Source organism: Procambarus clarkii, chromosome 54 (genome assembly GCF_040958095.1).
Source record: "Procambarus clarkii isolate CNS0578487 chromosome 54, FALCON_Pclarkii_2.0, whole genome shotgun sequence".
Lineage (NCBI taxonomy): Eukaryota > Metazoa > Arthropoda > Malacostraca > Decapoda > Cambaridae > Procambarus > Procambarus clarkii.
The window spans coordinates 25,879,225-26,004,317 of NC_091203.1; the positions used below are offsets into that span (position 1 = coordinate 25,879,225).

The 125,093-nt window shown below is 43.2% G+C and overlaps 2 protein-coding genes and 1 non-coding gene across 5 annotated transcripts; 1 reads left to right on the plus strand and 2 right to left on the minus strand.

The window, feature by feature from the left end:
• Nucleotides 1-54,163: 54,163 nt before the first annotated feature.
• Suv3 (Suv3 helicase) lies at nucleotides 54,164-95,769 on the plus strand. The gene is made up of 17 exons (XM_045763816.2): nucleotides 54,164-54,459; nucleotides 56,955-57,090; nucleotides 60,157-60,289; nucleotides 63,012-63,112; nucleotides 63,594-63,715; nucleotides 66,252-66,420; nucleotides 67,740-67,851; nucleotides 69,590-69,759; nucleotides 74,974-75,142; nucleotides 75,843-75,948; nucleotides 76,712-76,853; nucleotides 79,540-79,698; nucleotides 84,094-84,273; nucleotides 85,672-85,820; nucleotides 86,058-86,251; nucleotides 93,196-93,392; nucleotides 95,485-95,769. The coding sequence occupies exons 1-17, from the start codon at nucleotides 54,311-54,313 to the stop codon at nucleotides 95,554-95,556; spliced, it is 2,460 nt and encodes an 819-aa protein (XP_045619772.2). The 5' UTR covers nucleotides 54,164-54,310; the 3' UTR covers nucleotides 95,557-95,769.
• Nucleotides 91,776-91,925, minus strand: LOC123771426 (U12 minor spliceosomal RNA). Its single transcript, XR_006774478.2, has one exon. It is a non-coding gene; the product is annotated as a U12 minor spliceosomal RNA (small nuclear RNA).
• A 687-nt stretch (nucleotides 95,770-96,456) lies between the features above and the next one.
• Nucleotides 96,457-117,717, minus strand: Gnmt (Glycine N-methyltransferase). Of its 3 annotated transcripts, none has more exons than XM_045763818.2 (7): nucleotides 117,580-117,717; nucleotides 113,454-113,703; nucleotides 109,327-109,454; nucleotides 106,598-106,727; nucleotides 103,262-103,382; nucleotides 102,709-102,866; nucleotides 96,457-97,633 (listed from the first exon to the last, which is right to left on the minus strand). In XM_045763818.2, exons 2-7 carry the CDS (start codon nucleotides 113,660-113,662, stop codon nucleotides 97,468-97,470), a joined length of 912 nt encoding a protein of 303 aa, XP_045619774.1. In that variant the 5' UTR covers nucleotides 113,663-113,703; nucleotides 117,580-117,717; the 3' UTR covers nucleotides 96,457-97,467. The 3 variants fall into 3 exon arrangements, with proteins under 3 accessions (XP_045619774.1, XP_045619775.1, XP_045619773.1); XM_045763819.2 differs by having other exon boundaries at nucleotides 117,593-117,699; XM_045763817.2 differs by having other exon boundaries at nucleotides 117,463-117,696.
• Between the last annotated feature and the right edge of the window lie 7,376 nt (nucleotides 117,718-125,093).

A 125,093-nucleotide genomic window follows, 5' to 3' on the forward strand; every position in this document is an offset into this window, starting at 1 on the left:
CTTCCCGGTTTGGTGCCTTCTTTTGATAATTACTTACTTACTTAAGACCACAGTTAGAACACACGAGGACAATAAGATGGTTTGACCTGAAACCATTGTCCTGTAATACGGGACAATGGTTCTGGATGAACAACATCGAGTAGGGTGAACCACCTCAGAAAAGTGTGCACTTCCTCTCTACGTCATCGCTACTCTATTATCAAATCTTACCTAACCTAACCTAACCTAACCTGACCTAACCTGACCTAACCTGACCTAACCTAACCTAACCTGACCTAACCTGACCTAACCTAACCTGACCTAACCTGACCTAACCTAACCTGACCTAACCTAACCTAACCTAACCTGACCTAACCTAACCTGACCTAACCTAACCTGACCTAACCTGACCTGACCTAACCTAACCTAACCTGACCTAACCTGACCTAACCTAACCTGACCTAACCTGACCTAACCTGACCTGACCTGACCTGACCTAACCTAACCTAACCTAACCTAACCTAACCTAACCTGACCTGACCTAACCTAACCTGACCTAACCTAACCTGACCTAACCTAACCTGACCTAACCTAACCTGACCTAACCTAACCTGACCTAACCTAACCTGACCTAACCTAACCTGTCCTAACCTAACCTAACCTGACCTAACCTAACCTAACCTAACCTGACCTAACCTAACCTAACCTAACCTGACCTGACCTAACCTAACCTAACCTAACCTATCCTAACCTATCCTAACCCAACTTACCTTAACTCAAGGTATCCTAAGATAACGGAAATATATCATGTTCCAGTCTCCTCACTCTCCTCTTAGTGTGAGAGGAGAAGTCGTTCTACTAGTGTGAGAGAAACTAGAGATCGTTGTCATACTGTTAACGAGGTAGTTGCCAAATTGCTCACCTGACATTTGGTCTTGTAATTTCACAATCAATACATTTTTTTTTTTTAGGGCGGGCGGTAAGTAATTAATAAGAGGGAGTGGCAGGAGAGGTCTTCACAGGGCCCGTGACTTCATTCCCGCCTCAAGGTCAGGTACCGTCGTCTCCTGGGTGGTGGGGGTGTGGGCACATGGCGTCAGCCCCTCTGTTGGGGTACACTCACTCACACGCACGCACGCACGCACGCACGCACGCACACACACACACACACACACACACACCCACACACACACACTCAGGGGCCTCGTAGCCTGGTGGATAGCGCGCAGGACTCGTAATTCTGTGGCGCGGGTTCGATTCCCGCACGAGGCAGAAACAAAATGGGCAAAGTTTCTTTCACCCTAAGTGCCCCTGTTACCTAGCAGTAAATAGGTACCTGGGAGTTAGTCAGCTGTCACGGGCTGCTTCCTGGGGTGTGTGTGTGTGTGTGGTGTGGGAAACAAAAAAAAAAAAAAAAAAAAAAAAAATAGTTAGTAAACAGTTGATTGACAGTTGAGAGGCGGGCCGAAAGAGCAAACCTGAACCCCCGCAAAAACACAACTAGTAAACACACACACACACAAAAGGGCATGGAGGAACTTCCGTAATAACAGAACACCAGAAAGTAGAGAGAGATACCAGAGAACCAGGAATGAGTATGTCAGTGTGAGAAGAGCAGCTGAGAAAAGGTATGAAAATGATATAGCTAATAAAGCCAAGACCGAACCGAAGCTACTACACAGTCACATCAGGAGGAAGACAAAAGTGAAGGAACAGGTGATGAAACTTAGGGTGGGCGAGGACAGGTACACAGAGAACGACAAAGAGGTGTGTGAAGAACTCAACAAAAGGTTCCAGGAGGTCTTTACAATAGAACAGGGAGAAGTCACGGTGCTAGGAGAGGTGGCAGCAAACCAGGTGACCTTGGATAGGTTCGAAATTACAAGAGATGAGGTCAAGAAGCACCTATTGGAGCTGGATGTGAGAAAAGCTGTTGAGCCGGATGGAATCTCGCCATGGGTATTGAAAGAGTGTGCAGGAGCACTTTGCCTACCACTCTCCATAGTGTATAGTAGGTCACTGGAAACGGGGGACCTACCAGAAATATGGAAGACTGCTAATGTAGTACCAATATACAAAAAGGGTGACAGCCAAGAGGCACTGAACTACAGGCCAGTGTCCTTGACTTGTATACCATGCAAGGTGATGGAGAAGATTGTGAGAAAAAACCTAGTAACACATCTGGAGAGAAGAGACTTCGTGACAACCCATCAACATGGGTTCAGGGAGGGTAAATCTTGCCTTACAGGCTTGATAGAATTCTACGATCAGGTGACAAAGATTAAACAAGAAAGAGAAGGGTGGGCGGACTGCATTTTTTTGGACTGTCGGAAAGCCTTTGACACAGTACCCCATAAAATGTTGATGCATAAGCTGGAGAAACAGGCAAGAGTAACTGGTAGGGCGCTCCAGTGGATAAGGGAGTACCTAAACAATAGGAAGCAGAGAGTTACAGTAAGGGGTGAGACCTCAGACTGGCGTGAAGTCACCAGTGGAGTCCCATAGGGCTCTGTGCTTGGACCTATCCTGTTTCTGATATACGTAAATGATCTCCCAGAGGGTATAGACTCATTCCTCTCAATGTTTGCTGACGACGCCAAAATTATGAGAAGGATTAAGACAGAGGAGGACAGCTTGAGGCTTTAAGAAGACCTGGACAAGCTGCAGGAATGGTCGAACAAATGGTTGTTAAGAGTTTAACCCAAGCAAATGTAATGTAATGAAAATAGGGGTAGGAAGCAGGAGACCAGATACAAGGTATCACTTGGGAGATGAAATACTTCAAGAGTCAGAGAGAAAGACCTGGGGGTTGATATCACGCCAGACCTGTCCCCTGAAGCTCATATCAAGAGGATAACGACAGCAGCATATGCCAGGCTGGCTAACATAAGAACGGCCTTTAGAAACTTGTGTAAGGAATCTTTTAGAACATTATATACCACATATGTCAGACCAATCCTGGAGTATGCGGCTCCAGCATGGAGTCCATATCTAGTCAAGCATAAAACTAAAATGGAAAAGGTTCAAAGGTTTGCCACCAGACTAGTACCCGAGCTGAGAGGTATGAGCTACGAGGAGAAACTGTCTCAGTGTCTACACTCTCCCTTGTAGACACTGAGACACACACACACCAGAGGCCAGGGAGAGTGTAGACACTGAGACACACACACACCAGAGGCCAGGGAGAGTGTAGACACTGAGACACACACACACCAGAGGCCAGGGAGAGTGTAGACACTGACACACACACACACCAGAGGCCAGGGAGAGTGTAGACACTGACACACACACACACCAGAGGCCAGGGAGAGTGTAGACACTGACACACACACACACCAGAGGCCAGGGAGAGTGTAGACACTGACACACACACACCAGAGGCCAGAGAGAGTGTAGACACTGAGACACACACACACCAGAGGCCAGGGAGAGTGTAGACACTGAGACACACACACACCAGAGGCCAGAGAGAGTGTAGACACTGACACACACACACCAGAGGCCAGGGAGAGTGTAGACACTGACACACACACACCAGAGGCCAGGGAGAGTGTAGACACTGACACACACACACCAGAGGCCAGGGAGAGTGTAGACACTGAGACACACCAGAGGCCAGGGAGAGTGTAGACACTGACACACACACACCAGAGGCCAGGGAGAGTGTAGACACTGAGACACACACACCAGAGGCCAGGGAGAATGTAGACACTGAGACACACACACACCAGAGGCCAGGGAGAGTGTAGACACACACACACACCAGAGGCCAGGGAGAGTGTAGACACACACACACACCAGAGGCCAGGGAGAGTGTAGACACTGACACACACACACCAGAGGCCAGGGAGAGTGTAGACACTGACACACACACACCAGAGGCCAGGGAGAGTGTAGACACTGACACACACACACCAGAGGCCAGGGAGAGTGTAGACACTGAGACACACACACCAGAGGCCAGGGAGAGTGTAGACACTGAGGCACACACACACCAGAGGCCAGGGAGAGTGTAGACACACACACACACCAGAGGCCAGGGAGAGTGTAGACACTGACACACACCAGAGGCCAGGGAGAGTGTAGACACTGACACACACACACACCAGAGGCCAGGGAGAGTGTAGACACTGACACACACACACACCAGAGGCCAGGGAGAGTGTAGACACTGACACACACCAGAGGCCAGGGAGAGTGTAGACACTGACACACACCAGAGGCCAGGGAGAGTGTAGACACTGACACACACACACCAGAGGCCAGGGAGAGTGTAGACACTGACACACACCAGAGGCCAGGGAGAGTGTAGACACTGAGACACACACACACCAGAGGCCAGGGAGAGTGTAGACACTGACACACACACACACCAGAGGCCAGGGAGAGTGTAGACACTGACACACACACACACCAGAGGCCAGGGAGAGTGTAGACACTGACACACACACACCAGAGGCCAGGGAGAGTGTAGACACTGACACACACACACACCAGAGGCCAGGGAGAGTGTAGACACTGACACACACACACACCAGAGGCCAGGGAGAGTGTAGACACTGAGACACACACACCAGAGGCCAGGGAGAGTGTAGACACTGACACACACACACACCAGAGGCCAGGGAGAGTGTAGACACTGAGACACACACACACCAGAGGCCAGGGAGAGTGTAGACACACACACACACCAGAGGCCAGGGAGAGTGTAGACACACACACACACCAGAGGCCAGGGAGAGTGTAGACACTGACACACACCAGAGGCCAGGGAGAGTGTAGACACACACACACACCAGAGGCCAGGGAGAGTGTAGACACTGAGACACACACACCAGAGGCCAGGGAGAGTGTAGACACTGAGACACACACACACCAGAGGCCAGGGAGAGTGTAGACACTGACACACACACACCAGAGGCCAGGGAGAGTGTAGACACTGAGACACACACACACCAGAGGCCAGGGAGAGTGTAGACACTGAGACACACACACACCAGAGGCCAGGGAGAGTGTAGACACTGAGACACACACACACCAGAGGCCAGGGAGAGTGTAGACACTGACACACACACACACCAGAGGCCAGGGAGAGTGTAGACACTGACACACACACACCAGAGGCCAGGGAGAGTGTAGACACTGAGACACACACACACCAGAGGCCAGGGAGAGTGTAGACACTGAGACACACACACACCAGAGGCCAGGGAGAGTGTAGACACACACACACACCAGAGGCCAGGGAGAGTGTAGACACACACACACACCAGAGGCCAGGGAGAGTGTAGACACTGACACACACCAGAGGCCAGGGAGAGTGTAGACACACACACACACCAGAGGCCAGGGAGAGTGTAGACACTGACACACACACACCAGAGGCCAGGGAGAGTGTAGACACTGACACACACCAGAGGCCAGGGAGAGTGTAGACACTGACACACACACCAGAGGCCAGGGAGAGTGTAGACACTGACACACACACCAGAGGCCAGGGAGAGTGTAGACACTGACACACACCAGAGGCCAGGGAGAGTGTAGACACTGACACACACACCAGAGGCCAGGGAGAGTGTAGACACTGACACACACACCAGAGGCCAGGGAGAGTGTAGACACTGACACACACACCAGAGGCCAGGGAGAGTGTAGACAGATCATGTCACCAGATGAAGACAAACGTCGGAAGCATGAGAGAGAGAGAGAGAGAGAGAGAGAGAGAGAGAGAGAGAGAGAGAGAGAGAGAGAGAGAGAGAGAGAGAGAGAGAGAGAGAGAGAGAGAGAGAGAGAAGCAAGCGCTGAGGACAACACTCCCACACTAGCGTATCGACCTGTTCTCCGGAGTGACCGCACACACCCTCCATACTCTCCCTTTTACACTCTCTCTCACCCCCACACACCCTCCCCCCTGACACACACTCTCACTCTCTTTCACCCTCCATACTCTCCCTGTTACACACACTCTCACCCCCGCACCCTCCCCCTGACACACACTCTTACTCTCTTTCACCCTCCATACTCTCCCTTTTACACACTCTCTCACCCCTCACCCTCCATACTCTCCCTGTTACACACTCTCTCACCCCCGCACCCTCCAAACTCTCCCTCTTACACACATCCCATCTCAAGGGAGCCGGCCGGCCGAGCGGACAGAACGCTGGACTTATGATCCTGTGGTCCCGGGGTCGATCCCGGGCGCCGGCGAGAAACAATGGGCAGAGTTTCTATCACCCTATGCTCCTGTTACCTAGCAGTAAAATAGGTACCTGGGTTTTAGTCAGCTGTCACGGGCTGCTTCCTGGGGGTGGAGGCCTGGTCGAGGACCGGGCCACGAGGACACTAAAGCCCCGAAATCATCTCAAGATAACCCCCCCTACCAGTAACACCGACACTCTCTCTGTTACTCTATCAAATACCTCCCCTCTCTCTTTGGGTGTAATCATGGCTGAAGAACTGACCTTTAAAGATCACAAATAAGTAGCGGTCACAACTACAAGAAAATTATTTTTGTGTTCAGGAAACAAAAATGTTTTAGATAAGAGATGATATACCAATTATGATACTCTTCAAGACGCTAGTGCTCTCTAGAGTGGAGTACTGCAGCACAATGACAGCCCCTTTCAAAGCTGGAGAAATTGCTGACCTGGAGAGCGTGCAGAGATCCTTTACTGCTAGAATCCACTCAATAAACTATCTAAATTACTGGAACCGACTAAAAATGTATAAATGTGTATTCCCTTGAGCGCAGGCGGGTGAGATACATAATAATTTACACGTGGAAAATATTATAGGGACTGATCCCAAACCTGCACACAGAAATGAGACCAGGAGGCATGGCAGGATGTGCAGAATACCCCCGTTTTTCGCTTCTAGTGTCAACCTTACTGTCAGGACTGTTACTGCCAGACAGCAACAGTTCTATAACAGACCACACAACATGCAATAACAGACAACATAGAAAGCAATCATAAACACCATACTAACTTCAGCTTTACTTTCAGACTTTGAGTGTTCACGTATGATGAACAACAGAATACCCAAAACACCGGATTGAAGTTAGAGATATAAAAAATAAATTAAGATGGTGTTCACAGCTGTTCTGTAATAATGTGTAATATTCCCATTCTGAAGTTCTCTCACTATGCTGTCATATGGGTCAACTACGGCTATTCATGCTGTACTCACCTAGTTGTACTCACCTAGTTGTGTTTGCGGGGGTTGAGCTCTGGCTCTTTGGTCCCGCCTCTCAACCGTCAATCAACAGGTGTACAGATTCCTGAGCCTATCGGGCTCTGTCATATCTACACTTGAAACTGTGTATGGAGTCAGCCATTGTCAGTCATTGGGGCTGTGGTTCCCCTTCCTTGTCAGGGAGCAATTCGGAGGTAAATAACTGTAGAATATATTACTCTTATTATAAAATTCCACTTTTCGAACCTACATGGTTCATTCTCAAGTGATGTTAGAGTTGCTATTGTTGTTGTTTTAGATTCAGCTACTCGGAACAAACCGTTCCAAGTAGCACGGGCTATGGTGAGCCCGTAGTGAACTTCGTGAACTAGTTACATATATATCCAATTCAACGAATGATGTCTATGGTCGACTGTCTCTAGCCCAAGCCTAGCAAGTCAACATGAACACACATCATTGTCTAATGTTAACTAATCTATACTCTCTCTCGACACTAATTTGATAACTGATAATTTTATCTGTTGTAAATAATTTAATGTTTAAAAAACTAAGTTAAAGGCACAAGCCTATCTTCCTATGCATGATTGAAGTGTATATACAAATTCGTATATATATTCCTAATCAATATAAGTAGTTTCGAATAAATGTATACGAAAACATATATATATATATAAATATATATATATATATATATATATATATATATATATATATATATATATATATATATATATATATATATGTGTGTGAGAAAGCTGCATGAACGCGCAAGCCATATATCACTAAGAACTCTTTGACCCGGCCAGGATTCGAACCCATGCCGTCCAGGATCACCCCTAAACGTACACAGTACCGTGACCACCGCACCAATGATCGTCTAACGATCGTCTTTAGACGATCATTGGCGCGGTGGTCACGGTACTGTGTACGTTTAGGGGTGATCCTGGACGGCATGGGTTCGAATCCTGGCTGGGTCAAAGAGTTCTTAGTGATATATATATATATATATATATATATATATATATATATATATATATATATATATATATATATATATATATGCGAGTATATAAGACAAGCTGTTCAATGTTAGCATTAAGTAAAACTCTGTTTTCAGGTTACAGTTGTGTGTGTGTGTGTAAACTAAAGTCTTTGAAAATGTAATAAGTTATTACGAAACGCGATCAAGCGTCGCGTCAGACTAGAAATAAAAATGAATTTTGGAGAATTGATTTTTCAATTACCATCGACAGTGAAAAGAAACATAAGAAATATTGAGAAAATTCGTGTTAGAATTATTAATCTTACTTTTTCGGTCATATTTAATAATATATGCCTACAGGAAAGACTGCTACCAAAATATACTAATAATTATTATAATATATATTCATTCTGGACCCCATGTACAAGGACTAGTCCGTAGGTTGCTTAGTTTTGCCCCATTTTAACATTTCTTTCAAACTTTCTCTTGACTGAGGGCGCCATGCTAATGCTTGGCAGCTGGATTAGACTATACCCTGGAAACACAAACCGAAACTGTCTCTCTATTTTCCGCTTGTTACAACTTGTAATAAAGTTGTTACATCTTGGCTTAACGTGTTTATGACGTATTAGAACGTTGTTACAACTGGCTATATTGGTTGTTATAACTGGTTAGGAGGTGTTAAATCTTGTTCGAACGTTGTACCAACGTCGTAGTTTCGGTGTGTGTTTGGCGGGTACCCACCAACCGCCAAATCTAGACTCCCATAGTGTCTTTCTCAGCGTCTTCGTAGGTTTTGCTCCCTCTCTACAGACATAATTTACGTGTGTTCTTGCTTCTTATTTTCTGTTTTGGACTTCCTGAACTACTGCGAGAAGATACGAGGCGAAGGAGGGGGTATTTTCCGCCCTCCGGTGCCCCTTATGGCGGGTGGAGGTGATGAAGACGCTTAAAAACGATCCAAGGCCACTAACAATCCAACCATTACTGCGATCTGCTTCGCTCTTGGGCATGCGAGGTGGTGGTAGTAGTGGTTGTTTCTGCAGTGGCGATGGACATGGCCAGAGGGGTGGTGGTGGTGGTGGTGGTAGGTATAGTTTGGTAATGGTACTGGTAGTTATTAGAAGGGAGTTGTGGTGATTGATGATTAGGTGGTGGTGGTGGTAGTTATGAGAAGTGAGTAGTGGTGGTTGATGCTAAAGTGGTGGTGGTGGTAGGGACACAGACAGCCATTAACACGATAATTACAAGGGTTCGATCCCCGCTGGAGGCGGAGACAAATGGGCAAAAATGTTTCTTTCACCCTGATGCTCCTGTTACCTAACAGTAAATAGGTACCTGGGAGTTAGTCAGCTGAAAATGAGGCCTGACAAAAAGGAGGCCTGGTCGAGGACCGGGCCGTGGGGACGCTAAGCCCCGAAATCATCTCAAGATAACCTCAAGGTATTACTTGATACGTTACTATGGCCCTCTTAGGGAAAACATACTGTGAATCTGTGTATGTAAGCTAACCCAACTATAAATGTAGAAACATTTATGAATCAAGTTTATGAACTAGAATTTTGAATTTGAAGTAAAAGCACCGCAGTGAAATAAGTAACAGTCTCCGTGGTGTAGTGGTAAGACACTCGCCTGGCGTTCCGCGAGCGCTATGTCATGGGTTCGTATCCTGGCCGGGGAGGATTTACTGGGCGCAATTCCTTAACTGTAGCCTCTGTTTAACGCAACAGTAAAATGTGTACTTGGATGAAAAAACGATTCTTCGCGGCGGGGATCGTATTCCAGGGACCTGCCCGAAACCCTACGCGTACTAGTGGCTCTACAACCATGTAACAACTCTTCTATATATCTTAAAATTCATGGGACCAGGTTTGACAATGCAGCCTAAGCCTAGGGAGCCGGTCGGCCGAGCGGACAACACACAGGACTTATGATCCTTATGTCCCGGGTTCGATCCCCGGCGAGAAACAATGGGCAGAGTTTCTTTCACCCTATGCCCCTGTTACCTAGCAATAAAATAGGTACCAGGGTGTTAGTAAGCTGTCACGGGCTGCTTCCTGCGGATGGAGGCCTGGTCGAGGACCGGGCCGCGGGGACACTAAAAAGCCCCGAAATCATCTCAAGATAACCTCAAGAAGATAACCCCCTTCCACACCCAGACAGACGGACACAGACAATGGCTGGAAGCTGGAAACTCAGATGAACCATAGAGATGTCATAAAAGTTTTCATTTAGCGTAAGAGTAGTGTGGAAAATGGGATAAATTAAAGGAACAGGTTGTGGAAGCCAACTCTATTATTACTGTTAAATCAGATATGATAGGAGTCCTTGCTTTCTGGCTGGAAAGGTGGGGGCCAAGAGCTAATACTCGATCCTGCATGCACAATAAGGTGAGTACACACACACGAGACAGCAAAACAGTTACGGAAATAACAGAACAGTCGCGGAGATAACAGAACAGTCTCAGAGATAACAGAACAGTCACTGCGATAACAGAACAGTCACTGCGATAACAGAACAGTCACTGCGATAACAGTTACTGCGATAACAGAACAGTCACAGAGATAACAGAACAGTCTCAGAGATAACAGAACAGTCTCAGAGATAACAGAATAATCACAGAGATAACAGAACAGTCCCAGAGATAACAGAACAGTCACAGAGATAACAGAACAGTCTCAGAGATAACAGAACAATCACAGAGATAACAGAACAGTCCCAGAGATAACAGAACAGTCACAGAGATAACAGAACAGTCTCAGAGATAACAGAACAGTCTCAGAGATAACAGAACAATCACAGAGATAACAGAACAGTCTCAGAGATAACAGAACAGTCACAGAGATAACAGAACAGTCACTGCGATAACAGAACAGTCACTGCGATAACAGAACAGTCACAGAGATAACAGAACAGTCTCAGAGATAACAACAGTCACAGAGATAACAGAACAGTCTCAGAGATAACAGAACAGTCTCAGAGATAACAACAGTCACAGAGATAACAGAACAGTCTCAGAGATAACAGAACAGTCTCAGAGATAACAGAACAGTCACAGAGATAACAGAAGTCACTGCGATAACAGAACAGTCACAGAGATAACAGAACAGTCTCAGAGATAACAACAGTCACAGAGATAACAGAACAGTCTCAGAGATAACAGAACAGTCTCAGAGATAACAGAACAATCACAGAGATAACAGAACAGCCCCAGAGATAACAGAACAGTCTCAGAGATAACAGAACAGTCTCAGAGATAACAGAACAATCACAGAGATAACAGAACAGTCCCAGAGATAACAGAACAATCACAGAGATAACAGAACAGTCTCAGAGATAACAGAACAGTCACTGCAATAACAGAACAGTCTCAGAGATAACAGAACAGTCTCAGAGATAACAGAACAGTCACAGAGATAACAGAACAGTCCCAGAGATAACAGAAGTCCCAGAGATAACAGAACAATCGCAGAGATAACAGAACAGTCCCAGAAATAACATAACAGTCACAGAGATAACAGAACAGTCTCAGATATAACAGAACAGTCTCAGAGATAACAGAACAGTCCCAGAGATAACATAACAGTCACAGAGATAACAGAACAGTCTCAGATATAACAGAAAAGTCACAGAGATAACAAAGGAGGCCGGAGTAAGCAGAAGCTCGGAGACAACCAAGATATCAATACCACACAAACACACACACACACACAGATGATCCAAACAAAGTGAATGAATGGTCAACAAATGGCTACTAAAGTTCAACCTGAGTAAATGCAAGATAATGAAACTAGGCTGTGGAAACAGGAGGCCAGACACAGGATACAGAATGGGAGATGAAGTCCTTCATGAAACGGAAAGAGAGAAAGATCTAGGAGTTGATATCACACCAAACCTGTCTCCTGAAGCCCACATAAAAAGAATTACATGTGCGGCATATGCGAGGCTGGCTAACTTCAGAAAAGCCTTCTGGAACCTGTGTAAGGAATCATTCAGAATCTTTTATACCACATATGTAAGACCAATCCTGGAGTATGCGGCCCCAGCATGGAGCCCGTACCTTGTCAAGCACAAGACGAAGCTGGAAAAAGTTCAGAGGTATACTACTAGGCTAGTCCCAGAACTAAGAGGCATGAGTTACGAGGAAAGGCTGCGGGAAATGCACCTCACGACACTGGAAGACAGAAGAGTAAGGGGAGACATGATCACAACCTATAAAATTCTCAGAGGAAATTGACAGGGTAGACTAGGATAAACTGTTTAACACGGGTGGAACGCGAACAAGGGGACACAGGTGGAAACTGAGTACCCACATGAGCCACAGAGACGTCAGAAGGAACTTTTTCAGTGTCAGAGTAGTTAACAGGTGGAATGCATTAGGCAGTGATGTGGTGGAGGCTGACTCCATACACAGTTTCAAGTGTAGATATGATAGAGCCCAGTAGGCTCAGGAACCTGTACACCAGTTGATTGACAGTTGAGAGACGGGACCAAAGAGTCAAAGCTCAACTCCCGCAAGCACAAATAGGTAAGTACAATTAGGTGATTACACACAGCGGTTACAAACTTTTAATTAGTAATTTCAAAAGACTGTTTTTCAGGGCCGCGTAGAGAGACTACAGGAAGCAATTGCAAGTAATGTGTTAGTGATGACTGGAACAGTCGTGGAGGAGGAGGAATATACCCGTTCTCGCACTTGCTTATAGTCAATATTTGACTTATCAATAAGTGCATATGTGACTTACTTATGTCTTACTATTTGGCTTATCAATAAGTGCAAATGTGACTTACTTAAATGTATAAGTGTGACTTAGTAATTTAGTGTGAATATCTGAGTTTACCTTGAAAAGCTGAATAGAAAACACCGACCTAACCTAACCTTCTTAGTATGTTAAGATAAGCTTCTTATTGGTTTTTAATTATAATTAGTACATAACTTATACCTATATTGATATAACAGTTTTATAAAAAATAATAAAACAAAACTAAAATATTTAAATAATTTATAAAGTAACTCAGGATATTGTCAAATTTTGTATAAAATATCTGTTGTTTAATAAAACTGAAAAAGAAATTCCTAATATTACAACTGGTGTATAGCAGATCAGAAGGAAAAGTTTGTACCTTAAAAACAAAATATAACTTGGAATATACCACATATGTACTTATTAATAAGCCAGATATTGACTATAAGCAATAAGTCATATATGTACTGCCTTGTGCGAAAGCGGGTTGCTATACCATACCGATGTGAGTTGGGAGAAACGTTCTTACAGCGGAACTATTCACCTTTCTAGAGACTTATGACCGGGAAATATGAAAGGGAATATCATTATTACTTTATTTTCCGACAATTTTGAAGAAACATTGTGAATCTGTTTGTACTCACCTAGTTGTGCTTGCGGGGGTTGAGCTTTGGCTCTTTGGTCCCGCCTCTCAACTGTCAATCAACTGGTGTACAGGTTCCTGAGCCTATTGGGCTCTATCATATCTAAACTTGAAACTGTGTATGGAGTCAGCCTCCACCACATCACTGCCTAATGCATTCCATTTACTAACTACTCTGACACTGAAAAAGTTCTTTCTAACGTCTCTGTGGCTCATGTGGGTACTCAGCTTCCACCTGTGTCCCCTTGTTCGTGTTCCAACCGTGCTTAATAATCCATCCTTGTTTACCCTGTCAATTTCCCTGAGAATTTTTGTATGTGGTGATCATGTCTCCCCCGAGCTCTTCTGTCTTCCAGCGACTGTCTTAATCCTCCTCATAATTTTTGCAACATCAGCAAACATTGAGAGGAACGCTTCTATTCCCTCTGAGAGATCATTTACATATATCAAAAACAGTATAAGTCCAAGCTATGACTAATCCCTGTGGGACTCCACAGGTGATGTCTCGCCACTCTGAGACCTCACCCCTCACAGTGACTCGCTGTCTTCTGTTGCTTAGGTACTCCCTTATCCAATGGAGTACCTTCCCTTTCACTTCAGCCTGCATCTCCAGCTTTTGCACTAGCCTCTTGTGTGATGCTGTATCAAAGGCTTCCTGACAGTCCAAAAATACTCAGTCTGCCCATCCCTCTCTTTCTTGCCTGATCATAGTTAATCCTGTGAGGCATGACTTACCATCCCTGAACCCATGTTGATGTGTTACAAAGTTCTCTCGCTCCAAATGTTCCACTGGATTTTTTCCGCCCAATTTTCTCCATCATCTCGCCCTACTTCGACCAGATACTCAAACATCAGTACACTGTGATCGCTTATTCTTACGGAGGCTTCGAAACGGATTTCCCATATGTTAGAGTCGTTCAGAGTGAAGACTAGGTCAAGTCTCGCTGGTTCTCGGTTCTCGCTGGAGATTCAAAGGCTATTTGAGCATCCCCTAGAATTTCATATTAAATAAAACCTAGGCTTCAAGCCGTATCAAAGAAAACGAGTTAATCATAGACTTTTTATATTTCAAACCATCGATTTATAATACAATCAAGTGATAACTTGAGAATAATCGCTGCCAGTTTACATGTTGACTATTACTGGAACTGTAATATATTTTCGGACCATTACAGTTATCTAGATAACTACCCAGGTGGTGTGAGCGTGAGGTTGGTATCTCAATGTAATCCTTTACCATGAGAATGGGCAGTTCTGAACCTATTGGGCTTATATCTACATTTGAAACTGAGCTTGGAATATGCATTCTATCACTTCAATTCTTAACCCAATCCATTTGTTTATTGTTCTTTCTAATGTCTCGTTCTTTCTAATGTCTCGTTCTTTCTAATGTCTCGTTCTTTCTAATGTCTCGTTCTTTCTAATGTCTCGTTCTTTCTAATGTCTCGTTCTTTCTAATGTCTCGTTCTTTCTAATGTCTCGTTCTTTCTAATGTCTCGTTCTTTCTAATGTCTCGTTCTTTCTAATGTCTCGTTCTTTCTAATGTCTCGTTCTTTCTAATGTCTCGTTCTTTCTAATGTCTCGTTCTTTCTAATGTCTCGTTCTTTCTAATGTCTCTGTGGCTCATTTGGTTACTAAGTTTTCCCCAGTTCCCCTTTATTCGTGTTCCGCCCATCCTAGACAGTTTGTCTTTATCTACCTTTTCAATTCCTCTGAGAATTTTGAAGGTGGTAATCATGTCTCCTCTAATTATTCTGTCTTCCAGTGACGGGGTTTTATTCCAGCCGCCTTTCCTCGTAACTTATACCTCTCAGCTCCAGGAGTAGTCAGGTGGCATGCCTCTGAACATTCTCCAGCTTCGTCTTATGCTTGACAAGGTAAGGACTGGAGCTGCATACTACAAGACTGTATACCACACATATATAAGACCGAAGTTCTAAATAATTCTCTAAAATAATTATAAGAATTCCAAAATTCTAAAGACAGTTCTGATTAACGTTAGCCATGTGTACGTGCAACTTGTGTGTGTATGTGTGTATGTACTCACCTAGTTGTGCTTGCGGGGGTTGAGCTCTGGCTCTTTGGTCTTTGGTCTGGCTCTTTGGTGTGTATGTGTGTATGCAAGTGATTGAGAGCTGCACCCTGCCTCACTATGTGACCTTGTACTTATTAAATAAGGGCATATGTGACATACTAATGTATTGTGAATATTTTAGTTTACCTAGAAAAGCTTCATAGAAAACACCGACCTTACCTAACCTTCTTAGTATGATAAGATAAGCATCTTATTGCTTCTTATTTACAATTATTACTTAACCTATACCTATAATAGGTTAAGTAATTATTGTAATTAACCTATACCTATAATAGGTCAAGTAATAATTGTAATTACGAAGCAATAAGATGCTTATCTTAACATACTAAGAAGGTTAGGTGAGGTCGGTGTTTTCTATGAAGCTTTTTCAAGGTAAACTAAAATATTCACAATCAATTAGTATGTCACATATGCACCAATTTAATAAGTCAATATTGACTATACGCAAGTGCGAGAACGGGTGGGACCTTGTTCATGAGTACGTACACATAACCTGTGTGTGAGTATGCATGTGAATGAATGACTTCATTCTGCTTCACTATGTGCCCTTGTCGATGAGTATGTACCTGTAACCTGTGTGTGAGTATCCATGTGAATGAATGACTGCATTCTGCTTCACTATGTGCCCTTGTCGATGAGTACGTACACATAACCTGTGTGTGAGTATCCATGTGAATGAATGACTGCATTCTGCTTCACTATGTGCCCTTGTCGATGAGTACGTACACATAACCTGTGTGTGAGTATGCATGTGAATGAATGACTTCATTCTGCTTCACTATGTGCCCTTGTCGATGAGTATGTACCTGTAACCTGTGTGTGAGTATCCATGTGAATGAATGACTGCATTCTGCTTCACTATGTGCCCTTGTCGATGAGTACGTACACATAACCTGTGTGTGAGTATGCATGAGAATGAGTGCCTGCACTCTACCTCACTATGAACCATTGCCTCACCAACACTGGTGAGAGGAACGCCATAATGACAGGTCTGGTATACCCCCCCCCCCCCTCCTAAGAGGCACGCGAACTGGGGGAGTGTGTGTGTGTGTGTGTGTGTGTGTGTGTGTGTGTGGGGTGGAACCCTTCTCCCCTAAAGGCCTTCCCTCCCATCCTCCTCCTCCTCTCCTGCAAATGCCTCGACATTTTGGGGGAGATATCTTTGACAACTTTGGTACACCCTACGTGTCTGTGGTCACAGAAATACTTGGTGTGTGCTGACTCGGTGGTCAGTTGGTGTTATATCCGTGACTGAGTCGTGTACAAAGTTACGCTTGGACTTTTTCAGCGGTAGTTAGCTCTCGGGTAATTAGCTCTGAGGGCGGACTTGGTCATGGTCTTCTGCTGCTTGCTCCAGACACACACACACACACACACACACACACACACACACACACACACACACACACACACACACACACACACACACACACACACACACACCAAATGTAATGTAATGAAGATAGGTGTAGGGAGCAGGAGGCCAGATACAAGGTATCATCTGGGAGAGGAAATTCTTCAGGAGTCAGAGAAGGAAAAATACTTGGGGGTTGATATCACGCCAGACCTGTCTCCTGCAGCACATATCAAGCGGATAACATCAGCGGCATATGCCAGGCCGGCCAGCATACGAACGGCATTCAGAAACTTGTGTAAAGAATCATTCAGAACTTTGTATACCACATATGTCAGGCCAATCCTGGAGTATGCAGCCCCAGCATGGAGTCCATATCTAGTCAAGGATAAGACTAAACTGGAAAAGGTTCAAAGGTTTGCCACCAGACTAGTACCCGAGCTGAGAGGTATGAGCTACGAGGAGAGACTACGGGAATTAAACCTCACTTCGCTGGAAGACAGAAGAGTTAAGGGGGGACATGATCACCACATTCAAGATTCTGAAGGGAATTGATAGGGTAGATAAAGACAGCCTATGTAACACAAGGGGAACACGCACAAGGGGACACAGGTGGAAACTGAGTGCCCAAATGAGCCACAGAGATATTAGAAAGAACTTTTTTAGTGTCAGAGTGGTTGACAAATGGAATGCATTAGGCAGTGATGTGGTGGAGGCTGACTCCATACACAGTTTCAAGTGTAGATATGATAGAGCCCAATAGGCTCAGTGTAACACCCAGGACCTCCCCCCCCCTTTGAGTTCACACCCAGGGAAGCCTTCTCCAAGAGGTCAGCCCAGATGACCTCCGGTTTATCTTGTATATTGATTAAAAATTCCTGGGTTAGTCTTAGTCAGCATAGTTTCAAGTATGTAATATTTCATGCAAGGGAATTAGACTCCAGATTCTTATGTGTAAACATCCCTGGATCTCCCCCTTTTGGCCAGGTCAGAGGTCAGTCACACACGTAATTAATAACTCCTCTCTTGAAGAGTGTAGGGTGAATGTCAAACAAGCTTTTTGAAATATTTCTTGAGTGTTTGTACACTTTTGGTGGGTAGCAACAGCAGATCTCCCCCTCCCCCTGTAGGGGTTGTATATAGAGGGCCTGTAGGAACATAGGAGGGGCAGAGGGTGGTACACCGGGATCGAGAGCGGGGCTGTGAAGAACATCTCAGCCAGGGAGAGACAGATAGCTTAAGGTAATGTGTGTGGTCTCTGAGTTTTTGTTCCATGTCCAAATTTCTTAACTTTTTGCCAGTGTTAGGATAGGATTTATAATTGGTGATTGACATAATTTTGGTCTCAATAAACTTACGTGAAATTTCCCGTCTGTGTCAATTGTTGAATCCTCTTAGCCTTTTGGATATAGTGGCTGACAACCGTTTACATAATTAATGACAGTCATAGAAAGTACTCTCCAAGTCAAGCAATGTTTCTTGCCTCGTTGCTTGATATAGTCTCAATGGTCCAAGGCAGATGGTGGCAGCGTATTTCATCCTGTGTTAGCATCTCCTTGTTGGCAGTGTACTTTGTAGTCCCGGTGTAACCATCATATGTCAGCCCATAACAGTGTTACCAAGTGCAACCGATGAGGAAGTGTTACTCAGGATAGTTTAGTGTTCCATTATAGTGGTACATTTTAGGGTGGTGTTACAATAGAGTGGTGTTACATCAGGAACCTGTACACCTGTTGATTGACAGTTGAGAGGCGGGACCAAAGAGCCAGAGCTCAACCCCCGCAAACACAACTAGGTGAGTACAACTAGGTGAGTACACACACATTCCCAAGAAGCAGCCATGCGTGTGTGTGTGTGTATGTGCGTGCGCGTCTTTATTCTTGGGTGTGTGTGCGTGTGTGTGTCAGTGAGTGCGTGTGCCTCTGTGTGCATGCGTCAGTGTGTGCGTATGCCAGTGCCTGTGCGTGCGTGGGTGTGCCTGTGCGTGTGCCTGTGTGTGAGTGCGTGTGCCTGTGTGTGAGTGCGTGTGCCTGTGTGTGAGTGCGTGTGCCTGTGCGTGCGTGTTCACCTAGATAGGATTGCAGAGCATTAATTACCCCATAATCCGTGCTAAAGTTGAGAGTCAAACAGGATGCCTTCATTATAACTAACTTCCTGTTGCGTCCAGATCTAATTAGTCCTGGAAATCAATCTATTTTTAGAAGCAACTCTAGCACCTGACACATGACCACGGCGTAGAAGATACCGCTCAACCTTCATAGTTCAATTGTTTGCAAAATATGCCCAAAGTGGTGAGTTTATTGGGCAGCGTCACTCATCCTGTGAGTGGATACACCGTCATAGTGACAGTATTGGGCAGCGCCACTCATCCTGTGAGTGAACACACCGTCATAGTGACAGTATTGGGCAGCGCCACTCATCCTGTGAGTGGACACACCGTCATAGTGACAGTATTGGGCAGCGCCACTCATCCTGTGAGTGGACACACCGCCATAGTGACAGTATTGGACAGCGCCACTCATCCTGTGAGTGGGCACACCGCCATAGTGACAGTATTGGGCAGCGCCACTCATCCTGTGAGTGAACACACCGCCATAGTGACAGTATTGGACAGCGCCACTCATCCTGTGAGTGGACACACCGCCATAGTGACAGTATTGGGCAGCGTCACTCATCCTGTGAGTGGACACACCGCCATAGTGACAGTATTGAACAGCGTCACTCATCCTGTGAGTGGACACACCGCCATAGTGACAGTATTGGGCAGCGCCACTCATCCTGTGAGTGGACACACCGCCATAGTGACAGTATTGGGCAGCGCCACTCATCCTGTGAGTGGACACACCGCCATAGTGACAGTATTGGGCAGCGCCACTCATCCTGTGAGTGGACACACCGCCATAGTGACAGTATTGGGCAGCGCCACTCATCCTGTGAGTGGACACACCGCCATAGTGACAGTATTGGGCAGCGCCACTCATCCTGTGAGTGGACACACCGCCATAGTGACAGTATTGGACAGCGTCACTCATCCTGTGAGTGGACACACCGCCATAGTGACAATATTGGGCAGCGCCACTCATCCTGTGAGTGGACACACCGCCATAGTGACAGTATTGGGCAGCGACACTCATCTTGTGAGTGGACACACCGCCATAGTGACAGTATTGGACAGCGTCACTCATCCTGTGAGTGGACACACCGCCATAGTGACAGTATTGGGCAGCGCCACTCATCCTGTGAGTGGACACACCGCCATAGTGACAGTATTGGGCAGCGCCACTCATCTTGTGAGTGGACACACCGCCATAGTGACAGTATTGGGCAGCGACACTCATCTTGTGAGTGGACACACCGCCATAGTGACAGTATTGGGCAGCGCCACTCATCCTGTGAGTGGACACACCGCCATAGTGACAGTATTGGGCAGCGCCACTCATCCTGTGAGTGGACACACCGCCATAGTGACAGTATTGGGCAGCGTCACTCATCCTGTGAGTGGACACACCTCCATAGTGACAGTATTGGGCAGCGCCACTCATCTTGTGAGTGGACACACCGCCATAGTGACAGTATTGGGCAGCGCCACTCATCCTGTGAGTGGACACACCGCCATAGTGACAGTATTGGGCAGCGCCACTCATCTTGTGAGTGGACACACCGCCATAGTGACAGTATTGGGCAGCGACACTCATCTTGTGAGTGGACACACCGCCATAGTGACAGTATTGGGCAGCGGCACTCATCCTGTGAGTGGACACCGCCAAACACATGGATAAGAAACTGGATTAGGTTAGGTTTGGGGTTCAATAAGGGTTGGATTAGGTTAGGTTTAGGGTTCAATAAGGTTAGGTAGGTTAAAAAAAACAATTTTGGCGAATCGTATTGTGAACTTTCTGACGCCTCTCCCCCACGATAGCCTAGTACTTAATTTTTTTGTCTTTTCAACGCCTTTCATTTGATTTACATCTTAAGTCTCTATATCATTGTAAACCACAAGGAGATGAACATCTTCATATGTGTCAGCATCGGCCATCATATTCTAAGTTAAAAATTTAATCCAATATTCTCGAACAGAAAACATCAACGGTTTTGTGTACAAAATATTGGCACCTTTCTAGTATTGAAATTCAAATCATTAATATGTTACGACTCCTATCTTATTTCGAGTCTTGGATGAAACAACAAATTTAATACATCTAAACTCATAAGGAAACTTGTTTCTGTTTTACTTAGGCGATGTATGAGTATGTATTACTTGTATGGTCGCAAATTCATGAAGCCATTCACATAACAGTGGAACCACCCACCATACTCAAATAACGGAACTATTCACTCTACCCACCCTGAGAGTGAGAACAAGACCGGAACGACGACCACTACACCACGAGCACTCCACCCGACTAATCTTTGCATATGTTTCTAACTTTTACCCCTTACTCCTCACCTAATTGCATGTATAGGTTGTTGTTTTAGATTCAAACTTTACGGGCTATTCATGCCCGTGCCACCTCTTGGGTGGCTTAATCTATAAAAAAGATTCAAACTCATCATTTGGTCTTACGGGCTATTCATGCCCGTGCCACCTCTTGGGTGGCTTAATCTTTATCAATCAATCATTTGGTCACCACTTGGTCCGGGAGACATCTCCCGTCACGCAGGGTGCAGTTGCGCCTCCACAGATCTCCAGTATAATCTATTGATACTGGTAATGGCTCGAAAGGGTCACCACTTACGGGCTATTCATGCCCGTGCCACCTCTTGGGTGGCTTAATCTTCATCAATCAATCAGATTCATACTACTCGGAACCAAAAGTTCCAAGTAGCACGGGCTGTGGTGAGCCCCGTAATAGGTTATTGTATATGTATGGGTTAATGTACATATTGTATATGTCTCTTACCTAATACACCTTACCTATTTTAATGTGTCTGACCCTCCCAGTGGAATAAATCAGATACGCTCTGACCCCCCCCCCCTAGTCCTGCTCCTGTGCCAGGCAAGCCCACTACGGGCTCATCATAGCCCGTGCTACTTGAAACTTTTTGTTTCCAGTAGCTGAATCTTAAACAACAATAGTCCTGTCCCAATACGGGCTATTCATGCCCGTGCCACCTCTTATCTGGCAAAATCTTACAATCAATCCTGTCCCAATACGGGCTATTCATGCCCGTGCCACCTCTTATCTGGCAAAAATCTTACAATCAATCCTGTCCCAATACGGGCTATTCATGCCCGTGCCACCTCTTATCTGGCAAAATCTTAATCAATCCTGTCCCAATACGGGCTATTCATGCCCGTGCCACCTCTTATCTGGCAAAATCTTACAATCAATCCTGTCCCAATACGGGCTATTCATGTCCGTGCCACCTCTTAGGTGGCTAAATCTTACAATCAATCCTGTCCCAATACGGGCTATTCATGCCCGTGCCACCTCTTATCTGGCAAAATCTTACAATCAATCCTGTCCCAATACGGGCTATTCATGCCCGTGCCACCTCTTAGGTGGCTAAATCTTACAATCAATCCTGTCCCATCACTTGTGAATGAAACTTGTTGGTTCGAAATGTATAAGAAGTGCAATACATTCTTCAGTTAATATTTCTTCAGAGTTGCTTGTAAGTATATGGGTGGTGAAATACTAAAGGAACTGGAATATGCAGCAGTTGTATGGTGCCCAAATCTATACCTATATATCTAAACCTTTACCGTTGATAGGTTAAGTAATAATTGTAAATAAGAAGCAATAAGATGCTTATTTTAACATACTAAGAAGGTTAGGTGAGGTCGGTGTTTTCTATGAAGCTTTTCAAGGTAAACTAAAATATTCACAATCAATTAGTATGTCACATATGCACTTATTAAATAAGCCAATATTGACTTTAAGCAAGTGCGAGAACGGGTTGCCAAATCTCAAGAAGCACATAAAGAAACTGGAAAAGATGAAGCGACATGCTACAAAGTGGCTTCCGGAACTGAAAAACACGAGTTATGAGGAGAGACTACAGACATTAAACATGCCTAAACTAGAAGATAGAAGAAAAAGAGGTGATATGATCACCACATACAACATCACACACAGAGATCACACTAACGTGATACATCAAATGAATAAATCCACAAGGGCCGTGACGAGGATTCGAACCTGCGTCCGGGAGCATCCCAGACACTGCCTTAATCGACTGAGCTACGACAGGGTAAAAGGGTTGATACCAAAGTTCTACCGAACTTACTGGATCCCGTAGCCTCTCCGAGGCACAAACCAGGATTTTACACAATCCCCCCCCCCCTGCACCCGAGCTATGTCGTAGCTCAGTCGATTAAGGCAGTGTCTGGGATGCTCCCGGACGCAGGTTCGAATCCTCGTCACAGCCCTTGTGGATTTGTTCACCACATACAAAATTCTAATAGGACTCGGCCAAATTGACAAGGAGGAATTCCTTGCCTCAGCAACATCACGAACAAGAGGACACAGATTCAAGCTAAGGATATACAGGTGCCGAAAAAAACATTAGAAAGTTTTCTTTTGCAGAGTGGTAGACGGCTGGAACAAGTGAGAAGGTGGTGGAAGCCAAGACCGTCAGTAGTTTCAAAGTGTTATACGACAAAGAGTGCTGGGAAGACGGGACACCACAAGCGTAGATCTCATCCTGTAACTACACTTAGGTAATTACACTTAGGGAGTTACACACACATACCCCAGGTTCGATTTCCGGCGGAGGCGGAAACAAAGCTGCAGTTTCTTTCACCCTAATGCAACTGTTCACCTAGCAGTAAATAAGTACCTGGGAGTTAGACAGCTGCTAAGGGCTGCTTCCTGGAATGTGTGTGTGTCTCTATGAGTATGTTAGAGAGAAACATATGTAGTAGACATAATAGAGGAAAAATAGATTGGCTAGAAAGGCGGGGTCCAAGAGCTAGTAGCTCGATTTTACAGATACAAATAGTAAAGACACACATCCACCCTACGACACTTGCTGTAGTCAATAACTCAATATGTACTGTAACCTTTCCATTGGAGACTTCCGGCGCCGTGGAGAGAGGGAGGACCTGCTGCATGGGTAACAGCTTCTCCTCCGTATCAACCTACCCTGGCTATACGCCCTGGTGAGGCCACTCCAGACCGACAACCAGAGCCCAACTCCACAGTCTCCTGAGACTGGTGGATGCCTACTCCTACTCTAACATGACATAATGAGTAAGTATTATAACCTTGTCTATATAAGAGGTGAGAATGACCACGTCTGTGACTGAGAAGCGAAAAAAAAAGTCCTATTGCTTTTTACAACAGCCGTCATCAACATGTAAAGATACGATTACTTTTTTGGCGTAAAACTGTTGAACATCAATAGTTATACATCAATACTGTTGTTACATCAATAGAGTACACAACAGCCATCATGGGGTTATCATCTCAAGATAACCTCAAGATGGCTGTTGTGTACTCGTTAACGTGAGTAGATTTATTGAACACATGTAAGATTTAGCCTAACCTGCTCATGTTATCAGGTGACCCCCTCCCCCCCCTCTCCCACCTGTTACACACACACACACACACACACACACACACACACACACACACACACACACACACACACACACACACACACACACACACGCACTAGGGGACATAGGTGGAAACTGAGTGCCCAAATGAGCTACAGAGATATTAGAAAGAACTTTTTTTAGTGTCAGACAAGTTGACAAATGGAATGCATTAGGCAGTGATGTGGTGGAGGCTGACTTTTACACAGTTTCAAATGTAGATATGATAGAGCCCAATAGGCTCACGAACCTGTACACCAGTTGATTGACGGTTGAGAGACGGGACCAAAGAGCCAGAGCTCAACCCCCGCAAGCACAATTAGGTGAGTACACACACACACACACACACACACACACACACACACACACACACACACACACACACACACACACACACACACACACACACACACACACGCCAATATCCCCCGTGGCCCACCTGGTCCCCCCCCCCACTACTCATCCCATCACCAACATTGCCACATATGATGACCTTAGGCTATCAAGCCAACTGGCAGGTGATGCAACACATCCCCATGGAGCAGCTATACACTCCTCCGCCCCCCCCCCCTCACATAGCAACATACCTTTCCTAGCCTACCATGCACCACCTACCTTAAGTCAGTAGAGGCTAGTAGATCCGCTTGTCAACTGCTCGGCCAAACACACCCACACAAACGCTTCTACATAATAACACCCATCACCGCTCCCAGAATCAATATCCTTGTGTTCCAAGATGATGCAAGAGTATTTTTGAGAAGCCGAGAGGGAGAGAGGGAGAGGTTCTTGAGACAGACGCGGCGAGAGCGGCCGGGCCCCTTGTGAGGGGAGATTTCCCCTCAACCACACCAGGAACCGCACCTTCTCCTCCCCCCGGGTCCACGTCTTAAAGAAACCTGGATTCCCCCCTTGGGTTTGACACTAGGGTTGCCGCTCACATGGGCGTGGAGGCGTGGTGTGTGTCGCGGCGTGTGAGGTGTCTGTATGAGGGCGGTGGTTGCCGACCTGGCTTGCCCCCCCCCCCTCACCGACACCCCACCAAAACCCCTTTGGACATATCCTCTTTAATACTAGTCTGCATTACACACTAAAGGCAGCGAGGCACCTTAACATACACGCTATGACTCCCTATACACTGATTTGGTCTCCCGGGATAGCAGAGTTAGATAACCGGACGGTGTCTTGCTATTGCAAAACATGTGTTATCATAAGACAAGTGGCTATAGGGCGTCTGTGAAGAGTTTCTGAAAATGTTTTCCCTCTCGTGTCTGCTCGCGATGACTCACGCCAGCTGTGACGTAGGAGGGAGCTCCGCCCCCCACCGCCCCCCTGCCCCCCAATCCCCCCCCCCCACACACTCCTCCCTCTTCTCTCTACCTCTACACTCAATTCCCCGCCCCCTATTACTTCCTTATTTACCCTGTCATGTTATTGATGGTTAGGTCTTGTAAAGACGCTTAATTGCTTATGATTGGGCTTTTGAGATACGTTTTAAGCGGCTATTATCATTCTTCAGGCAGCCAATAACATTGCGCAGTTCCGCCTGGCGACGGCGGCAGCTGCCAGATGTATGACGAGGCGCCAGAAGGTGTAAGCCAGCTCTGGAATGCAAAAGTCTGCCGTACTCTTTAGAAAACGGAAAATTAAATTTTTTTTGGGGGGAGTAGGCCTAAATTAAAAGCAAACACAAGAGACAACTAACTCGTATGAACTCAGTCGTATGTTTATGTATCACTATTACAGAAACAATTAATTATTCTCATGTCTGTTAATTCTGATCTTTAAGCGGTATTAAGTATATTACGCAAGTTCGAAAGACAGTCTGTATAGGCCTATATCTCAAGGCTGTGACAGTGGCATCAACCGGAAGTTGACTGGGAACAGCCGTAACCATGGCGACCAGTGACGTCACAGGCCAGCCCAAGGGATTATCAACGCAAGGAACATGTCCCTGAGCCCATTATGTGCCTCTGTAACCTTTCATGTGGCTCTAAATACCCACAAGATGGGTACAGGGTGCATAATAAATGGACTAAGCTTCAACTAACAAACATTACAGGGATCTGATTACAAAATTAATACAGTAGGAATTTATAAGACACTATATAACTCAACCCAATACATAACCCAAATACAAAAGGAGGCCTGGTCGAGGACCGGGCCGCGGGGACGCTAAGGCCCGAAATCATCTCAAGATAACCTCAAGATAACGGAACCCAATGCATAGCCCAAATACAAAAGGAGACCTGGTCGAGGACCGGGCCGCGGGGACGCTAAGCCCCGAAATCATCTCAAGGAGGTATAACTTCATCTCAAGGTAACCCACACATCAAAAGAATCATATACGAAAAGAAACATATCTATATCATGAATAAAGTTTGGTAACGGTTGACAGGGGCAGAGAACTCCACTCCGGGCTCACCATAGCCCGTGCTACTTGGAACTTTATGTTCCAAGTAGCGAATCTTAAACAAGAAACAACAACGGTTGACAGGGTGGAAACGTAAGCTATATTGCAGACAAGGAGTCACAATAACGTGGCTGAAGTATGTTGACCAGACCACACACTAGAAGGTGAAGGGACAACGACGTTTCGGTCCGTCCTGGACCATTCTCAAATCGAAACGTCGTCGTCCCTTCACCTTCTAGTGTGTGGTCTGGTCAACTGTAAGCTGTATTAACATGTTTAACGTAGATTCGTTTGGGAAAAAAGGATAGTTTTGGGAAAATGTCGTGGTGGTAAACAAATTGTTGTTTTGGAGATAAAAAAATATTTTGAAAAACATAGTTTTAAAAATATTGTAATTTTGAAAAAACTTCAGTTTGGAAAAAATCGTCGTTTTTGGAAAATATATCGTTTTGAAAAAAAAGTTATTTTGAAAAAGTTGTTCTTTAAAAAAAAGTCACTTTGAAAAATGCGTCCTTTTGAAAAAGCCAGTTTTGAAAAAAGCGTCGTTTTATATATATATAAATATATATATATATATATATATATATATATATATATATATATATATATATATATATATATATATATATATATATTTGAAAAAACATTATTTAGAAAATATAGAAAATGCCAAAAGGCTAAAAGTTTGACACACATGCAACTGTGTATCTGTCTTTTTGCGGCTTTATTTACAACCCACAATGCTGTCACACCAGTATAGATGCCATGAATATAAACATTACAAACCTTATGGACAAATGAGCATCGGGTCTTAACATTATGAACCTAATCCTAGGTGAACTTAATCCTAAAAGCATCTAAAACAGTCACTTCATCAGCAGACATCATCACCGAACAGATGAATGACTTACTGCATAAAATGATATATAACAAATTTCTGAAACTCTTAGCGAGATTACAGTGACAAGACGCGCACTGCTACAGATAATTACATGAATTAATTTTAGTATTAATAATTATTATTATATTATTTTATTATTATTTTTATTATTAAGTGGCCTAAGTGGCTTGTATGTACTACCTCTATCTATAAATCTATCAACGTTCTGTATCTCACCTTGTATGTTTGTACTTTACCTAAATAAAGATTTGATTTGATTATCTAGTAACTAACGTTAGCATTATTTTAGTTAGCCATAATAATTCTTAGTTTTTATTCTTCCTTTAATTTTTCCAGATACATTTTTAGCCCATTTTTACATCCACAGATGTAAATTGCTCATCTGTTGAGGTCTGGATCTTAAGAATCAATAGTGCTTAAAACACTATTGACATAGATTAACTAGCCTATCAAGATTGTAACTTGCTCAGTTAAATGAATTTTGGGGTTCAGTTCATGAGCCCATTATGTGCATCTGTAACCGTTTATACTTTTTCCCACAGGATGGGTATGGTGGGTTCATTACCACCCACGGGATGGGTATGGGGTCCATTACCACCCACAGGATGGGTATGGGGGTCCACTTCCACCCACAGGATGGGTATGGGGGTCCACTTCCACCCACAGGATGGGTATGGGGTCCACTTCCACCCACAGGATGGGTATGGGGTCCACTACCACCCACAGGATGGGTATGGTGGGTTCATTACCACCCACGGGATGGGTATGGGGTCCACTACCACCCACAGGATGGGTATGGTGGGTTCATTACCACCCACGGGATGGGTATGGGGTCCACTACCACCCACAGGATGGGTATGGTGGGTTCATTACCACCCACGGGATGGGTATGGGGTCCACTACCACCCACGGGATGGGTATGGTGGGTTCATTACCACCCACGGGATGGGTATGGTGGGTTCATTACCACCCACGGGATGGGTATGGGGTCCACTACCACCCACAGGATGGGTATGGTGGGTTCATTACCACCCACGGGATGGGTATGGGGTCCACTACCACCCACAGGATGGGTATGGTGGGTTCATTACCACCCACGGGATGGGTATGGGGTCCACTACCACCCACAGGATGGGTATGGTGGGTTCATTACCACCCACGGGATGGGTATGGGGTCCACTACCACCCACAGGATGGGTATGGTGGGTTCATTACCACCCACGGGATGGGTATGGGGTCCACTACCACCCACGGGATGGGTATGGGGGTCCACTACCACCCACAGGATGGGTATGGGGTCCACTACCACCCACAGGATGGGTATGGGGTCCACTACCACCCACAGGATAGGTATGGGGTTCACTACCACCCACAGGATGAGTATGTGGGTCCTCTACCACCCACGGGATGGGTATGGGGTCCACTACCACCCACGGGATGGGTATGAGGTCCTCTACCACCCACGGGATGGGTATGGGGTCCACTACCACCCACAGGATGGGTATGGGGGTCCACTACCACCCACAGGATGGGTATGGGGTCCACTACCACCCTCAGGATGGGTATGGGGTCCACTACCACCCTCAGGATGGGTATGGGGTCCACTACCATCCTCAGGATGGGTATGGGGTCCACTACCACCCTCAGGATGGGTATGGGGTCCACTACCACCCACGGGATGGGTATGAGGTCCTTTACCACCCACGGGATGGGTATGGGGTCCACTACCACCCACAGGATGGGTATGGGGGTCCACTACCACCCACAGGATGGGTATGGGGTCCACAACCACCCACAGGATGGGTATGGGGGTCCACTACCACCCACAGGATGGGTATGGGGTCCACTACCACCCACAGGATGGGCATGGGGTCCACTACCACCCACAGGATGGGTATGGGGTCCACTACCACCCAGAGGATGGGTATGGGGGTCCACTACCACCCACAGGATGGGTATGGGGTCCACTACCACCCACAGGATGGGTATGGGGGTCCACTACCACCCACAGGATGGGTATGGGGTCCACTACCACCCTCAGGATGGGTATGGGGTCCACTACCACCCTCAGGATGGGTATGGGGGTCCACTACCACCCACAGGATGGGTATGGGATCCACTACCACCCACAGGATGGGTATGGGGTCCACTACCACCCACAGGATGGGTATGGGGGTCCACTACCACCCACAGGATGGGTATGGGGTCCACTACCACCCTCAGGATGGGTATGGGGTCCACTACCACCCTCAGGATGGGTATGGGGTCCACTACCACCCACAGGATGGGTATGGGATCCACTACCACCCACAGGATGGGTATGGGGTCCACTACCACCCACAGGATGGGTATGGGGGTCCACTACCACCCACAGGATGGGTATGGGGGTCCACTACCACCCACAGGATGGGTATGGGGTCCACTACCACCCACAGGATGGGTATGGGATCCACTACCACCCACAGGATGGGTATGGGGGTCCACTACCACCCACAGGATGGGTATGGGGTCCACTACCACCCTCAGGATGGGTATGGGGGTCCACTACCACCCACAGGATGGGTATGGGATCCACTACCACCCACAGGATGGGTATGGGGTCCACTACCACCCACAGGATGGGTATGGGGGTCCACTACCACCCACAGGATGGGTATGGGGGTCCACTACCACCCACAGGATGGGTATGGGATCCACTACCACCCACAGGATGGGTATGGGGTCCACTACCACCCACAGGATGGGTATGGGGGTCCACTACCACCCACGGGATGGGTATGGGGTCCACTTCCACCCACAGGATGGGTATGGGGTCCACTACCACCCACAGGATAGGTATGGGGTTCACTACCACCCACAGGATGAGTATGTGGGTCCTCTACCACCCACGGGATGGGTATGGGGGTCCACTACCACCCACGGGATGGGTATGGGGTCCACTTCCACCCACAGGATGGGTATGGGGTCCACTACCACCCACAGGATGGGTATGGGGGTCCACTACCACCCACAGGATGGGTATGGGGGTCCACTACCACCCACAGGATGGGTATGGGATCCACTACCACCCACAGGATGGGTATGGGGTCCACTACCACCCACAGGATGGGTATGGGGGTCCACTACCACCCACGGGATGGGTATGGGGTCCACTTCCACCCACAGGATGGGTATGGGGTCCACTACCACCCACAGGATAGGTATGGGGTTCACTACCACCCACAGGATGAGTATGTGGGTCCTCTACCACCCACGGGATGGGTATGGGGTCCACTACCACCCACGGGATGGGTATGAGGTCCTCTACCTCCCACGGGATGGGTATGGGGTCCACTACCACCCACAGGATGGGTATGGGGGTCCACTACCACCCACAGGATGGGTATGGGGTCCACTACCACCCTCAGGATGGGTATGGGGGTCCACTACAACCGACAGGATGGGTATGGGGACCATATACTCCCCACCCACACCAACAGGGGTACCATGTATTCCCCACAGGGATAACAAGGCAATAAGTCAAGTGTTACAAATTATTTAATGATAATACTCTAATTGTTAATATTTTCTCGTCATTATAGTGAGACAATGGCCATTGTGCCAAGGGTTTACCAGCTGAGGTAAGACTCGAGGGTTTACCACCTGTATACCAGACTGTCAACATGTAAAGTATTGGTATGATGAATCTTCCTCGTGGTCTCACCAGGACCAGGACCCTTTTCAAGGCGTATATATTTCCTCACAAGGATGAGGATCCTCCTCAAGGCGTATATCTTCTTGACCTATAACGTAAGAGGTTGGGCTGCCTTCCTATACCTACTCGCAAACTATATTCAATAAAATGACAAGCTATAGTGTCTGGGGGTAATGGGGAGGCTATATTCAGTATATAGCATGTTAGAACAGTTAGAACGAACGGGAACATATAAGTATACTTTCTCTAGGGCCACATTTTTCTTCACTCACTCACTCTCTCTCTCTCTCTCTCTCTCTCTCTCTCTCTCTCTCTCTCTCTCTCTCTCTCTCTCTCTCTGGGCTCCACATTCTTACTCTCTGAGGGGGACACACACACTCATTTGCAAGGTCAAACCATCTATCTGTTGACGATTTTGAGGATCAATGTCCCCCACGGCCAGGTCTACTGGTTGCTGGTCTGATCAACAAGGCTGTTGATGGTAAGAGTCACACCCCTAGTTGATCAGGTAGGTGTGTGCGTGTGTGTGTGTGTGTGTGTGTGTGTGTGTGTGTACGGACAAACTGGCATGAACCACAAGCCATATGTACCTGAAAAACTCTTCCTCGTGAAGGATTCGAACCTTAGATAGTCTGGCGCTCCAAACGTACTACCATATCCAGTACCATGACCACTACACCATGAGCAGACCGTACAAAAAGTGTTTGGAGCCGGAGGCTATTTCACCGAACACCCGACAGCACTCGTCCCCTGGCAAGAGATCACAGGTCATTTTCATCAAGTCAAGTCGCTATTGAGGAACAACGCGAACCTCAAATTTATGGACAAACTTGCATAAACCTCAAGTCATATGTAACTGAATATGTAACATATCGCGTTTATGCGGAATATGTAACATATCACACTGTTGACCAGACCACACACTAGAAGGTGAAGAGACGACGATGTTTCGGTCCGTCCTGGACCATTCACAATCGACTTGAGAATGGTCCAGGACGGACCGAAACGTCGTCGTCCCTTCACCTTCTAGTGTGTGGTCTGGTCAACATACTTTAGCCACGTTATTGTGACTCCTCGCCTGCACATATCTGGCGGACACTTGTGTAGTCAGATATACACTAGTACTTGGGTCATGTGTGAGAAGTCAAGTATAAATATACACTTCTTGTGCATGGGAAGGAAGGGAAAAAGCGCCAAGCCATTAAGACAATATAGCACTGGGAAGGGGGTCAGGATAAGAATTTAGGATGGGACGGGGAGTGGAAAGGAATGGTGCCCCAACCACTTCTAAACGGTCGGGAATTGAACGCCGACCTGCATGAAGCTCTACCGTCGCTCTACCGTCCAGCCCAAGTGGTTGGGCCTCGAGCATGGATGGAGCAGCTGTTAACAAAATGAACCCCCACTAATGGCTTCGCCTCAGGGGGCTCGAGCAATTAGTGTTATTAACAATATTGTTCCGTTATATGGTGTGAACACGTAGTCGCCACACACACTACCTTTTACACACTACTTCCCTCATGTCTCAAGACACGAGATAATCTCGCTCTGTTAGTAGTGAAGTTTCACGTGGCGCCAAATACCCATCCTGTGGGTAGTAGTGGACCCCCATACCCATCCTGTGGGTGGTAGTGGCACCCCATACCCATCCTGTGGGTGGTAGTGGACCCCATACCCATCCTGTGGGTAGTAGCGGACCCCCATACCCATCCTGTGGGTGGTAGTGGCACCCCATACCCATCCTGTGGGTGGTAGTGGACCCCCATACCCATCCTGTGGGTGGTAGTGGACCCCATACCCATCCTGTGGGTGGTAGTGGCACCCCATACCCATCCTGTGGGTGGTAGTGGCACCCCATACCCATCATGTGGGTGGTAGTGGACCCCATACCCATCCTGTGGGTGGTAGTGGACCCCATACCCATCCTGTGGGTGGTAGTGGACCCCCATACCCATCCTGTGGGTGGTAGTGGACCCCATACCCATCCTGTGGGTGGTAGTGGACCCCCATACCCATCCTGTGGGTGGTAGTGGACCCCCATACCCATCCTGTGGATGGTAGTGGACCCCCATATCCATCCTGTGGGTGGTAGTGGACCCCCATACCCATCCTGTGGGTGGTAGTGGCACCCCATACCCATCCTGTGGGTGGTAGTGGACCCCCATATCCATCCTGTGGGTGGTAGTGGACCCCCATACCCATCCTGTGGGTAGTAGTGGACCCCATACCCATCCTGTGGGTGGTAGTGGACCCCCATACCCATCCTGTGGGTGGTAGTGGACCCCCATACCCATCCTGTGGGTGGTAGTGGACCCCCATATCCATCCTGTGGGTGGTAGTGGACCCCCATACCCATCCTGTGGGTGGTAGTGGACCCCATACCCATCCTGTGGGTGGTAGTGGACCCCCATACCCATCCTGTGGGTGGTAGTGGCACCCCATACCCATCCTGTGGGTGGTAGTGGCACCCCATACCCATCCTGTGGGTGGTAGTGGACCCCCATACCCATCCTGTGAGTGGTAGTGGACCCCATACCCATCCTGTGGGTGGTAGTGGCACCCCATACCCATCCTGTGGGTGGTAGTGGACCCCATACCCATCCTGTGGGTGGTAGTGGACCCCCATACCCATCCTGTGGGTGGTAGTGGACCCCCATATCCATCCTGTGGGTGGTAGCGGACCCCATACTCATCCTGTGGGTGGTAGTGGCACCCCATACCCATCCTGTGGGTGGTAGTGGACCCCCATATCCATCCTGTGGGTGGTAGCGGACCCCATACCCATCCTGTGGGTGGTAGTGGACCTCATACCCATCCTGTGGGTGGTAGTGGACCCCCATACCCATCCTGTGGGTGGTAGTGGACCCCCATACCCATCCTGTGGGTGGTAGTGGACCCATACCCATCCTGTGGGTGGTAGTGGACCCCCATACCCATCCTGTGGGTGGTAGTGGACCCCCATATCCATCCTGTGGGTGGTAGCGGACCCCATACTCATCCTGTGGGTGGTAGTGGCACCCCATACCCATCCTGTGGGTGGTAGTGGACCCCCATATCCATCCTGTGGGTGGTAGCGGACCCTATACCCATCCTGTGGGTGGTAGTGGACCCCATACCCATCCTGTGGGTGGTAGTGGACCCCCATACCCATCCTGTGGGTGGTAGTGGACCCCCATACCCATCCTGTGGGTGGTAGTGGACCCCCATACCCATCCTGTGGGCGGTAGTGGACCCCTATACCCATCCTGTGAGTGGTAGTGGACCCCATACCCATCCTGTGGGTGGTAGCGGACCCCATACCCATCCTGTGGGTGGTAGTGGACCCCCATACCCATCCTGTGGGCGGTAGTGGACCCCTATACCCATCCTGTGAGTGGTAGTGGACCCCATACCCATCCTGTGGGTGGTAGTGGACCCCCATACCCATCCTGTGGGTGGTAGTGGACCCCATACCCATCCTGTGAGTGGTAGTGGACCCCATACCCATCCTGTGGGTGGTAGTGGACCCCATACCCATCCTGTGGGTGGTAGTGGACCCCCATACCCATCCTGTGGGTGGTAGTGGACCCCATACCCATCCTGTGAGTGGTAGTGGACCCCATACCCATCCTGTGGGTGGTAGTGGACCCCCATACCCATCCTGTGGGTGGTAGTGGACCCCCATACCCATCCTGTGGGTGGTAGTGGACCCCATACCCATCCTGTGAGTGGTAGTGGACCCCATACCCATCCTGTGGGTGGTAGTGGACCCCATACCCATCCTGTGGGCGGTAGTGGACCCCCATACTCATTATATATACCCTTATATATAATCAGCGGTAGTGGACCCCCATACCCATTATATATACCCTTATATATAATCATATATACCCTTATATATATGCACCCTGCGGGCAACTTGAGCAGACAACTATATCTATTTATATATTTATATACAAGCAATGTATTACGTTTATGAGTACGTAACTCATAAGTTAAGTTATGAGTACATAAGTTTAAGTCGGTTAAGTTAAAAAGTGCTGCATATGTATTATATATGTATGTATTACATATGCATATGTATTGGCAAATAGGTTGAAGCTACAGTAATGAGGATGTACCGGGGCGTGATGAGGTACACATGTTGATGAGGTACACATCTTGATGAGGTACACATGTTGATGAGGTACACATCTTGATGAGGTACACATGTTGATGAGGTACACATGTTGATGAGGTACACATGTTGATGAGGTACACATGTTGATGAGGTACACATGTTGAGGAGGTACACATGTTGATGAGGTACACATGTTGATGAGGTGCACATGTTGATGAGGTGCACATGTTGATGAGGTACACATGTTGATGAGGTACACATGTTGATGAGGTACACATGTTGATGAGGTGCACATGTTGATGAGGTACACATGTTGAGGTACACATATTGATGAGGTACACATGTTGAGGTACACTTTGATGAGGTACACATGATCATGAGGTGCACATGTTGATGAGGTACACATGTTGAGGTACACATATTGATGAGGTACACATGTTGAGGTACACATATTGATGAGGTACACATGTTGAGGTACACATATTGATGAGGTACACATGTTGAGGTACACATATTGATGAGGTACACATGTTGAGGTACACATATTGATGAGGTACACATGTTGAGGTACACATATTGATGAGGTACACATGTTAATGAGGGAACAGTGACAATACCACCCACCTGTCCCGAGGCGCTAACTGTCCAGGCCTCATCTTGAGGTGAAATTTCTTTACGTAAATCTGTCCAAAGTGAATATACACTTGTCCGAAGATGCATACACTTGCCAGAGTGCGCACATGACACTTATCCAAACCTACACACACACTTGAGTGAAGGAAGACACACTCACCTGGGGTAACCCACTTGGAACACAACTCACTGACCAAGTGCCACTGACCCAACTGTAAACATTGGCTATACATTTATCGCTTTCTCTCATCGGTAAAATATTATTGCTCTCTAATATTACATTTACACACACAAAAAATGGCTAGTTCAAAGATTTCGTTCTCTTAAAACAGCTGATACAAATAATTCACTTGATGCATACTTATATTAGGCTGTCGTTATGACGAGAGGTAATTGTCGATGTGGGTATTCCACCTTCTGAAAGTCCTTTGCATTGGTGTTAAAGTCCAAGAGCACAAAATATTAACAGTAAAGAAAAGTTTTCCTCAACAATATAATTCAAGTATTACTTTGTCGGTAATGTAAAAACAAATATTTGATATAATTCCTGAAACATCTTGACACCTCGAAAAGCAGTGTTACAAAGTTTTACCCCCCACCAGGAAAGAGACAGATCTGTCTATCTCTTTCATGGTAGTGGGCCTCGTAGCCCACAAGGGGCCTCGTAGCCTGGTGGATAGCGCGCAGGACTCGTAATTCTGTGGCGCGGGTTCGATTCCCGCACGAGGCAGAAACAAATGGGCAGAGTTTCTTTCACCCTGAATGCCCCTGTTACCTAGCAGTAAATAGGTACCTGGGAGTTAGTCAGCTGTCACGGGCTGCTTCCTGGGGGTGGAGGCCTGGTCGAGGACCGGGCCGCGGGGACACTAAAGCCCCGAAATCATCTCAAGATAACCTCAAGATAGTGGAGTAAAAGTTTGTAACACTACTGCTCGAGGTATCCTTATTTGTGTTTAATATTAAGCTCTTTTATTGGCTAATGGCATCTGAATCTGTGTAGGCAATAGAAAGGGTGAGACAGAGAGATAGCAGTAGAATTATAATGTAATAGATGCCGTCATGAAGACAGAGAGCCTACACCAGTACCAAGTCTTACCCACAGACAGTTAAATTAGTTTTGAGAAGAAAATGAGAACCTTCACAGACTAATATCTCACACTTGTGCGAAGGGTAAGTCGCGAGGATGAACAGTAGCGCTTAAAAACTGTACAATTTCAGTGCTATTTCAGTGTTTCTGAACTGTACAGCGTTCAGTGAAACATGAATAAATCGATGTGCACGAACTGCAAGATCATGAATAGCTACACCATTCATAGTGAATATCACAGAACACATAAATTACACGAACACAAAAATGCAAGGACGCAATAACAGGGTATTACGACTGTATGCAAGAGTTCGAAATGAGGCTTCAGCTTCATAAAAGTCAGCGTGCAGAGAATAATCTTTCAAAATGTCCAAGCTTCAAACCTTCAAACACATACCTGAATGTTACGCTAACACCCCACCCAGAAAAGCCATGCAGTAAATGTCTAAGTTTAGGAATGAGTTTCGCGAAAGATATGCTGACCTTACCAAACTGCGAGAAATATTTCTCCTTTTATTGGAAAGCGCTTCTTAACGGTGTTGAAAGAGTACCGGAATGTCTTCAGTCATGAATAAATGCTACACTGATTCTGTTTTGGGGGAAACATTTTCGAGTGTGGATGATGGCGCACTTTATCATATGTGGGATCCAAATGGAGTGTTTTTCCTCAAATTATGCCCCTGTTTGTATATCTGCCAGGCAGTACAAATACAAGGCAATACGCTAAATGCTATTATTATTATTAGTAGTAGTAGTAGTAATAGTATATATCTTTTACAAGAGTTCACTTTTGAGTAAAGAGGAGGAGCGTTTTCCTTATCATGGGCCGCATCGTGTAGAATCGTATGCAATTTGGATCGCGATAATAAATCAGTCTGATACTCCTGGCCTTCAGGGACTCTATATACGATTATCGGGTTTAATCTCCCCGACCATGGGAAATGATATATATAAATGCAATTGCTTGTCTGTACGAGGATGGGAGACCAAACGCTTCGGTCCAGCTTCACCCAATTTTTCCCAGTAATTGATGATGGGCGTGTGCCCAACATGGGCCAGTCGGGATTGGTATCAGAAAACACTACCAAGCGACTATAAGATCGACTTTGAATTTTTATTAGTATATTTATTTTTATAATATCAGAACCTGTATGCGTTGATTACACCAAAATTTAAATATATATATATATATATATATATATATATATATATATATATATATATATATATATATATATATATATATATATATATATATATATATATATATATATATATTATATCATTCTAATGCTGACTTATTTACTTTTAAACTCTACAATTTTGATGATATTTTCCCTATGGATTGATGTTGATGAAATGGCTCTGTGAAGTGTTGTCATTATATTTACCGAGTTGTGATATTGTGGAAGAGAGGGGAAAGAGGGAAGGCGAAGAAGGGGAGAGGGATGTGGAGGTGAAAGAGATGGAGAAAAGGGTACAGAAAAGTGGAAGAGAACAAAAAGAGTGGAAAGAGGAGGAGGGGACGAGTGTAGAAGAGACAGACAGACCCGGGCACCACGGGGTACCCCCCCATTCTAGTATGTACTATACACAACTTTAATATATTTAAACAACTTGTTTCTCTCTCTCTTTATTAAATAATATAAGACTGGCAACAAATGGTAACAAGGCAAAACATTTATGCAGTGTATGGCCGTACTGTAAAGTTATGTATACCAATTTGATTTCAATCTGGTAGGATTTTTATTGGGATCCTTATTAAAATTATACTCTTAACAACTTTCAATGTAACTGTTAAAACTGGCAGTGCATTTAGGAAGGAAGACACTACACAATTATATGACGACACCAAAAAAGAGAGATGAAATAGCCTAAGTTTCTCAATCCTTTTGGGATGTATTTTTTTATAAACTTACTAGAATTTGTCATAACTCTATGGTATACACTTAAATTTTAAGCATTATTAATTGTATTACTGTATTTGTCGGCATATAAGATATTTCCCTATCTTACAATATTTCAGTATATTATTTAATAAAGAAAAAACAAAATTATGTTTCCTGTAATCTTTCAAGCGGCATTTGTATATTTAAATAATAATGTAAAATAATCCCTAAAGGTAACAAGACATACTGCGTCCTATACGCCGGTAAATATGATGAACTAGTCTCGACATATATGCAAAAGGCAAGCCTAGTGAACCAAATAGTTATCCCACGACGATTGCAAGATGGCTATACAATAGAGGGTTCTTAATCAGGGGTATCCATATTACTAGAGGGGTATTGCAACCAAATAATAGGGGTACGGGACTCGATTTACGATTTGTTTTCATAAGAATTAGAAGTTGGGCACTTACATGTTTTTGATTAAAGAAAAAAAACATCAAAAATCTTACTATTGTAGCTAGCTTGAGTAATTGAGATTTGTTAGTTTTCTTTACATAAATATGATCAAGTACTTATGGTGTTCGTTGAGTTGTTCTGTTCCTAGCTAGCCATACGAAAAGCAATTTACATTGTTTAGGTCATGCAGGTATCTCTCAGCACTTGTGATGTTGATTTCGAGTCTGGTGAAAGGGGTATGGGGACAAATTGGGAAATCCATTGGGGGTCGACAGATTGGCAGAGGAAGGGGGGATATGGGGACATACCCCCCCTTCTTTTTAGCGGAAGGGGTGGAGGGGTAAATCCACTGGAGTGCTTACGTAAAAAAAAAAGGTTTAGAACCTTTTTTCTATGGAAAGCTCATATTATGACCATACCTAACTCAACTCAAGACATTCTAAAGATACCAAAGCGGACGCAAGGGCGAAAATATTACACACACTCACAAACTAAAGGGTAATAAATGCTTTCTGAGCTATAATCAATAAGGCTTGGGAGGGTGCAGGCTACGTAGCCTAACCTAGGGGATGGCCAGCAGAGATCGATTGAGTAGCCTCGCTCTGTTCTATCTTCACACTCTTAGTAGTCTTCCAGCCCATACAAGTATATAAGAGGGAGTGTTACCCCGAGGCTAACATTATACTCCCTGAACAATATAACCCATGTTGTTAAAATACCTGAGTGTATAGATGAGGTTAGACTTATCGAACGATATGGTAGACCATTCTCGCCATGCACTGCCTAAGTTATCGGCTGTATTGACCAGGATAACATGCGGGAAGAGGTACCCGTCGACCTGCGTCGGCCAGCCCACTTCAACCCACCACTTTTTTAGCGTGTGCAAGCCCACCTCAACCCACCACTTGTTCAAGTGTGCCAGCCCACCTCAGCCCACCTCTTGTTCAAGTGTGGCGTGTGGCCGCCCACCCCAACCCTCTCACCCACGGAAGAAATCCCCTTATACTTCAAAGGAATTCTTAGGCATCGTTAACATTCTTGCGTTGATGAGTGGATTCACTGATGAGTTGAGGAGTGGATTAATGGCCTCGGATAATAGTTGCTATGAAATAACATTAATTTATATTGAACACAGAGCATGAGAATAACGGGTTTACAGAGGGGTCCAGACAATTAGACCAGGACACAAATTCGAACGAATACAACACTCTGAGAGGAAACATTGTTTTGTATAATGCGACCTCTCAGTTTCATTGTGCCAGCGTGAATTCCAGCGTGTGTTCCAGCGGCTCTTATCATGATTACAATCAAAATTTTGTATCACGTTAGCTTCAACGAATTCTTCGCATAACGCATTCCACTTACTAACAGCTCTGACTTAGGAACAAATGCTTTATGACGTCCCTGTCACTAGTTTCTATTGGAGGGAGCCGGTCGGCCGAGCGGACAGCACGCTGGACTTGTGATCCTGTGGTCCTGGGTTCGATCCCAGGCGCCGGCGGGAAACAATGGGCAGAGTTTCTTTCACCCTATGCCCCTGTTACCTAGCAGTAAAATAGGTACCTGGGTGTTAGTCAGCTGTCACGGGCTGCTTCCTGGGGGTGGAGACCTCGTCGAGGACCGGGCCGCGGGGACACTAAAAAGCCCCGAAATCATGTCAAGATAACCTGTTCCTAGCTTTGAACAACGTTGCTTTGTCTACTTTGTCAATTTCCCTTACAATCATATATGTTGTTATCATGTCCCCGTATATCTCCTTTCCTCGAGTAAAGTAATCTCAGTCCTTTCTCATAGCTCAATCCCTTCAGCTCAGGAACGAGTCTCGTTGAATATCTTTGAAATTCTTGTAGTTTTTCTTATGGTCCAAAGGGTCTCACCTTTGCTATGCATAGGGCCCGGAAAGCCTCTCGTAGAAGCTTCTGAAAGATACACGAATGTTGGCCAGGCGTCATCAGTAAAAAAAACATTGATTCTGCCAATCGAGGAATATATAGTCTGTCCATTCCGTATATGTGTAATTACCTAAGTGTAATTACCTAAGTGTAGTTACAGGATAAGAGCTACGCTCGTGGTGTCCCGTCTTCCCAACACTCTTTGTGTGTACTCACCTAATTGTACTCACCTAATTGTGCTTGCGGGGGTTGAGCTCTGGCTCTTTGGTCCCGCCTCTCAACCGTCAATCAACAGGTGTACAGATTCCTGAGCCTACTGGGCTCTATCATATCTACACTTGAAACTGTGTTTCCACCACATCACTGCCTAATGCATTCCATTTGTCAACCTGTGTGTGTGTGTGTGTGTGTGTGTGTGTGTGTGTGTGTGTGTGTGTGTGTGTGTGTGTGTGTGTGTGTGTGTGTGTGTGTGTGTGTGTGTGTGTGTGTGTGTGTGTGTGTGTGTGTGTGTGTGTGTGTGTGTGTGTGTGTGTGTGTGTGTGTGTGTGTGTGTGTGTGTGTGTGTGTGTGTGTGCGTGCCAGCGTGTCAGAGTGTGTGTGCGTGCCAGCGTGTCAGAGTGTGTGTAGCTGTGCATAACGCTGTTTCATCAAAGTTTGTGTGACTCCGTGGCGTGTGTGTGTGTTGGGCCTCGTTAACTTGATCCAGCTCCCAACTTGCCAAGTTCCGGCTACTCAGAATGTATTTACGCATGCAAATGTGGCTGATTTGTGAATTCATTAAAGGACAAGATTACAGTTTGCATGATGATGTGGTCCGATTGAGGACCTGAGTTTACATTAACTGAAGAAGAACATAAACTCCTTTAACTCTGTAAACGTCGTAGTTTTACTGAAAACTTCTTACAGTAAAAAAATAAGGTTCAATGGGGGAGTATCAAGAGATCATTATAGCATGGAAGACCTTTTATTTCCTCAATATATCAATAATGTTCTTGTTATTGTCAATATATGACTTGGCCATATATACATATATGGCCAACGTATACATATATGACTTGGCCATATATACATATATGGCCAACGTATACATATATGACTTGGCCATATATACATATATGACCAACGTATACATATATGACTTGGCCATATATTATCTCGTACGGGGGGTTCTTAGTTCGGTTACGGTACAGAACGGGTTACGTGAATTTACCTGATTTTACCTAAAATTCATCAGGGACAGGCAGGCAGAGAATATATAAATAGGTTAGGTTTATATCGAGGACTTCCCCCTTCCCCATGGTCGAATTACTGAGCATTGCCATGATGCAACACCCACAACAAGCTGATTAACCTGTTGTCAGCTACACTGGGGGGGTGGGTGAGGGGTGCGTGCGTGCGTGCGTGTGTGTGGAGGGTGCGTGCAGCCGTGCGTGTGATGTAGAATTCCCAGGTCACGCCAGCGCTGTGAACACAGCTGCGGGCCGCAGGGTCCAGTCAACACCTCTCTGCGATTTCCCACTTCGTAAACAACACACCTATTCTCCTAACCAGACACGTACGAACCCAAGCCACCCACCCAACCTATCGAGGCCGATGCATACAAAACGTCGGCATTACGACGCTTTGATTTGTAATAAACACGTTTCATCGGTTCCGTAAATTGCGACGCGAGAGGAGAGACTAGGCTACGATGAGTGGGGTCTAACACCTGAGAACATTGTACACTACTCTACGTCATCACTACGCTATTCAGCACACCAAGGCACGGGCATGAATAACCCGTAAGTGGTGGGCCTTTTGAGCCATTACCAGTATCAAGAGCCGATACTGGAGATCTGTGGAGGTGCGACTGCACCCTGCGTGACGGGAGATGTCTCCCGTGTGAAAATAAAGAGATTGATGAAGATTAAGCCACCCAAGAGGTGGCACGGGCATGAATAACCCGTAAGTGGTGGGCCTTTTGAGCCATTACCAGTATCAAGAGCCGATACTGGAGATCTGTGGAGGTGCGACTGCACCCTGCGTGACGGGAGATGTCTCCCGTGTGAAAATAAAGAGATTCATGAAGATTAAGCCACCCAAAAGGTGGCACGGGCATGAATAGCCCGTAAAATAAAGAGATACAGTTATGTTTTATATATGGTAACAGCAGGTGTGTGACGTCACTCTGACGTCATTTTATTCCCGGGGCCAGGGGAGGGAATTACCAGGGGGGGGAAAGCGCCAAGCCATTACGACTCTATAACACTGGGAAGGGGTCAGGATTAGGCTTTGGGATGGGACGGGGGGGAAAGGAATGGTGCCCAATTCCCTTGCCAGGTTTTAGTTTAGTGGGAGAGATGTCAACGACCCGTCGTGGGGACAATCCTCTGTCTCCCTGGAAGATGTTTATCTCTCAGAATGTTTGGTAATATGTTTATTGTTTGTGATGTGTGTCTATGTATGTATTAACACGATGTACTGAACGGGGTGAGAATAGCTTGAGCTACCTCATCCCTTTGTGTGTATTTTACCTCAATAAACTTATTTCAATTTCAATTTCTTATCCTGCCTGCAGGGTCGAGCTTCAGTTCTTAAGCCCGTACCTTCCTACCGTCAGTCGTGAAGCGCAATGACTCGCGAGTTGCGCATCTCTGATACCTGACTTTGAAATTGTGGAAGGCTTGGGTTTCTATTTTCCCCATAGCCTAGTTCATTCTAGTTTCCTAGTAAGGAAAACTAAGAGAATGCGCTAAGCTAGTGCAGGTATGTAGCAGTTTGAATGGATATGAGGACAAGGAGCTGGGACGGAAAGAAGGAACGGTGCCCACAACCGCTTGGATCATTGGGGGATCGAACGCCGAACTGCAAGACGAGCAGTTTGCCATTCTACCAACCGGACCAAGACGTTAGACTCTATCTTGACAGTACTGTTCTCGTGTTAATGGAATATTTTGTTAACCTATGCCTTATCTTGAGGTTATCTTGAGATGATTTCGGGGCTTTTAGTGTCCCCGACATCTTCCTCATCAAATCCGTTCCAGTTATTTACGACTCTCAGACTGAACAAGTTCTTTCTGACATCTCTGTAACTCATCTGTGTTTCCGGGTTCTAATTTGTCCTCTCGCTATGTCGTTCCTTAATGTAAACATTGCTTCAGTATCTACTTTCTCAATTCCCCCTTAGTATCTTGTACGTCGTTATCAAATGTTTGGACCTTTTTGTGACGGACCTCGGCGCCATCTATGACCCAGGTGTCGAACTATAACAGTTGACCTTCCCATTAATTTTAGCTTCCCATCTTTTAGTCTGTTGTGCTGGAAGGTGACGAGTAAGCAGGGACAGGAGATTGCAGGCAGTTAAGCCGGGACGGGTTATACTGGGGTTGAGCTCTAGCTCTTTGGTCCCGCCTTGTGTTTATGAGCGCGTGCGAGCACGTGCTTGCACGCGTGTGATAATTAGTAAATTAACCTTTAAAATACAAGAATAATCCGCCAGTATGGCCGCACCTTTTAACCAATTTCATATTGTTTGAGTTTAACCAACAATTCTGTGGTATTTACCACAGAAAATACCACACTAATTCAAACATTAAGTGTGTTTACCCACTTCAAGATACGCCAGAAGTAGCCTACTACACACACGATAACATCAACTCTTCTCCCACCACTTTAAGACACCACAGACAATTCAACACCAACTTTAACATCAACAGTATTTAAGTTCTCCAAGTTGCCACAGGAAGTTCCTCTTTGCTCTTAAAACTTTAAGCCACAAAAACGTGTCGATGTTATCAATGATACGACGAGAGTGTACACTCATGACGTTGTTTGTTGGTAACTGTACACCACCAGTAGCAGTAGCAGCACCAGTAACACCACCAGTAGCAGTAGCAGCACCAGTAACACCACCAGTAGCAGCACCAGTAGCAGCACCAGTAACACCACCAGTAGCAGCACCAGTAGCAGCACCAGTAACACCACCAGTAGCAGCACCAGTAGCAGCACCACGACCAGCACCACCATCCCCACCACCACCACCACCACCACCAGCACCACCACCACCACCACCACCACCACCACCACCACCACCAGCACCACCACCACCACCACCACCACCAGCACCACCACCACCACCACCACCACCAGCACCACCACCATCAGTCCCATCATCCTCAGCAGCATCACCCCAGCAGATGAGCAGCATCCACCCAGCAGATGAGCAGCATCACCACAGCAAATGAACAGCATCACCCCAGCAGATGAACAGCATCACCCCAGCAGATGAGCAGCATCCACCCAGCAGATGAGCAGCATCACCCCAGCAGATGAACAGCATCACCCCCAGCAGATGAGCAGCATCACCCCAGCAGATGAACAGCATCACCCCAGCAGATGAGCAGCATCACCCCAGCAGATGAACAGCATCACTCCAGCAGATGAGCAGCATCACCCCAGCAGATGAGCAGCATCACCCCAGCAGATGAGCAGCATCACCCCAGCAGATGAACAGCATCACCCCAGCAGATGAACAGCATCACCCCCAGCAGATGAGCAGCATCACCCCAGCAGATGAACAGCATCACCCCAGCAGATGAGCAGCATCACCCCAGCAGATGAACAGCATCACCCCAGCAGATGAGCAGCATCACCCCAGCAGATGAGCAGCATCACCCCAGCAGATGAGCAGCATCACCCCAGCAGATGAGCAGCATCACCCGCAGTGCCTACCCGCCGCCTATACAGCCTTGACTGGCGCCTTACTGTCTGTCGGCGCCTCTCTCCTGGTTCTTATTGATGACCCCTGGCGCCTCTAGTCTCCTCTGTCCCATACTATCCCACACCCTTCCTTCTGCCCCATACTATCCCACACTCTCTTGCCCCATACCCGCTCCCCATCCCATACTTCCTAGAACTCCTTTGCCTAGCTTTGAGCTCCTTACCTAACTCTTTGTCCTTCCTTACCTCTTGGAAGGGAAGGAAGAGATATGAGGATAAGGAGCTGAGATACGAGGATAAGGAGCTAGGATATGAGGACAAGGAGCTGGGATGTGAGGATAAGGAGCTGGGATATGAGGACAAGGAGCTGGGATATGAGGACAAGGAGCTGGGATATGAGGACAAGGAGCTGGGATATGAGGACAAGGAGCTGGGATATGAGGACAAGGAGCTGGGGTATGAGGACAAGGAGCTGGGATATGAGGATAAGGAGCTGGGATATGAGGACAAGGAGCTGGGGTATGAGGATAAGGAGCTGGGGTATGAGGACAAGGAGCTGGGATATGAGGATAAGGAGCTGGGGTATGAGGACAAGGAGCTGGAATATGAGGATAAGGAGCTGGGATATGAGGACAAGGAGCTGGGATATGAGGATAAGGAGCTGGGAAATGAGTATAAGGAGCTGGGATGTGAGGATAAGGAGCTGGGATATGAGGACAAGGAGCTGGGATATGAGGACAAGGAGCTGGGATATGAGGACAAGGAGCTGGGGTATGAGGACAAGGAGCTGGGATATGAGGACAAGGAGCTGGGATATGAGGACCAGGAGCTGGGATATGAGGACAAGGAGCTGGGGTATGAGGACAAGGAGCTGGGATATGAGGACAAGGAGCTGGGATGTGAGGACGAGAAGCTGGGATATGAGGGCAAGGAGCTGGGATATGAGGACAAGGAGCTGCGATATGAGGACCAGGAGCTGGGATATGAGGACAAGGAGCTGGGATATGAGGATAAGGAGCTGGGATATGAGGACAAGGAGCTGGGGTATGAGGATAAGGAGCTGGGATATGAGGACAAGGAGCTTGGATATGAGGACAAGGAGCTTGGATATGAGGACAAGGAGCTTGGATATGAGGACAAGGAGCTTGGATATGAGGACAAGGAGCTTGGATATGAGGACAAGGAGCTGGGATATGAGGACAAGGAGCTGGGATATGAGGATAAGGAGTTGGAATACGAGGACAAAGAGCTGGGATATGAGGACAAGGAGCTGGGATATGAGGATAGAGAGAAGCTCCTAACCATTTGATGTATAGGGGATCGAACCCCGACCCACCCAACCATCACTCAACCATCCACCAGCTATCACTGAATGTGTGTGCATGCACCTATCTGTGCCTATAAAACTGAGCTTTAGCTCTTGGACCCCGCCAATCTACCCGCCTGTATTCTAATGCAATGACTTCTGACGTAACTACTTTTAATGTTATGAACATAGCTCGCTTCTATAACCTGCTCTTTTATTTCATGCCATTTTCTCACTCTTACGTTAAAAGAAAGCTTTCTAACATTTCTATGGCTCATCAGAGTCTCAAGATGTTCAATTGGTGTTCATCGTGAACATTTGTTCTTTTTCCAATCTAACTTTTCACCTTAACATGACCTGTTAACACGGTGAGGAAGATGTAAGGCATGCCTTAAAGTTACTAGTGTAGCCAAGATGTTGACAAAGGCCTTGAGATGCTGGAATAGCAGAAGAGATTTCACATTTCCTGTCGCCTAATGCAACTGTTCACACATCAGCAATGAGTGGTTGCTGGGGTGTTAGTCAGCTTGTCTTAGTCAGCCAGGTTTGCATCCTGGGCGGGGTCAGTAATTCGACCTTGGTGTGGCCTAACGTCTATGAATACACTCTGGCTGCCTGTCCCCTGACAGTGAATTATTATTATTATAACAAAGCACAGAAGAGGCTACGTACAGTAAACGCAGATATAACCCAGAAAGATTTAACGTGTGGTGTATGTGTGGCCGACATTATCTTCGCTTGATATCAAGTATCTCTTGATATCAGACTATCTTGGAGATGTCATGTTTGAATAGTTCAGGTTGGTAGGGAAGGCAGGCGGTGGCGCGCAGCCTACTCATGGGTCATGGCGAACTACATCAACAATAACAACCAAAATCGGGTTATTGACAGCCTATGAGATATTGCCACCTTTAGCAATATATTTCAATGACCTCAAGGGCGATGTTCACGTAGTTCAGAATATGCTGACGTAGCCAGCGGTATGTTGGCATGTATAGACGAAGCGGTATATGCTAGGCTTGGGAAGGCATAACACATTCTCAGGGAGGCGGGGTTAGGCTGCCACTGGCATGTTGACACTACTAAGTGACTGGAGAGATGCCTTGGGCACTCTGATAAGCCCAGGGAGAAAAGCACACATCGATGGTATATGTACACACACGTCCAGTTGGTTCACATACATACATACACATGTCCAGTCAATCCACATATATACATACACATGTCCAGTCAATCCACATATATACATACACATGTCCAGTCAATCCACATATATACATACACATGTCCAGTTGGTTCACATACATACATACACATGTCCAGTTGGTTCACATACATACATACACATGTCCAGTCAATCCACATATATACATACACATGTCCAGTCAATCCACATATATACATACACATGTCCAGTCAATCCACATATATACATACACATGTTCAGTTGGTTCACATACATACATACACATGTCCAGTTGGTTCACATACATACATACACATGTCCAGTTGGTTCACAAACATACATACACATGTCCAGTTGGTTCACATACATACATACACATGTCCAGTTGGTTCACATACATACACATGTCCAGTTGGTCCACATACATTCACATGCCCAAACAAGAAAGAACAATCATTAGAAAGAACTTTTTCAGTGTCAGAGTAGTTAACAGGTGGAATGCATTAGACAGTAATGTGGTGGAGGCTGACTCCATACACAGTTTCAAGTGTAGATATGATAGAGCCCAATAGGCTCAGGAACTTGTACACCAATTGACTGACAGTTGAGAGACGGGGACCAAAGAGCCAGAGCTCAACCTAGGTGATACAAGATAACAGAGCTCGGTAGGGTGTCATAATATATATATATATGATATCCCACAGGCTAGGGGGGAAAAGATCGCTGTAGGGGAACGCATTACGAGACTCACTCACGAGTTTCACCACTATCAGAACCTCCAATGACTGCTGAGTATTTGGTGAGTATTTTCACGAGCGGTTGAAAATATTTTCTGTCAAGAAATGCGCATTTCAATTTGACACGCTGTTGTGCCCGTGGGATCCCAACCTACCATGTGTATAATACACTATTACCTCATGACAAACTCACCGATACACTAACTCGAAGGTATAACGTTAATGATAATGTTTTTTATGCCCATATGACTACTGGGAGATGAATGAGAGGAGAGGAGCAGTTTGTGAAATTTATGTTTGACAACAACTTCTCCCATGCGGGGGGGATTGAAGGAAGATGCAGCACGCCCACACGGACTCGGTACTTATCCTTCGTTTAGGTCTTATATCCTGCCGCACCAGCCTCTCTGAGGCCAGAATTAGTACGATAAAAATGATAATTTCGTACTCACCCTCGACATTATGTAGGCCGATAATTATATCCCGAGCATATCAAACACAACGCACTGTCCAATCAATACTGGCGAGTTCCACTGCTGGCCGCCAGAGGTCTCACCTCAACCCAAAACAGGCCGAGGGTAACTCATCTTTACAATTCCTCTAAACATTTCCCCATTTTTACAATAACGGGTAAACGATTGATTTAAAACTGATTATATATCTACATATAAAATAGACCTTCCTCTATTTTGCTTAATTGGTGTATCATTGTTGTATTATAGTACATATAATAACGAAATCGATAGATGATATGCCATGGCGCCTGAGAAGAGACGCAAGAAAGTTGCCCGATCATGATGTTTACATTTTTAATTATCTATTTTGGGGCTAATTATTTATTTTATGGAGAGTCAGTTTTGGGGCAAATTGTATGTTTTATAATGAACTACTTTTGGGTTAGATTATATATTTAAAAAAGAGCCACTTTTAGAGCTAACATATATTTTATGAGGAATCACTTTTTTTTTACATTGTTAATTAGCACTTTTTCAAATATTTTTTCAAGAGCCACTTTTGTTACGAATTGATACGTCATCTATCGTACATGTTTCATATAATTAGCAAATGCACTTTGCTGTAAAGTTTCATAGATTATAGAGAATTAAATCCAGTATATGAAAAGAAAATGTATTACCAAAATTGTATTTTGTTAATATAAATTTAAAAATAACACACACTTGCTAAATTTCCGAAAATTGATGTAGGACATGAAATAATTAATTCATATAATATAATATACAGTAATTAATTCATAATATAACACATGATCCCCCCCCCCCCCCAAAAAAAAAAGCAAAAATAAACAATTGTTAATAAAATATCTTCCTGTTTATTTTTAACATTATATCAAAATGGAACTTAATGCAAAAATCAGAGCCGAAGCCTCTGTAACACCATTAGATAATTTGTTCATATTTAAAATGTCACTATAGTCTAATTTTCAGTTTCCAAATATAGCCGGGATAGAAATATTTGTTGTCTCAGTAAATAAACCATCAACATGAAAGCTGATAAAGATAGGATTTTAATAGAACTCTGAAAGAACGCTGGAGTTTCAAAACACATATTTTTTATAATTGGTACAGAAAAAAATCTTTTGGGCAAGAAGAGGCTATCCATCTTGCCTGTCATGCTCTAATAACGCTTAATCAATGTTTTATCAACGTTTTAAGCGCCCATTCAATATTACATTAACGGTATTTGAACGGGGAAGGGGGGGGGGGATGGTGCCCAACCACATGGACAGTCGGGGATTGAACCCAGACCTGCATGAAGCGAGACCATCGCTCTACCGTCCAGCCCAAGTGGTTGGCAGTTACGTCTGGATGCCAGAAAATACTTTTCAGATGTTAGGTGTAAATCTAAATGGCTTTAATAGAATATTAGATTTTTTTTAGATGATTTTACCAAATTTGTACCAGAACAGATTTGTACCTCATACCATTTGGTCTGAAATCATTGATACCACAGATAGAGTGTTGGAATGTTCTTGTTCACATAGTTTACAATTGGAATGTTCACCATTGGGGGATTCATTACCTGCAGCCACCTGCCATAGATATTAATATCACAGCCAAATTTTGGCAGTTACAATATCACACTGTCTATATTCAAATTCAAATTCAAATGTTTATTCAGGTAAAGTACATACATACTAGGTGTGATACAAATATTGATGGATTTATATATAGAGCTAGTACATACAATGCCTAAAGCCACTATTACGCCAAGCGTTTCGGGCAGGAAAAACACTAAAGACTAAACTTAATACTAATTGAGATTAAATTATAAAATGTGTTGAGGAAATATAAAAAAAGGGGGAGGGGGAACATGGCAGAAAAAACAGCAAAAAATACAATTTGGTCGACAAAACAGCATTGTTTAAAAATAACAGACATGGGTTGACATTATAGGGGTAAGGTAGGTATAGTGGATGTGTTGTGCTGCCCGTATATATATTTTTCGGTTCTAAACATAACACTTTATATTCGTGCTCTCTTGCCTGTGAGTGGTAGTGGGACTGGTCGGTTCGTACAAAACTGTTTCGGATAACGTCGCTTCGGTACACAAAAAAATGTTCCTTCGCTGACAGTTTTGTATACACGAACCCTTTCGTATAAACATATGCGCTGGCTCGTGTTCGCTGCTGTTCTCGTCGTCCAAGAGAATAGAATGACCAAAAACAAGGCAATAGAAGTTGATAATAAGTTAAGAATACGACTAAATAGATGACCCATTATAAAATAATTAGCACATGTCTTCAAATAATGTGCTAGGTTCTTTTAATTTGTCCTTATGCTAAAATTTAATGAATGAAAAAGCTTTTCTTGTCTCAACATCATGGGCTGGACGGTAGAGTTACTGTCTCGCTTCATGCAGATCGGCGTTCAATCCCCGACCGTCCACAAGTGGTTGGGCACCATTCCCTTCCCCCCGTCCCATCCCAAATCCTTATCCTGACCCCTTCCCAGTGCTATATAGTCGTAATGGCTTGGCGCTTGTCTCTGATAATTGCAACCTTCCCTGCCTTAACATCTTTATATTATAATAATCACGTCAACATATCTGCATTAAAATCAGTGTACAATTCTTCCATCACCTTATCACTTGTTCAAACTGTCTACCACTGCAAACGTGGGCTTTCTAATGCCTTTTTTCGGCAGCTTTATTTCCTTAAATTCTGAACTGTTTGGAACTCTTTTTAGCTTGTATGTTGTAATACACTATTCCTACATTTACAGTTGTTCCTCCTTGTGTAGACAAAAAATCGTGTTTGCCCGAAACGCTATGCGTATTAGTGGCTTTAGGTATTGTATGTACTAGCTCTATCTATAAATCCAACATCATGTTTGTAACTCATCATCTATGTATGTAGTTTTACCTGAATAAACATTTGAATTTGAATTTGTATGGGCGCCGAAGGGACGCCAACAAGCCTAGGGCCGGCCATGACAGCTCCCAGTCTCACTCCATACCTAGTTACATCTTGGAGGGACCTCGGTATTTGCCTAACATGTGTATATATATATATATATATATATATATATATATATATATATATATATATATATACACTGGCTGCCTGTCCCCCTATACAATGATTTATTATTAACTATTTATTATATACAGTATACCTTGCTAAAGCAAACTTAGTAGTTTCGTCATATGAAATTCCTAGATAGGAATTCTCTACCAAATTTCAATTTATCCAAGTATTTTTAGCGTGAAATGCTGTTATTATATGCATAATTTGTTGTTTTAATAATATTACGGGCTGATGTTAACAAAATTAACACATAAGACAAGACACATGTTGTCTAACCAATATGTGTTAGACAAAATTAACACATAAGACATGTGCAGGCAGACGTGAGGCTCCTGACCACTGCTCGGCTTAGACTCGGTTACAAGTATCTCTGAGAATTCTCATTATCTGCCGATGTAGATCTGACCAAATGTAAACTGTGCCAACAAAATTATTCGCACACCCTCCGTCACTATGTGATGGAGGCTGTGCGGAGGGTAACAAATTATTATTAATATTATTATTAACATTATTTTTATTTACTTATTATTATTAACATCTTTATTGACAAAATTAATTACAATTTTGCCTAATCTGAGGATTTTGATAGTCTTATTAAATTGAGGATAATGCTAGTATTCACTGTCACGCAGGACAGAGGGTCATACATAAGACAATAGGTCTAAACTGTAGGCTGAAGCACATATATATCATGGTTACAATCAATGTTTTAATGTGTGGATATGTGAAAACAACTTTCTATTGTGCACTGCCACACAAGGGCAGGGATGGGTTCATAAGTGATACAGCTTAGAATATAAATAATATTAATCAATCTATAATCACTTTATGAAATTGAACTTGAATAGGACATTGTTTTTATTCTAGGCTTGTAGTGTTGCTTTTGAATATTATATCACATCTAGGAAATACAAATTACACAAATTTTTTTATATAAGGTATTCAGAAGAATTGTAGTCATTTATACAGCAAATAAAGATAGCTCTCAAGTTTATTACTAGATATATAGATGAGGTTTATAGTAATTCAAGAGATGCCGTGATTAGGAGAGAGGCAGAGGAGACCGCTGACTGTAGTGGATGGTAAGGAAGCCACAACTTGTAAACAACAGAGTGTAGCCCGCGAGGGGCTCAGGGGCTCAGGCTACAACAACACTTCCACTACCACACACCGGCGTGCTAGCACACTCTCAAGACATCGTCGTCGCCCCCTAAATCAACACCACAACACTCTCAAGATGTGGAAGAGTGTGAGTGTGTCACGAGGCGTGGCGAGACAGTGGTGGTGTGTGGTGAGGGGCGACTGGGGGAGGCTGGGGTGGGCAGCGGCCAGTCTGGGGGCCGCACATCAAGGCTACAGTCATCCACCAACTCCCCACAATACACGGTACTTATAATAATAATAATAATAGTAATAATAATAATAGTAAGGTTTATTAAATGTACAAAGGAGCACGTTAGTATTTATTTAGTAGGTACAATATTTATATAATATGGTACAATTAATTATATATATATATATATATATATATATATATATATATATATATATATATATATATATATATTATATATTTCATATCATTTCATATATATATATCACTATCTTATGCTATTATTATCCACGTGTGGGCCTGTTGGTGGGTATGAATAGAAGCTGCATCGTATGGGCCAATAGGCCTTCTGCAATTTTTATGCGGCTCATATTTGTGTCCACCTAATTCACATTCATTTGTCATCGTACCTCACCTCACTCCACCACTCTCTCCTGCCTATATATGTCCAATACTTGACCTGTAAATCACTCCTTCTGAAGATGTATTAATATATGAAAGTACTTAAGAAAATTCCTGTTTCAATTCTTCCTCTGTGGTCTGACACCGTCACATTTTTAATCAGGTGTTTATTTTTCGTGATTTACACTAATAAATACAGTTTATGCACTTGCTATTCCTTATAATGATAAGCAATTTGCATAATCAACGAAGGATAACTCAAACAAAATAAGAAAGTGCATTACACCATCCTGTATTCATGGGAGTCAAAGCTGATCTGCCAGGTGGATCAGTTAACCGAAGACCAAAACACTAATCACTCAAATGAGTACCATATGTATAACAGTTTCATTGCCTAGGTAATATAAATATAATATTTTATTGCATTTATATATATGTAGGGCCTCGTAGCCTGGTGGATAGCGCGCAGGACTCGTAATTCTGTGGCGCGGGTTCGATTCCTGCACGAGGCAGAAACAAATGGGCAAAAGTTTCTTTCACCCTGAATGCCCCTGTTACCTAGCAGTAAATAGGTACCTGGGAGTTAGTCAGCTGTCACGGGCTGCTTCCTGGGGGTGGAGGCCTGGTCTAGGACCGGGCCGCGGGGACACTAAAGCCCCGAAATCAACTCAAGATAATCAAGATAACTCAAGATGTATGTATAAAATAATATAAACCTACATGCATACACACATTTTGTATTGGGAATTATTTTATTTATTGTTTTATTGTATATTTATATACAAGAAGGTACATTGGGATTGTGAAGATACATAGCATAGTATTTACAATCTTGTGAAGCCACTAGTACGTGCAGCGTTTCGGGCAGGTCCTTCATCTAACAGATAATTTTAAGTAGGTAAATTCTAGCAAATTTAATAAAATTATAACAGATACATTGCAAGAAAAAAATGAGATGTGAGAGATTAGTAAGTACCGTATATTAAAGCACATTGGTATATTAAAGCACTGATTGATTACATTGACAGCTTGATTGGTAATTTAAACAAGATTAATAGACACCATACAGCAGATTGATAGCACATATAAGAAGACAGCAATGATCACAATGGTAAAGATGTTCGGATTGGGTACATAAAGATTGGGAGATTGGGTAGCAATAGATATAGTGCAATTTTAAAGCAACAAGGTAAAAAACTATGAAGATGAAATTAGGTACTTTTTAGGTACTTTGAAGATGAAGATTTTGGGTACTATGAAGATGAAATTAGGTACTTTATGCATTGTTTTAACCATATCCACAACAAGAAAGCCTCGGCAGGATAATTACCAGAGAAATGGAGATATTCAACATGAGGATAAATACAATTATGGTATTCACTGATGAATACAAATTTCTTATATATACTTGACAATTGTTGAACTAGTCCATTGCCTAATGTGTGTTATTGATCCCAGGCCACATGTCCTGCCCAGACAGGGTCGTGTGTTGTGACCTGCCACCTGGTGATGATCAAGAACATGACAGTTATGATTCGGCCGAGCGGACAGCACACTGGACTTGTGATCCTGTGGTCCCGGGTTTGATCCTGGGCGCCGGTGAGAAACAATGGGCAGAGTTTATTTCACCCTATGCCCCTGTTACCTAGCAGTAAAATAGGTGCCTGGGTGTTAGTCAGCTGTCACGGGCTGCTTCCTAGGGGTGGAGGCCTGGTCGAGGACCGGGCCGCGGGGACACTAAAGCCCCGAAATCATCTCAAGATAACTTCAAGATGTTTGCATCACATCAATAATTGTTCACCTTGTTACTTGAGTGTACGCTATGTAATTTTCTTAAAGCAGCTGCTTATCTTTGCTTTTTTTTTTTTGGTAGTTGATTTCTGATCCATAAGTTCCCTTCATCTCTTAAAGAGAGCCATATTCTGGTCCTGGCTCCTGGTGGGCTCGGGTAGGTCTAATTAGCCTGGTGCATCTCCCCAAGCTTGGAGGAATTAGTTCTTAGCTAGAGATCTACAGAGAGCCACACCAATGGGAATTTTTTTTACAGTACATTCAATACTTGGTTTTATATTTTATGGAATTATGCTCTGTAATTGACCTTTCATTCTGTATCATAATACAGTATCACATTTTTTGTTTGTTTCAGAACTTTACACATGATGTTGAGTGCTCATCAGCCAGTGAGCTACTCAACACAAAGACTAAAGCATAGGTACTCACGTGGTGGAGGTGGGGGCAGTAAGGATGATATATCACATCTCTTCATTCCAGTACCAGTAAAGGTAAAAGTATAATCCATGATCTTTGGAACTTGGTATTAATTTAGGATATTCAAATTTTATACGAATTTAGAATATATAAATTTTGTAGGAATTTAGAACATTCGAACTTTGTGTAGTATTTTGACCAGACTGATTTGATTTTTGAGTCGATTGTGAGCATTCTCACAGTCGACTTGAGAATGGTCCAGGACGGACTGAAGCGTCGTCGTCCCTTCACCTTCTAGTGTGTGGTCTGGTAAACATACTTTAGCCACGTTATTGTGAGCATTCTCACAGTCGACTGGAGAATGGTCCAGGACGGACTGAAGCGTCGTCGTCCCTTCACCTTCTAGTGTGTGGTCTGGTAAACATACTTTAGCCACGTTATTGTGAGCATTCTCACAGTCGACTGGAGAATGGTCCAGGACGGACTGAAGCGTCGTCGTCCCTTCACCTTCTAGTGTGTGGTCTGGTCAACATACTTTAGCCACGTTATTGTGAGCATTCTCACAGTCGACTGGAGAATGGTCCAGGACGGACTGAAGCGTCGTCGTCCCTTCACCTTCTAGTGTGTGGTCTGGTCAACATACTTTAGCCACGTTATTGTGAGCATTCTCACAGTCGACTGGAGAATGGTCCAGGACGGACTGAAGCGTCGTCGTCCCTTCACCTTCTAGTGTGTGGTCTGGTCAACATACTTTAGCCATGTTATTGTGACTCCTCGCCTGCTTGTGTACTATTTGTTTAGATATACTGTACTTTGTTTTATGTCAAGCTTCTGTCAGTATACACGGGATAATAAGAATACTTATGACAAAAATCTTTGACCTTGTCAAAAGCTGAAATAAATGTTAAAGGCAAATTGCATATTTTTAAAATAATTACAGTAGTTAAATTTGACTTGGTTCTAGTCCTAAGTGTCTGGTTTGATGAGCCTGGAATGTTTCTAATGTTACAACTAACAAGTGCAGCACTGTTATACTAAGTACAGTAGTACCAACTGGTATCTGAGTGCAAAGAATTTGGGCAGGTTCTGTAAAAAGTGCGTATTTTCCAGAAGCATAAATAGATACATTATAAAATATCTGTTAAAATGAAGTACAGATTTTGCTCACTAATTTTGATCATATGGATTGGACCTAAATCTGACTCGTGCAAATTCTGAGAAATGTGGAGTTTGAAATTATTTAAATTTCTTATGACTCGTAACAATAATGAACAAATTCTTTGCCCCTCCCTTGGATATGGATTCAGGGGCAACTTAATATCTGGGGGGGGCCAAATTTGCCTGTGGGTTTAGGCAATGTGATCTGTATGGTGGAGGTTCTCCATTTTTGCGGCACACCAGAAATGTTTCTGGTAAGATTGCTTGTAATGAATAGATTTGCATACTTTGGGTTCCTCATTCTCATTGTTGGTAGCCATACAGTATATGTTCCAAATGCTTTGCTAAACCATTTTGCTCCTTTGTCATGTGGTGATGCTATACATCATGCAGACCAATGTGTAGTTTTAGATAATCTCCAGAATCTGGCCCCAGGAGTCTACTTGGTCACACTCTCTGCTATTATCTTTCCATTTTTTCTTCGCTTCTTTTACATTACATTCTTGTAAAGCCACTATTACGCGTAGCGTTTCGGGCAAGGTCCTTAACCCTAATTTCCCCGGAATACGACCCCGCTGAATCGTTTAACAACCAGGTACCCATTCACTGCTGGGTGAACAGAGGCTACAGTTAAGGATTGGCGCCCGGTCAATCCTCCCCGGCCAGGATTCGAACCCAAGGCAAGGCGCTTGCGAAACGCCAGGCGAGTATCTTACCACTGCGCCACGGAGACTGCTGTTCTGTTCCCTTCAAGGGTGGAAGATTGGGCACTGCATGCAGCAGGAGCTGCATGGAGTTCCAGCCATTTCTTTTGTTTTTTTTGCCAGTTTTCTGCAGGGATGAATCGTGGATAATTGAATGTTCATATAGTGTCCTCGGGCTTTTGTTGGATGTTGGACTTGCTCTTCTCTTCTTTGCTTGCCACTCCTGATTTCTTCCTAGCTGTTTTTGACTGTCATCTGGACAGTTGCTCATGAATTGTTGGACAAGGGGGTCATTGCAATAACTCCGTACCTTTGGATAGTGTTCCGGCTGTTCCCTGTTTCAAAGGAGAATTCTCTAGATCTTCAGTTTATTTATGACCTCTCCTTTCTCAGTTTACACATTCCTTGTCCAATGACCTGATGACCACTGTTTCCTAGGTTCAACTGGTGATTTTAACTAACTTTTGGCTTGTCTTTCTGGAACTGAGGAAGCTTTCCTGGCATATTTCTGTTCCTCCTCAGTTCCAGGATTAAAGTTCAAAAAGGGAAATATCTGCTTCCACATTTAGGCTCTTCCATTTGGACTAAACCTTATCATGCTGTCTTTGTATTTACATGTTCTATGTGTTGTGCTGTGATGCAACTTTATTTTCATATTACTCATGCTACTTGGGCTATTGCTCTTTTGATTAATTCTGTTTCCTTGATGCCTTCTTCCAAGGCCAGGCTTTCTTGTATAATCTGTCAGTGGTTCAAATCAGCCAGTTTGATGTGTATTCACATACACAGGATGTACCCAAATACACTGCTATTACTGCTTTCTTTTCTAATATATACTTGCCCTTTTTGTCAATCTGTTCTTTGGGACTTGAAGCCATTTTGGAGTGGCATACAAGTCAACTTGGTGTGAGCTGCCAGTTGGTGTCACACTGGGATACAAGCATTTGATTTGTTGACAAACTATTACTTCCTTTGTTCCCAAGTTTTATTTTTCTTCAAGGTATGTAGTTGGTTTGTTTGACCTGTACATTACTTTTTATGCAGTTTTACTTGGTTATGAAGATGATCTTAGATTCCCATAATCTTCTGGCCTCTATAACACACTAGATTCTGGTTTTGTGCAAGTCCAGAGGCCTGGTAATTTATTGGCTGTCTCTGTGGTACTAGAGCCAATAAACTAGGGGAACATGCATTCCTAATTTTTGTTCAGTCTAGGACAAAATTTTACTTTTTCTTTTCCATCAGTCATGACATACAGTATATTATTACTTCTCACAGGCAAGGCAAGATGAAATTAATGTTGGGGAAGAAATGGCTGGCCCACTAAAGAAAGAGGATATCTTGCGTATCATGAACCGTTTCTATGCCGATGAAAGTATTAAGGAATTGGCAAAAGAAAATGGATTGGACAGTAAGTATGAATGAATAAATGAATTATTTGTATTTTTGTATTTTATTTGGTATCTCCCAAAGAAATATTGCCTCCTTATAAGTTTTCATTTAATATGTTCTTTTCTGGATGAAGCCCCATCAGCTCCCTTAAGCTATCATATACTGTTCAGTGCCGTACTAGCAAGTGCCATCAGCCGCAGAGTTCTTATTGGCCTACCGGGAATGATGAGCCAGAAGCTGGTCCCCTCAGAGAGGTGCAGGGAGCGATGGCTTATGAAAACCATACAACCTTATTTAAAGTTTAATGATACTTGCCACCACCAGGAAACCACCCAGAAAAGTAACAAACTACGTCTTGGTGTAAAAAGCAAGACTGCAACCTCAAAACTGCCAAAAGAACTCTGCCAATAATAAAAACAACCCTTATATTTACTTGAAACAATCGCAGGCTAGTTTGCCCCCACCATTTGCCCTCGTTTGGGAAGAGGAGGGAGGAGTACTGGGTCAGCCGGCTCACACCAACCTCAGTTCTTGCTGATGTGTTCCCAGGTGTTGTCATCAGGCGCTCTGGCTCCTGCTGCCTTCATCAGCTAAGTGGTTGCCTGTTTGGGTTCTGAGGCCTGCTAGGTGTTTTATGGAGCTCAGTTGCGTTCCAGCTGTTTCCGTTTGCTGCTTTTGTTCTTTGTAGCCTGTTTGGGCTCTTAGGATCCCAACTGTGTTGCCAGCTATTTATGTTCACAGCTTTGGTTCTTTGCTTTCTTTCTTTCTTTCTTTCTTTCTTTAGCTCTTTTTTGTTCCCCTATGGGCTTGGCACAGGTTTAGCCATACCACATGCTTGACTGGCAGGAGGTGAATGTGTGGTGGCAGTTTTTTTTGTTGTTGTTTTTGTTTTCATCCCCTCCTGTGTGCTTTCTCTCCTGCTCTTCTGTGCAAGGGGTTTTGTGTAGCTGCTTGCTGCTTACCCCTGTCGGTTGTTTGGGTGGCAGTTACCCTTCGTGCCACTTGGCTTGTATTTTGCAGGGCTCGGCCCTCTGTTCTCTGTTCATGTTCACCTCCCATCTTGCTGACACGGCTGGTTTTTGGACTTGGCATGAGCTCCTGGCTCTTCCTTCTTCTTCTTCCCTCCTTTTGTTAGTTTGTTCCCTCTGAACTACTACTTGGGGTTTTCTGTTATGGCTGTTGTTGCAGTATTGTTGCTGTCTTGTTGGGTGTTTGTTGGGGTTGGTCTCGCTTCCTGGCGGTTTATTGAGCTGGGGCCTCACCAGCGGTTGTCATGGTGGGACCGTACTGATGCCAGCAGCCGGGTTGGTTGTGCTTTCCCAGACCTTGCCCATTGCATCTGGTTACTGCTGGGCACTCTCTGCTTGTCAGGCTGGCTTGGGTTTGTGCCGCTTTTCTCGTGGATCACCCTTTTGCTCCGGCAGTGGGGAGAGCATGCTTGCTTGGCCCTGCTCCTGCCTCTTTTGGGGATTCTTAGGGCAGGTCGCCTCTCCTTGCCTTGTCGGGTGGTCTGGGTGTGGTCTCTGTGGCCTTGTTCCTTGCTGTGTTCCACCCCTTTTTCTGGTCTCTTCAATGCTTCTCTGGACCTTTCTGGAGTTGGTTCGCTTTGTGGTGGGTTGATTTGTTTTCTGTTTCAGCTGTGCTGGCACCTCACATTTTATGCGTCTCTCTCAGGTTATGGTGGCCCTTCTTTGTTGGTTGGTTCTGGAAGTTAGCCCACTTGTTGGCGGGCTGGTGTGGGCTCCCAGCTAGTCTGTTGTCTGGTAGCTGGGGACCCAGGTCTTTCCCAGCTCATCAGGTTTCAGGTCCTAGTATTCTGGTGGAAGCCCCAGTTGGGTTCCATTCTGGGGTCGGACCTGGTTGGGCCTCGCTTGAATTTCCAGTCGGTGTCACTTCCCTGCCTCCTGTGGCCTTCCTCCGTCTGCAGCTTCATCTTTCTGGTGTTGAGGGGAAGCTGGGTACCTTGGAGGTTGCTTGAGTAGGAGCCTTTTCGTTTCCCTTCTCAGTTTTGTGCACTTTTTCTTTTCTTCTCTGCGGGTAGTTAGCTTCAGGGAGCCAACGGAGCTTCCCCACAGAAAACTAGCATTGAAGGTAATAAAATGCCAATTTTGAGGTGAGCCTTGGAGGCTCCCTGTGACTCCCCCCTCCCCCCCAGAGCATCAATGTGGTTTATCAAACATAGGTTGGTGTAAGCCGGCTGACATGGTACGCCTCCCTTCTCCCTACCAAATGAGGGGAGGTGGGGATAGTGGGGCAAACTGGAAAACGATAATTTAAGGTAAAATTAGGGGGGGGGTTGTTTTTATTGTTGAGGGAGTTCTTTTGGTAGTTTTGAGGCTGCGGTCTTGCTTTTTACGCCATGAAGTAGTTTGTTTTGGTTTGCCTACCTTTCTGGGTGCTTTCCAGATGGTGGCAAGTATCATTAAACTTTAAATGCAAAGTTTTCATAAGCCATTGCTCCCTGCGCCTCTCTGAGGGGACCAGGTTCTGGCTAATGATCCCCGGTAGGTCAATAAGAACTCCAGTCATGAGTATGACTGGCATGCATGACTGGCATACATGATATCATGTATGGCACATGATAGTATGGCACATGATAGTATGGCACTGATCAGTATATGATAGGTTTAGGGAGCCTCCAGGGCTCACCAAAAAATTGCCATTTCATTACATTCAAATCTGGTTTTTTTGCTGCTTGAATTTTATTAATAGATTTTATTTAAAGTTTGTCTTTATTTCAGACTACCTTTATCAGCAGACATTCATAAGTTTCCGTAAATTCTGCCTGGAATCTGAATCATTGCCTGTTGATCTTCACATCATTATCAGTGACATTATTCAGGTGTGTTTCAAATATTTCTTTAATGTTTATTTTAGTTTATGAAAGATATTTTTTAGCGATAGTTGAAGAAAATTTGTGCTTGTAATTCCGCACATCGAAGTACTGTAACAGCTTAGTAATCTAAATTCCGGTAACCCGAATCTTCAGGTAATCTGAATAAATGTGTTTATCATTCACAAGTAAATGATGGGAGTGGTAATTGGGTTAACAGAGCAGGTAAATAATGAAAATGTACGGGGTAAATGGTTGGAGTAACTGGGTTGTAGTCCAAAAAATTGCAACTTTGTTAATATTTTAACATTCCTGGTAAGAAATTCAGCTAACTTGAATGAGGGTGGGTCCCATATATTTTAATGACCAAGCATAAACAGTATAATAAAGAATGCTATACTTTAGTTTTGCTATTTTGTCATGGTGAATTTTTAGTCTTGTATGTCATGGTGCTGTAAAGAATATTAATACTTGTATAAATCTTTTCTAGGGTGCAGGTCATATCAACGACATATACACAAGTTTTTTGAAGCACGCTCGGAAAATATTCCCACACTTAATGTGTATGGATGATCTATATAAAATATCAGATTTGTCAAATCCTCCAAATTGGTGAGTACTGTACTCTGCTGTATCTCTCTAAAAACATTTTCTGATAACACCCATTCTCTAGCTAGCATTTTAAATTGTCATATTCATTGAATATTTGCTTATAATTATTACACTATGTAACAAATTTTATATATTTTTTTTTGTTCCTGGATTCTAAGTGTTATTTTCAGATTGTTTAGACCTCCACATTATAGAAAATTACTATTTTTCTCTTTGCTTTGACCTTTGTGTATGACAGCTTAGGGAAGGCATCTTGATGGTAATAACTTAATGAACAATGTATCACAGCTCTAGATAAGGAGCCGGCAGCCTTCAGGTGCCTTCAAGATGTTTTCCCTATCACTTGCTACCCAGGAAACAAAATTGTGGTATAGCTGTCAAGATTTCGGAGTTTACACCCCCATGGTAACTTTCCTCAGCTTGCATCGTCGGGATGTGTAGGACAACTATGAAAAGTGTGGTAATCTTCAATATTAAACACCTCTGAACTGTCTAATCCCTGCAATGTTAACTTCCTGGAGTGCCACCAGGTGGCTTCTTATAATACCCAAAGGTCAGGGTGATCCAGCACACTTGCTCTTGCTTGGCCATGTTGTGCAAGATATAGTGCACCTGACCCAAGGCCTCACCTTTTAAGTTAGGGCACCTGGCTTGTTAGACAGTTGTCCAGTGTAATAGCCTTTTGGTAATAATGCTTTATGGCATTGGTGCCAGTTTGTTTGCATGTCTCTTGCCTTACATCCACTTTGTTGTGGTGATCAGTTTCCACCAGTGGATTTTGGTTCCTCACTTGGAGAAGACTTCTTTTTCCGGTTGGACCCTCTTTTGTAGTGCTCCATGACTTTGTCGATGGTGTAGTTAGCAGTGTGCTTCTTCTGTGGCTTGTTTGGCCAGCTTGCCACCTCAATCATTTGCCTGCTGTTACTAAGGATGATTTCCCCTTCTCTGCTGCAGTCTACCCTGTTATGGCTGAGTGTCCATCACTGTCAATTAGAGAGGTCTTGGCTTTCCTGTTGGTTCCTTGAGTGACTTATGGGCATGGGCATCCTGGACGCTGCCGCTGCCAGGATGTCAGCAGACTTTAACTTTTGGGCTATGTTTCAGTAGCAATTGCTGTTTTGTGTTTTCCAGTTGGCGTCCTTCTGCATTTGGGACTGTGTAGAGCTTGCCTCATAGTATTTGCAAAGGATCTTGATTAGTCATCTTCCTCTTGATTTTCTGGGTTCAGCTTAGTGGCTTGTTTGGCCTCTGTTGCTCAGTCTTCACGAATATTTCAAACCTCAGCTGGGGGGTTTGTTTACAGCTATCACTACACCAGTCAGGGTTAGTAGGATCTTCACCTGCTGCGGGTGCATATTACAGTCCGGGAAATTGTGGTGTTTTGTAGTTTCTCTTGAGAGTTCTACTTTACTTCTTTCATCCACTCTGGCCTATGCTTCCAGTGATGGCCAGGTTATCTTGAGATGATTTCGGGGCTTTAGTGTCCCCGCAGCCCGGTCCTCGACCAGGCCTCCACCCCCAGGAAGCAGCCTGTGACAGCTGACTTACACCCAGGTACCTATTTTACTGCTAGGTAACAGGAGCGTAGGGTGAAAGAAACTCTGCCCATTATTTCTCGCCGGCACCCGGGATCGAACCCAGGACCACAGGATCACAAGTCCAGCGTGCTGTCCGCTCGTCCGACCAGCAGGCTGGAGATGTTTTGATCTGATTCCTCCTGACTTTGCTGGTTCAATTATGGTGCCTGGCCCGTCAGGCCTGTTACCTGGATGATTTGCTGTTCTCTTCGTATGTGAAGTTTTTAGGCCTGGTTTGCCCTTGACCTTCTATTGGGGTCAAGTAGTTTGCCTGTTTCTTTTACAATGAAACTAGGCTGCCAGCGCTGCTGACTAGTAACAGTTAGACACTTCACAGATGAGGTATTCTCCCTGCATTTACAATAATTTGCCTTATTTCCTTCAGGGGTCATGAATTTCTTTAAGTAGTTGCTTGTTTTGGTGTGCTCTTGCTTTCTTGGGGGATTTTCTCAGTTTTTGGTTTATCTTTGATCCGCAAACTTACCTCACCTTGATAAGAAAGCCAGAGCCTGGTTCCAACACTCGATAGACTCGAATGAGTCTCAGAGGCCTGGTATGGTTCTTGGGGCTTTTAGCCTCGGTGCAATAGCTCAGGAAGTGACTGAGTGGCCCACCAGAATGAGGCATTTCATTACATCCAACCCCTGATTTTTTTTCTAAAATTTTTGTCATCTATAATAAATCACTCGATATGCTTGATAAGTATGTACTGTAGTGCACACTAAATGTAACATCAGAGTCAAGGTTTAAGCATCACTTCATCTGTTGCCTCTTTCTAGTTGTGGGATAACAGCTAGCAGAATAATCATACACTGCAATAGTCATTGCAAATCAAATATTTTAATATTTTGAATTACAGCAGGAGGAATGTTTTGATTCTATTACAAAACCTGGTATTAATTTGAAATAAAATTGTAGTACAAGTGTCATTGAATATATTTTGTGCTTCTTTTTTCTAGGTACTCTGAAGCTCGGGCATTGAACCGTAAAATAATATTTCACGCAGGTCCTACCAATAGTGGGAAGACGTATCATGCCATGGAGCAGTTCCTGACTGCTGAGTCTGGTGTATACTGTGGCCCTCTCAAGCTCTTGGCTACTGAAGTCTTTCATAAAAGCAATAAAAGAGTGAGTGCTATCTAAAATATGTTATGTTTTACCCAGGACAACTTTTGAGAGTATTCTGTACTTTGCCCTTTTCAGGAATGATAATTAACTGCTGGCTTTAAAATAAAAAAGAGATTTTGAAAGTTATAGACAAAAATGTTGTCGATTTTATATTTAAATGCATATTATGTACCTGTATTATAATTTGTAGTAGTTTTAGTGTTGAGAAAATCATTGTCTGGGTTTGCAGTTTTCGGTAGCTTTGCACAGCTTGTGCCACTAACACACACAGGACATCGGGAACACATCAGGCTTCCTGAAACGTTTTCGATATCGAAGACGAGTATCTCTTCCAGTAGTCTTGTTCCCTGTATGTGGTGAGGTGTTCATGGGACCCGGAGATCGATCCCTTACTGCGATCAATTGCTTAGCCACTGAAAAAAATATAAACACATGATCTTTCTCCAAGAAATTTTTATAAAATCAACTTGCCAAACAACTCTCCAAACTACATAATCCATACTAACTCAACTACCCTAATCGTAACTAGGTTGGCCGAGCCTCCTGGGTGTTGGGAGGAGAAAGCCCCCCCCCCCCCCCCGGGTCAGTTGAGCGGACAGCACGCTGGACTTGTGATCCTGTGGTCCTGGGTTCGATCCCAGGCGCCGGCAAGAAACAATGGGTAGAGTTTCTTTCACCCTATGCCCCTGTTACCTAGCAGTAAAATAGATACCTGGGTGTTAGTCAGCTGTCACGGGCTGCTTCCTGGGGTGGAGGCCTGGTCGAGGACCGGGCCGCGGGGACACTAAAAAAAAAAGCCTCGAAATCATCTCAAGATAACCTCAAGAAGATAACCCCCAACACTCCTCTCTGGCACCTCTTTCCACACGGTCTTTCATGCAAGAACCTGGTGTGAGGTTCTGTTATAAAATTTGGATAAAGAAAGATTAGAGTAGCATTATCAACAGAAAGTGTTGCACCAGAATGTCAGCTTCAACAGGAAAGTTCTGTTATTGTACAGTAGTATGATTGTTATATTCAGTTGAAATGAAAATAATAGTCATAGTGGAATGCGACTTTGTATTCACTGGACTGAAGTATGGTGCTGACACATAAGAATAAATTGAGAAAATATGCTTTTAATGGGCTTTTTGAATCAAATGTGTAATGAAAGCATAATGTTTTCTAGAAAATAGTAAAAAAAATAGAAAAAATTTTGATGTAGCATAATTCTGCTACAGTTGAAGTGATTCTGGTACAGCTATGTCTGAGTAGGAATTTACTGTACATATTTCATTTAAATAATGTAACTGAATAAATTTTGTTACTTTTTCCTGCAGGGTACACCTTGTGACCTCGTTACTGGGGAGGAAAGAAGGTTTGGTAACACGGACGGGTCATCAGCAAATCATGTCGCTTGCACTGTGGAAATGGCATCTGTTAATAACCCTTGTAAGTTGTGTGTGTGCATCTCTAATGCTTTGATTTATTTAGGAACATGTTAAGGTGTATAGCTTTAGTAATTCCCCCACAAACACTGGTTTGTGTCTCGGAGAGGCTGCAGGATCCGTGTGAGGCCAGTGGAACTCCCGGTTGCAATTCTTTTAACCATGTCGTGGCCTAGTCGATTACGGCAGCGTCTGGGATCCTCTCAGACGTAGGTTCGAAACCTCATCAAGGCCCCTTGTGGATTTGTACTCTGGCATACCTGAAAAAATTGTTTTGTTTTTAATTTGTAAAGGGCCATTGAAGAAAGGCAACAACCAAACCTAAACTTTCTTAGGCTTAGTATAACATAAATAAGGCCTAAGGTGGCATATAAAGGCTTAGGATTGCTTGGTTTAGGCCTAGGTTAGGTTTATAGGTTTCATTCCACTTTCTGGCATTTCATTTGTAGTGTTCTAATAGTAGAAAATGTATACTTTTTGGCTGAAAAGAATCCGTATTTTGTACATTCCATCCATAGTAGCTGTAGGTACGTACTATCATTTTTGGAGGTCTGGTACTGTATACTTATGCTCTAACTACTGGAGTTAACAAGAATAAATCTGCACGGCGAGTGAAAACTCTGCTTTTCTCTTATTTTTGTCCATAATTTCTCTTTTTCATCCAAGGCTTTTCATCAATGGGTTTTCCCAAGGTACCAACTGTCTATTCTAATGTTGCATTTATCACCAAAATTCATTAAAATTGCAGTCAGTGCCAAATTAAAGGAGTTACCATTCGTAGCACAAATGTTTCTGCACTCCGCGGGCGAATTTCACTAAGCAAAGTTTTAATTTCAACTTGCCATATAATAAACAACTACTGTACCAAGAGGACTCTGGAGAGATTTTATCCTCATTCCCAATATTTCTCAGAATTCAGCCCCCCCTTCTTAAGGTTATCTTGAGATGATTTCGGGGCTTAGTGTCCCCATGGCCCGGTCCTCGACCAGGCCTCCGCCCCCAGGAAGCAGCCCATGACAGCTGATTAACTCCCAGGTACCTATTTACTGCTAGGTAACAGTGGCATCAGGGTGAAAGAAACTCTGCCCATTGTTTCTTGCCGGCGCTCGGGATCGAACCCGGGACCACAGGATCACGCGTCCAGTGTTCTGTCCACTCAGCCACCCACTCCCACCTTAAAGCTTAGGGGTATTTTTCAAAGGTGTTGAAAAATACCTATGACCTCCCCCCCCAAATGATGTCAGTGAACCAGGCCCTTTGCCTCTTCCATGCTCAAAACTCTTTAACTCAAAATTTTATATGAAATATCTTAGGAACTTGTTCCAATAAATTATGTAGGAGATAGGGTTTCATAAGTATTTTCAGAATAATATTTCTGGCACTTCCACTGACCTTACCTAACCTACGGTGAAAGATAAAACTTTCTTACAGATAAAAAATTTGAAGGGAATAGGTGACTGAATTTGGTCCATTGTTTAGAGAGATCAGTTAAAAGAAGGTCTTGATTTGGGACGTGCTACTGTATAATATTTTGTTGTCAATATATGCACAAGGAGGATTGACTGAGCACCAATCCTTAACTGTTCACCTCTTTCCAGATTTAGTTTAAAATGTTTGCTAATTACAGATGAATAACAATTACAATGAAGATGATTACTCTATATCCACATGGCTTGATATATTAATTATGTCGTATTTTAAAAATGTATTATTTTATAATTACTGTACTTATTCTGCAACAGATGATGTGGCTATAATTGACGAGATTCAGATGGTACGAGACCCAACGCGAGGCTGGGCTTGGACTCGAGCCTTACTTGGTCTTTGTGCAAAGGAGGTTCATGTATGTGGGGAAGCTTCAGCTATTGGCCTTATAAATGAGCTAGCAATTGCAACTGGAGAAGAGGTGGAGGTAAGTTTGACAACAAATTGTTTAACAGAGAAGCTTAACTCCTTTACCATTTACTTTTTAGCTGTACAGTACTATTCAATTGCACCCTTGAGTAATGGTCCTGTTGTTTACATAGAGAACACCATGTACATTCAGGGAGGGTTCTTGCCTCTTGCAAGAAGCAAGGCTCTTGCTTCTGCATAAGGGGGAAATCTTTTCAAAGGTTTTCACTGCAACATGCCTGGTACAATGGAGACGTTTGACATCTCGGTGCAGCCTGAATTTATCTTGAGAAGGCTTATGCTATAAATGTGCACTTGAAATGCCTTGTGATGTGATGCTTCTTCACATCAGACTGTTATGGAGTACTCTGATAAATGTTAGTTAATCCACCTGGCAATTACCCTTGTGATGTGATGCTTCTTCACATCAGACTGTTATGGAGTACTCTGATAAATGTTAGTTAATCCACCTGGCAATTACCCTTGTGATGTGATGCTTCTTCACATCAGACTGTTATGGAGTACTCTGATAAATGTTAGTTAATCCACCTGGCAATTACCCTTGTGATGTGATGCTTCTTCACATCAGACTGTTATGGAGTACTCTGATAAATGTTAGTTAATCCACCTGGCAATTACCCTTGTGATGTGATGCTTCTTCACATCAGACTGTTATGGAGTACTCTGATAAATGTTAGTTAATCCACCTGGCAATTACCCTTGTGATGTGATGCTTCTTCACATCAGACTGTTATGGAGTACTCTGATAAATGTTAGTTAATCCACCTGGCAATTACCCTTGTGATGTGATGCTTCTTCACATCAGACTGTTATGGAGTACTCTGATAAATGTTAGTTAATCCACCTGGCAATTACCCTTGTCATGCTTGTTTTTAACATTATGTTTCTCCAGTGACTGGTCGTTCATCCCATTTTGTTCTGTGAGTTTGTTCTATTGTCTCGTGTGTTGGGAATATTTATATGCTTTTGGTGGATGCTTCTCTGGCTGCAGGTGGGACTTTCTTGGCTTTGCCCTATTTTACACGTTTACACTGTGAGATATTTCCTGAGCAACTTTTGCACTTCCTCCTCCTCCTCCTCCTCTCACCCTTTGGCAGATTTTCAATGCTTTTCTATCGATTTCTCCTTTCTCTTGAGTCTGACTGGGTTGCTTCATTCGGACCTTGACTATGCTGCCAACTTCCCTTGTTTGCAGCATTTTCTCATTAAAGATTGAGACAAGAATCTTGATTCCTGGTGTGGCCTCCTCAGTCCTTAACATACAGTTATTGTCATGTAATTACCTGTGTAGTTACAGGACGAGAGTTATGCTCGTGGTGTCCTGTCTTCCCAGCACTCTTTATCATGTAACGTTTTGAAACTACTGACGGTCTTGGCCTCCACCACCTTCTCGCCTAACTTGTTCCAACCCTCTACCACTCTGTTTGCGAAAGTGAATTTTCTTATATTTCTTCAGCTGCTTTGTTTAGTAGTTTAAATCTATGACCTTTTGTTCTTGAAGTTCCAGATCACAGGAATTCTTCCCTATCAATTTTATCGATTCCTGTTATTATTTTGTACGTATTGATCACATTGGCTCTTTTTCTTCTATCTTCTAGTTTGACATATTTAATGCCTCTAACCTCTTCTCGTAGCTCTTGTCCATCAGTTCTGGGAGTCATTTTGTTGCCTGTCTTTGCACCATTTCCAGTTTGTTGGAAACCATACAACCGCTGCATATTCTGGCTTTGGTCTAACAAAAGTCGCGAACAATTCCTTTAATACTGTATTTTGCTATTTATGTATTTAAAAGCATTTATGAAATTAGAAAGTGTAGCATAGGCTCCTCGCACGATGTTCTTTATGTGATCCTCGGGTAATAGTTTTCTATCTATAATCACCCCTAAATCTCTTTCTTTATCAGAATTCTTTAAGGATTTCTCGCCTAATTTCTAGGTTGTGTGGGGTCTATGTTCTCCTATTCCACATTCCATAACATGGCATTTATTCACATTAAATTTTATTTGCCAAGCGGTGCTCCATACATGTTTGTCCAGGTATTCTTGAAGGGCATGACAAATTCATGCCCTTGATGACATGAAGGGCATGTGGTGGTTGTCTAGTGCAATGGGGTCATCATCAAATGAAGATCTACATCTTATGTCTGAGTTTGAATCCCAATGTTGCCCATGTGATTCCAGCACCTCAATGGCATCTCCCAGCAGTCATAGGAGGCCACAGAATAATTTGGAGTTGGAGGGATTTCAACTCCTGGTCCCCCATTGACATACAATATCAATTGTGCTTATCAGAAGAACATAAAGATCTTCTCTGTATATAGACTATATTTGTTTTGGTATTATTTTTACTTTTGCAAGCAGACACCATACTCATGAATATATTTTGTATGAAAATAAAAAATATATATATTTTTTTAGTTTGGTCTTGGGTACCATCACAATGTTATGGTAATGAATGCCAAAAGGAATGTTGTCTCCTGTCCAGACCAGAATAAGGCTTACATTCTGGTGTAATGTAGTGTAAGGCTTACATTGTCTGCTGTGTCATCAAGTTTTGCTCGGGTCTTGGTACATGCTGCATGTGCCTGGTCTGTGCCATACTTGTGAGGCTTTGGAATATGTTACTTGTCGCAAATTTTTCCTTCTAAGGAGATTAATCTGTGGTTCTCCTTGTTCTCCATGGTGACACAACAGGGACCCATCACAGGAGTCCAGCCCAGAAAATCGGCACTGAATGTAATGAAATGCGTCTTTCTGGTGGGTCCTTTGCAGCTTCCTTACCCTTTTCAGGGGCTTCAGTTTCCTGTCTTCCTAATTCAGCAACATAGAGGACACAGCAAACTTCCAATGAGATGTAAATCAGGTCTTTAAATGGGCTACAGAAAATAATATGGTATTTAATGAAGATAAGTTCCAGCTCATGCGCTACAGAGAAAATTAAAATATAAAAACGGACACTACGTACGAAACACAGTCAAACTGTATCATAGAACGAGAAAGCAATGTAAAAGATTTGGGTGTACTCATGTCAGAAGACCTTGCCTTTAAAGAATGCAATAAAGTAGCCATCACAACTGCAAGAAAAATGACAGGTTGGATAACAAGAACCTTTCACACTTGAGATGCTATGCCAATGACGAGACTTTTCAAGATGTTAGTGTTCTGTAGAGTGGAATACTGTTGCACAATGACAGCCTCTTTTAAACCTGGAGAAATTGCTGACCTGGAGAGCGTGCAGAGATCCTTTACTGCTAGAATTCACTCGGTATAACATCTAAACTAATGAGACCAACTAAAATGCCTAAATCTGTATTCTCTAGAGTGCAGGTAGGAGATATATAATAATTTACATGTGGAAAATATTAGAGGGGCTGTTCCCAAATCTGCACACAGAAATATCAAATGAGACAAGAAAGCATGGCAGGATGTGCAGAATACCCCCATTGAAAAGCAGAGGTGCAATAGGTACTCTGAGAGAGAACTATCAACATCAGAGGCCCAAGACTGTTAAACTCTCTTCCACTACACATAAGGGGCATAACTGGCCGACCCCTCACAATGTTCAAGAGAGAACTCGATAAACACCTCCAAAGGATTGCTGATGAACCAGGCTGTGATTCATGCATCAAGCTGCAAGCAGCTGCATCAAACAGCCTGGTTGACCCAACCAGCAACCAGGAGGCCTGGTCAGGAACTGGGCTGCGTGGACGATGAGCCCTGAAATCATCGCGAAGTAACCTCAAGGTATAGTGACCTGGGAGAATGTTTGTAAGGCGGGAACTCCCTGTACTTGACGTTTGTTAACTTCATATAAATTAAATGTGTTCATTTTTCATTTCAATGCTTACTTATAACTTTTTTTTCAACACCTCTCTTTCAGTCCTTGATAGTATTGAAATACAGTAGGCTTACTGTATAATTTTATTTTTAACTGTAAAGATCCTCTAGGACTAAACCATCATCTCGCTTTGTGATTTTAAGTACAGTACTTCGTAAAATATCTTGGTTCTTTTTAAACCCTACACTATGCACCTGTTTTATGTGACAACTCACATGAAACGGGTGCACACACAAAAAAAAAATTATTTGAGAAAAAATGCTTGGTGGTCGACCGTTTGCTCAGCACTACATCGCACAAGCATGTGTCACTCATAACAAAGGATAATGAGTCGATTTCCAGTTTCTTGTAAGAAAAGCATCCATTGAGTCAAACAGAAAGAGACAAAAAAAGAGAGAATCCCAGAAGTACAATTACCTAACATTTTTATGGAAGGGGAAGCAAACAATATCATATCCTGGCCGGGGAGGATTTACTGGGCGCAAATCCTTAACTGTAGCCTCTGTTTAACGCAACAGTAAAATGTGTACTTGGTTGTAGCAACAATTCTTCGCGGCGGGGATCGTATTCCAGGGACCTGCCCGAAACGCTCCGCGTACTAGTGGCTCTACAAGAATGTAACAACTCTTGTATATATCTCAAAAAACAAAAAACAAAAACATCTCTCCTCCTCTTCCTTTCCACCTTCCACATGTGCTATCAACAGATTAATCCAATTTACATTATTCCTTATGGGAAAAGTATTCGGTACTTGAACAGATCGACTCTCAAACAGCTTTCTGGAACAAATTAAGTTTGAGTATTGAGGTATAGTATAACTGTACAGTATTTCTAAAATATGTTCTTTTCTGTAGCTTGCTTTGGCTGTGGTTGAGAGAGGAAATATTGTGACGATGTCACCGACTCGTGATCGCTGGGCACGATCATGGTTACTCAGTCCTGAATAATTTTTCCCATATTAATTTTCTAAATAAATATGAAGTCCCACTGCATGATGTGCAGAGGTAAAAAAACTGCGGCTGTTTGTCTAATGATGAGAACATTGTTAGCAGGATCTCACTACCCATGGTTGCTGTGTTAGTACTGAGGCTCCTCACACCCAGGAGTGCCCAGGAATATATTTCCAAGATGGAATCTGTTTACAGGAAATGTGTGGAAGACGATGCTAGTCCCATGTATCAGAGGGAGTCTTAAATCTTACGCTCGATCTAAAAGCATTCCTAGTTGCTTTGTGCACCACCAATGAAGCGACCCTATTCACTATGTGCAGTTGAAGGGTTGAATAGTTTTATTAATAAAGTGAGGTGTTGTGAAATACTCTATAGTTATCATTTATTTTTACTGTGCTATTGATCCATATCTTCTTCATTGTCAGGTTAGAAGATACAAGAGGCTGACAGAGTTAATCATAGAAAGTTATGCCTTGCAAAGTTTTGACAATATTCACCCGGGGGACTGCATTGTTTGCTTCAGCAAGAGAGACATTCACTATGTCACTCGGGAAATTGAACGAAGGGGCCATGAAGTAGCGGTTATTTATGGTGGTAAGTAAATGTTTGTAGTTTGTTATAGTGTAAGAAGGAATTATTGAGCTATAATGAAGTTAGTTTCTTGTGTGTGTGTGTGTTACCATTTCCCCTGGCTAGTTACCAGTATGGTAACTATACCAATATAGTATAGTATAGTTACTGGTAACTAATAGGACTAGTGGTGAAATCATACTGGAAACTAATAGGACTGGTTGTGAAGATATACTGGAAACTAATAGGACTGGTGGTGAAGATATACTGGTAACTAACAGGACTGGTTGTGAAGATATACTGGAAACTAATGGGACTGGTGGTGAAGATATACTGGTAACTAATAGGACTGGTGGTGAAGATATACTGGTAACTAATAGGACTGGTGGTGAAGATATACTGGTAACTAATAGGACTGGTGGTGAAGATATACTGGAAACTAATAGGACTGGTTGTGAAGTCATACTAGTAACTAACAGGACTGATAATGGTTATTTTGAGTCTGGAGAAGGGGACATATTGAGTAAGCCATTCGGGGGGGGGGGGGTCTGTAACCCTAAAAAGATGAAGAATCCCTGCTCTAAGTCTTAAAGACTTGTGAAGGCATTCAAGAAACATTTGCTAAAGAATTCAACATGCTGGATAATAAAAACAAAACTATGTTTTTAATGCCATGAATGTCAAACTTGGATATCCTACGTTATCTACTTTGTTATGGTTTCAGGTCTCCCGCCAGGCACCAAACTTGCTCAAGCTTTTAAGTTCAATGATCCTAGCCATAAGTGCAAGATTCTTGTTGCCACAGATGCCATTGGGATGGGCCTCAATCTGTAAGTAATTTTTGTTTTAAATAGAATACGTGTGTAGCCAGGTCAACATTGCTCTACAGTCACAACAGGGATGCTTTGAATATATCAATATCTTCCATGCATGTTTGATGTTTAAAGAAACATTAGAATTAGGGCTTAAATGTGATGTTTTCTTCGTGGGGCTTTATATCCTGTGAAGCGTGGATTGTTAAGTGATAGTTGGATAGAAGAAGAATTATTTGAGTTTCCTCCAAATCCATTATCTTGCTACTCTGTATGTGAAACAATGAGTGAAACAAAGAACAAAAAAATCCAAGACACATGCAAGTCCTCTTCCCCCGTAGCACTGTAAGTAAGGAAGTTCTCAGTCCCTGTACGGGTGGTCAGTAAGCAGAATGCATTTGAAGGAAGAGGTTGTTGAAGCCAATTAAATTCCACACACAATTTAAATACTTTCATACTCCTAGTTTTTGTCAAACACTGCTCTTCCTCCCCTCTCTCTCTCAAAAAAAAATAATTTACTTTCTCTTCCTGCAAAATCTCAATTAATACTTTAATTAATTTCAAGATTTTGAAATTAAGCCAAATTAATGTTATGGGAAGGAAGGTAATGGTAATGTTATGGTTTTGTAAACAATTTTTCCATTCTTTTCATATCCTAATCCATGATTTACAGAGATAAAAATTATTTAATGTAATTCTGTTTTGCACGTCCAGGGGTGACTGACATCAATTTCTCAGTTTGTGTTAATAAGATGCATTGATATTTGAATGATTCTTGCAGGAGCATTCGACGCATCATCTTCTATTCTCTGATAAGGCCAAACATTAATGAAAAGGGAGAGGTCGAAATGGAAACGATCAGTGTGTCATCAGCACTGCAGATTGCGGGGAGAGCTGGTCGTTACGGTACACAATGGGAGAAAGTGAGTTGGATTTGCTCTGAGGTGTTACTATATACGTACGATATTCTCTTTACCTTAAGTGTAGGTAAACTTAAAAAGATTTTCACTGTTCACATTAACTTCCACCATGAAGTGGTGATCAACCAGGCTGTGACTCATACGTCAGGCTGCGAGCAGCCACGTCCAACAGCCTGGTTGATAAGTCCAGCAACCAGGAGGCCTGGTCGACGACCGGGCTGCGGGGACGCTAAGCCCAGGAAGCACCTCAAGGTAACCTCAAGGTATGACGGTATTCTCTTCGTAAAGGTTCTCATCCAGTGCAATGGCAAAAGGGAGAATGGGGATTTCTCAATCCAGCCCAGAAAAACCATCTTAGGAAACTTTCCAGCCAAATAAAGTCTCCCCATGGTGTGCAATGAAATGCAAGAGCTACTGCATTCAAGTAGCCTGAATTCATGAACAAATTCGTGACCATGTCGTAGCTCAGTCGATTAAGGCAGTGTCTGGGATGCTCTCGGACGCAGGTTCGAATTCTTGTCACGGCCCTTGTGGATTTGTTCATGTAATGCATCATGCAATTGTGATCTCTGTGTGTAATGAAGTCAGGGCGAAGAGGGAGAACGGCTTATTGACATAGCTCGAGTGCATGGAGGGAGTTGTGTAAAACCCTGGTTTGTGCCTCGAAGAGGCTGCAGGATCCAATAAGTTCAGTAGAACTTCGGTTTCAACTCCTTTTGATCATGTCGTAGCTCAGTCGATTAAGGCAGCGTCTGGGGATGCTCTCAGACGCAGGTTTGAATCCTTGTCACAGCCCTTGTGGATTTGTTCATTTGATGCATCACGCAGTTGTCATTTCTGTGTGTAATGAGCCTGAATTCATTGTTTATAAAGATGTGTAAAATACCATTGTATGGGCATTCAGAATAATGTGGAGAAAATGTGGAGACATGGGAAATCCCACAGGCCCTAAAAGCTGTGGATATTGCCTTATTACACAAGGTAGTAATAAAGCATTAGCAAAAAAATTATAGACTGGTCACACTAGCATCCCACACCATTAAAATTTTGAGAATATCCTAAGGAAACAAGTTATGAGTATTTTTTTTTTAGAAAAGAACGAGCTATTCAACCAAGGCCAACATGGTTTTAGAGCGGGAAGCTCTTGTCTTTCACAACTGCTTGAGCCTTACAACAAAATTTCTGAGGCTTTAAAAGCAAACCAATATGAAGATTTGAAGTAAATCCTGCCTGATTATAGTTCGAGGCTCATTCCCACAAGTATGGTCCACGAACCTTTACTCTCTCATCCTTGGGAGCAACTGAAGGGCCATCTCAGATAGGAGCTTTTTATTTCATGCAGAGCTCTAATTTTGCTCATGTTGGTGACAGTCTTTAGGGTTCTTATTCCATATTTAGATCCATGGGGCTTTATTCCCTTCAGTTGACAGGTTTCATTCATTAGAATTTATCTGAAACCTGAATTTCTTGTCAAAAATTTGATTTGTTCCATGTGTGCTTTTGTGCTATTCTTATTAAATTCTGGCTCGTATCTTTTGGTTCTCGTCATAAATTCTGCCCAGTGCCTGCTTTTAAACATTATTTAGCTGCATTCAGGCACTTCTCTTGTGAGTAGCTGTTGCAGGGCCCCAGGACTCGCACTCCAGACCAGTGTGTCCTTGATGACTAAACCACACAGCAGAAGAGTGTTTTTGTCGCTGGTTTGGGCGCATGGTATTAGTAGCGGCTGTGGCTCTCTCTGGTCTCTGGCTAGATGTATCACCTCACATGTTTTATATCTTAACAGTACATGTAGGTATCCAGTACATGGGAGCCGGTCGGCCAAGCGGACAGCACACTGGACTTGTGATCCTGTGGTCCTGGGTTCGATCCCAGGCGCCGGCGAGAAACAATGGGCAGAGTTTCTTTCACCCTATGCCCCTGTTACCTAGCAGTAAAATAGGTACCTGGGTGTTAGTCAGCTGTCACGGGCTGCTTCCTGGGGGTGGAGGCCTGGTCGAGGACTGGGCCGCGGGGACACTAAAAAGCCCAGATATCATCTCAAGATAACCTCAAAATAGATAGATCCACCTTTGAACAAAATTAGTAGTATGATTAAGTATGTTGGCTTCCAATAAAATAAGTAGCTTAGAAAATAAACTAAGCTTTATGAAAAGTTCCTTTCTGAGCATATTATTTTGTTGTTCCCTTGCCCTCTCTTCAAGTGCCTCCTGCCTGTAATTCAGGGGTCATTTTCCCCAAGTCAATGGGTGGATTGACTGGGTAATGTGCAGTGCTGTCACCTGGTAGGAGTGAGCTGTGATTGATTGTTAATGGTGGTCAGTGTTACCATTGGCAGCCATCAGAGTGGCATCACATAGAGTCCTGGAAGACTTGTGTTTAAATACATACCTTTTGTCATTAATTTTCCTTTGCTAGATGGGCATTGTCTCTAGTGATTGCCAAGCACCTGAGTAGACTTTACATGTCATCATACCTGACTGGAGTTCACATGACGTCTATGGTGGTTTGCAGAACACACTTTTACGAGCAGTAAAATATCATGCTCAGAAAGAAGCATTTCACTGGCTTGTAGTTTTGTTTCACTGGCTTATAGTTTATTTTGGTGTTATTTTCAGTGTTTTCTCATTTTTCAGAATAACTATACAGCTTGCCTATTTGTATTTAAATTTCAATATTTACTCCTCAGGGCTATGTAACCACCATGAAGTCTGAAGACCATTCAACGTTATGTCGTCTTCTGTCTCGTGTGCCTGAGGACATTGAGCAGGCGGGGCTCCACCCGACAGCAGACCAAATTGAATTGTTTGCTTATCATCTACCCAATTACACTCTCTCCAACCTTATTGTAAGTGTAATTGAACTAGACTATTTTTTTAGTGTTTAGTTCCTCAACATGTCCTTGATGACTAAACCGCACACCAGAAGATGAGACGACTACGTTACGGTCCATCCTGGACCATTGTTAAGTTGATTGTGTGATAGTGAACCATTATCAAGTCCAGGTCCAAAGTTAAGTGACCAACCAAGTGATGTGTTAAGTTACCAACCAAGTTAAGTGACCAACTTAGTGATCTTGTGTCTATTTGGCCAAAAATATAGACACTACCTAGATTTAATGCAAGAAATGTGTAGTTGGGGTATATTTAACCAACCCTTAGGGGGTTGTTTTGATAAACTGCTGTGGAAAATCTTTTATATTGACATAGGTGTAACTCATCCAGTGTTCTGTGAGCGATTAGGTTTAGGTTCGAGTTCTGGACAGGGAGGATTATCTGGGTACCAGTCTTTAACTGTTCACCCCTGTTCACCCAGCAGTAATTGGGTACCTGGTTGTTAACCAACTGGAGCAATGAGAGTTTCTTCGTATAAGGAGCGTAGTGCTTGTATAACACAAAAGCATTATGGATAGCCATTTGCAGAAAGTAGAACGTTATTTTCTTCATCCACTTGTGCCGTTTCTGTGTGAAACCATTTGACCATTTGGTCGAAGTGATCAACATCTTTCATGTGGTTATTGTGGTCACAGATTGCCTTTGGTTTGTTCAGTGACCTGTTGCAATGACAATGTTCCGTTAGGTTTGCGCACTCGTTTCCCTCGCTCCATTTCTTGTGTATCTGCATTGTGATTAGTGAAACAACTCGCATATCTTTCCACAGAATTATAAAAGTATTGTCCTTCTGTCGGAATATAGTTTTATCTACTGGTAGATAATTTATCTTTGTTTTATCTCTACTGTACTTTTGGCGAACACTAATTAGCTTCTCCCTTAGACGTTTTTCTTTCTCTGCTTTTGTCCTGGCTCTGTTCTTGATCACTATCCATCTTGGAGTAAATGTAGAATGTTTATAAAGGCAGTAGCAAATATAGCTGAGGAAAAATAACCAGAACGGGCACACGCGTTGGACGTGAGGGGAGGCCACAGGGGTCATGAGAGTAGACACGATAACAGTGGACCTACCACATAGGAGGCAGTGCCGTGATGCCACATGGATCATCACAGAAAATGAGAACATGTTATGCACATTTTAAAACACTTCCCATAATGATCGGGAAAAAATGGAATTTTAACAAATATTTTAATTTTGGATGCAAAATGCGTCCCCGACGGACATCCGTAGAGTTACAGTATTTATGGACGCAATATCCGTCGCCGGTGGCCGAAAGTGTTAATGCTACCTTGGCACCATTCTGGAAGCTGTCTTATGCATTTTTCATCCCTGACCTGCTCATGTGCTGCCCCAGACCTCTTGGTCTCTTAACCACATTCTTTCCTTTCTTTCCTTCTTCAGTTTACTTTTTTTCCATTCGGTCTCTGATTCTTTCTTTAAAGCTGTTTTTCTGTTGGAGGTGGCCTCTGGTTGTAGGGTTGGGGAGTATCATGCTCCTTTCTGGAGGTGTTTTTTTTTTGTTCTTTTCACCTTGGTAGGCATTTTGTTAATTTGCAGCCATCTTTCTTTTGTGGCTGAGGATGAGTTAGTGGGCATCCAGAAGTGTCCTTTTGATTATTATTGATGCTGTGGGTGCATCATGTGCTGTACCCAGTGGCAGCTCTTGACTGCTACCTTTGCCTCAGTGGATTCTTTGTGGTTTGATCATTCTTTTACGGTTTCTGGTTCCAAGGCTCGTGTTTCTCAGGTCATTTGCAGTGATATTAAGTCCAAGCAGCCTGTGGCCTACTGTCATGCTGCAGTATGCTGCTCTTGCAGCAGTCTTTGGTAAGATGTCCTGGTAACATTCAGGGTTTTAGCAGTCTAACAAGATTTTGACAGCCTGGTATTTGTCTGATGTCTCCTGGGTCTCATTGTACTTATACAGTGGAACCTCTATTAACGAGTTTAATCCGTTCTGGCACCGAGCTCGTTACCTGGAAAACTCGTCTTTGGAAACAAATTTCCCCATTTAAAATAAAGGAAATAAATTTAATCCGTTCCACTCCCAAAAACATCCATACTTGTATGACTTTTTTTATGTAAATATAATATTGCACATGTAAATATAAATGTTTTGTTGTAGTGTTTTAATATTTACTTTACCTTATGAAGAGTAGTTGCTGGCTTGAGGGAGACGATGGGGAGGTAGGAAGGATGAGAAGGGTTATGGTGTGGAAGGAGAATCCACCTCTGAGTCAAGCGGACTCTCTCTTCTTGGGAATTTCACCCAAATTTCATTTCAAATGTCACACAAGGATGCGTTAGACCAGCACCAAATAAAAAACTACGTTGATTACACTCGTTGTGTCAACAATATAATAGTCTTACCACGAAGATACAATACAATGCCGTTTTCTCAAATAGGCAATGTGGTTATTAAAGAAAACGGAAATTTCATGGCAAACATGTATACAATCCCCATCTCGATCGGATAAGAATTGGATTTTATAGAAATATTTGCTCAAATGACGCTTGAGAGCGGTGTTTGGGTGCATTCAAGAGAAAAAAAGTGTGTTACATTCACGCGACATATACCTGCGAAAGTGATAACACTTTCATAAAGTGTTATCACAAAGTGATAAATTAATCAAACATTTTCACACACCAGGTTGTCACTGCTTTATCAGGGCAGCTTTTCCAAGAATGCGTTCACCTTTTCAAACATTCCAAACACTTCCCTGATCTCAGTGGAAGAGGCAGCATCCTCCCTTACCTCCTCATTCCCTTACTAAAGGTGTAAATTGTTGATGAGGACCTGCCATACTTCCTTGTGAGATCAATCACACAGACACCACACTCATGCTTTGCTATAATTTCCTTCTTTAAATCCACAGTAATTGTGTCTTTCTTCCTCTTGACAACACTATCTTTAGCAAGTAGCTTCTTTGGAGACATCGTGTGTTACAAATTGTAGTCGCAAAACCACTAAAAACCCAAAGAAAAGCTCAAATAAATCCAGAGGGATGCTTGTTGTGTGAGATACAACAACACTGGCGTCGGAGGCATCCGAGAATTTGCGAGAACCCGCGAGACGCTAGGAAGCGCCATGTGGTTTCACTCGTTAATAGAGGCGAGCTCGTCAATAGAGACAAATTTGCTGCGAGTGGCTTGCTCGTTACTGGAAAAACTCGTTAATAGAGCCACTCGTTAATAGAGGTTCCACTGTACGTATTGCCTTGATTTGTCTCGTTCTTGTCTTGAATACCTGCCATCTCTACTTCCTGGCTAGTCTCTCTTGTTTTTTCTCCATGGGTAGTTAGCATCAGAGAACTTTCTGATTTTATTCGTCCCTTCCAAGATCATCAGTTGATGTTTGTGCTCTTCACATCTGCTTCAGAACTGCCTTGGAAAGCTGAGGGAGACCTGGAACTCTGCCCCCTTCTCCTACTGGCAGGGAAAGTTGTGCTAATGAGATCATGCTAATTTTGAAGGAATTGGTAGTTTGTCTTTATTGTTTGGGGAGTTTGGTAATTTTGAGGCTTCAGTTCTTTTTGAACCCAGCAATGGTTCGCTGACTTTCTGGATGCTTTTCTGGTGGGGAGGCAGAGTGTCACCCGCTTTCTGGTCCTCTATGAAGAGTCCAGGTTCTGGCTCCTGGTCCCTAGCAGGCATAACATAACTCCACGGCCACATCATCAGAAGTGTTGATGTGACCGTGTAATTGGGAACTGTCTCGGTGAGATAGCTTCTGGGAGCCACGGAATTATCCAATGAGAGGCATTTCACTGTATTTAACATTTGTTTTTTAAACTAGAACACCCGCATGGATTTTTTTAAAACTAAACAAGCCCAGCCTAGGCAAATAATTGGGTAACTACATCATCAATCTTGCTGTTAGTGGAGCATAAAAAATTGAAAGCTTGATTTTATATTTTGTCAGTATTGTATTTTAATGGTATTAAATGTTGGAAATCTTATGAAGGCAAAAGAGTGTTGAATGTGAGGCAATGGGGCTGAAAATAAGGCAAATTTGCACTTAAATCACCTTAGCTTTAAGGGAAATAAACAAAATCTGTGATAATATATAAGTATACAGTACTCTGCAGGCGATGAGTCACAATAACGTGGCTGAAGTATGTTGACCAGACCACACACTAGAAATTGAAGGGACGACGACGTTTCGGTCCGTCCTGGACCATTCTCAAGTCGATTCTGGTTCTCAATCGACTTGAGAATGGTCCAGGACGGACCGAAACGTCGTCGTCCCTTCAATTTCTAGTGTGTGGTCTGGTCAATATACAGTACTCTGTGTGAGTGGTAATACTCTTAAGTTTACATCAGACTTTTTCTATCTATTTCTTTCCTACAGGATGTGTTTGTAAATTTGTGTACTGTGGATTCATCATTGTACTTCATGTGCCTGATGGACGACTTCAAGTTCTTGGCGGATTTGATTCAACATATTCCACTCCCACTTCGCTCGCGCTATGTCTTCTGCTGTTCTCCAATCAATAAGAAGATGCCATTTGTGTGTGCAATGTTCCTGAAGGTAATAATGTGTGTTAGATTTAGCAAGAGGGAATCTCAGCATTGTACAGTATGTTAATATAAATCTTTAAGTGTTCTTATTCCTTAATGTGAAGGTGTCATTGTACGTTAATCCCTGGGCTTTAAATGTTCTTATTCCTTAATGTGAAGGTGTCATTGTACGTTAATCCCTGGGCTTTAAATGTTCTTATTCCTTAATGTGAAGGTGTCATTGTACGTTAATCCCTGGGCTTTAAATGTTCTTATTCCTTAATGTGAAGGTGTCATTGTACGTTAATCCCTGGGCTTTAAATGTTCTTATTCCTTAATGTGAAGGTGTCATTGTACGTTAATCCCTGGGCTTTAAATGTTCTTATTCCTTAATGTGAAGGTGTCATTGTACGTTAATCCCTGGGCTTTAAATGTTCTTATTCCTTAATGTGAAGGTGTCATTGTACGTTAATCCCTGGGCTTTAAATGTTCTTATTCCTTAATGTGAAGGTGTCATTGTACGTTAATCCCTGGGCTTTAAATGTTCTTATTCCTTAATGTGAAGGTGTCATTGTACGTTAATCCCTGGGCTTTAAATGTTCTTATTCCTTAATGTGAAGGTGTCATTGTACGTTAATCCCTGGGCTTTAAATGTTCTTATTCCTTAATGTGAAGGTGTCATTGTACGTTAATCCCTGGGGCGGGGGGGGGGGGGGGGTTTACCATCATATTGATTTATCACCTGATTTTTTACACAAATGTAAATATGGTTATAATACACATGATGTAATGGAGTTAACCAAATGCAATGAAATTTTTTACTTGTTATGTAATGGGGTTATCGTGTACTAACGGCCTGTGGTTATCATCAAGTCACAATTTGGCATTTCCTGCAAGTGTTTGAATCCATTCTGGACGACATTCCCAGACAGAATAGCTACAAAGGAGTGGGTTGCAAGACATTTTCTTTGAGCTGTGTCAGGAGCAGATTTACATATATACAGTAGTCGTATATCTTGCATTGTAGGGCTATCTATATACAATATTCAATCACTGTTTTTGTCAATTATGCATGCATAAATTGAGATATTTCAAATATTGTATAAACTAAAATTAAATGGTAACCATAAAAAGATCTGACTTAAACATCAGAGGTTTCACTCCTCCATGACTGGTCAGCAAACTGTGTATCGCGGGTCTAATTATTCCCCAATTTAGTTCCCTATTAATGTGTATGAAACCAGAAAAAGATAGGTATTTGTGTTTTTTGCATTTTCCTACGAGGCTAGGAATACAGCTAGGAATAATGCAGTTGAATACAGCTAGGAATAATGCAGTTGAATACAGCTAGGAATAATGCAGTTGATTTAGTTGGTGTACAGTACAGTTTTGTATTTATTCGTAACAAAATATTTCTTTGTCTTGACAGTTTGCTCGGCAGTATTCTCAGAATGAGCCTGCAACGCTGGAGTGGCTGTGTCATCAGGTTAAGTGGCCTTTTTCAACGCCAAGCACTCTTCTGGACCTGGTTCATCTAGAGGAAGTTTATGATGTCTTTGATCTGTATCTCTGGCTAAGGTTAGACTTTTGTGCTGGATAAAGTACTTAGTGAAGACATGACATATGTTAAAGATACTTTTCTTCAATATGACCTAAAAGTGAAGCTTGAAAAGATCCTTCCTGCTTTGACCATCGTGATTCTGCTTATTGGTACATTCAGTGATCTTACCAAAGGGAGCATCCAGGTGTCTTGCTCTGAAAGGAGCTTCTCTTATTTACATTCGGCATGATTGTCTCTTGATTGTTTCTTTTCAGTTACCGATTTGTTGACATGTTTCCCGAGGGGGAATTAGTCAGAGACCTACAAACAGAACTTGATGGAATGATTGATAACGGCGTGGCACAAATTGTCAGACTTATCCGTAACTCTGACACGCGTACCTCAAATACTGCAGCAGACACAGAAGACACATTTATCATGGATCAGAAAAAGAAGAACACATTTAGAGGTACGTTGCTGTAGCATACCCAGAGCATACCTGTAGAGGGTTTCGGTAGTTCTATTCTACAAGTCCAGCCATGGGCCAGGCTCGATTACTTTCGCCTTTTCCAAAATGATTAAGCTTTTAGCCGATTTCAATGTCCCATTGTTTGTGTACCATCTGTGTTAAACAGTTTATCATTATCTACCTTGTCATTTCCTCTGAAAATTGTATAGCTTAGTGATCATGTCTCCCCTAACTCTTTTTTTGTCTTTCAATGTTATGAGGTTCAGTTCCAGTAATCTTTCCTCATAGCTCATTCCTGTCAGCTCAGGGACTAGCCTGGTGGCATACCTCTGTACCTTTTCTAACTTTATTTTGTGTTTGATTAGATGTGGACTCCACGCTGGAGCTGCAAGTGTTTGTTTTTGCAGTTGTTTTAGTTTATGACAAGCTCTTACAGTTTTAGCTCCGTTAGAATGCAATTTTACTTGACAAGACTGGAATAGATTATCCTAGCACAAAACTCAATTGGGAGAAAGTGGTGGAGTTGACTTAATTAAAGCTGGCCCTGGGTGGGTCTTAGACAGGTTTATCGGAGACCCACCCTTGACTACCAGGAGCCAAAACATGAATCTGGCTCTGAGGCAAGGGATGCTTGTGGATCATAGATATGCCAGTGAACAAATCCACAAGGGCCGTGACGAGGATTCGAACCTGCGTCCGAGAGCATCTCAGACGCTGCCTTAATTGACTGAGCTACGACATGGTCAAAAGGAGTTAAAACCGAAGTTCTGCTGAACTTACTGGATCCTGCAGCCTCTCTGAGGCACAAACCAGGGTTTTACCCAACTCCCCCCATGCACTCGAGCTATGACAGTAGGCCGTTCTCTTTCTTCGCCCTTACTTCATTACACACAGAAATCACAATTGCGTGATGCAATTGTGATTGCACAATTGCATCATGCAATTGTGTGTGCAATCAATTGTGTGATTGCACAAGTGTGTGCAATTACACACAATGCAATTGTGATTTCTGTGTGTAATGAAGTAAGGGCGAAGAGGGAGAAGAGCCTATTGACATAACTCGAGTGCATGGGGGGAGTTGTGTAAAACCCTGGTTTGTGCCTCGGAGAGGCTGCAGGATCCAGTAAGTTCAGTAGAACTTCAGTTTCAACTCCTTTTGACCATGTCGTAGCTCAGTCGATTAAGGCAGCGTCTGGGATGCTCTCGGACGCAGGTTCGAATCCTCGTCATGGCCCTTGTGGATTTGTTCATTTGATGCATCACACAATTGTGCTTTCTGTGTGTAATAGATATGCCAGGTTGCCCTGGATCTCGTTCAGACTGGGCATAGCTTCGCGCTTTCCTTTAAGTGGTGTTGGCTGTTTTTTAAATGTTCATGCTGTGTAGTGCTATTGCTTTATTGTATTTTCTTTCAGCTTCTTAATTATGCAGACGATGAGTCACAATAACATGACTTATGATGATTAAACCACACACCAGCGAATGAGGAGACGACACGTTTCGGTCCGTGTGTAGTATACAGATGCCACCAATTCTGCTTTTTAATGATGATTACCTTCTTTCCTACTCTGGTGGGCAGCTGCTGGTCTCTACCCTTGTAGGGGGTGGTTGTAGCCTTGCACCCTTCTGACAGTGGCTGTTGGCTTCTACATATGTGGCAGCAGCTGTGGGCCTCCACCTTCCTTGAGTGCACTTTGAGGGCCCCTCTCTCTCTCTCTCTCTCTCTCTCTCTCTCTCTCTCTCTCTCTCTCTCTCTCTCTCTCTCTCTCTCTCTCTCTCTCTCTCTCTCTCTCTCTCTCTCTCTCTCTCTCTCTCTCTCTCTCTCTCTCTCTCTCTCTCTCTCTCTCTCTCTCTCTCTCTCTCTCTCTCTCTCTCTCTCTCTCTCTCTCTCTCTCTCTCTCTCTCTCTCTCTCTCTCTCTCTCTCTCTCTCTCTCTCTCTCTCTCTCTCTCTCTCTCTCTCTCTCTCTCTCTCTCTCTCTCTCTCTCTCTCTCTCTCTCTCTCTCTCTCTCTCTCTCTCTCTCTCTCTCTCTCTCTCTCTCTCTCTCTCTCTCTCTCTCTCTCTCTCTCTCTCTCTCTCTCTCTCTCTCTCTCTCTCTCTCTCTCTCTCTCTCTCTCTCTCTCTCTCTCTCTCTCTCTCTCTCTCTCTCTCTCTCTCTCTCTCTCTCTCTCTCTCTCTCTCTCTCTCTCTCTCTCTCTCTCTCTCTCTCTCTCTCTCTCTCTCTCTCTCTCTCTCTCTCTCTCTCTCTCTCTCTCTCTCTCTCTCTCTCTCTCTCTCTCTCTCTCTCTCTCTCTCTCTCTCTCTCTCTCTCTCTCTCTCTCTCTCTCTCTCTCTCTCTCTCTCTCTCTCTCTCTCTCTCTCTCTCTCTCTCTCTCTCTCTCTCTCTCTCTCTCTCTCTCTCTCTCTCTCTCTCTCTCTCTCTCTCTCTCTCTCTCTCTCTCTCTCTCTCTCTCTCTCTCTCTCTCTCTCTCTCTCTCTCTCTCTCTCTCTCTCTCTCTCTCTCTCTCTCTCTCTCTCTCTCTCTCTCTCTCTCTCTCTCTCTCTCTCTCTCTCTCTCTCTCTCTCTCTCTCTCTCTCTCTCTCTCTCTCTCTCTCTCTCTCTCTCTCTCTCTCTCTCTCTCTCTCTCTCTCTCTCTCTCTCTCTCTCTCTCTCTCTCTCTCTCTCTCTCTCTCTCTCTCTCTCTCTCTCTCTCTCTCTCTCTCTCTCTCTCTCTCTCTCTCTCTCTCTCTCTCTCTCTCTCTCTCTCTCTCTCTCTCTCTCTCTCTCTCTCTCTCTCTCTCTCTCTCTCTCTCTCTCTCTCTCTCTCTCTCTCTCTCTCTCTCTCTCTCTCTCTCTCTCTCTCTCTCTCTCTCTCTCTCTCTCTCTCTCTCTCTCTCTCTCTCTCTCTCTCTCTCTCTCTCTCTCTCTCTCTCTCTCTCTCTCTCTCTCTCTCTCTCTCTCTCTCTCTCTCTCTCTCTCTCTCTCTCTCTCTCTCTCTCTCTCTCTCTCTCTCTCTCTCTCTCTCTCTCTCTCTCTCTCTCTCTCTCTCTCTCTCTCTCTCTCTCTCTCTCTCTCTCTCTCTCTCTCTCTCTCTCTCTCTCTCTCTCTCTCTCTCTCTCTCTCTCTCTCTCTCTCTCTCTCTCTCTCTCTCTCTCTCTCTCTCTCTCTCTCTCTCTCTCTCTCTCTCTCTCTCTCTCTCTCTCTCTCTCTCTCTCTCTCTCTCTCTCTCTCTCTCTCTCTCTCTCTCTCTCTCTCTCTCTCTCTCTCTCTCTCTCTCTCTCTCTCTCTCTCTCTCTCTCTCTCTCTCTCTCTCTCTCTCTCTCTCTCTCTCTCTCTCTCTCTCTCTCTCTCTCTCTCTCTCTCTCTCTCTCTCTCTCTCTCTCTCTCTCTCTCTCTCTCTCTCTCTCTCTCTCTCTCTCTCTCTCTCTCTCTCTCTCTCTCTCTCTCTCTCTCTCTCTCTCTCTCTCTCTCTCTCTCTCTCTCTCTCTCTCTCTCTCTCTCTCTCTCTCTCTCTCTCTCTCTCTCTCTCTCTCTCTCTCTCTCTCTCTCTCTCTCTCTCTCTCTCTCTCTCTCTCTCTCTCTCTCTCTCTCTCTCTCTCTCTCTCTCTCTCTCTCTCTCTCTCTCTCTCTCTCTCTCTCTCTCTCTCTCTCTCTCTCTCTCTCTCTCTCTCTCTCTCTCTCTCTCTCTCTCTTCTCTCTCTCTCTCTCTCTCTCTCTCTCTCTCTCTCTCTCTCTCTCTCTCTCTCTCTCTCTCTCTCTCTCTCTCTCTCTCTCTCTCTCTCTCTCTCTCTCTCTCTCTCTCTCTCTCTCTCTCTCTCTCTCTCTCTCTCTCTCTCTCTCTCTCTCTCTCTCTCTCTCTCTCTCTCTCTCTCTCTCTCCTGTGCCTCTTACTTTGGCTGGCGTTTGGCCTTCCTAGTTGGTTGGAGCTCCTTGCAGCTTTAGCTCATTTACCTCCATGTTTCAGCAGTGGGTGTGTTGCAGACAGTGGTAGCTGGAACTGTTCCTTCTGGGATTGTGACAGCAGCCTCAAAGCCTGCCCTTGCTCTGGAGGCTGCCTAGATATTTATATTTATGCTTCCAGGGGGCTCCTGTGACTCCCTCTCCAGGAGGATCAGCAACATGACCTACCTGTATAATTCATTGCTCCGTGTCTGTCAGTCTGTCATTTACGATGTATGAGCCCTTTTACCCTGTCTCCTTCTTCAGCTCTGACTCTGGTTAGTCACTGGATGGTTTATGGGTTGTTCTCCCTCAGTCAAGGACTCCATTTTTAGTGACATTTTTCTATTTATTACTTCTGGCTGTCAGGGTGAGGAGCTTTATGTTCTATGGCAAAAGTCTGCGTTTAGTGTCCTTGGGCCAGTTTAATAGTAATTTTCACCTCCAACCATTTCCATTTTTGCCTAAAAATGGGACTTCTGCTCTCCAGAGGGTGTTATGTTAGAAGTTGACATCTGGTTCATCTGGCCTAGAGTGCATCATACGCTCTGTTTTGTTGCTGTGGTATGACAGTGTTTGGGCATTGCTTGTGCCTTTCTCAGGTTGAGGCCTTCTCAGCCTTGTCTCATGTTCCAAGGCCTGCTTCTCCCAGATATTTTGTAAAGTGGTTTGCTTCAGCCAGCCGACTGTGTACGCTCACTCTTCTGATGTCCAGGCATTTGCTGCTCTGATGATTTCTTTGCCAATATGTCATAGTTAATATCTGGCATGCTCAGGGGTACTGGTGCTCCAACAGGGTGTTGGGCTTACACTATTGGATGACCTTTGGCTTCAGTGAGCTTGTGTTCTTGGGTTTTTGGTGTGCCGTTGATGATGATCTGCCTCGGACCCTTTTCTTCTGTCGTTTTCTCCCATTGGTAAGTTCTGGCATCACTTTCTATTTACTAATTACTGTAGTTCCTTTTCAGAAGTGTAGATCTCCTTTACTGAGGCACTGTTGAGTTAGTTTGGGGAGCTACTGAGGAGCCCAGAAATCACATGTTGAATATCATGAAATGCCCTTTTTTTGTGGGGCCCTCAGTAGTTCCTTGTCTCCATCATAAGATTCCCATCTTTCATGTGAAATTGAGGTGTGTGTGTGTAATTACCTAAGTGTAGTTACAGGATGACAGCTACGCTCGTGGTGTCCCGTCTACCCAGCACTGTCATATAACGCTTTGTGTGTGTGTGTGTGTAATTATCTAAGTGTAGTTATAGGATGAGAGCTATGCTCGTGGTGTCCCGTCTTCCCAGCACTCTTTGTCATATAACGCTTTGAAACTACTGACAGTTTTGGCCTCCATCACCTTCTCACCTAACTAAAATATAAACAGAACACTTCCCCTATGAGTGAATTGAAACCTGGGTCAGCTGGGTGGCTGGCCAGTGCGCTAATCAACAGGCCACCCTCAGATCATTAAATTAAACTAACCTAACCTAAAGTTATTATGATTGAGAAAATCCACAGGAGTCGTGATGAGGACTCAAACCTATGTGCTGGGTGTTCTAGTCTAGTTGACTAAGCCACTTCGATTTATTAAAATAGTAGGGCAGATCGCTGACTCCTGAGCAATCTACTCCAGGCTCACCTACCTACAAAGTAGGTAGGTGAGCTTGGGATGACCTGTACCCTTTAAAATATTTCTACTAAATTATATTAGTTGAGTGAAGCGTCACCAACACTCGTTATTTTCCTTACTCATTAGTTTAAGGCACACTAATTAGTGTATTCACCTAATTGTGCTTGTGGGGTTGAGTTCTGGCTCTTTGGTACCGTCAATCAACTGGTGCACAGATTCCTGAGTCTACTGGGCTCTATCATATCTACATTTGAAACTGTGTATGGAGTCAGCCTCCACCACATCACTTCCTAATGCATTCCACTTGTTAACTACTCTGACACTGAAAAAGTTCTTTCTAATGTCCCTGTGGCTCATTTGGGTACTCGGTTTCCACCTGTGTCTCCTTGTTCGCGTACCACCCATGATAAACAGTTTACCTTTATCTATCCTGTCAATTCCTCTGAGAATTTTGTAGGTAGTGATTATGTCTCACCTATGAGATTATTCATAGGGGAAGTTGATTATTCTCCCCAATGAGATGAATGTACGCACCTAGTTGTGCTTGCGGGGGTTGAGCTCTGGCTCTTTGGTCCCGCTTCTCAACTGTCAATCAACTAATGTAAAAGTTCCTAAGCCTATTGGGCTCTATCATATCTACATTTGAAACTGTGTATGGAGTCAGCCTCCACCACATCACTGCCTAATGCATTCCATTTGTCAACTACTCTGACACTGAAAAAATGCTTTCTAACATCTCTATGGCTCATTTGGGCACTCCGTTTCCACCTGTGTCCCCTTGTGTTAAATAGTCTGTCTTTATCTGTATAGTTTGTCTGTCTTTATGTAGTGTAGTGTGTGTGTGTGTGTGTGTGTGTGTACTCACCTAGTTGTGTTTGGGGGGGTTGAGCTCTGGCTCTTTGGTCCCGCCTCTCAACCGTCAATCAACAGGTGTACAGATTCCTGAGCAAGCAGATTCCTGTGTGTGTATGTGTGTGTGTGTGTTTGTGCATCTCATGAGTGAGGAATTCATACTGCCAGGGGTGGGGGGGCGTGGCCGGGGAGTCCCCAGGTGATCTGGGCTGCCAGCTGGTGATGGTCAACAATCATTTCCTTATTGCTTCCAGTTACCTAATTTTCTTCAAGCAGTTGCTTATTATTTTGTGCCTCTTTATTTTGGTGTGTTTTCTTGGTTTTGGGTTGATTCTTCCGAAGCTTTCTTGATCCTTGCTCTCATACTGCTTCCTCAGATGACTTCTATCACCCTTAACAACCACAGTACCTTAAGAAATTTATTTTAAAAGATTCAGATTTGTTTAGAATATGCTCAGGGAAAGTGATCACTCTCCCCCTTAGCTAATATTTATCATAACAATTAAGATTATTTTTAAATAGTGATTTTTTTTATTTTAATGGTATAATTTCAGACTCGTTGAAGAACGCTGAACATTTGCCACCAGAGATGGAACAGAACACAGTTGCCACAGTGAAACAGAATTCTCGGGTCCCCAGCAGGACAACTAGAAGAATCTTTTCTCGTGGTAGTCTCACCGAGCGACTCTTGGCACAGGGATTACTCTCTCCCAAGATGTTGACAGAACTGCAGCGGGAATGGCAAGAGCAGGTGGGTACTGTTAGCGCCTAGTTGTACAGTGACACAGGCATGGAGTATAATGTTAACATTACCCTTTTCCTTATAGCTTTATGTATTTAAAAAAAAATCATGGTAAATATGTGAGGAGCCGGTCGGCCGAGCGGACAGTACGCTGGACTTGTGATCCTGGGTTCGATCCCAGGCGCCGGCGAGAAACAATGGGCAGAGTTTCTTTCACCCTATGCCCCTGTTACCTAGCAGTAAAATAGGTACCTGGGTGTTAGTCAGCTGTCACGGGCTGCTTCCTGGGGGTGGAGGCCTGGTCGAGGACCGGGCCGCGGGGACACTAAAGCCCCGAAATCATCTCAAGATAACCTCAAGATAAACATTAATAATTGTTTAACCATTGGATTTTTAAATATATATATTTTTGTATTCTTAATCTGTGAAGTGTGAGTATGGTTACATTGGAAACACTACTCCATTCAGCCAGTTTATCTTGTTTTAGGATCACTCTAGTAAAAAAGTTATTTAGTAATTGGAAGTTATCAGGATTTTTAAGTTTATGAATTTTATGTAGGTGTTGTATTCTTAGGGGTTAAGAAGTGGGCTAGATACCCATCCTTCCAACTAGTCTTGGATCTAGAGCTCGTAAAACAAATACTGGTTTATATGGGCGTGTAATGTGATGCCTCTACAGTGCTATTCTGCAAATTGTCTCGTGCATTCTTCCCGCTCTGGCCTGCTCATGCTCCTCCTGAGCCATACATTCTTCCCCCTCTGGCCTGCTCATGCTCCTCCTGAGCCATACATTCTTCCCCCTCTGGCCTGCTCATGCTCCTCCTGAGCCATACATTCTTCCCCCTCTGGCCTGCTCATGCTCCTGAGCCATACATTCTTCCCCCTCTGGCCTGCTCATGCTCCTCCTGAGCCATACATTCTTCCCCCTCTGGCCTGCTCATGCTCCTCCTGAGCCATACATTCTTCCCCCTCTGGCCTGCTCATGCTCCTCCTGAGCCATACATTCTTCCCCCTCTGGCCTGCTCATGCTCCTCCTGAGCCATACATTCTTCCCCCTCTGGCCTGCTCATGCTCCTCCTGAGCCATACATTCTTCCCCCTCTGGCCTGCTCATGCTCCTCCTGAGCCATACATTCTTCCCCCTCTGGCCTGCTCATGCTCCTCCTGAGCCATACATTCTTCCCCCTCTGGCCTGCTCATGCTCCTCCTGAGCCATACATTCTTCCCCCTCTGGCCTGCTCATGCTCCTCCTGAGCCATACATTCTTCCCCCTCTGGCCTGCTCATGCTCCTCCTGAGCCATACATTCTTCCCCCTCTGGCCTGCTCATGCTCCTCCTGAGCCATACATTCTTCCCCCTCTGGCCTGCTCATGCTCCTCCTGAGCCGTTCAGGTCTCGGGTTGTATTTTGGCTTTTCTTTCCTCACCTCGGGTTATGGTTTTCCTATGGTTCTGTTGCACACTATATTTACACACAACAATACAGTCAGTACTTCACAAGTGTGGGATAATCGCTGAAACAGTTAAGGTCACACAAATAAACTTTGCAGTCTGAGCACCAGGTACACAGATGGCAGACATGTGCTGGAAGCCTCAGGCCTCCATTTCCTACCCAGGTTACTGCACGCAGATTTGAAATCATACAAAATGTAATGAGTGCCATATGGCAGCACCACCCATCAGATGCCTTAATGCACTTTGTGAAGTATGCGGGTTAAAGCTGTTTTCCTGTTGGTTCTTGCCAAAAGCTGTCACATTGAGAGCTTCGGGTTCTTATCTGGAGGTGGGGGTTCTGTTCTTTTGACGCTGGTCAACGCTGTATCATTGATAAACAACGGCTTTCTCAACTTTTCAAATCCCTTTGTTGATAAAAAATTAATGTGTAGAACCTAAAATTGGATTTAGGAACCAGCTGTGTGCCTCCAGCTCTTTTAAGTTGTGCTACTCGTTAGCTCATCGTGGCCCGGTAGGCAATGCATGCTTCTGGGGTGACCCAGGACACCAATTCAGTTCCACACATACTGCTCCAAAGATTATCATTTTAATCTTATATTACTTTATAACAAGTTATAATAACTAATTTAGATATCTTTTTAATTACAGAGCAGTGATGACGGCACCGACAGTCCACCTATTAAGCCAAAAAAAGGTAAACAAAGTAGACGGAAGACTTAACGCTATGCCAATTTTATAAAGGTGAGCCATGTGATTGTAATGGCCACTTGAGCAATTGATATTATCATGTTGGTAATGAAATATTGCTGTATTTTATGTTTGATTATATATTTATAAATCACTCCTACATTATAGCTGTGCATTTTAATTATGTACAGTTTAGCTGCAGTACAAGTATTGTAATTATGAAATTAAACTATATTTAAAAAAAAATGTGCTTTCTAACCTCTAACCATTTTTTGTAACCAGCAGCAGTATTGGTCATTTCATGTTGCAATTCTTGCAAGTGCAACTTCTATTATTTTCACTTGCTACATATACTGTAGATTCTTTACTTGCACAAAGGCTGCCAAAGGGCTTCCTGGGATGCACAACAAATTTGCATAAATGAAATGGTGTAGGAAATGTGTGAATGTATAGTATCTCAGACCTTCTAAATATATAACCAAGGACAGCTTTCTGAAGGCCCCCAGTACCGTGAATGTCACTTATGGACTGAAGTGTTAGGAAGACCATGAAGGATCCTATTATGAAGACCTTCATGTATTCACTTTGGAGGATGAGTGCTGTTGGGAAGATAACCGAGTTGCAAGGCAAGAATGACATCTCAATAAACAGACTTTATCAGGGATTCACAAGGCATAAGGACAGAGCTCTCTCTCTGTCACATACATTGGTAAGTTGCATCTTCAGAGTACATTGTGCATAATTTATATGGCAACACTTATGGGCACATTACAATATGAAGCATTTAACATCTTTTACCTAAAAATGCTGTCAATACAATCATATTCAATATTGTGAAGTGTGATTACTGTTCTCTCAGCCAAGTCAGCATTATCATCAGTTGCATCACAAAACTTTCACCAGTCTTTTGTAGGACAAGAAAATTTACATTCATAAACATTGTTGTCAGCTTTAATGACCCCACAAATAAAGTTTAATATACAGCCACCATTTATATTAATATATATACTAAAAAACAATATTCTCACAAACAAAACACTTAATAAAGATTTATACTGTCATTTACTTCATACCCTAATTCCTAGGAGTTGTGCAGCATTAAATAAAAATTACCTCTTAATAATAAACTATACTGCACAGCAGTAAATATTACCATTCCCATTATTCTACTCTTCAGTGACACTTTTGTAATGGTTTTAAACTTGGATAACAACATTGCTACATTTTACATTAACTTTACCAATAATGAAATTGGAAAATTCAATTTAATCATTAAATTGGAATGGAAACCTTGCCTAGGTTCTTTTTGGGCAAGATTCAACGTGCGATATCTTTCACGTGCACTAGGTTTTCTTAACAAGGATATGAACAATTGATATAATTTTCTCATTTATGGCAGTAAATTAATATGCAAATACAGAATTCAAAAATCTAATTTTCATACTACACTACACAGCAGCTAAAGTGCATATTTTCCATTGATTAGTAAAACTTTTGAAATAGCCCATTTGAAGAGGCATTTTAAATATTTGAATATATACAGTACTTCAACATTTTATTGATATTATTAAATTTTTTTTAAATTTAAGTGTTGCAAATATATATTCAGTAGTGCACATGTTGTGTATATACAGTATATAGCATGAAGGCAGTAACATAAATGGGAAGTTTCCAGGCACTTAATACATGTCATTATTATATTTGTCATTTACTAATATTATTTGCAAGACAATGCCAAACAAATGTTATATATTGTAAAAATGTCATATGAAAGAACAAATTTGCAAAATTACTTGCAGCATAATTCTGAATTACGGCATCTTTAAAGCATTGCCAGTGATAGGCTATTTGACTTTAAGCATTCAAATGATTGGCATGTCTTAATTTTAAAAACAATATCACAACCATGTTCAGGCTTTATTACCCAAGCAAGCTACAAAACCATTAAACTGGCTTCTCAACAACATGGATGAAGAATCCTGGATCTTTCACTTCTCCGATGGGCTTAAAATCTCCAAACACCCATTGCTTGGCCTTCTCACCGAAAGCTTCCCTAAGTAGCTCCTCGAACCTTGCAACTCGATGGGGAAAATACGAGAGGCGAAAGTTACTGTAACAAAAGAAAAACGTCAACATTTGACAAAATGCATTAGAAATGTAAAAAAAAAAAAAAACCCTAAGTGATAAAACATCAGATTTTTAGAATTAAACAGATTAATGTTGTAAAGGCACAGTATTTATGCAAGCAAAATCTGTATTTATTACTTGTACTTGCAGAATTGAGCCATTAGCTCTTGAACCCTACGTTTGTAACCAATTTTTTTCCCCTCTTATCATGTCTACCATATATATCTCTAACACACACATCCCCAGAAAGCAGCCCATACCAGCTGTCTAACTCCCAGGGTACCTATTTACTGCTAGGTGAACAGCTGCATCAAGGTGAAAAACTGCCTATTTGTTTGGCCAGGAATTGAACCAGGGCCCTTAACCCTTACACTGCTACAGCCTGGGCTGTAAATGGGGGTTGGGGCTGGGTGAAAATATATATATGAATTATGTGAAAATCAATATCAAATGTTAAACAAATCTCCCACTTATTGGCTTCAGTGTCATGAAAGTTTCATCACTATTTTCAGAAATAGATTTTAGACAATTTTTTTTTAAAAAGAAAGTTTTGCTAAGAACAGCTATTAACTGTAACCGAGGGATAATGCAGTAATAAGGAGATGCAAGCACCTGTCTGATGCACAAAAGAAGAAGAATAGAAGTTACAAGTGCCCACAAAGTTGCAGCTGGTGCTTTTATAGCATTGCTGAGTAATTCAACACAAATAATAATGAGCAAGTATGTTGTTATGCTCTATTGTGTTGTGACCTCTACATCCCGGAAAATGCGTACCCTTCCTATGTGAAGACAATTAAATTGGTCAACAAATAAATCAGTCATAACTGGCAGAACTTGGCACTTTTGAATGTTTTTTTGGCAGATTTTCAGATTTCAAACTATTTTCCTTGTTTCTTTAGATTGTTTTGATGATTAGGGACCAGATTAGGGCTTTTTGACTTGTATAAAGTATACCCTAAATATATCCCATAAATTATAATTATCCCTATACAATGGAACCACGAGCGACTCCAGTTACGAGCACTTCAAGTAACGAGTAAGCCACTCGCAGAAAATTTGTCTATTAACCCTTAAGTTGCGCAACACATCATATGATGGGATGAGTGACTTGCTATAAAATGCGCATCCCATCATATGATGGAGTACTACGCAAGATTTAAACGGCCCGCGGATACACGGGGTTCACCTCACCTTCATCAGGGCTCTTGTAAACAGACGCCATTTAAACAAAAAATCGTGGGCCAAATTCCCGGGTGTGAGGGCCTCGGTATTGAGTGAGCCACCAAGCCTGATGCATGCAGCATGAGCTCACAGCACTGCTGTTCAGCTTGTGACCACAGCATTGCCTAAAAATGCCATAATATTCATGTTCATGCTATTATTTAGCAATGATATTATTACAGAAGACCCCTGACTGATAAAAATGACCAGGATTCTGATATTAGCAGGATTGTTGTGATAATTAGCGCTGTAGTGGGAGGAGTAATCTTGGTGGGGAGGGAGGAAGCATTGTCTGCTGACTGTGTGACCACCTTTTACTGTCTGGACTCCCTATACCAGCTTAGTTGTTCGCTATGGTGAACGAAACATGCAGATACTTATATACAACGTCTGTATATAACGGCAAAAACAGTATGGTGGGAGGAGAATGGTGGCGAGTCAGGTGAGGTGAGGGAGGGAGTGGCAGCCAGTGGCTTAGCATACCAACTTAGTGGTTCGTTATGGTAAACACGAATGTAGATACTTGTATATAACATGAACATACAGTGTAATAACAGCAAAAGGAGTGTGGGGAAGAAGCCATTTTGGTGATGGGTGTGGCAACATCTGCATGATTTGTCATGTTGGTAGGGGTGGCCACTATGCTCTTTGGGCATTATACCGGCTTAGTTGAACAGTTATGGTGAACAAAGCATGTAGATACTTGTATATATAACGTCTGTATATAGAGTAATAACACCACAGACAGTATTGTTGGGGGTGAAATTTTAGTGCATCTGACCTTGAATGTGCGAGGGAAGCAGCCGACTGTGTGTAGCGACGTCTTTTAGTGCTTGAACTAACTATATCAACTTAGTTGTATAGTTGTGGTGAACAAAACATGTAGATACTTATATATAACGTCTGTATATAGTGAATAAAAGCAAAAACAGTATTGTGGGAGGAGAATGTGAGCGAGTCAAGCGAGCTGAGGGAGGGAGGAAGTAGCAGCCAGTGGCGGGCTGCCACGGGCTGCCACTTCAGGACATCTTAACAATGGTGTTTATGGCCTCAAAATTACTGGTAGGCTCAACGACCATCCTCGCTGTTAGTGTTGGCACTAACTTGCAGCAATACTGCATCCCATTCAATCTGGAATAGATCATCTTCCTTTTCATATTTTCCAGTGTTTTCTGCTTTGTAAAAAAAAAAAAAATTAAAAAATTAAGAACCTCCACATGACAAAATGTTTTTTGCCGTTCAGCTCATGGACCAGGGAGTTATTTGGATTAGTGGCATGGTATTTGGTAAAAGGGCTAAGCAAATAATCAAGCCATGTAATGATTTTACAGCATTAACCTTAAAGTGAGCAGGAGTATTATTCAAGCAGCAATAAGACTTACTTTGGCAGCCTTTTGTCTTTCTTTCCATCTGGAAATCCATCGCACCATTACAAAAGTGATTGTGAAACCAATAAACAAAATTGCTTGTGTGACTCAAGTATTTTTTTCAGTGAAATTAGATTTAGAGTCTGTCCTGGCAGTTTTTTCTAACGATCTTGGCATAGGATTGTTTCTAGGATTGGTCAAAGATTGGATTTCCTGGGAGTCTAGGCATAGGTACAATACTATAATATATAGTATTGCCGGAGCCGGTCGGCCGAGCGGACAGCACGCTGGACTTGTGATCCTGTGGTCCCGGGTTCGATCCCGGGCGCCGGCAAGAAACAATGGGCAGAGTTTCTTTCACCCTATGCCCCTTGTTACCTAGCAGTAAAATAGGTACCTGGGTGTTAGTCAGCCGTCATGGGCTGCTTCCTGGGGGGTGGAGGCCTGGTCGAGGACCGGGCCGCGGGGACATTTAAAGCCCCGAAATCAAGATAACCTCAAGATTCATCTCAAGATATCTAATTATAATAATAGGCTCATCCAAGTGGGTTGCGACGTCATGGCTATGTCACCAGACCCGCTAATCTTTCACCATTGCCCGAGGGAGAAAATTCATATCTGTAGCTTTTTCCAAAATGGCCGATGCCTGGTGTTGGCTTATTACAAAGGAAATGTTCCACTTGTCCGATCTTATTACCTACTGGACACATGATGGCCATCATAGCATCATTATACACCTAGTTAGCATTGCCCTGCAATGTGCTACTTCAAGTCAGCTGTGGGGAAACCCAAGACCTTTCTCTCACACATTAGATCTAAAGTGTAGCTAAATCTGGGGTTGTTAATCTCATTAATATTTTAAATATTCAAGAGTGTGGGTAGGCTGGGAGGAGAGTTAGTTACTGGGGGAGACGAGTAAGTGAGTATTCTTTTGAGCGGGATCTAGGGCCAGATTCACCTAAGCACTTACGAACGTGTACATCTTTCCTCAATCTTTGACGGCTTTGGCTACATTTATTAAACAGTTTACAAGCATGAAAACTTCCCATTCAACTGCTATTGTTATAAACAGCCTCCTGGTGCTTCAGAGCTCGATAACTGTTTAATAATTGGAAACAAAACCGCCAAAGATTGAGAAAAGATGTACAGGTTCGTAAGTACTTGCGTAACTGCTTTGTGAATCTGGCCCCCCAGACTGCCGGCAATGAAACGGCTTACATATATCCTAACCCCCACACTCTCCCATGCATGTATGAGATTAATACCATATTGGTCCTTTATTGCAATGTACTGTACCTGATGCCCCCAAAACTGTAGAATTTAATTACGGCTTCATGTACTTTTATTCACTATTTTCCTTTGCATTTTTTGTTTTTCAAGTTAATTTCAATGTGCAGTACATATTTTTATTTATGCTTCGATAGGTTCATTTGACGCCAAGGCTATTGTTAATAAAATCTGTGTGTTCTTTAACTATTTTGTGATGAAGCATTTTACAAACTGTCATATGACTAGTCATTTAAAAATTTCCAGTATGCCTATACACCTGATCTGCCACACCTGCCTTGCTGCCTCCTACACACCTGCCCTGCCACACCTGCCTTGCTGCCTCCTACACACCTGCCCTGCCACACCTGCCATCCCACACCCACCCTGCTGCCTCCTACACACCTACCCTGTCACACCCACCCTGCTGCCTCCTACACACCTGCCCTGTCACACCCACCCTGCTGCCTCCTACACACCTGCCCTGTCACACCCACCCTGCTGCCTCCTACACACCTGCCCTGCCACACCCGACCTGCTGCCTCCTACACACCTGCCCTGCCTTGCCACACCCACCCTGCTGCCTCCTACACACCTGCCCTGCCACACCCACCCTGCTGCCTCCTACACACCTACCTGCCTGCCACACCCACCCAGCTGCCTCCTACACACCTGCCCTGCCACACCCGCCCTGCTGCCTACTACACACCTGCCCTGCCACACCCACCCTACTGCCTCCTACACACCTGCCCTGCCACATCCACCCTGCTGCCTCCTCCACACCTGCCGTGCCACACCCGCCCTGCTGCCTCCTACACACCTGCCCTGCTGCCGCCTACACACCTGCCCTGCCTTGCCACACCCACCCTGCTGCCTCCTACACACCTGCCCTGCTATACCCACCCTGCTGCCTCCTACACACCTGCCCTGCTGAATCCTACACACTTCAACACTGGTACATTCCCATATCCACTCCACGAGCACAAATACAACCCTTTATTACCACTATAGTTAAGTTTAGCAGCAAAAGGTGATGAAAATGGTGTCTATGTTCCGAAACGTATCGACTTAATAATTTGCCAATTCAAGTCGGCAATGAAATTGTTCCATTATGACAAATTGCTTATATCTTTTCTGTATAATACTGCACATAATTATGCTACACTCACATTAATTACAAGTTGCTAAACCCCTGTAAACCTACCTTTTTATTGGGCCATCTATTCTTCCCTTCTTGGAGACCTCGGAGTCGGTGTCATCACGTGCTGCGTTCTTAACATCTATTAAATAATCCAGTGTCACTAAAGATGGTTTGCCACTGACGTATAACACAGAGGTTTTAATGTCTTGAATGTGTTCACTCTGAAAATACAGAAAAGAATTTTTACACAAGTTCTCTATTTTTTCATTTTTCAGATAGTTTTTAAAAAATTTAGAAATACTGTACTAATATTTCATACAATGTCCACAATGCAAAAAAAAACACACATACTTTTAAATATACTTTAGAGTACTGTACACACACACACTAAATCTTTCACATCCTGATACTGCATAAGGAGTCTTAAACCCAAAACACGCATAGTTCCCGACGACACAAATGTCAAGCAAAAATTTTAGCAATTTCTTATTATTAAGTATAAACATTGTGAGTGAATGAGTTTAACATTGGGTTGTGTGCTCACCGGGAATGCCCTGCCTACCTTCCGGTGCAATTTGGGTGCCCCGCCGGGCCAGCGAAAGTGTTAAAAACTTACATTATAGTAGATGTTGTGAGAAGGGGCCGACCCCGAGTCAATGATGTAGTCGTAATTCCGGTGGTCAATAACTAGCACGCCTCCAGGTTTTACCATGTGAGCAAAATTTCTTAGGGCCATTCTGCAACATCAATAAGTGAGTGAAAATTTGATTAACATTTAGTATACAGTACTGAATATAATGCAAATACAAGTGCATATTATTAACACTTCTAATAGTCCCGAGTTCCCATTAATATACCCCATGTGCGAGCAGCCACTTCAAACAGCCTGGTTGGCCAGACCGCCAAGCAGGAGGCCTGGCAATAGGCTGGGTTGCAAGGACGTTGACCATCGGATTCATACAGGTATTCGAAACATTATAATTTGCAAATAATAAGTTTATACACAGTATACATACTGGTAATAAATTACTTCTCATTTCAGTACATGATGCACATTAAACTATTTAATACAAACTGAGATTATATATATACTGTATACACACACTGGAAGTGTGGTTGTGCTGGTGAAAGAACACCTGAAGGTAAAAGTTAGTAATTGACAACCCATGAGAAGTTGACAATAACATCCTGATTAATAAACCAGAAATGCCAAACTGATAATCATAAATGCCTACAGTCCACCAGCAAGCAACACATGTACAAAGGAACTAGATGACAAATGAGAAAGCATCAAAATGGTCATGAGAGAGACTATAGTAAGAAACATAAATCACGATTGGTGATACTGGGGGACTTCAACTTGAAGGCAATATAGTGAGACCTATGAAGCAAGATTGGAGGACATTTGAACAGGCAGATTTGTAAACCTCATCCTGGAGACATTCATGTATCAACACATTCATTCGTGTATCAACACACGGTTGAGAGGCGGGACCAAAGAGCCAGAGCTCATCCCCCGCAAGCACAATTAGGCAAGTACATTAAGCAGGCCACAAGAATATAATATAGATGAGAATGAAAATATTGAAATAGTTGAGAAACTATTTCAAGAGAGGACACTATGGGGAACTTAAATTTTTTAATGAATTTAATTGGAAAGACTTGTTGCTAGGTAAGGAAGTAAATGAGATGTTTACCAATTTCTGTGAAGTGTACGATGAAGGCACAAAATATATTCATACCCAAACAGAAATAGAACCAAAAAATAGGATTGGTGCAACAAACTGAGAGGGCCATAGAGGAAATGACAAGAAAATGGGTACAATGTAGGAAGTTGCTGAACCCTGAAACGTACCACCACTACAAACAAGCAAGAAATAAATACACAACAGCGTGAGGTAGAAAGGAACTTTGAGAAAGGGGTACAGTAGCAGACAAATGTAAAACAGATCAAAGTCTTTTTTATAATTTCATTAAAAGCAAAATGCATGTAAAGGATTCTCCATTCTCATCTGGATATTGAGAGTGGGGAACAGGATCACAGAATGAAAAAAATGTGAACAGGTTCACACGTGTCCAAAGTTCTGTGCAAATTGTGGTTTTCAGATAACCAGACGATGCCAATTCCAGAGAACACCATAGAGTATATAGGTGTCTCTCGAAATGAAATTGAAAAATTACTTTTTTTATGAATTTTTCAAATAAAAAAAAAATGCCAAGAAGAAGAAAAGTAATTACAGTTCTTTAACTCCATTTGAACCAGATGGCGTTTCACCTCGGATGCCGAGGTGAGGGATTGTACAACTGAGCATTCCACTTCAATTGATATTCCAAACATCTTTGTTTACAGGAAACTTAGCAGTTTCATATGGAAAAAGGTAAACAGTTCCAATCTACAAAAAATGGAAGCAGAGAAGACTAAATTATAGACCCGTATCATTAACAAGCATTGCAGTCAAAACACTAGAATAATAATTGAAACCAAATGAGTAGAACACCTGGAGAGTAAAGACATGACAGACAGACAATATGGTTTTCAAACAGATCCTGTGTAACAAATGTACTTAGTTTTTATGATAAGAGCCACAGAGATTCTAAAGGAGAGAGATGATTGGGTTGACCAAGTACCTGAACCTAAAGAAGGCTTTTGACAGTCCCACACACGAGATTGTTTTGGAAATTGGAACATGCTGGAGGGGTGACAAGGAGACTGCTGGCATGGATAAAAAAATTTCTAACTGGCAGAAAGATGCTAGTAATTAGAGGAAATGTATCCAACTGGAGGAGTGTTACTAGCAGAGTACACCACAGGGTTCAGTTTTTGTGCCAGTATTGTTCATCATCTACATAAATGATCTACCTGAAGGAACACAGAATTATATGAACATATTTGCTGATGATGCTAAGATATTGGGGAAGATGGGAAACCATGATTGATTGTCATGCCCATCATATGAACCTAGATAAAGTAAGTGCTTGGAGCACCATGTGGCAAATGGAATTCAGTGAGAATAAATGCCATGTTATGGAATGTAGAATAGGAGAAAACAGACCACACTCCCTACAAATTATGTGGAAAGGACAAAGAAATTAAAGAAAGATCTAGGGAGGGTTTTGGACAGTAGACTGTCACCAGGGGAACACAAAGAACATTGTGTGAGGAACATAAGAACATTGTGTGAGGAACATATGCATTCCTTTCCAACTTTAGAATTCCTTTTAATTACATGGATGCTGAAATACTAAAGAAACTGTTTATGACTTTTGTGAGATCAAAATTGAAATATGCACCAGTTGTATGGTGCCTCCAAAGGATACCTGATCAACCAGGCTGTGACTCATACGTCAGGCTGCGAGCAGCCGCGTCCAACAGCCTGGTTGATCAGTCCAGCAATCAGGAGGCCTGGTCGACGACCGGGCCACGGGGACGCTAAGCCCCGGAAGCACCTCAAGGTGCCCACATCTCAAGAAACACATCAATAAACTGGTTAAGGTGCAAAAGCATGCTATAAAATGGCTTCTGAAATTGAAAAAACAAGAGTTATGAAGAGAGGCTAAAGGCATTAAATATGCCAAAACCAGAAGATAGAAGAAAAAAGGTGATATGATCACCACTTACAAAATAATAACAGGAATTGATCAAATTGACAGGAATTCCTGAAACCAGCAATCTCAAAAATAAAAGGTCATAGATTCAAGCTAAGGAAACGAGTGCCAAAAAAAAATATTAATTTTTTTGCAAACAGAGTGGTAGACGGTTGGAACAAGCCAAGTGAGAAAGTGATGGAGGCAAATAATGTCAGCAGTTTCAAAGCATTATACAACAAAGAGTACTGGGAAGACAGGACACCACAAGCGCAGCTTTCATCTCGTAACTACACAGTATAGGATACAATAATTTTAAATGGGAAACCATCATGATCACCTCACACCAAACTCACTGGAAAATTACCTATGTTCGGACTGGTCTCCGGATATATCTGGCAGATGTGCAAAAGAATTTCCCAGACAGACAACAGCATCAAAGGTCTCAGCTCCCTCTATATCATCTGGCAGTGTTAGCCAGTTGGCTTCCTCAATCACTGAAATTATTATTAAAACTTGTTAATCACTTTATGAACAAATACACAAAAATTCTACAATACATTATATGTATAAACATGTGTAAAGCTAGAATGGTTTCCAAGTTACATGCATTCAAGAGTACAGTACAGTAAACTGAAATGATACAACAAAAAATACACATACGTATATTAATTGCAGCATAAAGGCTTTATACAACTAGGTATAAGGTTCTGTCCGAGTGTTATAATTTAATTAAACGAGTCGAAACACTCATTTTTATTCAATCTGCTAGCCTTACAGTATTTGTTGGTGGGACACAGACTGCCGCCGTCTGTTGGTGGGGACACAGACTGCCACTGAATGAACAGAATTAGCCATGACCATCGGGGACTTCAAAGCTGGTTCAAGGTGTCTGTACATGTTTAACAGACATTATGTGTACTAGAACTGCATATTGCTGCCTCTGGGTATAAAGCATTTCATCACTGAAAATGTTACCATTTTTTAACCGTTGTTCTACAGCTTTATTTTTAACAAGACATCCCCCAGTGTGTAGTGCATTAAGACTTCTGAATACAGCTTCAACTTATATTAGTGTAAGAACCCTTTATTGTGAACTCTTGTCTAGTTCTATAACATGCATTCTATATTTGTATCATGATAGATAGCCATACAACTGCCTTTCTGGTTTGCTCTACAGTTTGTAGAAACTATACAAATGAAAACATTTCTAAGGATAATGAGCCACTTACTGAATTTACCAAGGATCACCATCTCTCAAGTAACCACAAGGACAGGAAGCTAATGGTTTGTCAAAAGGTCACTCCCATTTTTCCTAATTTTATACAGCTGGATTTTGAACTGTAGCAATGTTTTGCCATTTATGGCTTCAATAGGTAGGCAGTTATATGGGTTTATAATCCAGTGGGGTGGAAAAGCATTTTTTCTCTTATATTGTGACTTGAGCTTTAAGCCATTGCTCCTATGTGTTACATACGATCTTGAACATTCTCCAAAGCAGGTATGTCCTCTTAAAGATGAGGTCTCCATGCTTTGATTCAGTAGCCCAAATAGGGGTGCACCAGAGATTTGTACAGCTGAGTAACTACCTTTTTTCCTTGGTCAAAGGTTCGTTTGATTATTCCTAGAGATTGACGGTCTTTTTTTGGTGTGTGAGAAACATTCAATGATCAGTGGATTCTGACTCCTTTTCTTCATCAATCTGCTGCGAGATAATGTTGTTGATTTGGTAGTTGTGACATGGGTTGTTATACCCCACGTGCATGATCTTACATTTTTCGATATTAAAAGTATTTGTTAGTCATTCAACCATTTGTGGAGTTCATGTAGATTTTGTAAGGCTTTGATGTCATTTTCAATTCCTACTTTACCATAGTTCTTAGTGTCATCTGCAAATTTGATGTGGTTTGTAAAATTCTTATCTGTGTTTTTGAGATGACAAAATTGCTTAGGCCCCAACAAGGAACCTTGTGGTACCCTACTCACCACATTTCACCAGTCAGATTTTTTACCATTTAAGACGACCCTTTTCTTTCTTTGTCTTAAAACATTGTTTTATCTATTCTAATATACCATTAATTACATGTGCTTGTAATTTTCTTGGCAGTCTTTCAGTGTTGACTTGACAAAAGTCTAATCTTTGCCTGTCAACAGTCTACAGTAAAGAGCAGTCATGATGGCATGCGAGAGGCTGCATTGGAGTGCTTTATTGTGGTGGTGGTAGTGGTGGGTGTTGTGACCCTGTGGTGGTCAGGGTAGTGATAGTGACAGTGGGTTATTTAATACATTGCTCCCTATGGTATCACATCATGAGCTCCGAGGCCAAGTTGCACTAGGAAAGGCTAGAGGGGCTATGTAATGCACTTTTAATATCAATTAGACTGTATATGAATCAGGACTGAGCAAGCTTATATAGTCTCAACTCTTATGTGAATTCTAAACTCAAGTGCTGTATATCAAGACAGAAGGGCACACATTAACAATCAACATTGTGTATATCCAATAAACTACAGAGTGGCCAGGTCATAGCTAGGAATAATAAACTGTGTAGGCCAAAGAGGCAGAAGCAGGTCCGTGTTGACTGCGAGACAAGGCTGCCAAGATGTGGTGGAGTCGGGCGAGGAGAGAAGACGGGTTCTTCCGATAAGATGTCCGATACTCTGTAAATTCACTGGCCAGATTAGCCCATATGATTCTGGCTGTTCAGCTAACGTAGGCAATTTTGAGGAAGTATCTAGGATTCGTTGGCCATTTAGGCCAATAGGAAGCTCTGTTGTATCAGTCCAAACTAAAACACTGTAGTGATTGATTGGCTGCTCCCTGGCTGTCATGGCAATGGTGTGGGCATAAATTGTGTCTGGCAGGTCATTACACACTTCTGGGTTAAATTCAGTATTTTCCAGTGTCTTCCGAGTGGCAGTATGACCCATGGGGACAATTTGAAAATCTGTTGTAGTGCAATGTAAACTTGCTTGCCAGATCCAAATCATGCCTTAGTGATTAAGAGGTATAACTTAAAAATACTATTCAGTATACAACACAGTACCAAGAAACTAACATATTACAACACTTACCTCTTTTTGAGTTTTTACTCACCCCAGTTGTCAAAAGCTGGTTCTTTGCGTCGCCTCCAGCGTGTTTTGAGGGCATATTTCAGCATTTTGTCAGAGAGATCAACACTTGTCACTTGGAACCCTTCCTCCAGTAGCATTATACTATCCACCCTAGCAAACAAAAACCAATCATTAAAACCTTCAACAATAAAGATGTACTGTATTGCTAAGCATCTACCTAATTAAATAGCTAAACATTTAATTGCTTACAATAATTGTCATTACCCATTTGTAGCTACTGCACAAGAAGCAAGCTATGCTTGTGTCCTGATTCAATACATTGACCAGACCACACACTAGAAGGTGAAGGGACGATGACGTTTCGGTCCGTCCTGGACCATTCTCAAGTCGATTGTGAAGTCGACTTGAGAATGGTCCAGGACAGACCGAAACGTCGTCGTCCCTTCACCTTCTAGTGTGTGGTCTGGTCAACTTACTTTAGCCACGTTAGTGTGACGCATTGCCTGCTAATTCAATACATTTTATCATATATGATTTTGAAACTTGATGCATTGTTTCCAGATGCTTGCAGAGCTTTTGACAAAATTGAACATGCCATACTGTTTAGAGAACTGCTTAACAAAAAAGTGTGTCCTGTCACTGCTAGATACCTATACACTATTTGGCATGCAAATTAGCTGTGAATTGGAGTAATGCCCCCTCTAAACATTTCTAACTAAAAAATGGTATTAAACATGGTGTTGTATTTAGTTCTATTTACTATCTGTATATATTGTTGAAAGAATTAAGAGCCAGTAGAGCCGGCTGTCACATAGGCAGTATTAAGGCCAATGTTCCATGTCTACTCACACCGACCACAGATGCTATGGAAAACCTTGATAGGGATATGTGAAATATATAATGCAGAATATAACTACAGGTATTTTAATCCTGCCAAATGTGCTGCAATTCCCTTTAACAGGATTTGTTCTGTATTGATATCAAATTAAAATTACTAGGCAGAGATGTGCCTGTAAAGTATTCCGAGAAGCATCTGAGGCATATTATCTCTTCAAAGGCCCACTTGTCAATTTTTCTAATGCTATTAGAGACCCACATGTTAACACAAATGTCATTAGGAGTGAATTTAGTCATCTTGATTCCTGGTCAAAATTATTTAACACCCATTGTCTAAACTTGTATGGATGTGAACTATCAGATCTTCAAAATACTAATCTTGGCAAGCTTAATTGTGAATGGAGGAAATGTTCAAGATGGATCTTGGGTGGCCTATGCTACACTTTTCAATTTCAGAATTTCTTTTCAATACATAGATAATGAAGTACTAAAGAAATTGTTCACAACCTTTGTTAGACCAAAGTTGGAATATGCAGCAGTTGTATGGTGCCCATAGTTTAAGAAGCACATCAACAAAATTGAAAAGGTGCAAAGACATGCAACTAAATGGGTCCCAGAACTGAAGGACAAGAGCTATGAGGAGAGGTTAGAGGCATTAAACATGCCAAAACTACAAGATAGAAGAAAAAGAGGCAATATGATCACTACATACAAAATAATAACGGGAATCGATAAAATTGATAGGGAAGAATTCCCGAGACCTGGAACTTCAAGAACAAGGGGTCATAGATTTAAACTTAAAGCTGCCGAAGAAATAAGAAAATTTACTTTCGCAAACAGAGTGGTAGATGGTTTTGAACAAGTTGACCGAGACTGTGGGAGGTCAAAACCATCAGTAGTTTAAAAAAGCTTTATATGTCAGTGCTGGCCGATGGAAACTGCTTGTAATTTCCATGAATCAAGGTACCAGGAGCTGGTAAAGCGAGCGAAACTATCTCCCACAGCGTTGTCAAAAGACGAACCACGAAAGGGCAGGCACCAGCCATGAGAGGCACCATCCTTCCATAAGGTTAAAGAACACTGCCAATGAGTGGAAAAGCAGCTGCCCATAGGAGGCACAATGGCTTATAAATAAATAAATAAATGTTTATTTAGGTAAGGTACATACATACAAGATATTTTACAAAGTTTGTTGGATTAATAGATAGAGCTAGTATATACAATGCCTAAAGCCACTATTACGCAAAGCGTTTCGGGCAGCTTGAGTCTCTTGACACCCCAAAGGGCCTATCCCAACTGGGTAGCAGGCAGAGCCCCAGCACTACCAGACTGCTGTCAAGAATTTCTCGGCCAAAAGCTGAGAAATTGAATGGCAAGAAGTAGCTGCTGTCGAAAGAAACTGTACATTATCCTCAGGAAAGGGACAATTAAGCGGAGGCAGACAAAATGGGCAAAGGCCCATGCCGAATCTAAGGCTTGGACTGGACGGCCTGCCGACACGCGAGGCAAACTGCGTAAAATGCTGCCACCACCTCCCGAAGGGTGGGTGCAAGCATCTTTGGGATAGCTGCTGCAGTTGGCACTGCTGGCATCAAGGCCTCCACACCCAGAAACAAGCCAGGTGAATCCATGTCTTCACAGAGCTTATCAGCAAAAAGCTCCACAAGAGCTCCAAAAAAAATGCAAAAATCATCAAATGCGTATGCACCATGTGATCCTATGATAGGGGCTGCAGATAGCACAGGCAGCTAAATATGGAGCTGCCACTTACCTACATCCTTGGCGAGAGAATGAGCAAATGATCAGTCCATGAGTGGAGAAAAAGGAGAGGCACCCAAGAACACTAAGAACGTTCAACATCTGATGCCACTCTAGTGTACGAAAACAACAACCTCTGCGAAGCACCACCCTTCAAAGGAAACAGGGAGAGGGGGGAGAAAGGCGGTTGTCACAGCCAGCCAGGATGAGTCAGAAATCTTAACAGCCAAAATGGCAATGCCAAACTGAACTCAAAGATAGCAGGGTCCATCATAGAAGCAAGGCCCAAATTCCGCAGGAAGTAATGCAAAAGATCCTCATGACGGACTGAAGGTAGGGGAAAATTCGGGAAGAGGAAACTCATGTTAAGACGAATCAACCGGATTGAATGGTACATTGAAACGGACCCTGGGGGAAGCTGCAGATATATGTAACTCATACCCATCAGGATGTTAAGAAATCTCCAAAGTCACAAAATACCAAGAGGAAGCAAAGGTCATCCAAGGGCATAATTAAGCTTTATCACCCTTCCTCAGCAGCCTGCCTTGAAAGCTCCAGGGCAGAGCCCTGGAGCTGAGAAGTTGGACACAGGGCTGAGAAGTTGGACACAGGGCTGAGAAGTTGGACACAGGGAGGGGTACACAAAGTGAATGACTATGTTCTCTTCAAAACAGGTGTGGCAGTGCAAACTCCATGCCACCTAACACAAGACCATAAGTACTGCTACTGAAATGCACAAGCCCTCAGTCTCGGTACCACATTATAAGCAATAAACAAGTCAGCAACTCTAGCAAGACTCCAGTTCACCAGAAAGCTGCACACACTGGGGGGAAAATCAATCAAATCAATCTTGCCCTCACTGAGGCATTCCAAAGTGATGGCCATTAGATTCATACAACCATGCCTTTCATGTAAGAAAACTTCAAAAAGCAGAGTCAGAGTCAACAAGAGCAGAGGAAGGCACGATGTTGCAACTGGCCGGGGGAAGCCGGTCGGCCGAGCAGACAGCACGCGGGACTTGTGATCCTGTGGTCCTAGGTTCGATCCCAGGCGCCGGCGAGAAACAATGGGCAGAGTTTCTTTCACCCTATGCCCCTGTTACCTACCAGTAAATAGGTACCTGGGTGTTAGTCAGCTGTCACGGGCTGCTACCTGGGGGTGGAGGCCTGGTCGAGGACCGGGCCGCGGGGACACTAAAAGCCCTGAAATCATCTCAAGATAACCTCAAGATAACCAGTGGAAAAGTGATGCAGCATAACCCCCACGCCCTTTATTGATTTCTGGCTGCCATTTTCAGTTACATTCCCAACTATACAGGTATATAAAAACCCTCATTCTTGTAGCTTGGTGCATATTTAAAGTGTGCCTTTAATCATCTAAACAATATGGATGCAGATTAAATAAATTTAAAAATTCATAACCTTGTGGAAATATTTCTGCAGTTTTGCAATGTTTGGCAAAGATACAATTACAAATTAACATGCATTTTCTAGTGTTAAATATTTAAATTCATGCTTATCAAGAACAAAATCTTCATATAAACAAATATCTTACCCAGTGCCACAGGCAACATCCAGGATATTATGAGATTTCTTTTCTTTTAGAAGATTAATGATGAAATTACGGTAAACGTCCGTTCTCTTGTTCTTGTCGCCAATATACAGCTCCCAAAGTTTAGCAGCAATGCCATCTGCATACTGGTCCTTCAAACCCTCAGCTGGGATACCGAGGGTTCGAGTTCGGTAAACACGATTATCCGTCATCGAGCTTCAGTACTGTACTTGTTTACCCACTGTTGAATATTCTGTAGGAAAATAATTATATTACATGGTTAACATATGCATTTAACTATATACTGTACAAGAAAATATTTTTCAATTTAAAAATTTCTCATTTCAGTACAGCACAAAAATGGAATACAGTACATAATTCAAATTTCTGAATGAACTTTGTGCTGTTCAATTGAAAAATCTACCTAATATATTTCAGCTCATTTTCTGGCTAAAGAAGAGTTCTGAAATTGTCCCAATACTGAAAAATTATTATTTATTGATATAAATCATTAATCATCCATTACTAATTATTACTATTTATTAAATAATCCAACTCCTAAAGCCTAAGCTATTGTGACAGTTATGATAATTACTGTACCATTATTATCCAAGTTTTCAACTTTAATTATTTTTTGCTGAAAATCAAGAATTGTCAATTAATTCGGTTATTTTCATGTAAATACTGTACAGTATTGGAAGCAAATTGAGTTAATCACATATGCATGTATTTACCGGGATGAAGAGCTCCTAGTACTTCAAAATTACTATTATATATGCCTGCTATATTTCCTGGGAACTTAGGATGCCTATATTCCCCACATATTACTTACCTATTAATGATTACAGGGAAGCGAGGTTTATCTCTGCCTCACCAGCCTTGTTGTAACCGTTGTATTTTAATTTAACTAGTCTTGTGTTCATATTCTTTGCTAAATCCAGCCTTAAAGTTGGAATTATTAGGTTTCCATTGGCAATAACTTTTATTACTCCCCACTGTTTTAATCTAATAGATAGGGTAAACAAACTTAATGTTTACTGCTACTGCGTAATGTTTACTTTTTGGGAACCGGTCGGCCGAGCGGACAGCATGCTGTACTTGTGATCCTGTGATCCCGGGTTCGAAACAATGGGCAGAGTTTCTTTCACCCTATGCCCCTGTTACCTAGCAGTAAAATAGGTACCTGGGTGTTAGTCAGCTGTCACGGGCTGCTTCCTGGGGGTGGAAGCCTTGTCGAGGACCAGGCCGCGGGGACACTAAAGCCCCGAAATCATCTCAAGATGACCTACCACTAGGCTATTTAACTCTTCCTCGTTACAATGCTATATGACCTTGTGATGTTGATTCAAAACTAGACACTTAAAACTATGCCAAATCCACTGGCAATGGAATTCCTCCATTAGGTGGATTCCGAAAGCATCATCTAGCACCAGCCAACCAGTACAATATTGCTAATCGTATCTCGTGCATAACCCCCTTTGGGTTTATCCAGACCACTTCTTTAAAAGGTCAAATGTAACACAAAGGAGCAATGGTTTCAAGCTCAACAAGCCACATTGTAGGACAAGACATGAGATGCCCTTTCACCTATAGGGTTATAAACCCATCAAATTGTACCTGCCAAAGCCATAAATGTCAAAACACTGCTGAAATTAAAAATCCAGCTGGATATCATTAGGATAAAAGGAGGGGGGGGGGGGGAAGGGGCCTTTGACAAGATATTGGCTTCCTGTCCTGGAGGCCACTAGTGAGGTGGCCCCTGGGTAAATTCAGGTAAAAAAAGAGTACAAGACTTTTTGTCAAGCACACTTTTACAGAGTAGTCAGATATAATGTATGAAATGGCTTGTTAATGTCTGATGCTTGTGTTGCATCTGGATTGTACCTGGATGGGTTCAGTTGTTCTGCTCCCCAAGCCCCGCCCGGGGCCAGGCTTAACTTGGGAGAGCCCAGTTCAACAGGCTGCTGCTTGTAGTAGCCCACATATCCACTATAGCCCAGTTGCTCTAGCACTTACAGAAAACAATCAAGTTTTTTCTTGAATTCCACTTTATTTATGGAAATATTTCTTATACTTGCTGGGAGGATATTAAATAACTGTGGACCTCTAATGTTTGCACCACATTCTTCAATTGTGCCTATGGTACCTCTACACTTTACTGACTATTCTGCATTTCCTTCCATATCGTTCATTCTGGTTGTTTTTATTTTACTGTGCAAATGTGGGACCTGGCCCTTCAGAGTTTAATTTGAGAGCTTTGAGACGAACACAATAGTCTAGGTGCTTCATTGTGTTTGTGTGTGCTGTATATGTTCTCCATATTCCTCTATTTCAGAAATTCACTTGCTTTGAAGGGAAGAGAGTATAAAGACAGGGACAGCACTAGTAATCTGAATAGTATAAACGCTGATGGGATCCCCAATTTGAAGGTTTCTCTTAATCTATCATATCATATTTTTTAGCCGATGCTATATTTACCTGGTTATGCTCCCTAAAAGTTAGGTCATCAGACATTATTCCCAGACACTTTACTCAAGATTTCCTACTACAGTATAGGGAAATTTTATATTTCTTGTATTTTATTTATTTTATTTATTTATATATACAAGAGTTCTTACATTCTTGTACAGCCACTAGTACGCAGAGTGTTTCGGGCAGGTCCTTAATCCTAATATTCCCGAAATACGTCCTGCCAAATCATTCAACAACCAGGTACCTATTCACTGCTGGGTGAACAGAAGCTACAGTTAAGGATTAGTGCCTAGTAAATCCTCCCCCGGACAGGATACGAACCCAGGCCAAAGCACTTGCGGAACACCTTTTTGTCTTGTATCCTGTATTTTGTTCAAGGTCTTCATTTTTACCATACCAAAGTACAGTACCTGAAATTTATCACTTAAATATGCGATTTTCTGCTGCCCAATCAAAAACTATTAAATTAATAATCGCCTTAATGTTAGACATGTTTTGCCTGTACAGACTGACCCGAGTTTGAAACTACATTCCTTCTACAAGTTTACACAGTGTTAATTCACTAGAATTGGAATGGCAGAGTGGATATAGGTAATAAACTATTATGAAAATAATAAACAAAAATGTCTTGGGTTGTATGCATTATTTTGTGATTGATTATGGAGCAAGGAAGAGAGAATGGCTATTATCCCCCATCAAACTTTGGTTTAACCTTTCCCTCAGCCTAGGAAAAATGTCTTGAAGGCTGCCAGCTCCTATCTTGAGGTGTGACACATTGTTTCGAAAGTTTGCAGTGTTCAGGTATCTTCAAGACCTCTTCCCTAAGCTGTCTTAAGAAAAAAGTCTGAGCCAAGTTTGAGGGGATTAAGTAATTACCAAAAGAATGTATCAAGCTGTTAAGAGTATGTAGTCACGTAGTTTGAGGGCAATGCTGGCCATGTTCTATATTTTGGAAGCATAAGCATTCAGAAAATACTTACTAACCAGGAACAAAAAATATATAAAGGTTATTGTGTTACCATCATTAGACAGCAATGCAGAGTGGATATCGGCATTAACTTAATGTCGATATCTCTACTGCCATTCTACAAGGGGTCAGGTTTCAAAGTCTGCTCAGCCCATACAAACAAAACACACACAACATTAATAGTTTATTAATAAAACATGTTCTTAATGCCGACATACAGAACACGGGTGTAAAGCAGCTCCATATGTATAGATAGATAGGACCTGCCCGAAACGCTGCGCGTACTAGTGGCTTTACAAGATTGTAAATACTCTGCCATGTATTCTCTCAAACCCAATGTACCTTCTTGCATATGAATAAATAAATAAATAAATAGTCTCGGCCCAAATAAGACAGGTGGGCGGACTTACCCTAAAGAAAACTATTACTTCTCACAGACGTCTCATAAGTCAACAATAATTATTAATACCCTTAAAACAGCCTTACAGGCGAGACCATCAGCAAGCCGAGAGCTGTGTAGAGAACACAGGAGACACAGAAGAACACAGGAGAACACATATAGTCAAGCCATACCTGAACACTGCAGCTGTGGGCCCCACACAAGTGCTGGCTGCTGCAGGTATGTAACCTCTCTCTATCTCGCCTGCCTGGCTTATTAACTCTTAATGACTATGGATACTTGGACCAGACCTTGACCTTATACCGGATATATCAGGTGCAGAGCGGCTGTGGTGGGGGACTTATCAGCGGCTCGTGAATACCAGAGTGACCCGCGGCCGGCCCCGGCCGCCATCACCTCTCACACTCCTGTGTGTTTAGATCTGATTTTGGTGTCTAGCAATTTCAACGATCGTATTAATTTAGTAAGTCACTGAAAGTGCGTACACTTTAAAATAAAATACTATATATTAAAATGTAATAATTGACAAGTATGAGATGATGAGATGATATAGTTGGGGGTGTAGGAGGAGATAAGGAAGAGTCGCGAAAGTTAAACTCTGTGAAGAGTGTGGGCTTGACACACGTGTCAGGTGCCCTGAGCTGCCATTGGTCCCCCGCGGGGGCTGGGCACTTTCCTCCACACCCATTGGCTCCGCCTATCTCCTTATCTTACTACGATAACATTTCAATCATTAAGTGCTTCTCCTTGATGAGACAACTGCTATCGAAAATTATTCAGAAATTTCAAAGCGCACGCGTGGAAACATGTGACTCGTGACATTTGTTTTATCAATATTGCTGCGCTGTGATTTATATGTGTGTATATATTATTTTGTCTAGTTATATTATAATATATCTTTTCTAGTACGATATAAAATTGATTTTCAGTTAACGAAAACTTTAGAAACTGCAGTATATTTACTGAAACAGTTAAGTGGAGCGCAATCATTTCTTGCATATCATGTACAGGTTATCTCGAAGGAAGTCGACACGCTGTGCGACTTTCTTGCAATACTTATATATAATAAACCAGAAATTGAATAGACCAATATAAGTATTTCAATCTATGTTGTCAAAACTACACGTCTATTTCAGGAAACGATTGAGCTGACTTAGCAAACACTGACACGAAGACAAAAAAGCACCATAGTATGAAGAACTATGATATGTACCAACATTTTAGCCCGAGGGGCCAATGCCTTTCTATATTCGCCTCGACGGGGATAAGAAGCCGCCGGCTTGTCAAGCGTCCCCCTCCCCATTGTTCCCAAGTGGATTTTGAACTGCAGTAATGTCTTGGCATTTACCTGATTTACCTATTTATATCTATATGAGAGAATGTATAATTCTTCGAGGTGGGGTCCCAGAACTAGCCTCATCAAACTTTGCAGGGTGATTTGTAATTGTATGAATGTAATCCCAGCAACTACAATGACATATGAAAATGTGGGTTTGATTATCCAAAGAGTGTTAAACCCGATTTCATGGCTGTTATCGCAGCCCGTTCTCGCAAGCGTTCCTAACGTCAACAAATAGTCGTACTAAAGTGCCTTTTAGTGCTTACATTTTAGTAATGCCGGGTAGGCGGTTCTAAGGATTTATAACTATTGATGAAAAACGCATCTAATTTGTTCCATTCTGCATTGTAGCTTTTTTTAAGCTTGAAACAGTTGCTCCGTTTATGTTACATCTGACCTTTTAAAGAAGTGACCCGGGTCAATATCCTCCAAATTGTATTTTAAAAGTACTGAACTGCAAATCCTGATCTGAAACGCTTCATTGACAGATGTAATAGAACCCATAAGCACCACCTTGAGGTTACCTTGAGGTGCTTCCGGGGCTTAGGGGTCGGCCAGTTATGCCCCTTATGTGTAGTGGAAGCGTGTTGAACAGTCTCGGACCTCTATGTTGATAAAGTTCTCTCTCAGAGTACCTGTTGCTACTCTACTGTACCACACCAGAAATAAATATATCTTTGATATCACCCAGAGTCAAACTTAATCTGTGTAAACACTCTATGCAAATAAAGGGACCTAGGGCCAGATTCACGAAGCAGTTACCCAAGCACTTATGAACCTGTAGATCTTTTTTTAATCTTTGGCGGCTTTGTTTACAATTATTAAACAGTTAATGAGCTCCGAAGCACCAGTAGGCTGTTTATAACAATAACAACAGTTGATTGGCAAGTTGTCATGCTTGTAAACTGTTTAATAAATGTAACCCAAGCCGTCAAAGATTGAGGAAAGATGTTCACGTTCGTAAGTGCTTGCGTAACTGCTTCGTGAATCTGACTCCTAGTCTATGGATCTCACTCCAAAACGAATTAAAAAGCTGTTCAACCTACGCCTTCAAAAGAAAACCCAAAAAGTAGCTAATTTCATCCTAATAATTTTCTACCCAGAGCTTCACACTCGCACTGTATCGTGTGCTACCCCCAAAATATGTGCCTAAGCCATATAACTTCACCGTTGTAATGTCTTATACCATGGTTGTCATGTGAACGCAAATTTTACTGCAATATACCTAGAAATAATCCTCAAATTATGCTACACTGTACCTGTTGATAATCCTGAAATTTTACTATAATATCCCTGGAAACACAAACCGAAACTGTCTCTCTATTTTCCGCTTGTTACAACTTGTAATAAAGTTGTTACATCTTGGCTTAACGTGTTTATGACGTATTAGAACGTTGTTACAACTTGCTATATTGGTTGTTATAATTGGTTAGGAGGGGTTAAAACTTGTTCGAACGTTGTACCAACGTCGTAGTTTCGCTGTGTGTTTGGCGGGATACCAACTAATTTTCTTCAAATTGTCTTACAATATACCTGTTAACTTTTTCAATTTTGCTACAAATTACCTACTTAAAAATTATCTATTAGATTAAGGACTTGCCCGAAACGCTTTGCGTGGCTTTACAAGAATGTAAAAACTTCAATGTTATGTACTCTCATAGACTCAATTTACCTTCTTGTATACATATAAAAATAAATAAATAAATAAGTCTCGATAATCTCAGCCCTGTCATGTCTGGTTTGTAGTGATGTTAGTTCTGTGGCCCTCAACCACAGAGGGCCACAGATATGCCCTCTGTATGGGCAGAGGGCATAGGGCATACCATATTCATGGTATGGGAGTCAATTGAATTCAGGAATGATTTTAGTTGGCCGCCATTGAACTTTCTCCAATGCAGATATGTCTTTCTGTAGATGAGGTCTCCATGCTTGGATACAAGATGTGTTTTTGATTCAATGTTACTTGTGAAACTTTTGCCCACTGAGAAAGAGAGAGAGAGAGAGAGAGAGAGAGAGAGAGAGAGAGAGAGAGAGAGAGAGAGAGAGAGGGAGAGGGAGAGGGAGAGAGAGGGAGAGAGAGAGAGAGAGAGAGAGAGAGAGAGAGAGAGAGAGAGAGAGAGAGAGAGAGAGAGAGAGAGAGAGAGAGAGAGAGAGAGAGAGAGAGAGGGAGAGAGAATGGGAAGAAAGTTATAAAATAATCCCACACAAAATTAAATCATATTTAGTGCTGCTATCAGATTAAAAATTTCAATGAAAAAATAGTTTTTTTTAACCTTATCAAGTACAAAAACAGTCACAAACGCCTCCCTGCAGCCATGGAGGGAAGTTAGAGAGGTCGTGTGGGACTACACATGTGGGTCTACATTGACTGATACCTATCTACCCCCAGTACAGCTGAGGAAGGCGGGGCGGCCACCTTCCGGGAGACCCAGAAAACTAATAAATACAGAGACTTAGAACATGGAGGCCAACATGAGATGGAGACCACATGAAATGGACTCTGTTACCACCCTTAATAATTTTGCTGTATTTGTGTCTAGCTTCGGACACGAGCATGTTACAGTTATGTCTTAAAGAGTTGAGAGCATTTAAGGATGATAAGGAGTCACTTACAATTAATGTATCAAGTTTGGAGACGCTGCATTTTGGTGGTGCAGATGTGTTAACTACAGGTGTAGTTAACACCTGTAGTTAACATGTGGTGCAGGTGTGGTGTTAACTACAGCCCCGCACCTGTGCCTGGGAGCAGCTGTGGACCACTCCAGTAGATTTCACAACATCGGAGAATGTCTACTCGTTATCTTACTGACACTCAGAGGGCAGAAAACACTAGTATTTATATTAAATGAAATTGATAACGTTTCAGTCCGTCTTCGATCCTTTTGTCCCGACTTGATTAGGTCCTCTGGCTGGCCCACTGGGCGGGCCCCTAAGCCTCTGGCTGGCCCACTGGGCGGGCCCCTAAGCCTCTGGCTGGCCCACTGGGCGGGCCCTAAGCCTCTGGCTGGCCCACTGGTCGGGCCCTGAGCCTCTGGCTGGCCCACTGGGCGGGCCCCTAAGCCTCTGGCTGGCCCACTGGGCGGGCCCTGAGCCTCTGGCTGGCCCACTGGGCGGGCCCTGAGCCTCTGGCTGGCCCACTGGGCGGGCCCTAAGCCTCTGGCTGGCCCACTGGGCGGGCCCTAAGCCTCTGGCTGGCCCACTGGGCGGGCCCTAAGCCTCTGGCTGGCCCACTAAGTGTTGCTTGTTTCTGTTTTACTTGGGCGGAGTACGAGTATTTATGACTCGTATGGTCGCTTCAGTAAGATTTTGTCCCATGTGTTTAACAACTTCTTCTGCTCTGTTGAATCTAAGTTGAAATCTTATTGGGTTTGTACCTGTGCACTGTGTTAGATAATGTTCCAGTGGTCTGTTGTGGTGGTAACTGTGCACTGTGTTAGATAATGTTCTAGTGGTCTGTTGTGGTGGTAACTGTGCACTGTGTTAGATAATGTTCCAGTGGTCTGTTGTGGTTGTAACTGTGCACTGTGTTAGATAATGTTCCAATGGTCTGTCGGGCATTTCTCCATAGTGCTGACATTTCCTCTCATCTTCCGGAACCTGTAAGCCTATTTCCCATGCACATGGGTATCCAAGCCTGATGCGATGTGAGTGCACTTCTGTTGCTCTACTGCTCCCTTTCATCAAACTTTCATCAAGTGGTTCGTAGTTGGTTGAATTCTTGTACCAACCCGCAGATCCTGATGTTGCAACTGCTGTGTTGTGGTCACTGTACATCATTTGCAGTGCTCTATTTCCTATTACTTTCTTAATCTGTGATAGACTCTGTGGTATGTAAATGTCTACATTTCTTCTCTTAATTGCAAGTTTTGCAGCTTCGTCTGCAATGTCATTTCCTATTATTCCCACATGACTTGGCACCCAGTTGATAAGTACCCGACGGCCTTGACCTTTCAGTGTTTGCATTAATGATATGAAATTTGTGATCAGATGGATGTTGTCATGTATGTGTTCTTGGTGCAAGGCTTCAATGGCAGTATGCCCGAAACGCTTTGCGTAATAGTGGCTTTAGGCATTGTATGTACTAGCTCTACCTATAAGTCTACCAATCCTTGTAAAAATTTATTGTATGTATGTACCTTACCTAAATAAAATTGTATTGTATTGTTGTATTGTATTGTTCTCGAATCTGTATGTATGATAACATGTTGTCGGTGTTCAGCAAGAGCATGTTCCAAAGCCTTTTGAATGGCTAGCATCTGTGTTTGTAAAGTTGAACACCCATTTGAGAGCCTCAACCGCAGACGAGGAGTCACAATAACGTGGCTGAACGTGGCGGACGCAGGTTCGAATCCTCGTCACGGCCCTTGTGGATTTGTTCATTTAACGTGGCTGAAATATGTTGACCAGACCACACACTAGAAAGTGAAGCGACGAGGACGTTTCGGTCCGTCATGGACCATTCTCAAGTCGATTGCGAATATTGATGAGTATTGACTAAGTATTGATGAGTGGCAGTGTGTCAGGTGCCAGCTGGCAGTGCAGGGGGCCCTCAGTACCAACCGGTTGCCATGCTTGCGGCTGCCACTGGCAACTTCCACCTTGAGCACGGTGAGGGTAGAGATATTGAGTGATTAATATACATTTTGTTTATAACTTACATGGCAATTTAGTTATAATATTAAACCAGTATATATATATTTTAGTTTACCCCCTTCTCCCCCGTGGTAGGGGGTTGTGGGAAAGATTATGGAAGTATATAATTGTGATAATTCATATCAACTTGTTATGAATAAAATATTTAATCTAATCTAATAAAATATTTAATCTAATCTAATCTAGTAGCGAGTTAGCAATGTCGAGTGGGTATTTTTTGTTTATTGGGAGTAAATATGATTTTTTTATAGATAGGGGAAAAGTTGTAGAAAATGTGGAGTACAGTATGAGTTATGATTTATTTATTTATATACAAGAAGGTTTATGAGAGTCATAGCATTAAATATGTTTACGTTCTTGTAAAGCCACTATAGCACCCATAGCGTTTCTGGCAGAAATTATACCAGGCGGGCTCTCAGTTTTTGTTTTTTTGTTTTTTGAGATATATAGAAGAGTTGTTACATGGTTGTAGAGCCACTAGTACGCGTAGGGTTTCGGGCAGGTCCCTGGAATACGATCCCCTGCCGCGAAGAATCGTTGTTACAACCAAGTACACATTTTACTGTTGAGTTAAACAGAGGCTACAGTTAAGGATTTGCGCCCAGTTTAATCCTCCCCGGCCAGGATACGAACCCATGACATAGCGCTCGCGGAACGCCAGGCGAGTGTCTTACCACTACACCACGGAGACTGTTAAATTGCTAAAATGGTGTGGGTTGTTGGGTCGCTAAGGTATAAACGTGCTCTCTTTTGGCCATCGACCTGGAGGATATTTCTAGGGTTCTTCACGTGTATTTCAATATACATGGCTGCCCATAGTTGAGCGCCGTGGAACACTCGCATATGTATGCGCATGTCGATGCTTTGTACATGTTTTAATAAACCTTTGTTCTTTTTCCTGTTACTACTACACCTTACCTTGCATACCTTTTGCCTTGCTCCTCAACTCTCTCTTGCCTATTGGTTGCCTTCAACTCCTTTTCTCATCTTACGGGCTCACCATAGCCCGTCCTACATGGAAAGAAAGTGCGAGAACGGGTTGCTCTCCACACACACACACACACATCTTTCCCTCTCATCCAACCACTATAACAGTCTTCGATAATTAATGTCTTCATTTCAGTTAACATCTTCACACCATCTACATTCCCCTCCCCCCTCACTCCCTCCTTCCCCATCTCCCACCCACACATTCTTCTCATGCCCCCCATCACATCCTCTCCATGTCCCCTCAACACATCGTTCCCATATCCCTTCCCCCCTATAAGCTCCCCATTTCCTCCTACCTACCCTCCCCATCTTCTCTAAACATACGTCATTCCCCCCATTTCCTCCGTCCCTACCCTTCCCCATTCCCTTCGTACGTCCCTGCCCCTCATGCACACACTCTTTCCCTGTCTCTTCCCTCATCTTCTCCCTCCCTGCCCACACACTCCCTTTATACTTCAATCTAACCAAAAGGTTACAGCCAGAAGGCAAATCAGTCAACTGAACGTATGTTTTGAAACTCCATATCTTAGTTCACTATTATTTAAACAAAAGCTGAAGTACATGGACTCGGTGCTGAACAGATCAGATCCACAGACTTCGTGAAGGAGGGGGCATAATTGGGGCCGTGCCCCCTTTTATGGGGGGCACTGGGACGACTCCAAGCCATCTAGTGACACTCTCAGTAAAATGAAAGATATTCTTGTGTTCTACTCAGATTTCGCTAGTGTAGGCTAGTAAATCAGCTTTGCTTTTCATGTTCTCTCCTGATTCCTGGTATACCCATCCTGTGAGATGGCGATATTAGATGAACTTGTAGCTAGG

Bases quoted from the DNA above. Each gene is read 5' to 3' on its own strand.
- Suv3 (XM_045763816.2), top strand. From the start codon at position 54,311: ATGTGGAAGAGTGTGAGTGTGTCACGAGGCGTGGCGAGACAGTGGTGG. The intron at 75,143-75,842 runs GTAAGTAAATGT...TTATGGTTTCAG, and splicing joins AGTAGCGGTTATTTATGGTG to GTCTCCCGCCAGGCACCAAA. The intron at 84,274-85,671 runs GTAATAATGTGT...TTGTCTTGACAG, and splicing joins TGTGTGCAATGTTCCTGAAG to TTTGCTCGGCAGTATTCTCA.
- Gnmt (XM_045763818.2), bottom strand. From the start codon at position 113,662: ATGACGGATAATCGTGTTTACCGAACTCGAACCCTCGGTATCCCAGCT. The intron at 106,728-109,326 runs GTGAGTAAAAAC...TAATAATTTCAG, and splicing joins ACCAGCTTTTGACAACTGGG to TGATTGAGGAAGCCAACTGG. The intron at 97,634-102,708 runs GTAGGTTTACAG...CTTTTGTTACAG, and splicing joins ATAGATGGCCCAATAAAAAG to TAACTTTCGCCTCTCGTATT.